Source organism: Melanotaenia boesemani, chromosome 18 (assembly GCF_017639745.1).
Source record: "Melanotaenia boesemani isolate fMelBoe1 chromosome 18, fMelBoe1.pri, whole genome shotgun sequence".
NCBI classification, from domain to species: Eukaryota; Metazoa; Chordata; class Actinopteri; order Atheriniformes; family Melanotaeniidae; genus Melanotaenia; species Melanotaenia boesemani.
Genome location: NC_055699.1, coordinates 28577215 through 28721393, shown reverse-complemented (window position 1 = coordinate 28721393; position 144179 = coordinate 28577215). Strand labels below are relative to the sequence as shown.

Here is a 144179-nt window from a genome sequence, read left to right as displayed (position 1 = left end):
TGAGTCTGGACCGTAGTTCTGCTTGGTTTCTGTCCCAGGGCACAAGGTCTCAGATAACATGCCATTGTGCCTTTTTCAAACTTGTTTTCAGAGCAGGTGTGTTGAGCAATAATCAACTTTACCAACAGTAAAATTCAAAATGGAAAGAGAAGCTCTTCAAATATAATCTGGTACTGCTAACTCCAGAGACATGAAAGCAGTTTTATTTACGGCTCTCACCCCTTTCTGTATCGTTCTGGGAAAGAAAACAAACTGCCATGTTTAAAGAAAAGCTCGTGAACTTCAGCACCTTGTGTGCACAACTCGTGTCATTTTTATTTTGTATTCATGTTTAAATAATTTCTGTGCTTACGAGGTGTTGCCTTCTTTATGCAACATTACAAGTACTTCATTTACTTCTCATTAGGGATCATCAGACTGAAACTCACAAATTTTCAGAGAAACACACACACCTGTGTCTCCAGCGTCCTCATAATTCAGTACGTGTGTCTTTTGTCGCCTCATTAATCACGATTGGTGGTGAAGAATCACTGAGGCATTAATATGAAGCTGTGGTTTTGTGAAGCTCTCGCTGACATTTGGTGGTGTGTCCCAACATAATTGGATGTACTCAGAAAGCCCTCTTCACAGGCTAATAAAGAACATTACAGATTTTTGACACATTTTATGATTACATTAAGTGGAAAAAATGCTTTATGGTTCCACCTCGGCACAGGCTGAAGCTTTTAATTGCTCAAGGTTTCACCTTGCAGTAATGAAGTAGTGCAGGGTTTAATGGGCACGGATCTGCAAATGTTACAGCAGCATTAAATTGGAACGTAATGATTTTAGCCTTATTAAAATATGACAGAAGTATTCTCATGAAATTAGGCGCTGATATTTGAGAGCCTGGGGAGGTGATTGGTGAAATTGTCTTCGTTGCTCTTGACAATCCAGAGCCAGAATCTTTCCAGCAACCCTTCAATGACGGATTTATTTATTACATACACAAGTCATATCACATGGTCTAACATCTTTTATTTGTGTGTGGCTCATTGCAAATCATTTACAATGAAGCAACAACTCTCTGGATTTCCACCTATAGTCATCAACAATGAGTGATTCTTGATAACATTTCTGCATGTATGTATTTCTGTCGCTATGTACAGGCTGACTGCTGAAATGATTAGCCATTCGGTGACCAAACTTCCTCTTTAACCCAGACGTATCCTTATTTTAAAAGCTCATAAATGCATCTGGACAGAATTTCTAAAACACCAGGGATTTTGCTCCATCTCAGCTGCTTCCATCAGATTTGCGTTGCATTTCAGTCCCCACACATGCTCATTGTTATCATCCGCTCTTCCAGTCAATGAGCAACAGTAGAGGAAGAAGCTGCAGTGCTGACTAAGCAGTTTCCTGGTGATGACATCACTTAATCTAAGCTGCTCAGAATCACGAGACAACAGGAACACACCATAACCATGAAAACTAGGTTCAGGTTTTTGAATGATGGCTTTGACATCTTGGTTAAGAAGCTGTTCAGGAGTTTGAGATCTGAGTGTCGACTATCTGGCAAAGCTAGAAAATGCAGAGACATAAATGTAAATTCATGAATGAACCACAGAAAAAAGTTCCAGTTCTCATCTTGATGGTGATGAAGCTCAGGTCTGCATAAAGACGTGAGTTTCTCCTTATCTTGATTTGTGTTTGTGTGTGTTTTATTTATTATGTTATTGTTTTATAAAGTTACAAACAATTAACAGAAAGGCACTTGGTCAAACTTTGACTTCTCCACCATGCTGAAAGTAAACTGAATAGCAGAGTATTTATTCACACATTTAGCCCTACACGTTATTCAATCATTGCCCCCCCCCAAAATAAAAGTTATTTTATGTAGACAATATAAATTTGATAGAAATGTCAAAAGATCAGTGCACGTAGCCTTTAACATGTATATGTTTTGTTCATGTAAATACAAAAAATGTGTTTTTATTCAGATCAGTTTTATCAGTTTCTTCATCAATGTTGGTTGTTTAACTTCAGTCATCACATCTGCTGGTTTTAGGACAGAAATTATCACCATGGAGACGATGGTGAGATGATGATATATGAATTCTGCATTATGATCTAGAACAGGGGTGGCCAACATCGGTCCTCAAAAGCCACAATCCTGCAGGTTTTTCAAGTTTCCCTGCTCCAGCACATAGACATAGCCTACTCAGCCTTCTACAGTTTGTGAAGTAAACGACCTCCTGCTGTGGCATCTTTTTAAGATGTGGGGCTGATGGAGTGGGTGGTGCGTCAGATGAAAAGAAACCTCCAGGTGAGACTGATTGTTGGTTGGTTATTAACCAGAAGACCAGGGAACTTTCTCCATCGCCTAATAAAACTAGTCATTATAATCAAAAAACACAGAGGTGGTAAATTTTAATAATTCAAGACCACGTTCAGCAGGTGGACCTGGAAGTCCCAGGTGACTTAGACATTTATGGATATTTTTATTTATTGATATTTATTGATATTTGTCCACATGTGCTTTTGTTAAAATCACCTTATAGGTGTTCTGAATTACGATGTTTCCCAGAATGTGTTTCGTGGTATAGATCATGAGAAGAACTGCTGACTGTGGAGGCGATCACAGAATTGGACGTGGGATCAGGGTTTTTTTCTGGATGAACATGAGGACATTATGCCACACACATCTGCAACAGTGTGGGGGAACAGACCCCACAGATCCTCCTTATCTGACAACAACTTCCACAGATGCAGCCTTTTAGTGCCATTGGCACATGGCCATCAGGATAACAATGATCAATTCTGCAGTCTAACCCAAAGCTGCTGGAGATGGCTTATTGATGTCCTCACACTGCGCGCAGCAGAGAATGTGCTGCCGGAGATTTAATGACAGATTGACTTGCAGGTTGCAGCTGGATCTTTCCAGAATGTTAAATGGTGAGGTTAGCCTGCTCATGCCTATTTTAAAATTACTTTTATTATCATTCACTTTTTTGTTCATTTTAGAAACTCCAGGTTTTTAGAGATGAATCTCAAAACGGAGAGAGGAAAGATTCAGTTGTAATAAAAGACAAAATATTTTCCAAGCAAAATGACGAAAGGTCAGAAAGGCTCCTGAAGTTCAGAAGAAATGAACAGCCTGAAATGTTTGATGTTTCGTTTACAGCCTGGTAGGAAGTAATTTTCTTAAATGTGCCTTTTTGTTGTTGTCCATTCTAACGTGAGTCATCATGAGTCATCCCTGTATGCCCACACACACCGCAAACACATACAGTTAGGGCTCCAGCTGAACTTCCAGGGCCAGTTGTTTTAAAGGCTTATTATTGTTCCACTTCCACTTCATCAGGCTGTCCTTCATCTTGTTTTACCGGCATTCAGTCAGAAAACAAGCTTCCGTCACAGGCCCAAAGGATCATGGCCACGAACAATCAGATGCAGAGGTGTTGGATGATCAGTCTAAAGGGAAGACCTTTAATAAACAGAAATTACATTTGATAGTTGAGTAGTTATTATATATGATCAGAGTTCCATCACATTATTATGTTTCCAGAAGAAGTGCTGAAGCTGCATGAATGGATTTTGGAAAAAAAAAAAAAAAATAGGGAAACAAGTTTTGGGAGCAACAGATAAAAACTAAACATAGTTTAATATCAGTTAAATTATACCAGCTTCTTAATTAAACTGATAGGCTATGCTATTAATGCACATTTATTATCAGACAGTGTTGCTCACTCGTAGTCATGCAAATCAAAAAGAAGAAACTACTCTTTAAATGAGTGTATTTATGTTCCCATCAAAGGCCAGCTAAGCACACATCAAACGTCAGCATATTCCAGGTTATATGTGACAGATTATGATATATGCAGCTCACTGACAAATAAGTCAACATCCGGGACCTCAGCAGACTGTCCCAGCTACCTGAAAGTGTTAAATACTTTATCCTTCCTGAAACCTCAACTCCAGACTGTATCTGTGATTCACTGAAGCTTTGTTGGCTCTTAGCTGAATTGCAAACTTGTCTTCACTGTTTGAATAAACTGCAGAGACCGAAGGAGAGACTACAAGGTAACAAATTGGGTCTCTGTTTCCACTTCTGTGACACCAAACTTGGTGAAGAACATTTGGATAAGTTATTCAGGCTCATCAGAATGCAATACAATTATAAGCAATTATGTAAGGAGCAGGTTTGCATTGATTAACAATAATAAAAAAAAAACCTATAGTGAAATTTCAGTAGAATACATTAAACATTATGGATAGACTGAACAATTTCTTTCCCATTTATTTATTTCCAGCCCTCCTTGGTGGAGCTCTAGATGGAGCAACAGACTGTTTTCCCCGACAGTGTTCACAGTTTGTTCCTGAGCCGCTTCACCATTGCATAACTGTGTCTGTCGAGCCGCCTGAGGACCAGGAGATCACAGCTACCCTCATTCCTGCTAGACAAGGCTTTCCTCAAATTATCTGAATCTTTTATTACCGTTATCAATAATTCACTGCAGATTTGTGACAGAAAAAGGGAGAAAAATTTAAAAACACTTTCCTTTAACAAAACAAAACAAAACAGTCGAGTTGAGCATGAATAAAAGATTGCATCATGTCATCCTTGGCTCTGAAATGTTTCTTCAGAAAACAGCCTTCCTGAAGATCCTAATAAGTTTGATGAATGAATCTATATTTATCTTGGCCATTGTAATAACCCTGATTAGATGTTCGTTATTCCACCGGATGACTTCTGGATTGAAATTGCTTTAGATTTGTTAGGCATTATAATAGTTTGACACACTGAAATGACAGCAGTCTAATGTTAGTGGAAATCACAGACCTGTTGACAGTTGATTAAAAATACTTTAAGCCTTTCACTATCTGTTCTACTGTTGGGTAGAGCAAAGTTTGAAGTTACTATAATGAATCTAAATAAAGTGTCTTTGGAAGTAAACCTGCATGAGCCGCCTCTCCCAATTGGGTATTACATACATACCCAAACCAAGTGAAAATGTTCAGTATGCCAGATGGCCAATCCGTCCCTCTCTGGAGCCATTGTTGCCCTGCTGCAGCCCATGGCTGAGAAAGCATACTAAACAACTTTTTTTTTAATTTATCTGGTTTTAGAAAACAGCACAGCACAGCAATGGCTGCTATCGAGGTTTTGAATGACATTATTGAAGCACTGGACTGCAGGAAATATGGTGCAGCTCTTTTTATTGATTTATCTAAACCATTTGACTCGGCAGTCCATGTCATCTTGACAGAGACTCCATGGTACTGGCTTATCTGAACATGCTGTGGGTGGTTTTCTGAGTCCTTGTCAGCTAGTGTGTCCAGTTTGCTACTGTTCACCCTCTTCAATATTCAAAACAATGAAATACCACCAGTCCGCCTTTAATGTTATGCAGAGTCACTTTATCCATTAAGTTGGTGCTAAATGCTACAAAATCCAAAATATATGTTGTTTTTAAATGGCAAAGTGCAGCCACCTGATTTTCCTAAGCTTTTAATGGCTCAAGGGGTTGAATTAAAACTAGTTTCATCCTATAAGTATTCATTTAAGACACACACTGAAAACCTCATATCCAGGCTAAAAGTAAAGGAGTTTAGGTCAATTCTAAGGGATTGAGAAGATCTCTTTGTAAATGTGACTGTTTTTAAACCTTCTTGTATTATTTAATCCACACTGCATTTCATTTACCTGATGTTGGCTGCTACCTTTGTTTTCCATGTTTTGTTTTACTTTTTGTGTTTTGAAAGTTGATCTCTGTTTTTTATGTGGTAAATTGTGCACCAGTACTTGTGGTTGGTTCAGCTGTATGTGCATTGCAACTGGTTTCGGTCTCAGACTTTGGTGTTTACCTTTTGTTTGGTGGGATTTATGAATTGAGAAACTACTGATCATTAAATGTTCATGCAGCCATTTTACAAATGAATGAATTAAAACCTGCAGGTCTACAAACTTCCAAGTGCAACTATGCCATCATATTGACCATTTATATGTTAATTTAACATTTATTGTTCTGGTATGTTGGTTCCAAAATCAAATATATTATCTGTTCATCTGTGTGGATTCATTTCTGATAAATTTATGTAATCTGGGTGTTATAAAAGGAAAAGACATGTCTAAATAAACAAGAACTAATTAATTTAATACATCTATTACATAAGTATATTTATTTATTACAAGAACAATAAAATATACAAAAACATTTTACTGGATCTGATGGCAGATCTACTCTGAAATGTTTGAAAAGAGGAAACAGTCCTAAATGTTGTGAGTGAATATTTGACAACAACACGCGGACTCATGTTAATCAGAGAACACAAACATCACAATCTGGTGGAGGAAAGTAATGTTTTCATCTGGGAGTATCATCCAGATCTGTACTACTGCATTTAAAATTACATACTTAATGCATCTGAAGCCAGTAACCATTTCTACTTGAGTTCTCAGGTGTACCACCTCACCTGTTCTCTCATCAACCAGTTCATCGAGCTGGCATGTTGTAAATGCAGAGATCTTTACTCCTGCACACAATCAGCCCAAACTGTCCATTATATCTGAACCATGGTCAGCCAGAAGCACATCACATGTGTGTTGATGATGCTGTTGCACATTCTTATTGGGTATAACTTTAGGCGAGAATGCATTATATGCATTTTTCTAAATAGATTTTATAAGTGAATCTCAGTTTATTCCATCTGATCTGAAATTGGTCAGGACATGTACATACAAGGCCAATGAGAATAAATCCTTAGGGAAAAAATAGAGTACTGAATTATATGTGAGATTAAAACCTGTATATTTAATCACTAACTCCAGGTTATGTAAGTTTGTTGACAGAAACCTCATTAGATGTACTTGGCTGTGGACAAACAGTACAGCAGAGAAAGACAGCATTCACTATTGTGAAGGTAATGGCATGGACACAATTTCTTGTTACATGTGCTCTTTCTTTTCAAGGTTGTGCACACAGTTTTTCTGGCTCTGAGAGGACTGCAAGCTTTAACTTGCAAATAACTGTAGATAAACTGTTCTGGATCGTTGTGTACACAAAGTCTCAAACCTTCAATTTCAATTTTAAAAGTTTTGAAGCCCTTTCTAGAGAGGTTTTTGTCACAGTTCAGCTCAAGCCTTAATGTCCTTCAGCTCAAGCCCTTTATTTCTGGTGACCCTACCTAAAGAAGAATATTTTCACAAGTAATAAACTTTTTTTTTTTTTTTCAAAATAAGTTTTTACATATCTTAGCCACTATACACTGAATTTTATTAAAAACAAAACATATTTGTTCGGTTGTTCAATGTGACTCATTATAAATACTATTATAATATACTATTATTGTCATTAATAACTTTTAATGACATATGCCATTTAAACATTCACACCGTATTGGATGGTGACAAGCTCATATTACAGTTATCATTAGTTGGAAAAACAAATCATACAAAACTAGTGAATAGTTGAGAGCAGACGAGGGAATATATACAGCCCAACTGTGACGTTTTGTATAGTAGGTATGCAAAGGTACTGCTCTGTGAACATGTGCAGTTCTTGAAGAACTTAAATGAAATCGTTGGAAAAATTCATGGACTGGAAATTTTAAATAGAAATTATAGCATTATAGCGTAGAAAATAAATCAAAATTCATTCAGAGGATTTCAGCCATTAGGATAAAGCCATGAACTCTCTGCAAATCTCTGTGATAAAACTGGAGGTCTTGATAAGGACAAGGTCAGCTCTCTGTTGGAGGAAGTCTTTAACTATTTACAGCTAAATAAATACATTTTCATAGATTTATTGATGGGCACATCCATCTTGGCATAATGCGTCCTTGTTGTTTATTGTTGGTACATAAAGACAGTTCTCTGTTCACCTGTCCCTGCAGAGGAGCTGGACTGATATTATAAGTGAAGTCCACAGAAGCCATCCAAACACAGGTTCCAAGCCTAGGCACAGGCGTCTGAAAGCAAGAGGCGTGCAAGTTCCAAGTGAGCATACTATCCACTTGTTACAGATATGATTAGCAATAAATTATTAAGTTGGTGACTTTACGATGTCAAGTACTGTTAGTTTTTTGATCAATTCAACAACCATTATGGTAAACATATCTGCAGTGTACTTGAAGCTAAGCTTAAAGCTTAAAGATACAGTATATTCACAGTCAAAACAAAAACACCTTTACCTGTGAAGGGAACTTTATTGGGAATGTTAAAAATTTTACATGTCTTACTTTATTACTGCAAAACTAAAATGTAAAAGTAACTTTCAGTGACTACAGGTTATTTCAAAGTCCACAGTTTTGGTCTTCCTCCACAAATGCTTTCTAACTTTTCTTTGCTAAATCAGCCAAGGTGTTCGTTTAAAACAGCCTGTTTGTTTATCTCTGCTTGCTAGCATGTGACGTGTGCACAAAGCAAAACTCAGCTGCAAAGTCACGTAGCATCCCTCTCATATACTATACTGAAACGGCCTCTCATATGCTATGCTGAAATGCTCTCACATACTATACTGGAATCTGCTCTTATATATTATACTGAAATGCTCTCAGAGTTATGCTAGTTAGCGTGTCCTCATTCAGACTTGCTACTGTCACTTATCCGGTTGCTGTCGTGTTAGACCTAACCCTTCTAATAGTATCTGCTGAGGCCGGTATTGTCACGGTTATGGACTTTATGTTTATGTTTTTGGATTTCTGGTCATGTTTAGTTAGTTTCCCCTTGTGTGCTGCCTCATTAGTTCACCTGGTCTGATTAGTCATCCATTTCACCTGTGTCTTGTTATTCCCCCTGTGTATAGGTACTCCTGGTTTTCTGTTTTTCCTCACCATTCATGTTCGCCTGTTCCCTCTGGTTTGTGTTATCTGTTTTTTCCCATTCTGGATCCTGAAAATAAACCCTTTTTACCTGCACCGATTCTGCCTCCTGCCTGCAATTGGGTCTTCACCTCCTCCAATGCCCGCCATTCGTGACAAGTATAGAATTGAAAAAGCCAGCTGCTTCACTTAGTCATCATAAACTCAAGACCACATCAATAGAATTAAACAATCCCACTGCCATTGAACAGAAGCTACACCTGCTATGCTTTCTGCAAACAATATGACAAGTTAAAAAATGTCCGTGTTTTTAATATAACGTTATAAATACAACCACAGTTACTATCTTAGTTACATAAGCACGGTGCTTCAACACTGACTTAAACACTGACAAATGAAACAGTAACATAGGGTTGAGAACTTCCTTTATCAAACACTGAGTCAAGGAGGAGACAGGGAGCTGCATTTCAGTATATTATGTGAGAGCATTTCAGTATAGTGTATGAGAGCATAGAAGGTAAAAAAAAAAAAAAAGACAAACATGTTTCAAGACAACAGCCAAAGCACCAGAAACACAGAAGAAACCCGAACAAAAGTATCTCTTAGTGTATAAACCCTCTGGACAACTCAGTGCCTGTGTCAGCATGCAGAGGATGAGGAATTAAGAGTGAGCAGAGATGAGTGTGATTGTGCAAATGTGACCCCACCTAGGTATAGATATGGATACATCATAGGTTCATCATCATCATTGGTTCATCATCATCATTGGTTCATCATCATCATTGGTTCATTGTACTGACTTGTACAAATGTAGTGTTTGGTTTGTCTATCACTCTGCTTGTCTCTTAGGAATTGATTAGTGTTTATACTCTTTTCTGAGCATTATTTTTGACTAAATACAGATGCTTTCACTTTTTGAATCTTTGGCTAAAATTCAACCCAATTTTAACCTGATTCCAAATGACCATTGTTTTTTATTAAATTGTCAATTACCTAATACAATCATGTACCTATAAAAACTATACTACAAACTATACACATTTGAAAATCTCCAGAGTAGCATTTTGAAATCCCTTTCACCAGATATTTCTTTAAATAAAACTATTAAACGCTGCAGCATGATTTAAAGAAATCTTTAATGGATCTTTCTTTGAGTGCATCTTTAAAGTTTGCCTGATCCACTCAATCCTTTGTTTTAATGGAGACCAGAGGAGCCAGTGTGATTCGCTTTTACAGCCGACAGTCATCCATCTGTTTATCTAAGACTGTGATAGATGGGGTGTGGAAATATCCCCCACCCATGCAGCTGCAATCAGACTTCCCATCACTACTGATAATGCAGCTTGCCAAAAACACTAGCTCACAATGGCAGCGGGTCCTGACAACAACGTGGGTTAATGATGCAGGAAGACCGCCTGTCAACCTCTGGACTCACAGAGGTCCAGTCTTCTGTTTGTCTGCCCAGCACAACAATTTGATTCTCTATCCCATTAGTCTCTACCCTCCATTAGAGGAGGAAAATGAACTTTGTTAACACTTTACTGGGCTGTGGACATGTCTGTTTCTTGGCTCAGTTTTCTGCTTGTTATTAATAAATAAATGAATAAAATAAGAAGTGAAAGCAGCTACAATTTAAAGTTTGTAAAAAAAATAAATTATGATAAAGGAGAAAATCTGTTTTTTGATTATATTTGATTACATAAAAGGTGAATGCTGCTTCTCTTGACTCTGGGAGTAAAAAGTAGATTTGATTTTGATGACCTGAGGGATCCTGTTGGTTCTTAACAAACAAGAAGATCTGGATTTTTTTTTTTTTTTTTTGTTTTGTTTCTTTTTTCGTCCTAAACCATTCAGTGCTTTGTAAACTAACAGCAGGATTTTGAAGTTAATTTCTTTGACAGACAGGAAGCCAGTGTAAAGATGTAAGGACTGGAGTTCTGTGAACTACTTTCTTCATCTTAGTGAGGACTCGAGCCGCAGCTTTCCAGACTAACCTCTAAAATTCAGGTCTGAGTCCATGACAACTCCCAGATTTCTGGCTTGGTTGTTAGTTTTAAACTTTGCTGTTTGAATTTGAGTGCTGACTTTTAATCTTTCTGCCTTGGCTCCAAAAACTATTATTTCAGTTTTGTCTTCATTTAATTGAAAGAAGTTCTGGCACATCCAATCTTTAATTTGATCAATGCAGTTGATCAGTTTGGATCAAACTGTAGTCTCCTGGTGAGATGGTGATGTAGATTTGTGTGTCATCAGCATAACAGTGGTAACATATATGTTGTTTTTCATAATTTGAGTGGCAGCATATAGATGTTGAACAGCGGTGGCCCCAGGATGGAGCCTTGGAGAACCCCACAGGTTATTTTAGTTTGTGTCTATAGGTAACTATAAATCTGAGCAAACTAGTCCCTGTCTTTTAAACATGACTCAAACTAATTAATTGCAGTGCTAGAAAGTCCTACCCAGTTTTTCAGCCAGTCTAGTAAGATGGTTGACCGTGTCAAAAGCAGCACTGAGATCCAGCGGTACCAGGACTAAAATGTTTCCGCTATCTGTGTTGAAGCGGATGTCATTAAAGACCTTAACTGGATCAGTCTCAGTGCTGTGGTGTGTCCGAAAACCTGACTGGTAGACATTTAAGTGTCAGGAAGTTGTGAAGCTATTGAAATACAGCTTTTCTAAAATCTTACTAAGAAAGGGGAGGTTTGACATTGGCCTGCAGCTCCTCATGAGTGAAGAGTCTAGGTTTATCTTTTTTAGTAGTGGCTTGATGACGGCTGTTTTTAGGGTCTGATGGAAGACACCTTAAAGCAGAGAAGTGTTTACAATCTGTAAGATATCTAAGGCCATGCATTCTGAAACATTCTTGAAAAACCCAGTTTGCAGGGTATCAAGACAGCAAGTGGTGGCTTTCAGATGAGCAATGATCTTGTTCAGGCTTTTAGGACTGATTGGAGAAAAGTGTGTCATGGTCTCTGAGTGGACACAGTGATGACATACGTCCTGCCCCTGGCCTGGTAATACCAATAAGAGATGCAGTTCCATTGAGATATGCAGCCTCATTTAATGGACTATTTCCTTCTATTAGTGGCTTTGTTGCACAGACATATTTGTGGCACATACATTGCCAAAAGGTTTACAGTACAGTCAGAGAAAACTACCAGAAGTGGGATGTCCTGGTCAGGAACTTCTGTAAGGTTTGTTAGTCCTGACTTGCAGATTCAAATCATTCAAGATAGCCATCCAAATATCTGCCAAACTTTTCATTTGTTATTCTTTGACTAATAAACTATTAAACAACGTAAAAAAAAAAATTCTCAATTTTTTAGGCAGTCTATTGCTAAAAGTATTTGTGAAGCAAAACAAGATGCTATGGCTTCAGGTTAAAAATGATGAGTTTCTGTACTGACTTCACGCTTCAAAGTTATGTGCCATTCTGCACAGGTTTATACTGGCATACAAGACTTCTGCAACAAATTCTCATTACGTATTTTAGAAGTGACGGATAAACTGTAGTAATAAGGACGTAATAATGACAGAATAAAAACATGCATCATGATGTTACCTGGAAATTTACTATAGTCATGAATCATTAATCAGACTATAACTTTTAACATGATAAGAATATGAAAATATTGTTATCTTAAACATTTATAAACACCATAATCAAAAAGTCTTATTCACTATCAGGTCATTAATCTGAATGTAGCTGTACATGTAAGAGTCTCCCTCAGCAGAGGAGCCCAATCAAACTAAAGTTCTACTCTTCGGGCCCGATTTCAATCTCCCTGTTTTTTTGCAGCATGTTGCTTCAAATTATTTCATTGAACACACACAGAGTGGATGGTTGTTGGTTTATAGCACCACACAAAAGACATGTGGGCCTGCTGAAAACCACCTCGGTGTAGCAGGCAATTAGTATTAACTTTGAAATTGTGTCATTATTTTCATGCTGCTGTTAATTACCTCATCACTTGCATTGGCTAGGATGATCATAAAACCTGACGACATCCCTCTAACTTAGCTGTAGAGATTATTTATCATCATGTGTTGTAATTATACCTGGGGCTCTGCATATTCAGTTGGATTTGCTGCGGAGCTGATAGCATAAATGTTTGATGAGATGTTTTCACTGATGTGTGACTAGCTTTGCATCATTGCCAGAGAAACTTACGGGTTGCCGTCATCACTGATGGTGTGTTTGCTTCAATCACCACTGATAAAAACGTGGATTGGGGAAAAGAGATTTTCACGATGTACTGATTCATGCATAAATCTCGATTATCAAAGGTCAACCGTGTGAAGAAAAGTGAATCATTGCTGCCTATCACCCTGCATTCATCTAAGAAGGCCTCCTGAGTCATTAATGAGCAGATCTACAAAGACAAACATGTCCTTTGTTATGTGGAAATATGTGTTTAACAAAGTCATAGATCAGAATCTAACAGAAATATGGGGTATTTTATATCTGCTGAAAAAAAATTTCCAAATAGGTGAAGTAATATGACATGAATAAATAAACACCATGTTTGACCTCTAATGTTACTGTCAAGGTGTGGAAACATGGCTGAAAATGTGCATGTTTAGAATTTGTCCCATGGTTTGTTTTTATATATTAGACTGTTTTAGGTTAATCAGTTTGCTGTGAGTTTTAAATTGCATGTTAGATACCTATTAAGCCTTTAAAACCAAACACTATCGCCTCCGACAAAACATGACAGATAATTTCATACATTCTTTGAAATACCATGATTCTTCCACTGGTTTTGCTACCGATGTAATTACAACTGATTCTGAAAGCTGAAAATTGCAGCTTTATCCTGATATGCAGCACATTATGTGTCGGTTTTAAAGGGTTAAAGGCAGGTGTGGCAGAGAGCAGCGAGGACAGAATGGACAATGGCTGAGGAGAAGGGCCAAGGAAGGTACCAGCAAGTAGTGATTGTGCCGTGAAGCCCTGTGAATATATCAAGTCTTCCTGGCCAATTGCTTTGCCAAAAACTCAAAGCCGTGACTAACAGCTCATTTGGGAGAACTAACATCTGCTGGTTGTTTGATGTACAGCAGTCCTGTGACATATTACATGTGGGCTACATACCTGTCTTTAAATATAATGATGCTGGTGCTAAGTAATCTGTAATCTGTGTTGAAAGTGGTATATTAATAAAGCATAAATATATTCATCCTATATCATATTAACAGCTAAAGTTTTATTTCAAAATATTCCCGAACTGCTGGTGTCCTTTCCTGTTTTGGTGGCTCTCCTTTTGAGGCAGTGCTGTTAGTCAATCTCCTGCACATGTTGATCCTTGACATCACCTCAGATCATGTAGAACAGAGGTCCCCAACCCTGGTCCTCAAGGCCCACTATCCTGCAGGTCTTAGATGTCTCCCTGCTGCAACACACCTGATTCAAATTAAACGGCTCTCTGACAGGCTCTGCACAAGTCTGCAACTGAGCCATTCATTTGAATCAGGTGTGTTGCAGCAGGGAGACATCTAAGACCTGCAGGATAGTGGGCCTTGAGGACCAGGGTTGGGGACCTCTGATGTAGAACACTTTTTGAATTTCCTACAGCATTTTCAGCAACTTGAATCACTCAACGACACAGTCACAGGATTTCAGAGAAAAAGAAAAACTTCTGACTGATATGCAGATGGATGGACAGTTTAGTTCATCTCCTGCATCGTTTACATGTTTAATTTGATCCGTTTTCATAAAGCTTAGCCATTCATTGGTTGACACAGAAATCATGGGGGAAGCTACAGGAATGGTTTTTCAGATTTTTCAGTAACTTTTAGTGAAGTACAAAGCATTTTGTTATTTAAGATAAATACCAATGTTGCAGATCGAAATATTAAAATTTCTCCCAAAGTAAAATTTAACTATTTTATGCATTTAATTAATTTAAGGACAACTTGCAGTCAAGACAGATCTAATTCTATTGCTGGTATCCCTCTAACACAACACATGCCAGGTCCTTTCCTCAACCACAAGAATATCATTTCATAAATATCACCTGTGGCTTGGAGATCCACCTGCTGGATGTGGTCTTTAATATTTGAAGTGTCCTACAGCTGTGTCTTTTTATTATAATTGCTTTTATTTAACAAAATCATGGTTATTTTCTGGTTAATTCATCAAATGCACCACTCGCTCTGTAGGTGAACCACACCTTAAAATGATGCCACAGCAGGTACAAATTGTAGTTGAAATTTTATTCTACAGTGTACCTTTCAACTTACGAGATCATTTATATGTGGGCTTTAAATGCATCAGAGCTATATAAAATATTAAATACTATAACTGTCAAAATGCAGAAAAAAAAAAGCAGACACAGACTTCAACTGGCAGATAAGCTATTTTGGCATTGCAAACAAGATCAGGGTACTTTTTATCATATGAAATGGTCATGCAGGAAAAGAATGTTTTGGGATATATGTATTGTTATAGTAAGTGTAAAAACACAGGACATGGAACCGCTGTACAAAAACATGATCCGAGGAAAAGGAAAGAAAGAGAAAAAGGAAAAAAAAAAAAAGAAAAGTTCAGTAAAGACACCAAATAAAAACAAAAAGGAGCAGGTACATGGCTGGTCAGGATGACACTATGTGTGTGTGGGTACGTTGGGTAGAAGGAAGGGAAAAGATATACAGTACATGCATATATACAGTATACACACGTCATGATTCCTGGTTTAGTTTCCTTGGTTTACTGTTATGTTGTTTCATGTTCTTGGTTGCCGTTATGTTCATGGTTTACATTTTGGTTTCTGCTTGTTAGTTCACCTGGTCTGATTAGCTCATTCACCTCACCTGTGCCTTGTTAATCCTTCAGTGTATTTAAGCCATTGGTTTCAGGTCCTTCTTGCCAGTCCATTGTTTGTTGTCAGTTAGATGCAGTCCTTGTCATGTTTCCTGTTGTTAGTGTGTGCTATGTCAGGGTTTTGCCACTGGATTGTTGTTTTTTCTAAGTTTTGTTTTACTTTTACTTACACCAGTCTGCCTCATCTGCCTGCACTTAAGTCCTCACAAACACAGCTTTTTGACCACGTACACACACACACACACCTATATATTTGTACACATGCATATACACATATATACACACATATATGATTATATGATGAGGCTAAGGGTAAAATTGTTAACGCCTCACTGTGATCAGGCTTTGGCATTTTTATAAGTTCTTTCCATGGAAGGAGCTGGACCAATTTAACTGAACTTTGTAATGAGGAAAACCAGTTGTGGACGTCTATAATGCATATTTATAAAATCACTGCCTATCCCAGAATTTTGAGATAAAACTGGCTGTATATTGGACCAAATCGCTTTTTTTTCAGTTATGCAGATCTATAATTTCAGATTTTTATCCAACCTGTCAAGCTCAGTCTCTAAACTGTCTTTGCGTCTACACATCACTGCTGAATTATCCTCCACCCTCCCTTTTTTTTCTTTTTAATTTAATTTAATTCAGCATTTTAGATTATTTTCCTTTTTCTTTTAATTAGTTGCAAAACAAAGCCCCAACAAGTTCAAGGAAAAAAGAAAAACCATGAACCACTCTTGGTTCATGTTCAGAAAATACATGAAATGTAACTATTGCACTGCAAATCAACGTTGGGTCTAAGTGCCAAATTTTTCAAAGAAAAAAGTTTAGGAAAATACGATAACAGGTTGTTCTGGTGATATTTAAACAGAATTTAGGGAAAACTTATCTAACACAACAAAAGCAAGTTGCTTCTTTTAAAAGACAGAAATGAACTAGGTTGCTCTACTGCCCAGCCCAAGCATCAGCTATGCTTTGCATCAAAATGCTAAGGAACAGAGTTAGCTTGTGTTTTTTTTTGTTTCCATTTTGAGTACAGGATGTGAAAACTGTCTGCTTTCAGGTTCATCAAATCAACCTGCTAGAAATATAACTCCACATGGAAAATCATTGTGTGACAGTAAGAACTGTCAGTGTGAAACACAGTGGCCACCAAGAAAAACAGCTGCGCAGATTTAACTACAAACCAAAGCAAAAATACACATTATTTGTTACCTAGTAACAGCTAGTAATGGGGATGTTGGGTTTGTACCAGATTATAGTGTTGTCCTTGCTGTCCAGAAAGTTCAGCTTTTGTCTCATTTTGGCCATCTTCCAGATGTTTAGGGGAAACGCCAACATGCATTTCTGTAATCAGTCTCTTTTTCTGGCTACTCTACCATGAAGACTAGCTCTGGAGAGGACAGCCTGTCACAGTCCGCCTGATGGGGTTAGGATTGCCCAGCTGTCCCTGAACAGATTCTCCCTCCACTCACCTTGATTCCTGATGCGCTCCACCTGTACTGTGTCCTATATAAACCTGAGTTGATCTGCTTCTCATTGCCAGATCGTCTTGATTCTTCCCTGCCTTGATTTTTCTGACTGCCGACCTGTTTATGACTCCCGATCTGTTGGGCCTGGATTTTTTACTCTGCCTGCCCCCTGTCTGGTAACTCTGTTTTTTGATTGCTTGGATTTTCTGGATCTCAGACCTCTGGTTTGCATTAAGGATTTGGATTTTGGATCACAGACTTTACCCCTCCAACCCGAAGGAAGTCATGGATGCACCCATTGCTAAACTCGACCGTAATACTGTACTCCAAAACAGCTGACAGTGTTTCCCTCTATTAACATCATCTCTGTCCAGCAGTTCTCTCCCATTCCCGAGCGGCATTCCCTCTGATTTTTCTCGTTCCGTCCCCGGTGAACTCTTTTCGGCAGATTCCTCACATTCCCTGTACTGCGGATTCCTCTCGTCCAGCCAGTACGTGATCACATTCAACAATCCTGTATTGTCACCCCTGACTATTCCAGCTATTGACTCCTGTTCTCATACATCCACAGATGAGCAGATGGTGTCCCCTGCTTGGTGGTACCTTTTTGATCTAGGTCATTTTGGCATTTAGGTGGAATTTATATATCTAATATATATCTAACAGGGCCACCGCAGCCACCCCGGGGCAACCACCTCCTCCCGCTCGCTTCTGGCCACACCCAGGGGGAAAGGGGTGTGAAAGGTCCCCAATACCCTGTCCCTCCCCTCTCCTGATTGTTTATGTAGTGTGTGTTGTGTGCAATTAAAATTGAGAGGCAGTGACCGCAATGAGCAGGGAGCCGGGCCACCTAAGTGGCCCCACCCGACATGCACCGCATGACATGCCCCCCAGGTGTTGTTTGTGTGTTGTGTTTCTTGCGTTTTGGTGTGTTGGTGCAATTAAAACTGAGAGGCGAGTCGCCATGGGGTGCATCCAAGGAGACCACTCAGTGGCCCCCTCCGCTCCACTCCGCATGGCTCCACGCCTCCCAACTCCCTAGGTGTGTGTGTGGTTGTGTGTGAGACAGAGAGAGCTGGAAATAAGAGGGGTCCGGGGATGTAAGTCAAGAGGGAAGTAAACTTCCCTCTGGAGCGGGGGTGCCTAATGCCTCCAGTGGCATTAAGCACCCCTGCTCCCCATGGGGTCCCCAGGAAAAGACAGGTCAGGAGAGGCTGCCCCCCGCAACCGGGCCACACAGGGACTACAGCCAATGAGCCACCACCGACCCCAGAAGGACCCCCCCCCCCCCCCCCCCCCCCCCCCCCCCCCCCCCCCCGCATGCCTAACGGGGAATGAGAGGATGGGGACAGCAGCAGACCCATGGCACACCTCCCCCTATAATCCCCCGAATCCCACTCAGCCCTCCTTCAAACCCCTACACCCCTCCTGCCCCCGGGCCATACCCTGGGTCCCAGGGCATGCACCAACCCACACCATGGCAGCACATCTCGGCAGGCCCAGACCCCCGGCACATACGGACCCCACCACCCCGAAGGGAGGAGGACCACCCCCAGGCACCAGAGCCCAGAACCAACTCCCAGCCCGCCCCGGAATAGCCCGGCTGCCTGGCCCAGGACCAACGCCAACCAACCTAGTCGTGGCCTCACCCCCTGCCACGAGGCAACTCCAACCGTTGACCCCCACAGCCCCAGACAGGTCCAGACCCAGAGCCACCCCCACTGTAGAGCAGCCCGGCCCCGCAGCATGGGAAACCACAAAGAACCCGCAACCACCAGTCACTCCCGGCCATTTTCCAACCCCAAAAGCAACCATCTACACTAAGTGATGGAGCTAAGCACAGGGGACCAGAGGGAATGAGATTCAGCTAAATCGTTCTTTGAGAAGGCAGACATTGTCTCACTACTGATGTGGTCTACCAAGAGATTCCTAAACTGCTGAATACACAGATTATTTTTGTTTTTCCAGTTCACAAGGATATTTTTCATTGCGATGCATAATGCTGTGCGTATCATGTGTGCAGAGTTAATTGCCATATTAATGTCACCCAAGTCACCTAGTAGACATAGTGCGGGGATTGTAGGAATATTACATTTAAACCATGTTGACATGTCCACACATACCTGAAGCCAGAACCTGCGGACAGGTGTGCAGGACCACAAGGCATGGAGATAGTTGTCAGGTGTGTTTTCATTGCAGTGTGGGCAGATGTTTGATTGTGACAGACCCAGCCTGAACATCCTTTGTCCTGTATAATGAGTTCTATGCAGAATTTTGAATTATATCAGTTGCATATTTGAATTCTTAGTCATTTTAAAGTCATTTTGAAGTTGGAAGACAGATTGAGTCTTCTAGTTTAGATAATAGTCTATATGTTTTTGATGATTGTGAAGTGAGAATATTAAATGAGAAGAAGTTTCCATTTTCTATTATATGTTCTAACTGTTTTATTCCTTTATTTTTCCATTGAGTAAAATTGATAAGCTTTTTGTTTTGCAGGATGTCAGGGTTGTTCCAGAGGGTTGTAAACTTACATGGGAAAAGTGAGGTTATTTTTAGAAATTCCCACCAAGCCACTAAGGAGGAACTGATATTAATGTTTTTAAAACACTTATGTATTTTGACCGTTGCGCTGATGAATGGCAGGTCAGAGATAACCAGATCCTCACCTAATGCTTGCTCTACATCTAACCATGATTCATCCAGACTGCTAGGTTTAAGCCATTTGGAGATATACTGCAGCTTGTTAGCTAAGAAAAAGTGATTAAAGTTGGGTAGGTCCAATCCACCTCTGTCTTTAGTCTGTTGTAAAGTTTTTAGACTGATACGTGATGGCTTGTTTATCCATATAAATTTAGATATATGCGAGTCCAGTGACTTAAACCAGCTGGAGGATGGTTTAGTGGGTATCATTGAAAACAGATAGTTTAGTTTAGACAGAACCATCATTGTAACTGTGGCAACCCTCCCCATGAGTGATATGGGTAAGCGCCTCCACCGTGAGAGATCATCCTCTATTGCTTTAATTAGCTGGACATAATTTAGCTTTGTTAGTTCTGATATGTTTATGCCTAGATATCTAATGTTTCCAGACTGTACTGTAGTGTTGGGTGTGTTTTGTAGGTCACAGTTAATGGGCATAACAATAGTCTTAGGCCAGTTAATAGAGTAGTCAGATATTGATGAGAATGTGTTAATAAGTGTGATTGTCAGGGGGAGAGATGCCGGTGGGTTCTGGAGGACAAGTAATACATCATCAGCATAAAGACTTATCTTATGTTCTATATTTTTGGCATGGATTCCTTTAATCTCTTTATTTTGTCTTATGGCAGCAGCTAGGGGTTCAATAAAAATAGCAAGGAGTGATGGAGAAAGCGGGCAGCCCTGTCTGGTGCCTCTCTGCAAACATAAGCTTGGAGAAGTTTGAACATTGGTCTTCACACATGCATTTGGGTTGTTATATAATATTTTTATCCAATCTATGAAAGATGACCCAAACCCAAATTTGTTTAACGTTGCAAATAAAAATTTCCAGTTTACTCGGTCAAATGCTTTTTCTGCATCTAAAGAAATTACTATGGATTCCAGATTATGTAGAGTAGAATAATCCATGATGTTAATCTATGCATGTTAGTAGAGGAATGTCTACCTTTAATAAAGCCGGTTTCCTCCCGCCGAGACAATGGACTCTGTGAAAGGAGATGTTTTTCACTGCTTCAGGTGGGTTTTGATGAAGTTTTTCATCATGGTCTCGGGGTCCTCCCCTCTCTGGAATCCCTGCAAATACCAGGTTCTCTCTCATGCTCCGTGCCTGCAGATCGATCACCATTTCCTTCATCTTCTTATTTTCTTCTGAGAGACGGGTCAAGCCCTTAGTGAGGGATTTTACCAACTCTCTGAGACCAGCATTTTCTACAGCCAGAGTTTCCACCTGCTTCTGGCTGAATTCTAGTGATTCACGTAGCGCCTGGAACTCCTTGTGGAGAATTTATACCAGGCTCAAACGTGCATCAAAACTACTGAGTCGTTCCCCGGTGGTGAAATAGCTCCAGGTGAATCTTCATTTCGCTGTCTCTTGGCCGTAGAGGAGGTGGAGGAGGTTGAGGTGTTTGGTTTCCCCATGGCGATTCTGTCGTAACAACGATCTATAAAATCTGTCAGGCTGGCCATACCTCCCCGCTGTGCTCCAGAGTGTACCTTTGAAAGACACTATTTTCCTACTTTAAAGAATATTTTGATTAGGCTGGCACAAAATACAATTGAATGAAAGCATAAATATTTGGGGGTGCCTAGTTTGAATCTGCCGTCTCCCCGGAACTACGTCACTTACCTGCCACCAAGCTGCTTGGAGATGGTCTTATAGCCTTTACCTTTAACATGCTTGTCTATAATTTTCTTTCTAATCTCTTGAGACAACAATTTCCTTTACTTCCTCTGGTCCATGTTGAGTGTGGTACACACCATGTCACCAAACAGCACAGTGACTACCTGTAGCCTATATATAGGCCCACTGACTGATTACAAGATTGTAGACACCTGTGATGTTAATTAGTGGACACACCTTGGATTAATGTCCCTTTGGTCACATTTTCAGTCTTTTCTAGGGGTACCATAATTTTTGTCCAGGCCTGTTTCATGAGTTTATTTTTTTAAATAATTCTGTTGAAGCAATGTCTGACTTTCATTGGTTTTCATTGAATTTCATAGAACTTTTATTATTTTTGTAAAATTCAAGTTATTTCTGTGACCATTGTGAGTTTTTCCTTTCATTAACCAAAGGGTACCAAATTTTTGTCCATGTGTAATTCCATGTGTAATTCATGGGCTGTAACATAACTTGAATCTGTCATTTTTAACAAGACATAGAATAATGTCTGTTAAAAAGCAGGTCTAGGAATAGCTAAAACTTATTTTTTCTAAAAGGGTTAAATACAATGATATTCTCGAATAATTTATTTTATAATTTTAAATATGAATTCAGGTTCATTTACATGAACAAATATTTCTTCTGGTTGAAATCAATCTCATCAGAGATTCCAGCTGACATGTTAACGTGGACGCTGGATGAATAGCGCTGATCTCGAATGACGTCACATTTACTCATCAATATTCATGAGTTCCGGCAACAGCGCGAGTTCGGACAAACAAAGAGTTAGTTTACAATGGCGACACCGAGTGTACGTGTAGTTTTGGAAGAAAAAGACGTCCCGGGAGCTTCATTTCAGTACAGTTCAATCAATAAACACAGTGTTGTTGAACTTAAACGTTGGTTGACATGTAGAGGCCTCAAAGTGAGCGGAAAGAAAGCTTTATTAGTTGAAAGGTAAGCTGTTTTTAAGCTAGCTCTCGCTCAGTTATTAGTGTTGTATGCGGTGTAACTAGTGTGTTTCACATTTCAGCAGACCTAAACACACTTTAGCCACCAAAATGTAGTAAGAATGTTATAGTAGGAATTTATTTTAAATCTAGGCTATTACCCATCATTAACTCTGACAGTGCAACCCTAACTTGTTAAGGAGCTAAACGTGATATTAAATCAGTTACAGAAGTTAACTCCACTGTCCGAAAAAGTGGCCTGCCACTACCAATAAAATTGTTTTGAGTTATTTTATGGCCAAATAGTCTTTTTCTTATATTTGCCCCTTTCTCCCTTGTTTAAAACTGTGGCCTTCTATTGCTTGTTGTACTAACAAAACTTAACACTGAACAAATAATTATTATGAAAATGGATAGGAATGGAAAACAAATCTTTTTGTGAACAAAAGATGATTTGTTTTGAACGTCATCTTCATTGATGCATTACATGCAAATCAATTTTCCTTTTTTCTACATCGATTTCCATTTAAACCAGTTTGAATTGATTTTAAATCAATTTTCGATTGTTTCCTTACATCCCTAGCAATCAATGAGTCATTCGGTTTTATGGACTTACCCCATATACCACATAATATACTATGTAAAAACCATTCTTCTTAGACATATTAAAATAATATCAGGTATAGGTCCTTTATGAATTATAAATACAAAGGCAAGATATATTTATTTTCAGAGACATTGTTCTGTTTGATTATTAGATAAATACATTACTCCATGCATTGTGTTTGTACAGATGCCAGCATGCTGTGGATCAAAAATTACCAATTGATCCAGCTGTAGACGGTGGTGCATGGTATAACATCAAAGCTGCATTACAGCGAGGGTCAAGTCCAGCAAATGAGGATCTTCAACCAAGATCACAGTGAACATTATCAGTCACAATAAAAAAAACAAATGCATCTGAAATGTTTTTATTTGAACTTCATTTCTATTACAATTAATGGACGATGGAGTGTTGTTGTGGGTCAATCTTTTCCTCTTTCTCTTTGCTTCAGAAACAGCCTCATTTCTTTGGGTAGGAGCTTTCATTTTGCGGGCTATTTTCTCCACCTAGAAACAGAAAATGAGTTTTATAAGATAATACCTCATTTGGTTTATAAACACAATCACAAAACAAAACAATAGAACATTGGCTGAGCAAGCTTGGCCTGTTTTATTGACACCCAGCTGACAGGCAGGTCAAAGAAAAATAAATAGTGGCCCATTAGTCTTAATACTTTGGTGGCTTTGAGAGGTAAGGTCTAAAAAGCCTGTGTTACAAAATGTGGAGTGTTCAGCTACTGGATTCCATGACAACTGCCCACAGTAAAGCAAAGTTTATCATCTGTTGTTCATTCTTGTCTCATGAGACTAGTTTGAGCTTCTCATACTCGTATCATTCTGTGATCATTTGTTGCTGAATTACTTCTCCTAAGGTTACCATAGAAGCAAGAGGTAAGCAAAAAAGGGGAAAAGACATCATTGAGACAAAGGAGGTTGAGTTGAGATAACTACTTGAGCAATACTTGAGAAGTGGGATTAACAGGTGGGATCTCACTAATGTCTCAAATTCATCTGAATCCGAGACATTATAATTAATAATAGTTATAATAGTTCGTCCAGTAATGAAAGACAAGAAGTTGCCTTAAGTTCAGTAAAGAGTGGAGCTGTGCGTAGAGGCAATTGTCTGGACAACCAGCTACGGAAAAAGGATATCATGAACTGTATGAATGACCATTCTGCCGCGGAAAAGGCAAAGAACCTACCTGTCCAGATGTTGTTGCTGGTATTGGGTCTGGATCATCAATTGTTGGCCCTTTTCCACCGAGGAAATGCAGAGAGCAAATGTATGTATCCTTTGTCACATTTTTCTCAGTGAATCCCTCCCGTTTACAAGCTCGTACCCAACGTTGGCATTTCTCTGGTTCTCTTCCGGGCTTTGGAAATGGAATGAAAAACACTCCCTTCATATGTTCACGGTCACTATATTGCGAGTCACTTCGGCAGACACCGAAGCAGCAGTGTTTAGTTGTTACCATAATGGTTTTGTTAAAGAAATATTCGGCTATTCGGAATGCAACTTTGCTCGTACAAACACAGTATACACGCTCTACAGGTTGTTTGTCCGAATCCAATATGGCGGCGGCGCCTGCGCAGTACGCTGTTCTAAAAATAGCATTTTGACGTCATTCGTGATCAGTCCTATTGATCCAATACATATAGAATGCCCACGAGTTCAGGTAAAAGGGTTTCCCTTTTATTTATTTTTATTTTGAACCTTCTGAGTGTCAAGACCAGACCAAAGCCAGACCAAAACAAGACAGGCCCCTCGACAAAGTTCAGGGGGAGCCACCTGGAGGCTGAACAGACAGCAGGTTCTGGTCAGAAGGCCGGCTGGGGGGGCCGGACGGACCGGGGCAGAACCTCCGGCGGACGGCCCGGAGGCTGAGCAGACAGCAGGTTCTGGTCAGAAGGCCGGCTGGAGGGCCGGATGAACTGGGGCAGGACCTCCGGCGGACGACCAGGAGGACGTGCAGACAGGTGGTTCTCAGGCGGACGGGCAGGCTTGGACTGGCGCTCTGGAGGACAGGCGGGCTGGATCACCGGAGGCCAAGCAGGCTTGGACCAGAGCTCTGGAGGACAGGCAGACTGGATCTCTGGCGGACAGGTAGACTGGATCTCTGGCGGACGGGCAGACTGGATCTCTGACGGACGGGCAGACTGGATCTCTGGCGGACGGGCAGACTGGATCTCTGGGTCGGGTACCAGTAGCAGGTAAGGGGTGTCTCGACCTGAGACCCCCTCGGGAACAGGAACTCGAGCAGGGTGAGGAGCGTCTCGACCTGAGACCTCCTTGGGAACAGGAACTCGAGCAGGGTGAGGAGCGTCTCGACCTGAGACCCCCTCGGGAACAGGAACTCGAGCAGGGTGAGGAGCGTCTCGACCTGAGACCCCCTCGGTGACAGGAACTCGAGCAGTGTGAGGAGCGTCTCGACCTGAGACCCCGTCGGAAACAGGGACTCGAGCTATGGACAATAATGGTACCGACGCTAGGGAAGAAGGTCTGGACACCATTGTGGGACACCGAAGAGCTGGGCAGGACCTCGGCGCAGGCGTGGCATGCTGTGGCACAGGGCAGGACCTCGGAGCAGGCGTGGGACACTGCGGCGCAGGGCAGGACCTCGGAGCAGGCGTGGGACGCTGCGGCGCAGGGCAAGACCTCAGAGCAGGCGTGGGGAGCTGGGGCGCAGGGCAGGACCTCGGAGCAGGCGTGGGGAGCTGGGGCACTGGAGCAGACCTGGGAGCCAGTAGCGACGGGTGGCAGCGAGGCCGTAGACGACCTGGCCTCCTTCTAGCTCCCGTCGCGGTTCGTGCAGAACTCCACAACTGTGAACCCTTGGGAGCGTCATCTGTCAGAGTGGCACGCCAATTCAGCCAACTCAACAACTCAGATGACATGATAAAAGGGTAGCCGTCAGAGTCCACATGTGGCCAATCCCAGCTGTCTGCTGGGTCCATGTCTGGTCAGATCCTTCTGTCACAGTACTGTCATAAATGGCGGACGTCGGAGGAGGTGAGGACCCAATTGCAGGCAGTCAGAGGCAGGAGGCAGAATTGGTGCAGGTGAAAGGTTTATTTCCAGAATGCAAGACAGAGATAAATCCAACGAACTAAACCACACATGACCAAATGAGAGGATCTGACAAGGAGTGACTGAAACCAGGAGTACTTATACACAGAGGGAGTAACAAGACACAGGTGAAGTGGATGACTAATCAGACCAGGTGATCTAATGAGACAGAACAAAAATCACAGGAACACAAGAGGGAAAACCAAACATGACAAAACTGAAACCTAAAGCATGAACATAAGAACTATAAACCAAGAACAAGGCCGAACTAAACATGACAAAAACCAAAATCCTAAACCATGATCAAAACACCCACCAAAACCCAGAAACCGTGACAGACGCCATGTTTCAAGTCTTCTCTGAAATTCGTTACATCACATAACCCTCATGTGGTTCAAGCATGTGCAGAAACAACATCCACCACAAAGCGATCCAAAGACTGAATACATGATTAGTTGTTCCTGCTGATCCGATCGTGAAAAGTTCAAACCCCCCGATCAATCAGATTAAAAATTCTTTCTGAGTGCTCCACCTAAATGTAGCTGCTCTGCTGTAAAGAGCCTTTAGTTTGGGATCTAGGATCTGGGATCTGGGATCAATTCCTTGAGTCTGTGGCTGCTCACGCTAGAGAAATCTGCTGTTTTACCCTAACTCAGGAAACATCATCTGATCACTGTCTGATTACTTCTTCCTTATTTCTCAGATATTCTGTAAGGACTCAACACTGAAAGTCACCAAAACAAAGTATGAATGAGTTTGAGTGCCAAGACAATGTTGTGCTGCCTTCCCAGCAAAATATAGTGGAAGTTCACAAAGCCTTGAGATACAGTAGCTGAGTTGTGAGTGTTCACACTATTTTTGTGAAGTTTATCTTGAACTACATCTCTTTTACACTTTTTTGTTTATTGTTAAGTAATTTTTAATTGGTTTTGTGAAGACTGTCATCAGTGGTCAATGTGTTTTTGTCAGTTGAGCAAAGAAGACTTCTTTTAAGAAAACAAGATTTTTGCAAAGAGCTCATGTATCCTACTACAGCTAAGCTGCTAAATAGTAATATTCTGCTCAATTTGCTGCTCTCTGCAAACAGAAAGCAACCAAGAAACCTCAGGGAAGAAAGATAAGAAAAGATGAGACAGTTTGGTAGAAAGCATGATTGTTGTGGCAGCAACATTAATGAACATCACTGACTGCAAAGACAATTAATTACTGCTTGCATCATCACCCTGGAAAAAGTGTTTAATTATTTTTTGATGCACTCTGTTGCACTCAACAAACCTCATGGAGTGTGTTCAGGCAGACAAAATGGATGCTGGCAGGAAACCAGCTAAAATGTGGTTCCGTTGGCTAATGGCCATTGTACTGGCAAAGCAGATGGTTCATGACAGTTAAAATAATCCTGCTCTGCTGCTGCAGAGGTGACATTTCTTTGTTTTTAAAAGGTTTCTTTCATCTTTTCATTATTATTCATTACAGACGATTCAGATCTTTATCAAGTTAACACCAAACCAGCAGATATGAGAACTTCTCAAACCGATAAAACTTTTAAAGTCCTTCATAAAAGAAAACACACGATTATAAAATATTAAACACAAGAATTAATGCGCAAACATGTTCATCATTTTAGATAATTTAATTTTTCACCTTTGAGGTCAACAACACTGATAAGCTAAAGGAAAATCTACTTTGTAAAAAAACAAACAAAAAAAACAAATTGTAAAATAAAGATGCCATGAAAGAAAAATCAGATATATAGATAGATAGATAGATAGATAGATAGATAGATAGATAGGTAGGTAGGTAGGTAGGTAGGTAGGTAGGTAGGTAGATAGATAGATAAGTCAACCTCTTTTACTTCTCGGTTTAATATATAAGAGTATTAACACTTTCACAGTAAAATAACAGCATTTTAGCAGTATTAAGCTTGAATTTCAATTTTTTTACTATATTTACCATTTTAAAATGGTAAAATTATTTTTACTTGTTTAAAGGAAATTTTATGTAGTTTGACAGTTATGTTTTTTTTTTTTTTTACATTAGACAATATAAAATTGTAGTCTCTGTTTTGTAATCTTATTGGTATTTTCCTGTATTTAAAGAATGCAAGAAAAAAATTTAAATAATCCAGGAAAAAATGAACAAACAGAAAAAACTTTTTTTCTTTTATTTTTTATCTTTTTTTATTTTTTACAGTGTAGTTGAAAATTTCATAGTTTCATTGTTTGTTCTTAATTCTGGTCATGGTCACCACAGTTTTTAAATTCTGTTTTATCTGACAGATAAATGTTGGAGATCGCACACTAAAAAAGGCCCAAACCTGAAGCTCTTAAATTTGTGCGCTGAATAGAGATATTTCCAAAGATCTCTTGACTCGTGTACAAGAGCACACCTAAATTAACTATCACAATAGCCTTACCTGGCCCTGGATTTTCTGAAAGTAGAATGATATCCAGTTATGATTCACGGACTCTTCTTCCGTTACAAAAACACATTTGTATTTCGATTCTGGAAGATGTCCTTGGGGGCCTTGCTTTCTTCTTAATGGAGGAAAGTGTTCAAGAGTAAAGAAAAACTCCTGACTGAATTAAGCAGAACAGATCATCAGCTTCATGTGGAGGCCAGTGGTGGTCATTTGGCTCATAATGCAAAAATGAAAACAAGCAGAAAGTCACAAATACAGATTCAGGGTGCAGCATACATGATTTTTTTTTCTATGACATGGTTATAGATCAGTTTTTTGGAGCAATTGTTAGTTTGTATACAGGTAACTAGTGTTGGGCACCTTAGTTACTAGTTACTTCTTTCAAGTAACTAGTAATTGAGTTAGTAACCCTTTAATAATTAGTTCTGACAATAATCTCCAGCTGCTGGACGTCCGGGCTCCGTCTCCTCCTCAGGAGAGCTGCTTCATGTGATGCTCACAGCTACCATGAAAAAAACAAACAAACAAAAACTTTGTTTCTGGTTTCTGCTTTGTTTCATTTCTCATAACGTTTTTGTCTTTTATCTCTGTGAGCGTGAAATGATTTCTGTGTTTCCAGATTAAAACTCTTCCTCTGTCTTTTACTTGACTCGCCATTGCTGCGAGCGTCTCCAGAGGCCTGGACGACCAAGCTGGTTCACTTCTCACCGGGGTGAATCACCATGGTTACTGCTCGAGAGCAGGTTATGTTCTGGATGAGAGATTGAGTATAAAAGCACCACCTCCTGACCAAAAACGTCTCTTGGAAAATGACCTGCTAATTTTTAGAACATCCCATCAACTTTGGTGCACGGACTGTGACTGGAGCACTAAGAAGAGAAGACTTTTTGAGGATAGATGCATCCTTTAGATGACTAATTAAAGAATTGTCACTGAGCGCTTTGAAGAATGATTTTGTATTTGTTCTTGACTTGTTCCTGTGTTATCCCTTGTGACTGTTAACTGTAACTTGTAACTGCACACCCTTTCCACCAGAGTCCCATTAATCCTAATAGATGTAGTTCCATTGTCTCCTCCCATAGTCAAAACTCATCTCCTTAGTTTTGTCTTAATTTAGCAGCAGGTTGTTAGCATGGCACCAGCCTCAAACCGTGCATAAAAGGTCTTCAGCCAGAGTGGTGTCTAGACTCACAAGGGTGGGGGCTCTCCTCCTGTAGTCCGTTATAGTTTGCAGTTCCTGCCACAGGCTCCTAGAATCATGATGGTGGAAAAATTGTGACTCCACTCTGTGTGTACCTCCGCTTATTGTCCTTCACCACCTGTTGCAGTCTGTATGATGGTACTTTGTAATCCTCCATCTTGCCGGTGAGAAGTCCCGACCTGTAGGAGGCTTCCTCAGTGCTTTGTGGATAGATTCGTCCACCCATGGCTTCTGGTTCAGGAAAACCTAGACAGTCGTCATGGGAACAACATCATCAAGTAGCTTAGCAATGAAGTCTGTCACCACCTTCGTAAAATTGCTGGAATCCCACAAGCTGGACTGAAACATTTCCCCATCAACGTCCAAAAGAGTGTCCTGCAGTGTAGCCTCCACCTGGTCGTTTCAGCCCTTTCATGTGCACAATGATCTACATGGAAAACCTTGGGAAGAATTATCAAGTTGATAACCAGTTTCGTCATACCACTGATCCAGATCCTGATTGTCTGACTAGGTCAGCTCAGGTAACAGAGATATCTGGGGTATATTAATCACACTTCGTCGTACAGGCCTCTGGTCTGACAGGTTCTGCTTCTTTACGTCAACCGAGTGATGACCCGGGAAGATGTGATGTCGAGCTGCGAGAAGGAGTTGACTGTTTACATGGAGGGAGAGGGTTTGTCGGTGGAAAGAGGCTTTACCAAAACAAAAGCGACATGTATTTTTCAGGGTGAAATAGATCATAAAAATAATAAAATTAATGATAAACCCATAATTTTGTAAAGATTATGGCGTCATTATGTGAAGATGCCTCGTCATGGGTTTTGGTCTTTACTCTTGGAACAACTAAAAGGCCGGTACCTGAAGACCTCAGGGTCAGCGAGGGCTCATAATTTAAAGATAAATGAGAAGTCCCAAGACCATTAAGACATTTATAAACAATGACAAAAAATAAATAAATAAATGAAATCAAATAAAATGAAATCAAATGAAGCCACATTCCTCCACGGAGAACATCAACAGACTGACCTTCTGCAGAAAGAACAGGGACTGGGCATCCCCAGTCCTCCATAAAGTAATATTCTTAGATCAGGTTCCATAGAAAGATAGGAATTGATAAGATGTCATTAATATCAACCCTGTTTATTAATTCGGTTCTTGATTGATTCCATTATCAATACGTGACCCAATTTTCAACAAGGAAACATGTATACAACAGACATTTATGGTGTCAAAAAAAGACTATAAAATACCCTAAAAAGAGAAAACATTGAGTTTAGAATCTTTGTCAACTCCACACAAACAATTTAAAGACAATAATTCAGATTAATATTATCTTCAAACTGATATGGATGCAAACACTACAGATCTGGGGCCTTATTTATCAAACTGCATAGCAAAGCAAACTACAGGTGGAGTCTGCAGTGCAACAAAGGAAATGCTGCACGCTTCTACTTTCAGATTTATCAAAGCGTGCACACGCACGTCCTACATCTGTTTCCATTTATAAATCTGAATCAGCTCTAATGTAGGCGCACGTGAGGGAACGCCTTCCCACGCCCACATGGTGGCTATACAAGGTCAGGTGGATGCCTGTAATACATATTTATCACATTGTTTGCATGATGGCTCAGGAGGGAAAAGGAGTTAAGAAGTGGAATTTTTCAGTGTGTGAGACTGAGATCCTGATGGACCACGTTGACAAACGTAAAAATGGTGGGCAGATGGGTGGGCGGTGCTCCAGCTGGGTGGGTGGTGCAGAGGGATCGCCGCTATTAACCAGGTGGACAAGGAGTTGCAGGTGGTAAAGACCGTCTGGGCAGAAACAATTAAAAAAGACATTTTCTAAGAATAAATAAATAAAAGGAAATCCTCCTCTTGTGTGTTTCATTAGCGTAGCATCACTTCTAGACGTCCAGCCTCCAGTCTGGTCCCGCTCTGCTGGAATGAAGGACCAAAGCTACTTTCCACACTGACGGCTACATGCTGGCAGCAGACTGGCACCTTATTTATCTGGATGGATTTTATAACATAGAAGTTTTGTTTCACAATGACAGAACATATTTTAGTGGTTGAGGTTCTTATTAATGTCATCTCCCTTTTTCCTGAACATCCTGTTTTGTTTTTTTTTTTGTTTGTTTTGTTTTGTTTTGTTTGTTTGTTTTGCGTGTGCTCTTACGAGTATTAATATCAGATCTGCGTCTTTATTCATTTCTGAAAACAGCTTAATATATAACACGTGGTGTGAAAGGTAATAGTGGATGGTGTACTAATGTCTCACATTTCATATCATTTCCTTGATTTTATTCTGTACCGTTGATGTCGCCGTTTCCCATTTTTTAGGATTCTGTGTGTACACCTGGGTAAGAGTTTGGGTGGAGGTAGGAACATTTTCCCGCCAAGTTTGTTTTTTTTTATAAATTCCAGAAGTTGACTATATTTGGCGTACGCCGGTTTTTGTTCCTATGTAAGCTCGATAAATAAGGCCCCTGAACTTAAAAAGGAAAATGCATCAGTCGATATAAAAACTCTGTAGATGTTTACCAGAAGTCAACCAAATTACAGTAAACTAAACCCTGACCTGTATTGTAATGTTTATAAATGGAAAACTGCCACTTTAACCTTAAACAGATTCACCAGGTGACTGGATGAGACATGCACAACTCTAACATCTGGTTTCTGAATACTACCCTTAATAGTGTTTTCCCTACAATTATATAAGAGCCCCTTCTGCCTTTAGACCTTTCCTTTAGCACAGGTTTATACTTCATGGTTTTATTAATCTACTAAAGAGTATAATGTTATTTGTCTTATTTACACGACTGCAGGTCATTTCTCCTCTGCTGTCTGTGTTACATTTGCCCCGTGCCCACCATCAACACTTCACACTCAGAAAGGATTTTAATAACAAAACAGACTCATAAAGTCTCTATCAAGCACATATCCACACCTGTGGCTACAGGTGAGTTAATTGCTACCCTTTAAAAACTGCAACAGAGATGGTCTTTATCTGCCTACAGTATCCTCAAGTATGCTCAATTCCTTCATTTTCTCAAATTAACTTATGAAAGTGTGGAAATTATGCCATAAATATAAGAAATACACATTTCACTAAATAAATACACATAAATTTGGGATGAGTAACATTTTTAAATGTACAAAAATAAAGAAAAAAATCTTTACTCTATAAGAGTACAGCAGTGTTTAGATTTGCAACTGAAATGTTATTTTTTTCCGCTGTAGTGTCATGTGGAGGATTTTTACGTGCTTTATATCCTGATGTTTTTTATTTATTTTGTTCAGCTTTGTTTTATGTATAGATTCAGGTTAATTTGTGTTGACAGCAGCTCCCCAACCTGCTCCCCCCATTCACAGGGCCATTTACTCCAGATGTGTAAAAACAAAGAAAGGAACCACTATATGATTTGTCTTACCTACACTAATGTAAACAAAACTAAAAAAAAACAAACAAACTACTGACTGTGATAAAAAGTACTGACAACTATGTTAAAACTATCTAAAATACACTAGAAACTACAGACAAATATTCTCTCTATCCATCGCTCATTCTCTCTGATAATTACTGCTGCTGCCCCACCGAATGCTCCTACTCTCCCACGCCTTTTTTTCACCACTGTGGCTCAGTCCCAAACCTTCCTACCGAGTCACTCCCAGTGAACTCACACTTGCAGCTGTGGAGGGCACTTTAATTGTAGGGGGAGGGCATAAATAAGATAGCCAGGAATAGGATGCACTCTTCCCTACACTGGGAAAGGAAAGCGCTTGTCACCATGGCAACATAAAGATGCCCCAAATTCCTTTTTAGTGAAACGGCTATCATATAAATTGTGGAGCCGCACCAGCTGCCTGGTTTATTCCACTGTCCCAGAACTTTGAATAAGAATCAACCTGAGGACTTTTCTGCACTTTTTAAACTGTGCGGGATTCAAATTCACAAACACGCGTCTTTAAACCCCATCACCATTAGACATTTCCAGTCAAACAAATGAATGAATGCTGCTAATTGCAGTTACATCCAATCAAACGTCAGCACAGACTAAGATTTGCTATTTTTGTTTTATCTTCCTAAACTTTTCTTGATTTTCTGTCAGTGGGAGACATGCGGAACTCATATGTGAAGGCTGTTTCCTCCATTTCACTGCCAGCTGCAAACTTCGTTGTAAGTGTGGCGCATTGCAGACTGCAACCCAGACTCTGTGACTGAGGACTGAATGGCCCACTCACCCTCCACACTACATGGTTTGTGACGACCACATGGCGGAGTCTCCGAGAGAATACGCAAGCAGAGGGTCAGTGTGTCAGAGGCGGTTTGGGATTTATGGCCGCTGGTCACTGCACGTAGTGTAACATGATGATGTCATTGATTCATAACGATGTTACATCTTGAAAGACGGGAGTCTTAATTTTCAGCTAAAGAAAGAAATGATCGCTCTACATTTTATAGTTTTTATTTTAAGGCAGTTTAAACAGGATTATGCTAATAGAAAACTTCCAGCAGTCGATTAAAGGGGTAGTGCACCCTAAAAATGTTAATTGAACTGTAATCAACAGAGTTTTAATTAATTGTGATGAAAATCACCCATTCTGTTGATAAAATTTGTAATTTTTAAATTTCTTTAAAATACAGGATTTTGTGGGTCAAAAATGGTTCATAACGCCCCCTGCAGTGTTAAACCAGGTTATGTTTTCATGATGTAGAGCCGTACTCAGTGCTTCTTTATGTCATGATAAATGACATGGTGGCAGGCAGGTAGGCGGGTCTTCGCCTTGCAGGCATAGAAAACCACACCCACCAACGCATATGAAGGGATGTGAACTTATCTGGTGCAGATTTGCTAGTTTTAGGCTTCTATTCTTTCACAGAGTTTCTGATTAAATATTCCTGCAATGGGATGTAAAAGTAACACCGGACTTTATTCTTTACCCGTTGATCCTCATCTGGTGACAGACAGCAGCTCAAATCGTAGCAGTAGCAACTTCCAGCAGCTCTTCCTGCAGCTGCCACAACCTGCTGCGAGTCTCCACAGCTTTCCAGAGCTGCTGGAGCTGCTTACATGCAGCTAACAGCACTAACGGCTCAGACTGATACGCTTTAGGACCCCCTGGTTCATGTGTAGCTGAGGAGATTCAGGAGGGAAAGTCTTCCACCTCAAAGACGCTCTGTGGCGTAGCTTCTTTGTGAATCTTGCTTTTCATCTTGCTAGTGGCTGCTGAGCTGCTGTCTGTCATTTCTGTCTGTGTATCCTGACCCACCATCTCTCCGCCCCCTGATTACCCCACACCTCCCACTCCAACCCTTGTAGTTTTTGGCATTTTTCAAAATTTGGCAGTAGAGTTATGCAAAAAGTAGGGGGTGTATTTATACTGAAAGCATCAGTTACATTAACAAAGTAGAAACTTTCAGATAAAATATTACAAAATATATTAAAATGTTTTCCAAGAACTGATTCATGAGAAATTTGGTAACAATCTCTGCATTTCTTAGCATGATGGAGCACAGTCTCACAGGGCAAAAGAAAAATCACGACATTAAATTTTAGTATCCGTGGCCTGGAAACCTCTGACTTCTCGGTCCAGCCGAGAACTCAAACATCAGGTGGACAAACGAAGTCAACAGCAAAAACTTTAGTTTATATTATGTTTATATGATATTATAAAACAAAGACCCCTGAAGCATGCTTCAGTATTGGATGTCACCTTGAAGGAAATGTCTTTTTAATGTCCATTTTAGGAGCGATATGCTTCTACTCGTACGATAATAATTTGAATAATAGATGTTGGGAAGCTAAGGAAGACATGTAGATGAAAGGCTTTGACTAATGACACTGTTTTGTAATGAACTGTTATTTTAATGTAATCTCGTGATTATGTTTTGTAATAATAGTGTAAATACATTCTATCGCTTTATGAAAACACCTGTTGAGAAACATATTATTAGACAGTTTACAAACAGGAATCATAACATCAATGGCTTGTGATCCCCTCAACAGTTGCTAGCTGTATTGTCTCAAACAACAACGCACACCTGTGCAACAAATGTGAAGTAATAATCCCCCCCACCCCCTCCCACATACACACACACACACACACCTAAACGTGCCTCTGCTGAACAGATGGGAGGAAAAACCTCTGAGCCAAAACAAGCTGAACAAACTGCAGCCGGACGGCAGCTGATCAGGCGTGCTGAACTTTCTCAGTTCAGTCATTTTTCTATACTTTCTTTTCACTTAAGAAATGTAAGAATGTTGATTAAAATATGTCTGTCTGACACACACACATTCCTACTGTTGCATTGTTTTATTACCAAACAAAAGGTGCATTCTTTAGTTTGAGGTCTGTACTGAAAACCCACAGAAAAATGAGACCTTCAGAAAGTCTGGAGAACTTTTGCTCATGACCACTTTAAAAAAAAATTACATGTCAGTCTCCTTTAGCAGTTAAAAATAGAAATAACTGGTCATTGGAGAGCTGAACTGGCTTATGCTTTTACGTGCTCCCAGCTTAAAGCCCAACCCAAGTAAAGATGGTGTAAAAAGTCATAAAAAAAGGTCTTTCAAAAATTACTTTTATATATTTACTGTTACCGTGTGAAATCTCAATGTTATTGAAGTACATTTTTGTATTATTTTTGTATCCACCAGGGGGCAGAGGACAGGACATTGCGTACAATGGTGTTTTAAGCCAAGTTTTTACCATAAAATGATGCAAAAGGTCTCAGAACCTGTGTGTATGTGATTGTCATGGGTCAAGGAGGAAGAGAACCCAAATGCGAGATTCAAAGGCAGAAGACCTGATCCTTGAACCTGCAGACGGGTGCAGGAACAAGGTTTAATGCAGGGACCTTCCAGACAAACCGGGAAACACGACAGATCATCTCACATTGAAAAACTGAAGCCAAGGATGAATACACTGAGGACAAGACACAGGTGGTGTGTGTTTGCTAATTAAACCAGGTCAGCTGATGAACAGGAAATAAAAGAGAACGTGACAGACCAGGAGGAGAAATTACAAAATAAAACATGAAAGGGAACTCAAAATGATGAAAAGAACCCCAATCCCAGATCCACAGACCATGACAATGATACCTGGTGTTTCCTTCTACACACACACACCAAGTTATTATAGTGGCTTGATCATGGTCTGCCCTGGCAGCTGAACGTAGACCTGACCAACTGCAGCGACCCCAGATCATAGACTGCCCCTACAGGCTTGTACAGTAGCACTAAGCCTGATGGCTGCATCACTTCTTCCTTCTCTCCTCTTACTCTTATCCTCTCATCACTCTGGAACAGGGTAAACCTGGACTCCTCAGACCACATGACCATCTTCCATTGCTCCAGAGTCCAATCTTTGTACTCCCTAGCAACCTGAAGCCTTTTTCTGATTATCCTCACTGATTAGTGGTTTTCTTATGGCTACACAGCTGTTCAGTCCCGATCCACTGAGTTCCCGTCACATAGTTCACGTGGAAATGTTCTTACTTTCACTGTTACGGGTAAACACAGTCCTGAGTATCTCTGTTGTGCTTTGATGATCTGATTTCACCAGTCATTTAAGTAATCATTATTTTAGATGTTTCTCTGATCACATAACTAAAGACCACCAGACCCCCATCCACACCCTGCCCCTCTAAAGAGTGCTTCAAATGTCAACATATTTTGATTCAAGTCCTACTAATAATAGTAATAAAGATAAAAACAAAAACACAAATATATCATGGGATATTTTTAAATGAATATGAGAATGGACACAAAAACCTGATCTTATACTATTTTAATGATGGTGGCGAGACAGCCGTAAACATTTCATGGTTGACATGCAGTAATTCCTCTTATTTGCTTAATCACATCCAGATGGTGCCTTATTTATTTATTTATTTATTTATTTTCTTTTATTTATTTATTTTTTCTTTTATTTTGGGGCATTGCATTTCTGGTTTGCAATGTCTGCAATGAAATAAAGGTTACAAAAAAATCCGGGCTCAACCTTGATCCCGGATTGGTCTCAGATTCAATTAAGAGGAAATTTTAAAGAGTGGCCCAGTTTGTACCCATTGCAGCAAAGGGCAAAGTGTTCCCAGTCCGCCCCGGAGACTCATCATACTCCAGCGTCTCCGCAGGTTTAATGACTCAGGACATGTCGTGCGCTTGTCGGGTCGCTGGTCAACCTCCACCAACCTCCACCCGCTTTTTCATGCTTTCGCCTGTCTGTCGCTCCAACAGTTTTACAGCATCTTTGACCAATTACGCACTGATTATTTTTTTCTTTAAAGCAGATGCTTATCTGTGTTTAAGTAAGGCAACATTTAAAATGAAATAAAATAAAATAAAATAAAATAAAATAAAATAAAATAAATAACTAACTGGTTGAAATCCGAATGAAAAATTCTAATAAATTATTGTCTTCACAATGAGCAATGTAGATTAATTTTAATATTTATTTATTTGCTCGTTAATTCGTACATGAAGCCAAACGGTCAAGGTGACAGTACTGGGCCGGATCAGGAGTGTGTTCGCAGAGGTGGGGAGTGTGTGGATGCCACACTGATCCGCTAGACTGACGTCTCTCCGGTAGCGCAGAAGAAGACCGCAGCCGGGTTATTCCACAGACTTCAGTAAAGCCGAGCAGTCGACAGTCTCTCCCGCAGAGACGGAAAGACGCGGAGGAAGAAAATAAGAATAAAACCTAAGTTCAGCAACGACAAGCTGCAGTTTTTCCAGCATGTTTAACCTTCGGAAATCACCGTTCAGGCACGCGCGCCCCGCGACTGCTTGATTTTGCTGGTGTGCAGGTTTTTCTCTCCTTTTTTTTCCTCTTTTTCTTTTGCAGGGGGAAACATACGTCTTTTTTCCTCTTTCATCTAATGTAAAAAAAAAAAAAAAAAAAAGACGACAACAACTCCTTCTATACTGGAACGATGTGGACCTCTCAGGATACTGTTGGATTTGTTTTCTTAGCCGGATTTTGTGTTCAGTTCGGATTTTCCTTTGAAGGTAAGATTGATACCAAACAGTCGGTGTGAGTGTCGGGGGTTTTGTCGTGTCGGGCTTTTGCTGCCCTGCCGGGAGCTGCTCGCGCAGAGAAAGTGCTGAAAGTGCGCAGTCTCTTTGGGAAAAAAATAAAGCTGTTTGGCGGAGACAAGTGGACTGTGATGACTGATGAAGGGAAATGAATCGCACGATGGAAGATGACGGAAGGTTGTGTTTGAACACGCTGATGAGGGAAAAAGCAACTGGTGATTGTTTGAAATCAGTTCATTTCGGGTGTTGAGGAGAGCACGCGGCTGTTTGTCTCACTCTCGTCGTATTTATTTACCGCAGTAAAAAAGGTTTCTTGGTAAGGGAAAGAATGTTCTTTTTCAGGCTGCCCGGCAGGAGAAAATGGGGCGATAGTTGGAGGTCTCAGCACCGCGGAGAGCAGCTGCAAGCCGCTGTCCATGGTCCTGACGCGGACGCGCCACTCCACCTGCCCGCCTTCATCCTGCTCGCTTTCTCCTCATACACCGTTAAAATATTCAGACCCCATTAAAAACCTTACGAGGCGGGAAGTGTTTCTCTTTATTTTCATGTATTTGTTTATTTAAATAAAAATCTACATCATGTTTTTTTTGGTTTGAAAGTTTTGTGTTTTGTTCTTAATTCTCAATTCCATTTTTTTTGTATCAGTTTTGCTTTACTTTCACGAGCTACCTCTACGTCTGGTTTAGTCCAATTTATCATGTTTCCCCCCTCCCCAGCTGCTTCTGAAAAAAATACGCAAAATGGAAAAATGAGGAAAATTCCATTAAAAAAAATTATCTGCTTGAGTCTGCGCCCAAGGAAGTGTCTGAATTATTTAACCGTGCTGCGTCTGTGCGTTATCACTGATGAAGTCGCGTCGGTATCTCTATTAGAATGGGGGGGCATTAACATCACATCTTTATCGGGCGCTTCTTTCCAAACGTCCACCTCATGCAGCGGGACTCAGCTGAAGTGATTAATGTACGGTGATTTCTTTGCCTGTAGAAATCCCACAAACTATCCCCTCATCAATATAACCCGCCCCCTCCTCCTCTTCCTCCTCCAACCCCTCCCTTCTCTCATCCGCAGGTCGCTTCACGGATCTGCCCTCCAACATGACGGTTAAAGAGGGGCAAAACATAGAAATGGCGTGTGCTTTCCAGAGTGGAACCGCGTCGGTGTATTTGGAGATCCAGTGGTGGTTCGTGAAAGCTCCAGAGCCCACTGACAGCGAGGAGGATGTCGATGCTGAAGAGGTATAAGGGACCCTCTCTTGTTAAATTTCCACTCCTATAATGAACTCTGTCTTAAGAACACCTATTCAAAGAAGGGGAGGAGAGGGCGTCCAACATTTATCCGCGCTGTAACGCACAAGCGCATGTTGGCCACTCGCACCACAACTTTTCACGAAGCTCTTTAACACTTTGTTTTCAATCAGTTATTGAATTGATCCAGCACACATTTATTTATTTATACATTTTGAACCTGCATTTTAAAAGTCTCTAACACTCTCTAAATAACCCCTTCACTCAGTGAGCAGAAAAAAAAGAGAATTAATTAAAGAGAGGGGGCCGAAAAAAAGTATAAAAATGAGCCCGTTCTGGATATTAATTACATGATAAATGAAGTAAATGAGCCTGACTGTTCGTGAATGGAGGAAAAGTGGCTGAATCAATACAACCAAGGCATATTCTTGCATATTGGCTCATTAAGCAGCACGCTGGAAGTGCGTTACATTTGCTCCGACCGTACATTGCTGCTATATATTTTTAACCCCCCCCCCGCGCGCTTTGAATAATGATGGGCTGCTTAGTGCGTTAGAGTGACTGGATGTGTGTGCTGTATTCAGGTGAAAATGACTTGGTCTGACTTATTGTGCGGCAGGTTGCTGCTTGTTGAGCGGGGCTGGTATTTGTCATGACAGACATCAAACATAGCTTTTTCATATTCTGTGACAAAGAGGAAAGATGTGTGTATGCATGTGTGTTTGGGGGGAGGGAGGGGGTATAGCTTGATATTCATGTTGCTTTAATTATTGCTCATTGTTGCTTAGCTTTCATAGCGGCATCGGCTGGGCTTTGATGTGGATTTGAGCCTACATGACTCTTGGATGTTGGGCTGAAGTGCCCTATTGATGCAGACATCACATTGTTAGCCATATTTCTTATCAGGGAAAGCTGTTTGAAATGAAAGCTGCTGTGTGTATTCCTCCTGCACTGTTGTGGTTTAAAATGAACACAGATAGGACTGTGTGTGAAAGAAGCTGTTTGGAAACCATCAGTCCTTCTGGAGTTTAGAAGAAATGAGCACCGTTTCTTAGACTGCAAATACAGGCTGTTTACATGGAAAATGTAGATTTTAGACCTTTGAAAAAGAGACTTGAAATGAGTCAGACTGTATCTCTTTACTGGAAAGAGAGAGTTGGGTGGATCGGAGGATGGATGTGTTTATGCCCGACTGTAAGTTTCAGACAATATTCCATTAAATCAATTCCAAAAAGTGACAGTTAAAAGTTAGTCAGAGATGATGACCCCCCCCCCCCCCCCCCCCCCCGGTAGTGCACAGCCTCCTGAACATGGACAGCTCAGCACAAATCATAGTGTACAGACTGAAATGGAACATACATCCACATTTATCTGCATTATTAAACAGAAACACTCAGTCCTTCTGAAGTTTCCACAAGCCGACTCAAATAGAGCCAGTGAGAGATTCTGGAGGGAAACCAGGCTTTTCTGGCCACAGGCTTCCTAATATGCTCCAAATCCAGCAGGATACCTATTGTGGTGGAATCTTTGTTCTAAAGTAAAGATGGTTCCCAACCTAGAAGGAAATCATTGCACGGTCAGCCTGAGTTACATCTATACAGCCTATCCCAGGCGAGAAGCAGGGTACATCCTGGACAGGTCACCAGCATGTCACAGGTCCATCACAGGGAGAAAAACAAGCACTCGCACTTAGTCCAAGGGAGAATTTAGAGTACCAGTTAACCTAACATGTATGTATTTGGATGGTGGGAGAAAGCCGGAGTACCCGGAGAGAAGCCACACATACACAGGGAGAACATACAAACTCCACATGGAAAAGTCCAACTCGTTGTTTTTGTAGAGTGTAGTGCAGAGTGACGTTATTCATTAAGACAGTTTGTCAAAGCCCCAAAGACAAAACACTGTTTCTTCAGTACATTTCACAGCAGGGTACCTAGATGTTCTTTTCTTGGTCTAAGTAAGATTTAAGGTCAACAATGTTAACATAGAAGGAGCCCCATGTTCACTCAGGAACAACAGAGAGCAAATCTAAACATGGCTTTGGCCAAAAATTACGTTTGACTGAGAGAAACTCAGTGACCAGACAGTTCCACAGTCATCAGGTGTCTCTCGACAGCAGCCCGAATCCACAGAAAATCTGGTGCAACAAAGCAACTTTACGGAGTTGACAGAAATCCAGCGGGTGAAACTTCTGTGCAGGAATGGATTCAGTTCTGAGTTGAGTTTACATTTGTAGCTAAACTGGGATGGTTATTTATTTATTTATTTATTTATTTATTTTGTTGGTCTGGTTTCCATTTTGGCTGACTTGAGTATATGGTAAGATAAAAGTACTTTTCTTTTTTATATAATTCTTGCTGAGAGTTTTAGGATGATCATAACTCTGAAAGAGATTAAAAAAAAGAACTTGATTGTTGGAGCAATGATTTTTGATATTTTGACAAAATCTAGTTTTTATCAACTAGTGTAGAATTTTTAAAAAATCATCTGAAATGAACCCACTGAGCAGATGTTCTGGGCTGTTCTGCTAATTGGGTGTGTGCTTGTCCTAAATCTGTGAAGTATTTTTGTTTTTTTGTTTTTAATGCTTGCAGAGGTTTGATGAGAAAGCCACATCCAGAACCTACTGAGTTGTAGAGAAGCTGAAGATGAATATTTAAAGGGCAGTTTCAAAGAAAATACTGACTGTAAAAAAATTTCAGGATGTTCTTTAGGAAGAAAAATAATACAACAAACTCATCTGAAAAGCTGGATTTAAGACTAAGGAGGCAAAATATCTGGACGTTAGATCAACCATATTGTACTTGATTATCTGATCACCTTCCAGTCTGATGATCAATGGTTCAATTCTCTGAACACCCACAGAGAAAAAGGACGAGAGTGCAGATATATCATTAAGTAAATGTATATTGGTGTATAAACACACTGTTAAGCACTTTCTGGAACCCAAACAAGGTAAATATATAGATTACTTAGCCTTGTAAGCAGGTAGAGAATTAATCATAACAACTCAGGACTTAATTAAGTTAATGAAAATAATGCATTGTGTAAGGGACCAAGGATGGAAATTAGCTTCACTATAATCTTGCATACTGACATCATCTGTTTTTAAAAAAGTAAATAAATAAACTCAAATAATGTAATGAATGAGTAATACTTATAAACTGATCTCTGAACTCCATCACATCACCCTTAAAACTCTGCTAGATCTCCAGCACCCCCAAGCACTACCTCTTATATCCTCTCCAGTGTCTCAGCAACGTGTGCAGCTCTGTGGGGTAAATTGTGGTGGATAGTTACCTTTAGGTCATTTACAGATGTATTTCAGGCTTTTAACTCCTGTCCAGGAGCTTTACAATCCAGCTGCAAAATCTATAGTTTATTCAGAGACTATATGGTAAATCCACAGTGATGCATGATAACACCATTATTTATCACATTTTCATCATAAGAAAATATCTCTATGATGAAGCCACTTCCTGTCAAACTTTCCACCAATCAGAGAGCTTAGATTGACGGTAACGTCCAATCAGGAGCAGCCAAAGATCAACCAGTGAGCAGAAAGTTCTATGTGTGTGTGAAAAGAAGAAAAATAATGCTCCTCTATGGCTGGAATAAAGCCAAGAAGACGTGTCTGATGCACGGTGAAACCAGCTGGATTGGAGTTGGTTTAGTGAGGATAGCAGGTAAATAGTAGCAGGAATAACTGGACATGAGGAAAAAGTGGAAACATGGAAATAGTTTCTGTTGTGTGTTTGTTCCAATGCCAGTATTTTTTTTTCTCCTGAAAGACTTGAGAGAATGATGAGATGAGAAAAGGCTTGGCCACTGTTGATCTGTGTGTTGTTTCTACAAAGTTCTGTTAGTAATAAATTCTGTTTTCTTGTTCTGGTTGACCTTTATGCTGCTACATTTATTCATACATTTATTTTACATCCTTTTAGCCTCATAACCTGACAACTGAGGCTGTACTGGAAACATCATGCCTGCATGCTGTGTGGAGTTTAAAGCTTTAGCTTTACATCCATTTTACATAAAAAAAAAAAAAAAAACATGCTTGGAGTTTTAATTTTTTCAGCTCATTCAGGGGACTATAGTTAAGATGAGGCGAAAATCATTGTTGGTTCTGGGAAAGAAATTTTGGTAAATCCAAATTGTTTGCATGGAAAAGTTGCATGTTTCTTTAAATAAAACCATATTGATTATCAGATGTAAACAGGAGGAAATGTTTTATTTAAGTCTCTACGGATTATTTCCTGAAATGCTTTTTTTCTTTCTAAATTCACCAAATTTGCCCCAGACATGGATAAGAAAACACATGAAGCAAACACGAATAGAAAATGCTGCAGTTTGGCTGCAACTTCAACAACAAGTGGTAAATGATTCTCCTCCCAGATTATAAATGACACGCTGCCACTTCATAATTATGCACAAACACAGACAGACAGAAACAATCACACCTCCATCACAAAGGGGGGGAGGAAAGGAGGGAGGTATGTCCTCTGCAGTGATGTTGTTGATTCAGCCAAAGAGATACACAGACATGAGGGGAGGGAGGGCAGAATGCGAGTGTGAGCTAAATATTTTCTGTTACACAACCTGAACAGACTGCTGGGAAATGCACCATCATCCCTCAACATGATGCTTTAGCTTCACGTTTCTGACTCCAAAATGTACTAATGCAGTCTTGTGGAATGACATCTACAAAAGACACAGTGCGCCTCCCAAAGCAGCATAAGAAAATCATTTAATGCTCATTTATTTGATAATGACATGAAAATGTGTATATAGATGTGTGTGCATGTGTGTTTGATGTAGAGTTTGAGACAAGGTGCTTCATGCAGTCATGTCAACAACATTAGTAAAATACTTTGAGCATTTTGAGAAACAGATTCAATCTTTCAAACTACAAACCATTTACTGCTGTTGCTGAGCTTTGGTTGGGGTTATTTTCAGCTGGGTTGGTGGAATCAGGTTTTTGGAAGCTGCAACATTTTTGAGAAATGAGCTCAAATGAAGATTCGGAAGATATAACTAGTTCTGGTATATCTGTATTCTGCAGATTTATCTTTGAAAAGAATCATTGTTGAATGAAACTGGCGGATTTAAAGTCCTGTTTTTGCAATGACTGAGATGATCAGTGTCTCTTATTATTTAGTGGTGAACAATCATGAAATCCCACTCCAGACCCACACAGCTATGTATCTTATGTAGTCCTGATTGGTGTATTATTCAGGAATAAAACTGAGTGTATGCACACAGATAGAAATACATGCACAATATTTTCACCAGACTCATCAAAGCTCAGCATAAACCGCAGTCATCGTGAAACTGTGTTTAGTGGTAAATGGGCTGGATTTGTACAGTGCTTATCTGACCACTCAGAGTGCTTTAACAATACATACAGTTTTTGCAAGACTGCAGTCATGTGCAACACCCACATTTTTATATAAAAGTAAGGGTAGTAGTTTACATAATGTCGGTTTCATTTTAAGTTCAATTTCATTTTCACCATAACAGGCTTGACAAGCTATAAAACTGTATGAAACTATGTGAGTTGCAAATGTTCTCACTGTACATTTGTCCTTCCTGAGTTACAGTTTGTATGCGGTAAAAACATGGCACATGCTTTCTACATATCATTTATGCATCTGGCCCCAAACGTCTCTGTTAACTTGATCTGATACGATTCCTAGCTGAAGATGAAATGTATCTGAGTTGCAGTGTAGTATTTGCTTGCCAGTTTGTCTTCCTAAATGTTGTGTTGGACAGTAAAATTCTCGTATTTATCTTTATGTATAGCTCATATTCATAATGCCTAAATAGTTTTTTGAGCTTTATTTTCCTGTATTTCCATTCAAAATCACATTATTCAATTTCTGTTTTGGGTTTAAGCCCTAAATCCTTCTTATTCTGAAGAGGTGGACTCGATTCTTCTTTATCCAGCTAATCCGGAAGCTGTTGTTTGCTATAAGATCAATTTATTGAGTAAATCTTTACCACCCTGTCCACTGGTAATTCCATTTGGCCTGGAATTATACTTGGATTATAGAGGGGACAAGGGAGAAAAGCTGAGATTTATCTGTAGAGGTAACTGATTTTAGCTGTTTTATTTCATCCAGCCAGCAGCATGCATATTTTCAGGCTAGAGTGTATTATTCCTGCAGCGTTTCACAACAAATGCATGAAAAAAAGAAAAAAAAAACCTGCTTAGGTTCAATTCAGTCTCTTTTATGAGAGCAAAAGAGTCCTAGCATACCGAAGATATCAGAGAAGCTTCACATCATTACAAAATTAAAGTTGATCAAGCAAAGGACTAACAAAAAAATCAAAGATGATGCTCTGATGCAGATTTTTTTGGGCTTAAAGATCCATATTGCATTTCATTCAAGTACCAATGGATGGAAATCTGGATTCAGCTGATCTGGGGGATACTAAGAAGTCTTGTGAAGCAGTGATGAACGAAGGAAAGGAGATGCACATGAAGCAAGAAACAAGTCATCCCTCGGCGTTATGCTGCCAAAGAAAATAGCGACCAGTTGGACCTGTGGCACGAATACAAATGAACCTTACATAAAACATCCACTGGCACACTTTGACCAAATGCACTCAGCAAGCCTTATCTCTCTTAACAAGTCAGTTTATAAATCCACTGGGTGTAACAGCAAGGAAGCATAAAATCCATTGGCTGCCATGCTCTCTAAGTGACCTTACTGTGTGCTTCTCTGCCCCTCTATCAAAGCCAACTGCAACTTGAGCAGCCTTTCCTCAGGCTCAGATAGCAGCAGCCAGAATCAAAAGGGTGTGCCAGGCCTCGTTCTGGCAACTGCTCTCATCAGCCTCCGTCGCCTTGCCATGCACTCATACGCCTGTAATGATCTGTAATGGTCTCCTAACACTTTGCAGTGAACACGAGCTCTCTACAGGAGGCTGCTGTTTGTGTGTGTGCGTGCACCCACACATGAAAGAGCCTGCTGCTTTCATTTCTGACCAGTGAGCTGTGAAGCACTCACTGTCAGGCTCCGGCACAGGCGCCAGTCAAAGAAGGAAGGCTTCTCTCCAAATCAAAGGAAGTCACTCTATTGCTCTACAGTCAATTTCTCTGTTTTTCAATAGCAAACTAAATGAAAAAGCTAAGTTTGTTAGAGACAAATAAATCTGTCAGAGCATTTCTCAGTAGACATAAACTATAACACAAACTCATGTGTTAAAATCACACTCATTATCAGTTAACTTGATGTCTTTAAATCAATGAAAAGCCCTTTAGGTCGTGTCTGGTTTCAGCTGACGACATCAAGCTGAGGGGATCAGAAGTCCCGCCTTATTGCTGTCAAAACAATGTCAAAGCTGTCCACTAGTATTTGCTTTCCTTATCAAAAGAAAGAGAAAGAAAGATGTGAAATGAGACTTTGATCAGAAATGCTCCGGTTGGCTCTGAATCACTCGTACATGTTTGAATGACAACTGACGAGTGCGTGGAGGACGACGCGATGAAAGCAGTGCAGAGAGCTGCAGCATCTAAAGCAGAGACAGCTGCAGCTTGGAGCAGGATAACTCCACCTATCACGCAGCCTCACAGCTGAATAGGTGACAGCCATATTGGCTCACAACAGAAAATGTAGCAGTTTCATAATAAAGACTCAAAAACTGTAAAACAGCAACATATAAGGTTCAATATTTCTTTTGTCAGGTGAAGAATACCAAGTACAAGTCCCAGCCAACCTAATGCTGTCCAAACATGTTGCATCTTTCTAAGTGCTTCTCAGTTGCTGTTGGTTAGGAGCAAAGATATACATGAATGGTATGAATGAACACCCACGCTACATCATCTGAAAATCACCTTGTACTAAACATCACCCTACAAAGAATTGCAGTTCATCTTAGCTCAGCTTTACTGCTGAAGTTCTTTTTAGCTCCAAGACAACTAAAGACTGAAAACTGGCAGAAAACTACACAAAATATTTAAAATAGCAGTAAAATGTTATTATGAATATCAGTAAAAGGAAATAGTAGAAATTGATTAAAATAGAATCAAAAGACAGATAATGTTAAGACAAATAGTCCAGTTTATCTATCATCTATACTGGTGGTTCCCAAACTGGGGTTCATGACACCCCAAGGAGGTCTCCAATGAGCACAGGGAGTTTTTTGACTCTACAGAGCCTCTGTGTTAAAATCAGCTTTTGTTTTTTTTTTTAGCATTTGGACGTTTTGTTCACATGTAACCAGCATTTTGGAAGTCTGAAAACATTCATTTTTGAAACTAGATACCAAAGTGAATAAAAAGGGGTCATCGAAATCTGCTATACAACAATATTTTAAAACATATATCCTTAGTCAATAATAGAAATCTTGTGCATCAGATCCATTTTGGTCCATGTACTGTGTGGTTTAGTGAGGTGAATGAGCTGGTGGAGCTACAGTAGTGAAGTCGCTCATGTAGCCTGGTAACATTGATTCTTTTTCTTGCACTAATTTGAAATATGTCTGAGAAACACCATGATGCAGTTGATTTGTCCCTCTTAAGGAAGAAAAATAAAGCTCTACTAACTTTAGTTTTGTAAGGAACAGGACTGAGCCAGAATGCATAATTTCTAGCTAATGAAAGCATTAAAAACAAGCACTCAGTAACGGGCAGGCTACCAGCCCATCACAGAGACAAACAGCCACTCACTCCTAGAGAAAAGTTTAGAAACATGAATGTTAAAATGTGGGAGGAAGTCGGAGGAAAGCCACACATGCATGGGAAGAACATGCAAACCCCACACAGAAAGGCCAAGTTTCAAACCAGGAACCTTCTTGCAACGAGGCAGTAACTAACCACAACACCACCTCGCAGTCTAGTCCAAAACAGAATAAAGAAATTAAATAAAAACGTTACACTTACACTTGAAAATAAAGATGTGTGCGTTTTGAACCGAGACTGAAAGCTGACTTGACAAAACTGAAGAACTGAAAGCTCCGCCCCATATTCCAGACCTGGAAACCAGGACCAGAGTCCTGCTGCCTAACAGTCAGCAACAATAAGCTCTTTCAGGTGGGACGTGGCTGTTCAGGGGTCTGAATGTAATAACTGTCAGACAGATGCACTCCCATCTCACCATTTCTGCAACTTCACTATGCAGCTTTTTGGCCATGTGGATGAATATTCCTGTCACAAGCTGTTATGTAAGACAGAGCTGTTACCCATAATGTCTGAAATTTCCCCACTCTGGGTCAAATAAAGGATTATCTTATCTTATCTTAAATCAAAATCATTTCATCTGAATGCCCAGTTAATGATGTATGTTTCCTGGAGCTGCTGCTGGAAGCAGAGTGATGTCCCGATCACTGCAAAACCTCACTGATTCACAGCATGCCAGGCTCACAGTGACCCAACTCGCTATGAATCTGATATGTCCTCAGTTTACACATGCTATGCTTAGGTTACAACACACTGCTTTCTCCCGTTTGCAGACATTTGGACACTAAACTCACCTTTCAGAGAAAACTAGACTTTTTTAAATGCAGCCAAGCACCCTTAATTAAATTTCAGAGCTCTGGCATAGTTGTGGGCTTTTTAATATTTATCTGCATGTACAGATTGCCTGCATATTTGTGCATGTGTAAACATATGTAAAGCTATGCACACAATGTCACGTTTTTAAACGTTCATTTATTGCTTGATTATGTTGTCAGTTTGCACAGCTTGTGCATTAAATGAGCCTGAAGAATGAAATTGGGTTTGATTGCGGTTTTATAAAAATACAGTCTCAACTGAAAATGGCTTTCTTCTTTTTAAGTCTTTGCGAAACAAATAAAAACTAGAGAAGTTTGAGCAGTTAAATTCATGAAATGATTTTGTTTTTAAAGGTCCATTTACCAAAGCAGCAGCTCTCTGTGATTTGAAGTGAACAAAGAGAAAGTATTTATTTATTTGGAGTATTTCCACATCAATCCATACTCTTGAGGCTGGATGGCGTGCTGCATGTTGGACTGTGTCTTACACTACAGCGTAAGACAGTTGAGGCTCAAATACACACATGTTAAATAAAAAGTGGTAGTTTCTTCCTTTAGGATGCAAAAGAAGCAAACAGTTAAACCCCCACCATTTAACCACAGTAAAATGACCACCTTAGGAAGGTTCTGCAAAGGTTAGTGGGCATTTATTCTGTCTTGGTGGTTCTGAAGGGAGTAAAGAACATGCTCAACTGTTCTGCTGTCAGATAGGATGATGGTAGGAATACTGTCTGTAAAACCTTAAAGAAGCTGCAGTGTGCTTCATATTGATAAATCATATCCAGGAGCCCGTCTGGTTTCCTGTTCTTCTACAGTCAAAGAGCTGGAATGAATCATTGTGTTTTCATGCAGTACAAACAGAATTGATTCAGAAATGTGAAGGTCACTGAGGAGATGTTTACTCTTCCAAAGCTTTTAGCTGCCTTTGGATTGTTATAGTTTTTATTTATCTGTCTTATATGCTTTCATGTCACTCTTTTTGCAATTTCTGCTTCCAACTTGAAGATTTGGTTTTCAGAACTTTTAATTGGACCAATAAATATTTAAAAGGTCACATATACCCATTAAAAATAGTGAATAAAGTTAATTAAGTAGGTTGTCTTTTTATCTAATTATTCTCACAGATTTATGTGAAATTAAATCAACATCAATAAAAAAGAAAATGCAATACTTGTTGGTGGATGTGATGTTTTCAGTTTAGCTGCAACAATGCAGAGAGAGAGTGAATGAATAAATTGTCAAAAATATTTGTACACAACAGAGCAAGTATAAAGACCCACAAAAATGTGGGTTTAGTCAAAATAAACAGCAGTGGAACACATGTAAGGTTTTACATGACAAAAAACCCTGGTTTGATTCTTTAGAGGAAAATTTGCTGCATATTTATACTTAAAATCAGAGACTGGTACATTTTTAAAGATCTCTTTTAAAAAAAAAATATTGAGTATCAGGAGAAATCTATCAATGCAGTGATATTCACTAATTTTTGTTGGAAAGCCACATTGTACAGACAAAAAGAGCCAACCAGCAGGGTAAACCTGACGGAGGCTTGACTGACTGGTTTTAAAAGTGGCACTCCTGCCTTCTTGTCCTAAAACCCGTCTGTTAGCTGAATTAACATAAAGGTTGTGTAGCTCGATACACTCGCCTTTCCTTCCTACCGTCATCACATCTGTTTTAAGTTACTGCATTTCAGTTTCCTCATTTCTTCATTTTCTTCAGTCGTGTCTTTCTATCTGTGTTTATTTCTTTGTTTTAGTTACTGAATGAATTCATAAGAATCATAAGTAGCCAAGCTAGCATCTGATGCTACAACAGCCAAACACTGCAGCTACATAACTCAGCAGTGTTCCCAAGTTGGTGACAGTTACCAGCCAATAAAAATACTTCACATATAATCACAGATTGTACAGGAAAATGTTGCATTCCCCTCAAATGCACTGTGCTGTATTGATGTTTAAATTTATTAATTATTATTGAATTTATAAATATATTTTTTCAGGGACTCATTAGCTCAGACCTGAGTAACACTGAATTAATAATAGTAAGCTTGTAAGGTGAATTTTTATGTTTTTAGAATAATGCACAAAAACGACAGAAAAACAGTTCTTTCCAGAAGACAACTAAATACTTATGAGATGTTGGAGGGTACATATTTGATTAAAAAAGAAGGATCATATCTGCTACTTAATACAAGAACAGTTTTTGAACCAACTTAAGCAAACTTAGGTTTCAATCTGAGAATAGAAGGCAAAGACACATTGGTGTGGCTTTCTTACATGTGCTAACAAACAAAGTGATGTCATGGTTACTTATTTCTGCAATAAACAGTCATTTAGTCCACTTAGCTTCTGTAGATTAATGGTGTTGCTAGATTGTAATTGAGATTAATGATGGTTGCTATCTCTTACTTGACCACTAGGTGTCAGTGATCACTACAAACTTTTCCTTTAAGAGTTTTTGGGCTGTTCTTGGTTTTCAGTGACTCTGCACAGTTTTACATCCAGCAGTATTTTGTTTGGAAAGTTTATATGCATTTGCAACATGAGAGATCCTGGTAGACAAAACTTGATTTTGTTCTCCTTTGATTCTTCTATATACCCCACCTAGGGTTGGTCTTGTGGTAACCAGGCAGGCTTATGACAGACACATTAACAGACCATGGATTCTTTATTTGGACCAGACACTGGACAAGAAGCCTGTCTCTCTGCCGTATGGGTTTGTAATTCGAAATCATGTAAGACAGTGCCAAGACTGTGCACATTTCAAACAATTCAGTAAAAACCATGCTGGTATTTCTGCAAGCTGTGTCTCTATCCTCTCTTCCAAAATGTCAGGAAATGCCTGACCTTGAACTTTAAATGGCTGTGTTGTTGGAGCCAGGGCTGCCTCAGTCATGTGAAGTCCATTCACGTACTGTGGTGGAATGAGAAGATGGAGGGAGGAACAAAAGAGACGGGCAGATGGAGAAACATATGGAAGGTGTTATGCAATAAGGAAACAGAAAGGCTCTGGGGAAATATCTGGATGAGTTTGCATGCAAAAGAAAATCCTCATTTATTGCGAATATCTGGCCAGCTCTGACTATGACCAGACTGTATGACACACATCACACTAGTCTGGTGCTTGGTTGGATGCTTCAAACTGCCTCTTCAGCTTGATGAGGGAAGAAGAGTTCCCTCAGCATGATGGCTATAGCTTAGTGACTCATGTCAAGCTGCTGTTTCAGGCAAACATCACACACATGTACACACACTTAAATGACTCTGTTTAAAATGACCAGTTAACCTGGATTTGATCTGTATATATATTTTCCTGGATTTCTTTTTGTCAGCATGTGTGTTAACTAACCGGCTGCTCTAATAGGTCCACTTGTTCAATTCCTTGTTGATACAATTATCTAATCAGTCAATCACATTGCAGCAACATCATGCTAGAAAAAAAGAGATTTAAGTGACTGGGATTTTCACCCACAACCATCTCTAGGGTTTACAGAGAATGGTCTGAAGAAGAGAAAATATCCAGTGAGCAGCAGTTGTCTGGACCAACATGTCTTGTCAGAGGTCAGAGGAGAAGGGGCAGACTGGTTGGGTGTACACATCTAGTTAGCTTATTTTTTCACCTTGTTGCGGTTAAATAATTTAGTTTGCATTAAGGTAAAACATGTTAGGTTGCCAGTTCCAGGCTGCTGTGTGGTAGTTGCCTAGATTACATGTGAAAGGACTAATGATGGATTTGGTTCTCATTAAATATGGCTGAGGCCCAACTGGACTGGCCCGGAATGGTTTAGGTTTTTCTATTGTTTAGATTTGTTTTCTTTTTCCCTTTTGTTTTCATTGTTCATATATTTTTTTTTTCATAATAGGTCACCACTTACCACCGTATTGATTAGTTTAGGCTTTGTTGAAGTTTTTTTGGTGTAGATATTCACTGGAGTGTGAAACTGGTTCTAGGTTTTTATAAACTAAATTTTTTGTTTTGTTTTGTTTAAAGCGATAAATAACAGCAACAAAACCAGCCTGCTCTGTGGGATACCCTCCCCATGATTTCATTACTGCTAGATGGTTCACATGACAAACCAATGTAATCCAGCAGATTTTACTGCTTTGAACGTCAGTGGTCATGTGACCAAACTATGCTTCAACACAGTGATTTGATACATTCGCTTCATGAGCTACTGTGCATGCATCAGAGCTTCAGGTGTCAGAGGATCATCACTAGTCTCCATTCCAGCTTTCACATTTAGTTGTAGGGTCAGAACTTGGTTTAAACTGTACAAGCTGTTGGTGGTGTAATGGTGTGGGGGACATTTTCTAGTACCAACGTGGCATGGTCTAAGTATCACAACGTGCCTGAGTATTGTTGCTGACCATGTCCATCCCTTAATGACCATGGTGTAGCATCTTCCATAAACCCAGTGTGTGATTATCTGTTGGCCAAATGCTGATTTGTTGAAAGGAAGGTTAACACTAAAACAAAACAAGATTTACATGACCACTACTGGAATAATCCTATTAGAAAAAAAGGTTCCCCAACATCCCTTCATCATTTTCATCCTCAGTTTTACTGCATGTAAAAGAGAGAGAAAAAGACCCTCTTTGTCCAACATGTTTCCCGTCTTTAGCTGCAAAGCAACAGAAAAAAAAACAGCTGTACAAACATGAACATGACATTTTAAGACATCGTAACTCCCCACTCATCACACATATGCTTGGTCAGGAGCCTGAGGCGTCCGTTTTCTAAGCGTAGCCAATATATTTACCAACAGCTTCCCCTTAATCCATCATGCTCTTTTAGTTCAGTAATCAGCAGCAGATAATGACCAATGATGGTAGAGAAACGGTTTATATACAGCACAGTGGGACAGGAAATTAAACATGGATTAGAAAGATTGTTTATCCTTACTGTTTGATAGGAAAGGCAAATTATAATGCATGAGTAATGATGGGGGTGTTAAGGTTGGCTATGCCTGTAGCATCATGGAAATCAGCTTATATACCCTGACCATATTTCTTATTTTGCTCTGAAACCACAAACTGGGTTTCTATTTTTTATTGCTGATATGGCGATGAGGATTACACTGAAAATAAAACCTGCTGCTTCTCCAGCTGTATGTTCTTATTCAAAATACCAGTGCTTCATATTTATATTTCCTTCCAGCCTCGACCTGGGCTGCTTCTTGATGAGATTTAGTCCTTTTTTATTAATAGTCTGGAATAAAAAAAAAAAAGAAATGAACTGCTGAACACGTCTTCTTGTTCTTCAAACAACACTTCTGTTGCATCTGAAGCATGATATCACATCTGTTCTTACTGCACATGAGGGTGGAGAATCCACTGACACAGATATGTGGCAGCAAACACATTTTATTACTTTTGAGCTAGATGGGTGTCAGGATGGGGGGCTGGAGCTCTCATGTGCCTTTTTCTAACAGCAGCCAGAGATAATTCAATCAGTGGATCCTCTGCTGTCACTGCTCTGCTTGACTCTTCTGTTACACTCCTCCTAAAAGCAAACTGAACCCATTTGCTGCTGCAGAAACTGTCAGACACACACAAGTACTTTTTAAATCGAATCAGATGTTTCTGTAAATGCCAACAGTTGCTCTGTTTGATGTTGAAATGCTCCTCCAGTTGTGGAATTATTGCCAAAATTACAGCACATATGACACTGCTCTAATAATGTACAAACTAATTGTCTCAAAGTATTTTGTTTTAAACTGTTCATTTAATTGACAAACACTTTCCAGCTGTCTGTTGGAAGCTTTGGCTGCAGCCTTTGTTCCTGCAGTTGGATCAGCTTTGAGTCCTCCAACCTACAAAACTGAACAGTTTGTGGCTTGTCATGAGTCCAGTAGTGGTGATAAATCACTATTGATTTCATATAACACTTACTTCTTAGTTTTTAATGACAAATTATGACAAAAATTAAGTCAGTGCACCGATAAATGTAACATTGACTGTAACAGGATACCCTAACTAGTGGATACAACTGAAATTCAGGATGAATATAATAAACCGATTTAAAATCTTCACATGGAATTTGAAGACAAGAAGTTAAATGAATAAATGGATTTGAGATGAATGAATGGAAATATGAGAAGTAAAAATGGTGATGGTGGTGATAGTGAACAGTGCCACTGACTTCTGTTTAAAGACAAAAAACTGGAAGTAATTCATTGTGTAAAACAGTGTTTTTACTTGGAAGGTGTTGTAATAGTTGAAAATACAGTTTTATTTATTTACTTATTTATTCTTTTTTTTTTTTTTTGGTTCATCAGTAACACATGATACAGTAATGTTTCTAAGGGCATCATTGAGGAAAACTACAATGTCATGCAAAAGGTTTGAATCACTCACCCTAAACTCTAAGGAGAGCTCTAAAGATATTTCCCCTTCAAGTTACATTTAATTTAATTTCTCGTAAAGATCCTAGTGTTTGTTAAAATAAAAGAATAATATTAATTTTTTCCGAGTTGTCTGTTTATTCACTGACACACTACACACACACACAGCGTCTTGCATGGCAGCTTCCCCCATAAGTGTGTGAATGTATGTGTGAATAGGTGAATGTGACATACATGTAAAGCGCTTTGCATAAAAATCTGTGTGAAAATCTGTTCAGTAGTGTTGCTTTCAACTGAATGACTAATGTTCTTCACTGTGAAGATTTCTCTAACTGTAAACTACAATGGATCTCTACATTTTAAAATTCACTATTATTTTAAATAAGCTTTTTATTTCATCAGCCTGGGATAAAGATGTTTTCACCTTGTAAAACAGAAAAATACTGTGCAGATTCATTTTTAATAGCGATACACTGCACTACTCAATAATTTATAAATCTGTTTTTTGATCTCTATAATGAACATAATTTAATGCATACAGTACATTTATATCCTTGCTACCATTTTTTTTTTTTTTTTGCTTTATTCAGTCCTATTTTATTTTATCTATAATGTGCATGTTTACACACTCTGATATCAGAAACAACCAGAATATTTTGGGTGTTCTGCAGGAAGTGTCACGAAGCACTGCAGTCTTGTAATACAGGGCCACAAAGCAAATTCACAAGCAATGTTAATGTCTATTCATTTTTAGATTGATTTCATTCAATCTAGCTTGATTTTTTTTCATTATCATTTAAATAAAATCCATTTCATGTCATTGTCAGTGAAAAAAAATGAAGACCAGAACAAATGAAGCTGATCAAAAACAGCAGTTGCAACTCAACTGCCACCTTTCTACCTGTAATATGTTTCACGTACATTCTAACTAATATTCAGTATAAACTGACCTTTACCTGGGTACACCTCAGATGTCAACATCAACACTAACAAGCTAACATGTCCCTGATGATAATGCTGCATTATCTCAGGGAACAGACTACACAGATGACTGTTTACAACTTATGAAGAGGACGTAAAAGTCATCAAACTACCTCAGGCCTGTTGCAGAAAACTAAAATAAGATATTTAACCGGTTTATGTTGGTCATCTTGGATCAACTTATCCATGATCCAATTTCTCAAATGCAGTATAGGAGAAAGTGGAACGTTTCATGACGTAAGTTACCATGGAGATTTATTCTGCGGAGCTAGCCTGCTCCAGACCAGGCTAATAAAAACTGAGGCAGAGGTGGTGGTGTGCAGAGGGCCAAACAAAGGCTTGTGGTGGGTCTTCCAGACTGGGAAATGGAATTCTTCTTTAAGTGCAAGTTCACAAGAAAAGCAGGAATGTTATCAATCATGAACTGATACAAAAAATCAAATAATCTTTGAATGGCCAGCGTTGTAGCACTAAGTAAGGCAGAGATCTGGCGATGAGTGGACTGCAGACTGGCTCTTATGTAGGCAGGCTGAGTAGAACAGCAGCAGGTGAGTAGAATCTCCCATTAGCACCACCACCGCCATGCCCAGTAGGAGTTCTAAGGCACAAAAAGAGCAAAAGGAAAAGATAAAACAAATAGAAAGCCATAACGGAAACATGATCCTGACACAACTAGACACACTGTCATTATTTAATCATTTTAGATCAATCATTTTACAATCATTAGATCATTTACACTTTCCCATAGACTCTATGTAAAATACACATGCTGTATAAGTAGACAAAGAGTAACATGATCTTACTTTATTAAATACGGATAAATCAAAGCTCCGTTCAAAACTGGAGTTACACAGAAATCTAAAACGAACATTTTGAGCCATGACACCTAAGATAATGAGCATTAGTGTTGGGGACTAGCACGCACATTATATGTATATATATATATATATATATATTGTTTTTTCTTTCCTGGTGGTCCTTGAAATTATTTTGGGACCCCCACTTTGAGAGTTAGAAAACATGGAAAGAAAAAGAACAAAGAATAAAGATAGACATTGACAAATGTCTGTATATAATACTCCCGTCATGTCTGCACACTGAAATAAATGCAGGACAGATCCAAACACGACTAAATAACAGACAAATTAATGGATGGATGGCGTCAGGAGAAAAGTCTGGCAGACATACCCTCTGTCCACCAGCAAGACATCCACCTGTGAATACAAAGTGTCCCTTCCACAACCTTATAAAGAGAGGGACATTCCTGACCTAGCCACAGGTTAAAAGTGATTGTTAACAGAGGTTGTGTGGCTCACCTTGCGATAGGTGCTGATAGACTGCAGAGGTCTGAAAGATCAGAGAGTCAGAAACCGAGCCAGACCACTTTGCCACATTACTGATCAGCCGGTCAGTATTTTAGACCATCTGAAAAGATGTAGACTATTAAATCAAGCCATGCACATCACAAGCAATGTGCAGTCTTCTTTAATGGACAATATCAAAAAGTCATGTTTTCCTGTTCACAAAATTCCTTAATGGGTACCTGAGGGGGATTTTACATTAATGTGATGATATATTTAAATTTATGTGCATTACTATTTAATGTTTCTTTTTTTCCTGCCCTACAAGTGCTTTCTGGCACTTGCCAGGAAAACATTGTAAATAAGAATTTGTCATTCTCCACGAGTGTGTGTGCCGCAGCCTCTGGAGCCATTTGTGGCCGTTTTACTCAATGGTTTGGTTCACACCGGGCGCGTCAAGTCTAGCATGCATCCAAAGCATGTCAAGTTCAGCAGTTCAGATATGGCCAGACAGGAATTCAGACGAAGGGGCAGTGGAAAAAATTCAGGGGTTCTTAGTGACTTTTTTTTTTTCAAGCACGATGAGACGTTTATCCTGGAAGTGGAGAAACACAAGGTTCTCCAGTTCTCCTTTAAAATAAACAATATTTTTCTTGATGGTATAGAAGTCCAAGTTATGGATGTTGGAGAGCAGGTCCAGACTGTAAATGAGGCCAGTATTGCATTTAGCTTTACTCTTCATCATAACAGCAGTGTCTTACTGCTGGAGAGAGGGTTTGGGGATGATTTGTTTCAGCTTACAGGGCTCATGGCCCCATAATAGTTTCCCCAAGGAGCTTAAATCTAATTCACTGGACTTTTATTGGCCATCATGATTAATTTCTCTAATGGCTTAGAGTCTCCTATATACCTATCTTCAGTGGAACGTAGATAATTACATGCCAGCGACCAGATTTGAGATTTTCTTCTATTTCTTTTTTTTTTTTTTTTCTTATTTAGACAAAAGAATTCATTTGAGCTATTTCTGCTCCATCCATTGTGAGTGTTTTCTTTGTTGCAATGAATAGAAGCATAAATGAGAAATTTACTGTTTAGGTCCTGTGATAAAGATAACTGTGATAAAACCCAGAGACAAGATTACATAGTTACCTTAGTCTGGAAAGCTGGAAACAGGTAGCAATCACTAATTTCCCAAATATGCACAGCAACATATTCTGTGAAGACTCGGAGATATTAGAAGAGACACAGAGCAAACGATTACAGCTGGATTAGCCTGCCTGAGGAGAAGAGGCCTTCTTTCTTTCCATGTGTGTGAACTGAACATGGATGCATTATTTATGTGTTCTGAGCAACATTCAGATTTTTGTATTTTTAAAGAAGAAGCCACTGCAGCTTCTCATAACTTCTCCTAAAGTTAAAAATTATAGACCATTAAAAACAAAAATGTTTACTTAAATGGTCTCCAAAAACAGATAAAAAGGCAAAATAAATATAAAACCTAGAATTAAAAAAAGCTGTTTGCCCATCTGAGCTGCAAAATGCCCCCTAATTAGCAGGATTTTATCATTTATCGTGTCTTGGACAGGCAGCCAATGTAATGAGGCCAAGGTGGGAGAAATATATCCCCATTTACTGTTCCAGTCAGGAGTCTTGCTGCAGCCTTCTGATCCAGCAGTAGCTGAAACACTGGCACTAGGCCCATTAAGGTAATTAAAAGAGGGAAAATGTTTAATCTTTTCTAAAAGTCTGCATTGCAAAAAGTCTGACTTTAAAGTATTTTGTTGTTAAAATACTGATTTAAAACTGAGACGTATCAAGAATAATAACAAGACTCTTGACTTACATTTAAAAGGTGCTAAAGAAGCAAAATATTTGTGAGTACTGCTGGCTGACGGCGAGAGGGATTCATTATCTAAATCTATTTTATTTTGTTTTGGTGAAAATATTTTGGTCTGGAATGAATATGCCCCAGTTCATGATTATATCCTGTGACTATCTGTTCATGGTTAAAAGTTAATGAGATTTTAAAAATCACTCATTATTAAAACACCATTATTAATTATCATTAAAGGAAACAAACATGGATAAGAAAATGACCAAAAAAAAAATAGTGTTATACTTTGGGAGTCAGTATCAGTGTTTGTTTTAGTTTGAGAATTGACCAAGACCATTTGAATTCAGGTATAAAAGCTACAGCCACTACTTCAGAGAAGGCAGTAGACTCATCATTTATCTAAATTACTAAGGACATTAAGAATATCCAGTCCATGAAAGCAAAAAACAGCATTGAAAATGAGCATCTTGTCAGTGATTAATCTAGTATTCACCAAATTCATTCTGACTGACTCCAGGTTCTGCACCACCATGATGGCATGACCAAGTAAAACAAGTTGTATGATATTTGCATCAATGTGGGGCAGGGACCAGTGATGTCAATCCCAAACTATATTTTCTGTGCGAGTTCGCAGCTAATAATTTTATACCTTGCCAATAATCAATCACTTAAAAGAAAAAAAAGAAAACAAGGTAAAATTATCAATAAAATATATATTATGAACCCCACAAGTAGAGCCTAAACAAGAATAAAAAACTGCAATCTTAAAATGGATGGTCCCACACCCCAGAGTAAAACTGAACCAGGCCTAAAACTACAAAAAGTGGAGTTTTGGATCAAAAAGTTTGTGGAGTGAAATGGAAATTCATTGTCTTTTTTCCAAAAACTAGCAGTGGTCACAGATGTGCTGAAGGAAAGTGGTCCATACACAACAACCTCATTGAGGGGTTAAGAAAAGCAGTGTTGGGGTAGTGACACTAAAAAAAAAAAATTAATTACTAGTTACTCATTACTTCTGTAATGAAATTACTTTACTCTTTACTGCATTTGAAAAGTAACGTCACTACTTATTACTTTACCATTTCTAAATTCACCGTGTAGACATGAACATCACAGCCGAATCATCACTGCCTGTCTGCATAGTGTTTATTGTATATTGTAAACAAAATTGCTTTAAAACCACAAGAACAACATCCCTGTCTGTGGGAAGAAATGGCCACACTCGTCTCATAATCATTTTATCTAGCATTTTTCTAAACCTGGGCGATTCACTAGTCGACAGGGGGAGCATGTCTCCTACAATGAACCCTGCAACTAGCTTGTTAATTTCTGTCTTACCGGCTGCTGCGCACCAGGAAATGTTGTAAAAAGCTTAGTGTGTTTAGGGTTGGCTGCTTGTTTAGGCGGGTCGGCTGCTTCTTTAGGTGAGTCAGTGCTGAAGGACTCCTTCCACTGACGACGAGCAAGATCTTTCACCACAAGTTTGGACTGAAACTGGACTGAACAGAAAATAATGTGAATATCGCCACTGACCAAAAACCCGTATCGTCGACTGTCCAGCTTAATTTTTCTCTTTGGTCAGCGCACAATCAGCTACATCACACAGATCAATCTCTATGGCAACGTTCCCAGGCAAGATCACACAGGCAGCAGCATGCGCGTACCACTTAAAACACGGCTCAAATAACGCAGAGGAAACATGTTACTGTAGTCCAGTAAAGTAATTTCATTACCAATATTTTAAGTGTGACGCACTACTTTACTTCGTTACCCATAAAAGTAATATCGTTAATGTAATGCGTTACTTTGTAACTTTCATTGTGAGAATAATTGTTGTGTACTACTCTTGTTATCAAAGGATTCCACCTGGGAGCTCATTAAAGAACTCAGAGTGGATAGCTCTGGATTAAGGAGTGGAGGTAGACTGGAGCCGTTTGGGTTATTGTTTTGTAAGCCAGAAGCAGGGCTTTGAATTTGATGCGTGCTGCAACTGGAAGCCAGTGAAGAGCAATTAGCAGCGGAGTGACATGAGCTCTTTTGGGCTGGTTGAAGACAAGACGTGTTGCTGCGTTCTGGATCATCTGGAGAGGTTTAACTGAGCATGCAGGCAGGCCAGCCAGTAAGGAGTTGCAGTAGTCAATGCGTGAAATGACCAGAGCCTGGACCAGGAGCTGGGCCATGTGTTCAGTCAGGTAGGGTCTGATCCTCCCGATGTTGTAGAGATGAAATCGGCAAGACCGGGCAACCAAGGCAACATGGTCCTTAACCCCTTATTAAGCGGGGTTTTTTTGGGAAAAACGCCTGTAATATGACCTCCAAATTAGAATTACTGCTGTTATTGAACCCTCTGGATTGTAAGTACAGGCTTGGGCTCTTTGTAAAGGTAACTCTAGTTTCACCCACAGCAATCAGAATCACTGTAAGTATTACTGATAAAAAGTTATACACTTTAGAACACACAGAAAATTTTTTTTTTTTTGTCCTCGCCTAACCTGTATGGACAGAATGAGACCAATCTTGATGGGAAATATTGATGTTTGACCTATAGAGAGCCCCCATAGGTAAGAAAAGTCAACATTTAAACTTTCTACTTTTCTGTAAAAAAGGCTTTAGTGTTAGCGCTGTGGTTGTTGTGTGTCAAAATGGTTTATATCATCAGAAAGATGAGACTTTGAACTTTCATTTGATGTGTATATTATGGGCATTCATGACGGAGGGGCTTGCACACATGTAGTCCTGTAGAGTAAAGCACACATGGCTGCAATGTTGTTGATTAGTAGTCATGTACCGGGACCGGTACGTCTGCATCGTAAGGGGTTAAAGGTCAGCTGGTTGTCTACCATGACACCAAGATTCCTGGTAGAAGACATAGGCACAAGTGTGATAGAGTCAAGCTGCACGCTTATCTGTGGTGGTAAAGAAGGATTGGCTGGAAAGACAATAAGCTCAGTCTTGGACAGATTTAGCTGAAGGTGGCGATCCTTCATCCATGCGGAGATATCAGCAAGGCATGCTGATATTCGCATTGAGACGGTTGTGTCGTCAGGTGGGAAAGAAAGGAAAAGCTGAGTGCCATCTGCATAGCAGTGGTAGGAGAAACCATGAGAGCTAATGGTGCACTGAGTGAGGAGGTGTATAGTGAAAAGAGAAAAGGGCCAAGCACCGAGCCCTGAGGCACCCCTGTTGTCAGCCCATGTGATCTGGACATTCCCCCTCACCAAGATACTTTGAATGATCTCCCTGTGAGGGAGGACGTAAACCACGAGAGGACAGATCCTGAGATGCCAGCTCCGAGAGTATGGAGAGCATGTCACAGGCAGCCGACAGGTCCAGCAGTATAAGGACTGAGGATTGACCAGTGGATCTGGCAAGCCGTAGGGAATCAATAACTTACAGGAGAGCAGTTTCAGTAGAGTGGCCTTGCCTATAGCCAGATTTATATGGATCAAGCAGGTTGTTGTCTTAGAGAAACTGTGAGACTTGACTGAAGACGGCACGCTCTAGTAATTTAGACATGAATGGAAGCAGTGAGACCGGCCAGTAGTTTTCAACCTGGGCTGGGTTGAGTGTGGGTTTCTTCAACAGCAGGGTAACCCGAGCTTGCTTGAAGGCAGAGGGAAAGACACCAGATTTAAGAGAGGAGTTGATAATATGGGTTACTGCAGTTTTGATTGTAGGTAAAATGCTCTGCAGCATGTCAGAGGGAACAGGATCAAGAGGACAGGTTGTGGGTTTTGAGCTGACTAGAAGTTTAGAGACTTCGTCCTCATGTAGCCAGCGGAAAGAGCAGAGTGAGGCACCAGTAGCTGGTTTGGTAAGGCTGAGTTGGTCAGGCTCAGTGAATTGATTACTGATGGTAGCAAACTTTTCAGTGAAGTAGGAAGCAAACATTTCTGCAGTCAGCACAGTGGGTGGTTGAGCAGGTGGTGGAGATAGAAGAGAGTTAAACACCATGAACAGTTGTCGTGTGTTAGGAGCATTGTGGATCTTGTTCTGATAAAAGGCTATCTTGGCCACCTTTAGGTTGGATGTGAACGTTTCAAGTTTTTGCTGGTACTCAGACAAGTCAGTGTGCTCTTTTGATTTGCGCCACTTTCTTTCTGCAACCCTGAGTCCAGCTCTGTTATTCCTCGGAACCTCCGTGAGCCATGGACTTGGAGGATTTTGTCTAGCTGGTTTGGACACCAGAGGACAGAGTTTGTCCAGAGAGGAGGTGAGAGAGGAGCAGAGTTTTTCTGTAGCCTCATTAACAGACAGTAAGGAGAAGTTTGAGTGGGAAGGGAGGGTAGAGTAAACCTCATCAGACAGCTGTGTAGGTCTGAGGGATCTCAAGTTTCTGCGGTAGGAGACCATTTTTGGAGCCGCTTGAGTGACATGAGGAAGGAAACAGAGAATTTAACCAGGAAGTGGTCTGAGAGATGCAGCGGGGTGACGGACAGGTCGGCTGTGGAGCAGTTTCTGGTCAGTGCCAAGTCAAGAGTATTGCCAGCTTTGTGTGTTGGAGGAGTCTGTACCAGTTTGAGACTGAAAGAGTAGATGAGAGCCAGAAAGGCAGTTGCCTGTGGTTTGCCAATGTGAATGTTCCCATGACAATTAGTGGTGTGCCATCATCAGGAGTGCCAGAGAGAATCATGTCCATTTCAGAGACAAACTCATCCATACTGCCACCCGGAGGCGGTAAATGGCCAAAATGTATGCAGTGATGGGTGTAGAGACCTTTACTGCGTGATACTCAAGTAATGAGCAGTTAGCAAAAGGACAGAGAGAGGCAAAGTTCCACTTTTTAGAAATAAGAATGCCTGTTCCACCTCCTCGTCAAGCTGAGCGAGGTGTTTGGGTAAATTCTGCATTGACAGAAAGGGCAGCTGGTGTAGCTGTGTTTTCTGGACGGATCCAGATTTCAGTCAGGACTAGGACCTGAATGTCAGAGACATTTATCAATGAACTGATAAATTCTGTTTTGTTCACTGCAGACTGACAGTTCCAGAGACCAAAGGTAACAGAGGGTGTGGCAGACGTGCATGCCATTGGAAAGGACAGGTTTTGCGGATTGCGGTGTCTACGGGTGACATGCCTCGGTACCCATGTCTGACAGGGATGGGTTTGAAGCACATTGTGCATTGATTTAGTAGTGAGGAGGTTTAAGCTTGTGCCCTTGCTCGGTGGACTCACACAGGTAGACTCGTAGGTCTTTACCCTTTGTGGTCTTAACCTGATGTGGGCTGACACAATGGCTGATGCCTCACTGACGCTTCAGCACACCATGTGTGGTAAAGTACCTGGAGCTGACACAACTGATCCCACTTTGCTTGATTGCAACTGGCTGAAACCGCCTCTATCTGCTTTGCCCTGAGCGGTACACAGTGGGTGTGACCCGCGTTACGGCCTCAACTGGTTGTAGAGAGAAGGTGCTAACGACAGAGCCCCACACCAGCAATGTAAACAATAACCTGAAACCAAAACAGAAACTCAAGCAGTAAACTCACCTGACTAACTGTACCAACCCTGACTAAAATCAGTGCTTGTTCTGTTAGCAGCATAGTGTTAGCCAGCACCAAACACCTGTCACGGGTGGGGGTATTTAAAGAATGGTTGAATAATTCTCAGAGATTCTGAATAATGTTTTCACTTTAAAAATGCCCATTACTAGTATAAAACAACAAATGTTCAAAAATGTGCTTCAAAAAGAGATTTGAGTGTTTTGTTCAATACAATCTTATGTTGTCATACAGAAGTTATATAATATGTCACATTAGCATAATAAGTTATATAATATTACTTTATAAACAACTTTGGTAGTTAAAGAAAAAAAACACAAGCTGAAAGATTGCTTTTACAGGATACTCAGACTCACAGTCCTGTTGCCACATTTACCAAACTCCGTCCGATCCGCAGAGTCCGTATCCACTTTTAAGACCAAGCTAAAGACTCAGTTGTTTAAGGAGCATTTCCACATTTAGCTTAACTAAATGAGTCAGAAAGATTTGTCCAGCTTTTTGGCTCAACCAAGTACTGAAGAAGCTGTGTGCACTTATGCCCAAGATGATATTGTGTGATGAAATCATGCACTTATGACCTACTTGATATTGTGTGATGAAATCGTGATCCTGTATTTAAATAAAATGACTAAAAAAAAAAAAAAAAAAAAAAAAAAAAAAAAATTATATGCACTGCACTAGCACTACATGACAGCACCTGGGTCCAACTGGACTCAAAAGCGGTCTGACTATCACTTAATTATGACGTCCCATCTTGTTTGAATTCATGCTTGTGTTGTTCTTCCTCTCAAATGTAAGTCGCTTTGGATAAAAGCGTCTGCTAAATGACTGTAGAATAGAATAGAATAGAATAGAACATTTATCCACAGAAACACCAGTTAGCACAACTGGATTTCTATAATCAAGCGTTGGTGTAAAAGTTGCAGACGCAAAGAATAATGGGATAAATTGTCCTTTTATACATAAAAAATGGTCCATTTTTCCACTGCCACAGGAGTAAAATCAATTATTTCTTAGTATTTTAAAGCATTTGAACCTTGGATCACCTCTGACAACACACACACACACACACACACACACACACACACAAACAGCCTACTGTTAATAGGATTCATGATATTGCATGAGCTTGATACACCGCATGGTAATATGAACCTTCACAATTTTTCATATTTGTTATGCACAGCTTGTACTAGCCTCATTTCAGTCATTATATTTATAGTTATATATTTGTATTTATTGTTTTTATTGTGCATTTTTCTAAACTCCCTTTGGGATGTTAATGAATTTTAATATGTACAGTTATAATGTGCACATTTCTTTTATTGCTGTCAGTATGTATATTTTTTTACTCAACGTAATTTTCCCTTTAGGACAAGTAAAGTGTTTTAAATTATAATGAACTGAACAGCTCTTTTCATGACTGCAGCTGAGATACATTCAGGTTATTTCTTTTAGTTAGGAACCTTCCTAAGCAAAGATTTGTTGACCTGATGCAAAGAAAAACAGGGAGAACGCAGGGTCCTTGGCCTCAGTCAGGGAGTGGGTCTCTACAGTGGTTACAGGATGTGGAGGACAGCTATCAGAAGTGAAAAGGAGTGAAACGAGATTTTCCTGGTAGGAATATGGCCTCCAGTTGTCACAGGAATGATAAACTGAGGAACAACATTTCTTTGGATATTAGACTGGTCAAGGATGCTGATTCTTTTCTCCTGCTGAACAGTGATATCAAAAAATCTGACAAAATGTTTTTTTTACTGAATACACAGATAGGCTGAGAGTGCTGTCCTCCCAGCCAGAATAAATAATTCCTCTCCAAATTATTACTATTATTATTACTATTATTATTATTGTAAAAAGGACGGAATTAAACCTCTAGTGAATTCATATCTGAACTGTGTCAACGCCTTAATGTTTAGAAACTGCAGGAGGACTAAAACAAATTGAACATTTGAGAGCACACCAGTAAACCTATCACAGTCGTAAACACTCAACACACCTCATTAGTTGTCACTTGTGTTTTAGATCTTGGTGTGTAATGAAGACATCATGTCATCAGCGTCAACCACAATATAACAGGGTGTTCAATAGTGATGCTTTTAGAAAACAATGCTTATGTGTGTAATGAAGCCTGCAGGCTGAGGGACCTGCTATGCTCCATTAAAACAACATAGTGACAGTGAAGTGACACAAAACAGGTTACCTTCTCCAGCACTATCCCCATCAGTCAGTCCCATCTGTCTGTATACATTAGGTTTTCTAAAAGTCCTGATGCTTCAGTTTGTTGATGGCTGTTCAAATTAACACAGGTGTATCATTTAAGTGTACCTGTCACTTTTTTTACGAGACTTCAGGTGCACTTAGTCATGACAGCATACTGTGCTTACCACTGGACCACCCCAACAGCAGAAAGGTGCCTGGTTTGAAACTTTGCTGAGGCCTGTGGTATTTCTAACGTCTTTCTCGTTCTGGTTTTCAAAGACATGGATGGTATGTTAGCTGTTACTAAAGTGACCTTGGGTATGAAGGTGAACTGTCAACAGGTGTCTTTCTCAGTAAGAAAACCATCAAATTCCTCAGTTGAATTCCAACTCGCCGCCAATGGCAGCTGAATGAGCAGTATGCTGGTTGAGCATCTGCCGCTGATTGCAACCCCTAGGCCTGGCAGTGCCCGTTGGCCGTAGTTGCCCATAATAAGCAGTGAATGCAGTGACTGACACAAGTGAATTCCAGCTGATGAAAAATTAAAGTGCCAATACACAGGCTTTTTGCTCTAAATTAACAACCTAAAAAAAATGTATATTTCTCATCATATCATAAAATAATCCACTCCCATGGACTGGTTCCCTATAAGCCTTGCTTTCACTGTGCAGTTCTGTCTGTGTGGTGTTCTAGAGCCATTAAACATTAAAACAGGAGGTTTTTGGAAGCATCTCTCTCCTCTTTATCCTGTTCTGACCAAATCTTCATCTGAATCCTTTCTCCTAGGTTTTTGGAAATTTAAGGTGGTCCACGCCCATAAGGGCGTTTAGCTTACTATCTCCAGCCAATGGCCAGGCTCTGTGAGTTTGTCTGGTGATTGGATAACTTAAGTGGCTGGTTCAGCGCTAAACCTTTCTAAATTCCTTTGTAAAAGTACAAGATAAACAATTGTTGATGCATCTGTGCACTCTAAGCTATTAAAGTCTTAAATGTTGCATTGTTAAATACCATAAATTGATACAGATTGTAATGGACATTGATCCTCTATTTAAACACCAATGAATACACAAATGTTATGGATGGTCTGTCTTTGTCCCAGTTGAGATTAGACCTGTGGGTGCTAGTTTATCAGCTTGCAAAGAAAAACAACTTTTGAAAGCAGACGAAGGTCCCCAGATCATGAGTTCATCTGATAGCAGTAAAACATTAGTTTTGTTTTTAATCAGAGTGTGACAGTTTTGCGGGTGTGCAGAAGATTAGTTGAGAAACTTCCCAGATCCTGAACATAACCCAAGAAGGGTACTCCTCAATCAGAGCTGGAGAGCTGACCTGTTTGACCTGTGAAGATTGGACCAAGTCGTAGGTTCCTGAGTTTTAGGGCTTACTGTAGGAAGCAGATCCCACTATTCTTTGGGAGGAATTTTCCTTGTACTGTATGCAAAAAAAGGTCCATCAGATCTTAAATAAATAGAAAATTAAAGAAAGTTCTTTTATGTTCCAATCTTTTTCTTTGACAAAGGTTGGAATACGCTATAGTCTGTCACAGAGTATGATCCACAGACCTCACACCAGAGCTGTTTCTGTTTTCAATTGCAATTATCCTTTATGGCACTGGATGGTGATGTGTGTTTGTGCAGCAACTCACAACTTGGGTACAGTAATGGCGTAATGCTGCTGGTGTTCCTCTCAGTCTACAATGGGCACTCTAATAAGGCTGTATTCAGACACAGTCACACATGTTCAGGCCACCTAAACAACTGACCTTGTCAGAATTGAAGACATGCTGACAAAGGCATTGGGCTGAAACACGTAAACATATTGTTACCTGTGGTGTGAGCTGAACGTCTCAAATTTTAGTACTTTTGTTCTCCTTCATTTGGATACTTAGATATGCGACCCTTTTGTGCTTTTATAAAATGATTAGACCCATTTGAAGCCACTTAATGTTTTTAGGGACAATTATGAGTATACTTATTAAATTATAACTGTAGAATGCAATCTCTTTTCTAAATTTCTGAGTTAACAGAAAGAGATATGATGCAAGTTGTCAAAATCATGACTGCTTTGGTCCAACCTAGCCTGATTAAAGAACGTCTAATAGGTTAAAAGCACAAACATTAAAGTTAAACAAAAAAGGTTGTAAAACTGTATAATTACTATTTTTATTACCATGTTTTTAAACAAAAATAGCTTTTTCATTAATGTCCCATCATGTTAATATTTCAATGTCTCACTTCATGATGACATTCACACTCCACATTTTCTTTCCTAAGCATTGATGCAGCCCAGAAAGCTAGGAAGAACCTGGCAGCAAAAAGTACAGGAATTTAATATATTATTCAGTGTCCTGTGATGTACCCTGCCTCTCACCTAGAGGCTGCTGGGATAGGCTCCACCCACCACCTCCAGTAGACGGTCAATGGATGGATGGATGTGTTTAATGCATGATGATTGCTAACATTCACAGACAAAATTTTACCTTTCTAAAATTTTCTAAAGACTAATAATAAACCATAATCATGTAATTCTTAAACTTTAGTTTAATAAAGTATCTTGCCATGTGCAATAAAGACGTGACTTTCTATAGCTTTCTGCATGATTCACACTGTTGATTTTGCCACAAAAGGTGAAAGGAGGGAATGACAGAATCACTGATGTGTAATCACAAACTCTGATCACAGACTCTGACTGTAATGTGTTTGTCTGGGCCGGAGTTGAAATGTCCGATTGGGAAGGATAAATTATGCAAATTATTTATGCAACTTTGCTAACACGTCTGGCTGTATGTGTGCTATAAATGTACAGTTACTCACTCATAATAAGGAGGAATGGAGGGCAATAAGAACTAAGCCCATGCACCACCCAAAGACTGATTCTGAAGGATGTAATTCTGTAGGAAACTATTCAACATTTTCTGGTGAAAATGGGCTGTATGATTGGTTGAGTGGATCTGTTAAAGATACATTTCTTAACCCTCCAGAGAGCGTGAGAATACATTTTTTAATTTTCCTTTAGTATTATTTTGTTTTTGCTGATTAATGGTCAATGGACCCAAGTCCCATACATCAAAATGAACAAATGTAGCCAAAAATCATTTTACCAGATATACCCTGGAGGACTGTAAGTGCCGGAACACATTAACGAAGTGTGAAAAGATGTAAGAGCTGTCAATATCGATGTGCTGCTCACATTGATTGGCTGGCAAAATAGTGATGCCCATAGACAAGGAGACGGAAAGAGAGGTAATTGAAGAGGGGAAAAGTCATACTGGTAAGATTTATTCTGATTGAAATTTAAGGTGAGTTTACTTTTCATTGTAGGAAAATGGCTGAAAATGGGAAAGGCTGCTTTATGAATGAGAGGGGGCTGCAGGGGGTGTGTCTTCTTGTACTCCACTGCAGACACTTGCAGAAAGATGTATGTATGTCTTAATGCACTACACAGGAAGAGAGAGAAGCAGAGAGATGTGACTCCACTCGGCCTCCTATTTTCAGGGATAATAGAGCTGTCACAGTGTTTTGACTCAGGACATTGATTCTGCCTTTAATTGCTTTAGGCCTTTATTGGCTGGATGGCAGTCAAAGGATATTAAATACAATGTGTTGTTACATTCACTCAGTTATGACACTGATCACCCTCTGCTATGTACCCATGTGTTGCCCATGCCAATAATCCTTTTATCAATCAGGGCTGACAAACAATTAGAGCAGTTATGTGGAGGAATTTACCAGACTCTACAGCACTTTGTTTCCATTCAACATTGATTTCTTATTTAACCACACTAACGATTTCCTGCATCCCTGCTTTCTTCTCTCTTCAGTCTAATTTTAGGTCTACACTTGATCTTCCAAAGAACATGACTTCAATTTAATGCAACTCAACTTTATGTATCAAGCTCTCAAAGTGAAAACCTGAAAACAAAACCTTCAAAGCAAGCACTGCGTAACCATGATGTATATCACAAAATGTTTATTATCAGCTTGGATGCATGATATTGGATTTTTGAGCCAATATCCCTTATACTAATACTTATAACTCATTTGGCCGATAACCAATACCGATACCACCCCAACCCCACAAAACACACACACACCTATTATTGAGAAAATATGTGCATCCTTTCCTATTTAAAACAGACTTGGATTATGTTCTCTCAGCACCTGTTATTTTATCGTTAATTATAAATATCTGATAATTAATTTTGAAGCCGCCATCGGCTGATACAGATATCGTGCTGATAATATTATGCATCTCTATTATCAGCCATTGGTCATAATGAAATGCTGTGTAAAATAAGTCATTCGGTTCATGCAGGCATTGCCTTTACCATCTTCATCCCATTGAGGGTGACTGGACTATTTCAGCTAAAATGTATGTTCACCCTGAAGGCCAGTTCATAGTTAACTAGTATAATGTGCACATATTTGGACTGTCAGCTGAAAGTAGAAAAAATCTATGCTGATGCAAAATGAACATGGAAACGGGTTTCGAAAACAAGGAACTTACTTTCTTGCCATGAATTGACAGTGATAATCATTGTACGACAACGTTACCAAGTTCACTATTGGCCCTGTTCCACTAGCACCGTCTCGACTCTACCCGATACGACTTGTTTGACTCTACTCCGTTTAGGTGGTTATCCATTACAATCGAGGACCCTCTCAATGTGGGTGAAGTCCTTGTGGCAAGACAGCTCAAAAGTCCTGTAATATCTATGGTAGAGACATGACTATAGAGCACATGCGATATGAGTCAGACTGGTCAAATAACCTTTTGCTGAAACGCTCCTGGTGTGAAAGGGTACCAGGCGAAAAGCTTGGCGTAGTGATGCTTCTGTCTTTGGTGTAACCGACAGGTTAGGTCGCTTCTTTCATTAAATGCAGGAGCACATACTGCAGAGAGGATAGGAACTAAATCTTAAGTATCAATGTTACTACTGTTGGTATCAATCAATACTGATACCAATGTTGGTATTAATATCAATATTTAGATAAATCTGCTCACCTCTAAAACAGACTGAACAAGTCTTAAAGTTACCAGTTTGGTCACAGACGCTATAGACCATCTTCATCATTAAGCTGTAGAAATATTCAGTTTTATTCTGAAGTGTTCTTTGATTTTATTTAATCTCTTTACCCCTGATGGAAGGTGATCTACTGAGTGCACTTAGTTTGAGTTTTCAGAAGCTTATCTAAATACTACTCAGTATGTGACCATGAAAAGAGACTATTTTAAACTATCTAAAACAAGTCCAGCTTAAACAGATTCATCGTGGTTTAAGCAAATATTTATACTGGAATTTTACATCTCATCATTTCTGCGTCAGTTAAACGAACAAGGTCCAAAACATTTCATGCTGCAACATGAAAAGAGAAAATCTGACAAAGTAAACAACTGACTGATGTTGAAGTATTGTGGAGTTTAAATTCATAATGTTGCTGTTGCTCAAACCGCTATCAAAGTTAATTCTGCTATACTGTCAAAGATTCATCTCATCTCATGGTCCCCTTTTATTTTTTGGTCAAGATTCACTTCTCATTCTGTAAACTGAGCTCTCTGACTGGAGGTAAGACGGAGTCCACATCAAAAACGGAAATACTCCCGTATAAAATATACCCACAAGGAGTTTGTCCTTGGAGATGGCATAATTTATAAAGACACTTCTCCATGGTTTATGATAGCATACAACATTAAATTCTTTAAAATGCTGCCTAAAAACAGCGTTGACCATTACTGGGAGTTCTTTTCAATCATTTGAGTAAATTACCTTATATTACCTCATGTTTTACAAGGGGGAGCTGCCTCTGGGCTCCTGGGGCCCTGGACCCTTCGCTTGGGCCGCCTTGGATGGCCGGTCCCTGGCGGGGCCAGCGGCTGTTGATCTTGGCCCACTGGGGCCTGTGCTTCAAGACCGCGGGGGCCTCTGGCTGGGGCTCTCCTTTGCCACCTACCGGGTGGGGCTGGAGTCGTCTTCGGGGTGGGGTAGCTTGGGTTGGTGCTCCGGGGCTGCTGCTGATGACCCGGGTCTCTGGGCTGCCCCCTGTCACTTTGAATGGGCTCGTTGGTATGTTCATGTCTTGGTTCACGGTTTATGTTCTTGTTTCTTGTGTTTGGTTTTTGTCATGTTTTTGGTTTGAGCTTGGTTTCTTGTTCTGTGTTTTTTTTTTTGGATTCTGCTCATTAGTTCACCTGGTTTGATTTGTTCATTCACCTTACCTGTGTCTTGTTAGTTCCTCAGTGTTTATAAGCAACCACCACAAGACTGTCTGAAGAGCAAAGTAAGTGACACACTTTACAGAAGCACCAGGGCATTTACAGATTGTGAGCTGCCCTCTAACAATGGTTATTTTGGTTTCCATCTTACTATGCGCTCCAGTCAGGAAGCCAGTCTAATGTTGACTTCTGTCTCATCTCTCGCTCAGTCCCTTTCTCTCTTTCTTTTCCTCTCATCCTCTTGATAAATGAATCTGCTATGGCTTCAGAAGGACCAGGGTGTTGATATCCAGTTGTTGTGTCACACAGTACAAAAAGCGAAATCAGCTGTAATGTGGCGCAGCGTCTCGGAAGTAAACGTTGTGAAGTTTGGTTTGTCAGCTTCGGGACACTGATTGGTAACAACAGCTCTAGAAATGCACGTAATAAATGTCCTGTGCCATCAAAATGAGTCAGGAACGAGTGTCATGGTCAGAATGTAACATGGTGCCCCTTTAACACACAGAGGCAGAGACAGCAAGGCGTGGACTTGAAGCAAGCAGGCTGAGTTATCAAAACAATCATAAATAATATTTTTTTTTATATTAGATCTTCATGTTAAAGAAATTGCTCTTTGAAAAAAGCCTTTTTTTTGTTCTGTTTATATTTTCAAAACATATCAAATTCAAAAAATGTATAGATTTTAATGTAAATAAAATATTGACATGTATACATATCGCATCCGGCACACAGGATGAGGCATCATTGAGATAAATGTAAAAACAACTTACTTGCACTTACTGATATTTATTTGCGTACTTGCAATTTAAACACAGCTCTTTATGTTACATGTTCCATTTTCTGGTCTCTAACTATATACCTTAGATATCTTTATGCAAGTTAATCATGCTAATGGAATAAGAAAAAGAGGGACAAATGTGTAAGGAAAAGGATTTCGGCCAGAGCTGCCATGAAATGACTGATGCAATCTAAAAATAACACACAGAGTGTTATGAGGTGCTGTCTGTGTTCTCAACTGTCATAATCCTGACGTGCTGTAAAACTGCTACTTCTGAGGATGGCTGAAACTCAAACAACCCACATCATATTGGTTTTTGTTAGTATGCAGAGCAAACTAAAGGAATAATTCAGCACATTAAAATAAGATATGATACAATTTTGTTCTTAAAACACTGCCCACTGCCCAACTTTTATTATGACAAGCCTCTTTCAGTTTTCACTGGATGGAAGACATTTTACTTACATCATGTGCTCATCTGTCTTGAAGAGAAGAGTTGGGTGGCCGGGAAGTGCAAAACAATATTACATTGAGTAAAACACTTTTACATTGTCGCAATGCACATTTACATAATAGAAATTACAATAATAAAAAATTTTTTACCAAGAACTAAACAATTTTATGTAAAAAAAAAGTAAAAAACTTTAGAAAACGTGAAACACTTTTATAATCCTCGATGCAAATTTACATTTGCAACAGCAAAACATTTTTATAAAGTTCTGAGTACATTGCTGAAACCCCTTTTCAACAACAAAGCAACTTTACATCGATGTGAAACACTTTTACAAGAGGCTGAAAATTACATGGAAAAGTCAATAAATAGGAATGTTAACACAAAGTTAAATTCACGGTTGAAGATGACAAACGTCATATGAATTTATCATATTTATAGGTTTCTTAATGGATTTTTTTTTTTGTATAATTTATTGGAACATATATTTGTTGAGTAATTTTTATATTTCTCTATTCATTTTTAATTTTGGCAGTTTTGGTCCTCCAAAAAAAGTGCACTCACCGGTTGAATGTATCCTGCTGATTAAATTATAAACAAACTAAATGTTATACCAGTGCATCTGACAGTATGTTATAAGTTCATCATTGTAGAAAGTACATTTGTATTCCATGGCTCCAGAAGTACGGCGTTTATCTCATTACCTCCCACACTTTCCATATTTGTTCTGCACCACATTAGCAGTTCCAACAGCAACAGACACTGACTTTAAATAGTAAAATATGTGCAATTAGGTGGCTAATTATGTGTGTACGTGCTTGAACAGTAAGGAAAAATGCCACTGATTATTTAAAAGCTAATTATAAGACACATTTTTTAAGATATCATAAAGGCAGCAAAAAAGCTTCTCATTTTACTTTGATTTGGTCTCTCCCTGACCTTGAGAGAAAAGTGTGGTTGGATCAAACAGTGTTTTGTGACTGACAGATAAGGGGGTGGGGGTGGGGTTGGGGGGAGGTTTGGGGGGGGGGGGGTTAACTTTGCTTGATCTATGCTTCTACAACAGCATATGCATACAGTACTGCAATGCTTGCATGAGTTGTACAGTTAATGAACCCACTACCCTCTGTCTAACACTGTTTTTTATAGCCATGCCATTAAAATAGAGCCCATATCCCCTGATCATGCATAGTGGTTAGCAATTAACTCCTGACCCATCATTTGAGTCAGACTGTTCAGCCTCCGCACATCATGTCGCTGGACTTTTTTAGCACTTTGCAGAAGTAGATCTGCTTTTAAAGGTTAAGATGTGAAATGTTTTTTGCCATCGTGGTTATAAAAAGTTATGACAGTTTATGAAACAAAATCATCAAAAGAGAAGAATTTTCTTTTTTTTCCTCCCAGTTTTCAAGTTATTGGCTGTTTCAAATCAACCAGGGTCTTCATACTGTTTTCTATGAGTGATGGCAGTTAATCTGCATTCAAAGAGGTAGACACATTTGTGCATTCTGTGTTCCGTCCATCCATCCGTCCGTCCATCCATCCATCCATCCATCCATCCATCCATCTATTTTCTATGTCTGCTTATTGCAGTTCACTATAGGTAGAATTTCAAGTGACCAGTTAACCTAACATGATTATCTTTGTCAGAAGTGATGCTAGAGGGTCAGCAGCTTCGATAGCTCATGGAGCTAGCCATGGAAGTCATAGTAGTCAGATACCAGGATCAGGACCAGGATCCAGAGCAGACAGTTAGCTAGAAATGGTAGAAAAGACACTGAGCCCCCTACTACCACATCAAGCTCCATATGGACCTTTTTGAACGTTTCAAATATTTCCTCTTGGTGAGCCAGATTATTATTGTAAAGATGTTTTATTTCTCATGTCTCTTTAATGTGGCCACAGTCATCACAGCAGTGTATGTGGGTAAACGTGTTAGGGAGGGGAACAAAATGATTTCCTTTCTGATAAAGTCTTGCCCACCATCTAACTTGCCAAGTCTGATGAGATTTGACTCAGCAAATCTAACTCTTTGTAAAGGTCTAGCTCCGCCACTGGTCTTTGGACTTTGACAAGATGTCGGAGTACCTAAAAAGTACCAATGCATCCACAGAGAGAACATGTAAACTATACACAAAAAGGCTTCAAAGGCCCTGCTAAATTGTAGCACAACAGCAATGAGCCTATCAACGATCTTACAACATATTCCATCTCAACTACTCCAGCCTCCTCAAGTGAACATCTCACACCTTCAGCTTAATTTTGCCTTATAAAATGTATCACAGTAATAATATTTGCTTTGAGAGTACTGAAGATGTAAAAGACTGTTCGTCAGCTTCCTCATCCTCATCACAGGCTGTATGTCAGGATGAGGTGTGAACTCTGTAGAGGGTTGGCAGATGTTTGAACTGAATGAAAGCTTTGATAGAGTACAACAGGATAACAGCATTTACTCTAATTTAACATAGAATCCTTTAATTGTTTTTACTGTTCATTTAATCATGATAAACTTGAGTTGGGAGTTGATTCATGCATGACAGTACATCTCAATCTTTGCTGTTTCACATCATTTTCAAAAGAATGTTCAGTTTCCCCATGCTTTCATTTCTCTCTTTTAACTTTTGGGATTTTTTTTCTTAACTGTATCCTCACTTTCTGAGCTCAAGCATCTGAACTTCAAAGCTGATATGAATTCAAGGCAAAGTGTTTTGAAGAGATTCTTGCTAACTTGTTATCTTCTTAAAGAGGTCTGTTGCCTCTAGAATCAAAGACCTGGCAGAAGCACAGCATCTAAGTAATGCAGCACACATACACCCACTATGGCTACTTTCTTGTGGTGGAAAAATGAAATAGTTTGATTGCAAACCTCTAAACAATTGTAAAATAACTTAATTTCTCATTTCTCTTGTGACTGCGCTTTCCGCATGCCTTGGACATTGTTTAGCTTCCAAGGTTATAAAGATATGAATTTGTGTCTTCCTCACATCACATCTTATTTACCAATAAAATTAATTAGTTTCTCAATAAAAATTAATCCTTTGATTAAGAAACATTCATTAAGTCACCTCAAAAATGGCACGTCTGAATGTGTAATGGATGTGCCAGTTAATTTCTATGAAACAGGATCATTTCTTATCCTGTAATTATGCTCTGCATACGTAATATACATTGCTCAATTACAGCAATTATTCAAAATAAATAGGACAAAATCATTCAATGATCACGTGGGCCTAACATATTCATATTTGTCTTCTTTTTTTCTTAGCATAATTTAAATGAGCCAAGACAGCATTAGTACTGTCTTTTTAAAATTTTGGTCATTATCACAGCTTGTAATTAAAACAAAACACTGTCTGTGGATATTCATGACATCATGAAGCCATGTTAGCCAAATATACTGTGTGTTTTACATTGACAGGTAAAATGGATTTATGTCTGTTCAGATCTGGAGAGTAATTTTCTTCATACAAATTCAAGCGATGGGGAAAATAAAGGTTTCCAACTACCCCCTTGCTTCCATTAGCAGAACAGCCTGTGTTGCTGCCACTAACTGCTGACTGCTGGAAAAAGACCAAACCAGTGGGCCAACATACGATCTACTTAAAACTACTAGAGTCTAATTCCTGATCAGGAAACAAATGACTTACAGGCAGCTTTCAATCATTCCTGCACACTTGGCAGCCAGAGGAGACGGCTTTTCATCTTACAAGGGAATACCAAGGAATGTTTGGAGGCCACTCAAATATTTTATTTAAGCTTCAAAGTGACTTCTGTGGTGGGACACAAATACACTGTCTCGCCAAAAAATAAAGGTGCCCTGCCTTTAGCTTTGATTACAGCAACATTTGCTGATTTTGCAAAGTCACATGATTTATTTCCATCCAGTGTTGCACCAAAAAAATCAGGCTTATGGTTAATCCTACTCACAGCATATCTAAAGTTACAAATCAGCCTACTAAATGGCAAAGTGTGATCCAGTGATTCATAGTGAATTATATACAGGTTGCTGTGGGCCACAACAATGTCCAAAACAAACAAACAAACAAAATGGTACTTTTAGTGTCATTATGTTGTGGAAATTCACTGCAATTATTCAATGAAAAAAAATGAGAAAAGTGCTAAAGAAAAATAAAAGAGAAAAGAAAAGAAAACTGCATTTGTTATTATATCTCTATTTAAAAATATTAATTAGTTCTTTAGCAATTTTAGCCATGTATTAAGAGCCATTGTGGAAGGTCCAGAGAGCCACTTCCTGCTCCACATGTTGAAGACCCCTGATTTAGTGTTTGTAAACCAAAACTTACATCCTTTTACTTCATATAGCAACAGGCCTTCTTTTAAAGGAAAAAAAAAAACTTTTTGCACATAACAATGCAATCAATTGTGATTAAACGCATTGTTACATTTCATGTGATTAATCGTGATTAAAATTTTTAATTGTTGCCCAGCACTAATTATTATATTTTGTAATAGTTAGTGTATTAAATAAACAAACAAACAAACAAACAAATAAATAAATAAAATAGGGGCACTACAAAGAAGTTAAGGCACCCAAAGGGCTGAGAACGCCCCTGGTGATTTCGTCTTTCAAACTTTCCATTTCATCCTTTTGCCTTCTTGTTTCAGGAGTGCAGACAAACAAAGATGGATGGGACATAGGCTGGGGACGACAGGATGTTGCACTTTTACCTACGAGAACACAAAATTAGCTTCAATTGCACGTCCGTTAACAACAGACTAACGTGAAGTGTCTGGTCCCGGGGCGTAATAACATTAAACCACTGCAGTTTGCTGCATTTTAGTATGCTCAGTTTGTTAAAGTCTGTTAAAACCAGGCTGTCAGCAGAGTTCACTGCCATGGCAGCAAAATCTGGTGTCCTGGAGTGAACTTTTATCCTTCCTCTTCTTTTTCCTTATCTGGGAATACCACACATTTTTCATGCCCAAATGCAATTGTTCCTCTCATATTCACAAACATGACATCACTGAAACTTCTGTAGGTCATTAACATAGCTGTTACTTTTATGATTTATTTTACTGTAGAATGACTACATATAGCATATTATGAAGCCTAGTCTGAATCCATGACATCACTTCAAATTCAAGTAATACACGACTGAGCTATAGTCCAGAATAAGAAGGTAATCAGCACGATGAATGCTCATTACTTTTCAATGTGTAAAATCACAGTTTTCGTTTTACAGTTCCTCACCGTGAATATATTTTGCTGTACATATATGTCCCATGTTACTAGGTGCAGATGTGGGAAGTGTTTAAAAATACCAGCTGAGACAGAAAACATCTGCTGCAAAGATCTAGAAAGGTAATGATGCCTGTAAACTCCCGGTTACCTGAACCTAAGTTGCTGAGGGCTTTTCTTTCTACACTGCATGTAACATGTCTCTGTTTGGGGGGGTTGGTCAATGCAAACTATGGTCACTTGTCAACAGAACAAATGTGTCAACAGAAAGTGATGTTAGCTCCCTTGGCTGCCTTTGCAGTCAGTGAATTCATGATATGTGGACTGAAATGTGTTTATAATCTGCCAACATGACACAAACACCTGAAACAGTTTCACTACAGCTTGAGATTCACAGTCATGTCATTTAGTATTGGAACTGCTTCAACTTTGAACCAGTGTCCCTGCAAAAGCCAGCATTGTACTGGGCTAAAACAGCCCAAACACTTCACCAATATGTTGCTGGTCAGCATCAGCTGATCACAGATCACCGAGTCTTTAGGGAAGCTAAAAATGGTCAACTTTTCCTTAACAACAAAATGCATGTTCTTGGAGATATTTCTGAAATAACACATTGTACCATGCACTGAGCACATGCATAAACTTCAACTTCTTAAATGTTTTCAATGGATAAAGTGTGAGCTCAGGGTGGGGCACACTGTCAGGAGAAATCCTAACTATCCGTGATAGTCACCAGAATGAGACTACAGGAATAACTTAGTTTCTCCTCTACAGAAATACAAAAAAACATGATTTTTTTTTCTTTTTTTAAGGTAATAATGCATTCTTTGAACACTGCAGATAAACCAGAAATGGAAAAAGATGACATGGGTCCTTTGTTGCTTAGTAGGTAACCTTTCTTTCATGCTTCTGACATTTAGGTATTTAATTCTCTCAGTATCTCTCAGATAAAGCTCTCCTGTGCTTACATAACATTTAGTAACAGAACAAGTGTTGGAAACCTGGATGAACTGAAGCAACACTATATAAAAACAAGTGGGCCCAAAGTCTTCCTGAGAGACTGATAATGTCAGTCCAAGACCACATTTTTTTTTCTTTTCCTTTGTCCTGCCATTTCAAGCATGTGTGTGTTTTTCAAACATCCTTTTAAGGCTAATCACATAATTCATCTGCCAATTAAACCTGCACATGTAATTACGGTGGCTAGGAAGTGCAAAACAAAATTACATGAAACACTTTTACAAGTTTATCGAAACACAGTTACAAATATCAAATCTGTGACCCATCAGAATCTGTGACTGCAGGGAGCCCTCTGCACGTACGTCGTAGGACACCAGCAAGGTCTTGAAAACACCTTTTATTGAAGTCTGAGTTCATTATAATGCAGGTACAGTGAAGTAACACATTCTGATAGCTATCAGAAATGTGTTTTCAATAAAAGTGTTAAAGACTTTGCTCGTGTTCTGTGGTCACAGATTCTGATGGATGGCAGATTTTGGTGAAACACCTGTTTTTGTAATTGTGTTTCGGTAAACTTGTGTTTCGCTGGATGTATTATTGTTTTGCATTTCCCGGCCACCATATGTAATTGTAATTCAGTTGTTTTTAAAGACCTTTTTAATGTTCAGCTTTTGGTTTTGCACCATTGTGGTTCCTTTTTTAACAGTGTCTCACCATTTCCCCTCACAGACTTCTCTCATCTTCACTTCTTTGAGCATTAACAGCTCATTTTCTAAAGGCTTGTGGGGTTCACATCAAACCGGTTTAAAATTTTCTGGTCCTATGAAGAACCGACATAATGTGTTTCTACCATATTTATATATTTATTTTTCAGCTTGATTGCTGACATATTATGATGTATTTAGCAAAGCGAGGCCATTTTCTACATTCTACAACATTCTCCAAGAACAGAGTTCATTTGTAAGTTGGAAAGCTCGACATCAGGCTGTAATAGTTCTGGAAGAGAGAGGTGCTTCCCATTAATTTAGCCTCTGCAATTTCTTCCTTTCCAATTTCTTCCTTTCCTCCCAGCCAAATTAAATGTGATTCTCTGCATTGTCACTAATGGAAACGTCTGTTCACAAGAAGAAAGAAATTCTCTAAAGCTGTGTCCTAAACTGCTGTGAGTCCAGATTACGCAGGACAACACACTGGCTAATGCCACCTTTTAAATAGTTGGTCATCAGAGCTGCCAATGAACAAAATAACCGAAATGAGCTTTAAAAACTTGCCTCAATCCTTCACAAGTTAGGGTTGTCTTCAAATGTCACCTCTCAGCTCTCATTAGGAATTCCCTTTGTGGGTAGTAAGTACTTTGTCATTCTGCTAGCCGTCGACTTAAATTGGCATTTCACCCAACGTCTCTCATTTCATTCGGTATTCTTCAGAGGCTGCCTTTGCTTCATTCTCAGCTGAGACATTTCACCTTTTTGTCTCCCTGGAAATAGATGAGCCAGCCAGGACAAAAATTAAACTGCCAAATCAATTAGGAATCCCAGAGGTGTCTATTCATTTTTATGCTTGTTCATCATGTCCTTTTCTACACTGGTCTGTTTCCACTGTTTGATTATCGGTTGCCATGATCCAGCCTATAAAAGGTAGACTTTCAGACAAAGAGACACTGAATAAGAAGAGACAATTTACTTACAAGGTTGAGAAAGACCACCAAAGTACCGTCACCAGGGAGGGCTGCATTTCAGTTGTGCCTTTTAAGACAGATCTACAAAGCACTTTAGAGTTTTTCTCTTTCAACCAATTAAAAACCTACACATTGATGTCAGTGGAGCTGCCTCATCAGACAGCAAGAGAACAAGTCTGTGGTTTTCTGCACATTAGTGGTAGCCTCCTGCCATACACTGGTGACCTGTCCAGGGTGTACCTGCCTCTCGCCTCATAATTGCTGAGATAGGCTCCAGCTTCCTGCGACCCTAAATTAGAATAGGTGGGATAGAAAATGGATGGATGGATAGTGGTAACCTTGGGATGAGGTTCATTTTGATAATTGGCTGATCTTGCATGACCCTTGAAAACAATTTGAATTATATTTATTGACATATCTAAACAAAATTAAAGTGTAAATTCAAAATCTTACATTTATTGTGCACCAACACATCCCTGTCTGATGGTGGAGAACAGTTAATGTAAAATCATTGACACACTCACTTTTTTTTATTTTTATTTAGAGGGGATGATGAAAACTTAATGAACTAACACTCAACAGGATTTTTTAAGAAGCTAAGAAATGGTCCATTTAGTCTACATTCCCTGGTCACGGTGTGATGTTTAAACAATGCTGAAAATGTTCCGCCTGGTTTTCTTTCCCCTTTACTGTGAACTTGGGCTCAGCAGGCAGTTTATATTACTGTTTTTTGTGATTGTTTATGCACTAAAATATAAAATGAGTCCACAGTTTAGCAATATTTGCATTTAACTTTGCATTTAAGAAACAAAAACACCAGCCCAGATTTGCACAACCAAAAACACGATCAGAAATCTCGATATAATTTACTTTATTTCAGAGCTCTAGATTTTCCCATAACTCCACCTTTGAACCATTTTTTCATATGTCCTTCCAGTTTTTTACGATTAATTAGGTGCAATTTTGAAAACAGAGCCTATTTTCAACCTTTTTAGTTAGCACAACACACCTAATCTGCACAACAACCCAGATAGTTTGTAAATTAGAAAAAGTCAAATTATATGTTGAGTTTTTACATTCATCAGGTCTCTGAAGTCTGGAGTCATGACCTCAAGTCGCAGGTTTTAAGGTGGATGAAGTTGGATGTGGTGGATCCAGTATTCTGTGTGTTTTTACCGTAGACATTGTAGTTTGCTGATCTTTATTTATCCATTTATTAGGAAGGGTTTTTTTTTGTTGTTTTTTTTTACGAAAATAACAAATTATAACAAAAGATGGTGTAGCAACAGGTGTGCTCACTGGTGCTGCCATTGTTTCGTATTGATTCAGCATGTGGCATGTGGAAGCATCTGTGTTTGGGTTATGTTTCGGAAATTAACCACATCCAGCAGACAGGAGAGCAGACCAAGACGATGTGATGAGGAAAAGATTGAAATTTAAAGATTGTTCACGGGTCTCAAATCGCGAGTCCAAATTGAGTCTGAAGTCACTGTATAAGTGATTATAGTGTGACTCAAGTCCAAGTCCCAGATTTTCTGCTCTATGTCAAAAAAAAAAAAAAAAAAAAAAAAAAGGAGGAAACTTCTGTGCAGGCATGGATTCAGCCTACAGAGATTCTTCCGATATTTTATTTATTTATTTTAATTTCTAAATGTTTGTAGAGCTTACAACCAAAAGGGAACTGGAATAGTGTCCTGACTTCCTTGTTGACTGACTAGAGGACGTGAGAGGAAACTTTCATCAGCCTGCAGTGTTGGTCTGTGCCGGGTTTATTTTCGTTCTTTCTCTGTAAAAACATGTTTTAGGTTTACCACATCAGTGGGGCAGAGGTAAAAAATAGTTTGATTACATAAACAGCATGCGTGTCATGTTATTTAAATTTGTGTATAATTTTTATGACAGGGTTTAATTTAGCAAAAGATCTGAGCTGTTCTGCTTACTGGGTGTATGGTTGTGCTAAATGTGAAAAGGGTGTTGGAAAAAATTGTGCTAGTCATAACATAAACTGTTAACAGGTAATAAATAAAAGCTGCTTCAAATCTGCCGTTAAGTTCCAATAAAATTTTATCATAAAAAAAGAAACATTTTTCATCCTTTTGATCCTTTTTGTCCATCGGTCACTCAGCTATCAGACTGACTGACATCTTACAGGAGTTACAGGTTTGGTCACTAAACAGGGAAAAGGGATTTTGCGTGTGTGTGTGTGTGTGTGTGTGTGTGTGTGTGTGTGTGTGTGTGTGTGTGTGTGTGTGTGATTTACTGATTTACTGCTTTGTTCTATGGCCCGAACTCCTGCTGTGACACCTGAAGACATTTGAACATATCTGCTGGGAGACAAGATGGAGTGTTAGATTTACAAGCAGTCTTGGAAAATTAGGTCTTTGCATGCCTGATAAAATATTAATGAAATATCGCTGAAGAAATGAAAAATGATATGTCCCTCAATGGCAGCTCAGTAAGCCTCAGTAAGCCTCAGCTCAACGCTCCCTGCCTGGTCAGTGAGACGTGTTTTCTGCCCTCCTGTTTGTTTCTGAATAATAATAATTCAGCTTGTCTTATAAATAATGAAAATGAAAGACAATTATCTCATGTAGCCACATACTGTTGATTACATTTGCAACAACACCATGGGTGTCCTGGATTTTTACATTTTTAATAATTTTTATAGACACACACTAACATTCTGCTGCAGTTACGAGCCAAGAATTATTTATCTAAGTTCAGCAATTTGGCTGAAATGTGAACAGAGCTGAAAACAATCCAGACTCCAGCAACCAAACAGCCGTTTGAAGTTTGTTGCAACGCTCTGACATTCTGATGAGCAGACATAGAAACAGTCAGTGCGTGTCTGAAAATATCTGTATGACTGTTTACGAGAGGTGCGGCCAAAAATAAGAAGGACCTTAAATTTTTGACCCAGTAATTGCACTCATAATTATAGTGCAATTATGTAATTGCACTCATTTATCCTGATGAAACAGTAATGAAGCCAGAACGTATGTGGAAACATGTCATTATTATTATCATCTTCTTGCATGTTCTGCTTCAGTTAGTGTGTTTCTTTGGTCCTTAATTCAAGTAATTCTGGGATGTCAAATGGTCACTTCCCGTTCTCTAGACACAATAATGGAGCAATTGTATGAAAATCAAGCACTTTCATGTTGTCTACATGTGCAATTGCCGGTTTTACAGGTCATTAACATAGCTCTTGTCATAAACCAATGGGCTGTGAAGGGATTGGTTGTTGCATGTGAATGGGACCCCTGTCAGCTGTGGGATATAATTAGAGTTAACAACTAAACTTAGAATCAAAACATCTTCAAGTGAAAGTCAATGAGCATTGTAATTAGGGAACGATCTACACGGTGCACCACTGGGCTTTATGTGCTTTACACCCACTGTGGCCTCACTTTTAAGTGGGAACAATGCAATCTCCCAACCAGAGGAGAAACTGAATTTATGACACATGCAATTAATAAAATATTACCATTTATATTTTTTTAAGCTGTGCTGCTTGTAATCAATCTTGAAGATGCCAAACACTTCCATCATAATTGGAAATGTGTCATTGAGTATCAGTATACGTTGTAAGGGCTGTGTTACCCATAGAGTTTGTTTATATGATTTAACAAGATGATTAATCTTGTATCATAGGGAAGAAAAGAACAGTAATGAGACCTCAACACCAGATCTATCTTGTCTCATGTCTGACCTGTAAATTGGGGAGGTGGGGGGTTTAGGATGCAAGGAGAGGAAGGTGACAGTAATGAGAAGAGGGCTGGGTTGTAAATGAGACATCCCATCCAATGCACTGTTGAAGCATTGTGGGGAAAGATAACCAAACAGCAGTGTGCATGCACTCCAACAAGCTAACATTGCATTGGAGAGGACTTTACATAAAGGTCATGTGCTGATTGGCTAATAGTTAGCTGGAGCTAAGTGAGAAAACTGATAAAAAAAAAAAACAAAGGGGCACTATTGAAAAGCTCCTGCCTCCATTATTATAAATGATTATTATTGATTGATAATGATTATAATGATTATTATAAATCACTCCAGCACAAAGTCGATCTTCATCCACAACGACTTTTGTCTTTCTTTGCTTTTTTGTTCTTTTTTTTGTGTCTTTTGGATCACAAAGCTTAATGACCAACCCTAGTAGAATCCACCTGATTGTTCAACATATTTTATTACTGCCCCCTGATGGCAAGGCAAGGAAGTTGACAAGACATGCTTTGCATAAAACAAAGTGCAAAAGAAACATTAAGAATTACTTTAAAAACAGAAGCAAACTAGAAAGAATAAAATAAACAGGAACAGAACAAGCTAAAATAGAGACACATACAACCGAATACGCAGTGGTTTATGTATGATGCAAACAGACATCAAGCTGAAATACAGAATCATCATCATGAGCATTAATGTATGTGAGAAAAAATATTCAGAATATAAAAGGAAAACAAAAAACTCTTATCGTTATTGAAATCAGTGGCAAATAAAATGTATTATATTTATTATTTATTATATTAGAAGAAAAATATGTGATTTAAAAAGGTTTGGAGCAGGCTTCAGGTTTTCTGGTAATTTGTTCCAGATATCAGGAGCAGGAAATATTAAATGTTTAGTTTGAACTGTTGGCATGGAAAGCAAACTTGTCCCAGATGATCTTTGAAGTCTCAGTGGTTCAGATGGCATCAGCAAATCAGATGCATATTTTGGACCAGAACCATTCAGATCCTTACACCAGCAGCAATCAATCAGTTCTTTGTCTCAAAGGCAGCCAGTGTATATATGTGAAACTGGAAAAATGCATTCCTTTTTCTGGTCTTTGAGGCATTAGCAGCAGTATTTGGAGTGGTTGCAGTTGTCTTTAAAGAGACCTGTAAAATGATGATTACAGAAGTCAAAACCACTGAAAAATCATGCTGAGCCATCAGTCCCCTTATTCGAGATATATTATCCAGGTGGTAAAAGGCTGATTCCTTCTTTGATATGACTGTTACGATTAATTTCAGAGTCAAAAATAACACCAAGCTTTCTGAACTGATCTGGTAGTTTTAATCTTGCTGACTGAAGCTGGACATGAATCTTTGGACACTGAAACCAGTTTTAGCTTTATTTTGCTGAAAAAAACGCTGGAATATCCACATAATGATTTGACTGAAGAACAAACATAGACTTTGTCTTGGACCAGAGTCCACTGGTCAGGCAGTAATATATAGCAGAATGTCATCAGCATAATTACGGTCAGCTCTTTTGTGACCAGTGTCCTCGTGGAAAGGGAAATGTGTGGTTAGAAATAAAGCTTGGTTTAAATTGTCATTGTTGTTGCTTTATACATGATCTGATTCTTCTAGTAGCTCCTAAGAAATGCAGATTGGTAGGAAGCTGTTTGGATTTACTGCTTTTAGTAGTGTACACAGATATGCATTTGTGGGCATGGTTGGTGGTGTTGGTGAGATCCAGCCTCAGGGATGTTTGTTTTAATGAATTAATTAAAACAAATTTCAATTTAAATCTTATGTCTTTCACTCAACCCTGTTACAGTGTGTTCAACCCTGTGACTTGATATATTTTCACCCATTTTTCAATAATAATAACAAATATTAGATAACTGTTTAACTGCACGCAAAGTTAAGAGGACAAGTAGAAAATATATGAAAGCCTAATCTAATGTTTATGTTGAAGGATATTTTCATGACTTCTAAAGGTCGCTTGTACATTAAGTTGCCATATCCTACTTGACAGTCAAATTGTTTTCTACAATACGTTATTTTACACAAAGGACAGGTGATTGCCAAGGCACTGGAAGGATAGGTTTTAATATGTTTTAGAATTATACTCATACAGAATTAAAACTGTCCTGTTCCAGGGTTGAATTTAAAACAACTTAAGTGACACAGAAATTCATAATAATGTTTTTGATTTCATGCCTGATGTGGGAAAACATATTTTCTCAGAGGTTTAAAAAGTCCCTCATCAGATGCAATGCTCAGAAACACAATTTTTTTGCAACATATTTTCCAGTATCCAGAGTGCGCACCAAATTCAGAAAACCACATTTTAATTCAAAAGAAAACATTTTATGGTGCTTCAATAATGATGGGTGGCTGGACTTTAAGGACCAGAGGTACGCTTTGCACATTTTTCAGCAGAAAATCATTACAATAGACAAAAAAGAATTTTATATATATATATATATATATATATATATATATATATATAAGTATATATATATGTGATATATATATATATTTATTTATTTATTGGATTTTTATGCATTAACTTAGTAACATGGTGGTGCAACACCTGGATCACAGTTTTATTATTCTAATGATTATCAGGTGATCATTCATAAAAACCTGCTGTGCATGAGAATGATGGAAACTGCTCCCATCACATGACCTCTTAGTGGAAAAATGATCAAGAGAAATGGAAATTCTCCAAATGCCTCCAGCATGCTGTTAAAAGAAGAGCTGATGCAACATGGTGGTAAAAATGCTCTGTTCTGAGCTAATTAGAAACGCTGTGTGTCACGTCAAATTCACAATGAGCAGAAATTTTTCAGAAGACAAGCTTTTTTCTGTTAAACATCATATTCTTTCCCACATCCAAAACAAACCTGTCTCAGCACAAAGAAAGGAATGAAATTGTATTTTTTTTTTTTTTTGTCTTCAAGGTCAGAGGCTGATGTGTTACAGAGCTTATTGAATGTGTTGTTTTAAAATCAGGAGGCTCTTTCATGTCAACTGAAGATGTTTCTAAAAATGATGTAAGGACGTGTGATGATTCGAGTGTTTAATTTATCTCTGCTGTCTCCTTCTGGCGTTAAGAGTCAGAATAAAAATGAGATTATTCAGTTCATGCTGTTTTGGAGCACCCGTCTTCTTCTTTTATTTGATATTCATCAAATTAAACTTCACCGACTCCACAAGTGTATGTCTGGCCTTAAGCAAATGTACACTCCCCTCAGATATCTTACATTGTTAAACATCATCCATTCGTAATGCCTAATGAATCAGGGGTTCTCTCATCTAACTCGACCTCAACATGTTCGCCAACATACCTCCGAGAAAAAACACGAACTCACTGAGACGATAATTATCTCCAAAGTGGCAGAACATATCATCATGTCGCAGATCTGGAGCTAGACTTTCCCTGTTGTGGCTGGAGAAATGATGATATCAGACCTCTTACATGACGGATTTGTATGTATTATATGATTATTGGACATTAGTGCCATTGCGACTCATCAAAGAAGACCCAGCTCTTTGATTCTGAGAATGACAACAAGACGTGCTTTAGAGACCTTTGAAGCATTTTCTTCTTCTAAAATTCCAAAATGGATATATCCAGACATTATGTGACATTATTCACATTTGGCCAGTTAGGTGATAAAGGAGGCATCAGCCACTGACAAAATAGATCCAAAAGTACAGAGAACAAAGTCAAGAGATTCTAATGTGGGTCTTGAAAATATTTACATTTCAGAAAACCTGATTTAACATCATGTTTATTATTGTAATAGTCAAAGTTAAGCTTTTAGACCCAAAATAAGATAAAAATGAAATTATGTGAAATATCTTGCAGCCACTCATAATAAATCCACAACAAACTGTTAAAATAAATAAAACAAATAAAACAAATAAACATAAAAGATAAGGTTAGATTATGTTAAATGCAAAGAAAGAAACATGAGATTATTTTTACCAAATGACTCCAACTTACACTTACAAACTCACCTTTCCACAGATCTTATCGTTACCATCATTACTGTTGAAAAAATAAGGAAAACCCTAAAAGAAAGTGGTAATATTCCTGGTGCCAGAAAAATAATGTAAAGAAACAAATAATAATAATTTGATGTATTTTCACACTTACAGGTTTTTTATGTAATTTTTCATCAGCCATACCCTTCTTCTATATATTCTTGTGTATAGAAAATGTCTGCGAGATAACAGATTTATTTTACAGCGTCTACTGTCTATTCAAAGGTAACATCTATCTATACTCAAAAATTAACTAGTCGGATCTTGTTTGATGGATTTTATTCAACAGTTTAAAAAAAATAAAGCATAGCAAAACTAGTTAAGACGGCTGGTTGTGATGTGCCAATGGGTCTGATTGTTTAGTGAGTTGTTGGGGTACATGCACTGCAGTCCTTAATTAGTCTGGAGACAATACCTGAGCATGGCAAATGAGGGTGAAGATCTCCAGCCTCTGTTCTTCGGCTCTTGCAGACGTTTTCCACCCAGCGGCTCAGTAAAATGTCAGTATGTCAATTTGGCCGACGATCCCAACAATCTTTTAAAAAAAAGGCGTGAGACTTGGGTCCATTTAAGCCTGGGATTGGCAAAATTTATTGGTATCTAAACCACAACCATCAACAACCTTCTAAAGAGCAACTAAGGGCTTTTATACCCTCCTGCTGCAGGTAATTAGCCGGAACCACCTGTTGACGTGGGACTAGACTATACAAGTTAACATATCCACAAAATATCTTACTTAAAATAACACCTGTAAAGCAAACATCATAAATCAATATTTACATATATACAAACTTAAACATAATCCACTTAATAATTTTACAGCATGCTTCAAATACACATTTAATTTATATAAACTACTTCCCACCCCTCTTTGTTAACATGGTTTGTTCCGAAACCTCTTAAACAGGAAATTAGGCCTACTTCCCCCTTTTACCTCTCCTGCCCTGCAATGAAGACAAGAGGTGAGTATTGCCATTTCCTTCTTGAGCTTATAGCTTTACACAATTAGACACAGATCAAAGTAAAAATGAGTATCAAAATGTTGTTAAACGTTAAAATACTAATTTAAGTTCTCTTTTCCCTGGGCAGGATGGCCAGTCCCCCTCTGCAAACAAATAAACACTTTTCTCTGTTTTAACATTCAATAAAACAATTAATTAATCTGTGTGGTCCTATCTGCCAAACATTCCAATAATATGTGCCAGACTTGTGGTCACTTTCCTCTTCGTTGTGGGCACTGGATATGAGTGAATTGCCTCCACCTTTCCCACCTGAGGCTTAACCTGTCCTTGCCCCACCACATAGCCCAGATACTCCACTTGGCTCTGTGCCACTTTACACTTGTGGGGATTAATGGTAAGACCAGCAGATTCAATGAGGCTGAGAACATGGTGCAGGTGAGCCACGTGCTCCTCCCAGGTCTGGCTGAAGATAACCACATCATCCAGGTATGCGGCAGCAAACTCCGACACTCCCATCAGCAGCTGGTCCATGAGCCGCTGAAATGTTGCAGGCGCCCCCTGTAAACCAAATGGCATCACCTTAAACTGAAACAAGCCAAAAGGTGTTTTGAAGGCTGTTAGTTCTCTTGCTTCCAGTGCAAGGGGCAGTTGCCAGTAACCCTTACACAGATCAAGAGTGGTGATGAACTTGCCCCTCCCAACTCTTTCCAACAGTTCATCAATACGAGGCATTGGATAAGGGTCAAACCTGGAGATTGCATTTATATATCTGAAGTCAATGCAAAACCTCAAAGATCCATCCTTTTTTTGGAACCAGCACAACTGGACTGCACCATTCACTCACTGAAACTTCAATAATTCCAAGCTCCAACATTAGTTCAATCTCCTTCTTGAGTTGTGGCACTAGCCGTTCAGGAATCCTATAGAACTTCCTGTGAGGAATGGCATCATCTTTCAAATGAATTTTATGTTGAACCAAAGTAGTGAAACCTGGTTTTTCCTGAAACAAATTCGGGTCCAGAAGAGGCCTTATATCCTCTTGCTGAGAAGGCTGGAGATGTGAGAGTGTGACTGAACTTGCCTCTGCGTTGCCTGTAGGAAAAAACTGCTCACCCTCCTCTCCATCCTCAACCACACGAGCCAGGAGCTGTTGTCTGACAGGCTGTGGATGTTTCGGCGCCTGGGCTGGACTATCCTGAGGCCACTGTGAAGTCGATGAGGGGTTTGACGATAGAGATGGCTGTGGCTGCACCAGGAACTCCTTCAACAAATTCACATGAAAGATTTGATATTTCTTTTTCTTTTCAGGCATGTACAGTTCATAGGTTACTTTACCCAAACATCTTGTCACTCTGTAAGGTCCCTGCCACTTGGCTAGCAATTTACTGTCACAAGTGGGAAGCAGCAACATCACCTGTTGTCCTGGTTGAAAAATCCTCTCCCTGGCCTTTTTATCATACCAGGTCTTCTGTTTGATCTGAGCCAACCTCATGTTCTGCTGGGCCAGTTCAGTCATCCGTTCCAGCTTCTCCCTCATTCGCACCACATATGCCACCACGTTTTCTCCAGCTGCCTTTGGGTTCTCCCAATGTTCCTTCAGCAAGTCCAGTGGTCCTCTAACTTGACGACCATACAGCAACTCAAATGGTGAAAATCCAGTGGAGGCCTGTGGCACCTCACGATATGCAAACAATAAGTAAGGCAGCCACTGGTCCCAATCCGATCCAGTCTCTGAAACAAACTTGCGTAGCATGGTTTTTAAAGTTTGGTTAAACCGCTCAACCAGTCCATCTGACTGGGGGTGGTATGGGGTGGTTTTAATACCCTTAATACCAAGCAACTGATAAACCTGCTTTAATAGCTTAGACAGGAAATTTGTTCCACAATCTGTGAGAATCTCCCTAGGTATACCCACTCTAGAAAAGAACTGTAAAAGGCAATTAGCAACCTGACGAGCTTTGACTGATCTAAGCGGGAAAGCCTCGGGGTAGCGAGTAGCATAGTCACATATTACCAATATGAACCGGCTACCACAGGAGCTTCTCTCAAGGGGGCCCACAATGTCCATTCCTATTCTGTCAAAGGGTGTATCTATGATGGGCAATGGCTGTAGCCTAGCACGAGCCACACCTTTGTTCGAGGATAGCTGACATATCTTACATGAGGAACAAAACTGCTGCACATGAGTGAACATGCCAGGCCATACAAAGCGAGAAGAGATCCTATAGAGAGACTTTTGAAAAGCAAGGTGGCCTGCCCATGGTATTGAATGACCCAGCTCCATTACCTTCTGCCTAAGAGACTGTGGTAGAGCTATGGCCTCAGTTTTTCCTTTACACTGGTAAAGAACGCCATCTCTCACGACATACGTGGCATCTGCCAGAACATCCACTTTGCCAAGCTTGTTCCCATTAACCTCAGAGACTCTGTCAAACCATGGTTTTAATGTTGGATCAGCCCTCTGAAGCCCTGATATATCTGAAGGAACATCAAAATCTAGACTTTGACTCGGTCTTCCTGGCTGCACATTTTCTAACTTAGCTGAACCCAGAAACTTATCCCTTCTCCTCTCAGCTCTAGACTTAACTGGTCTACAAGGACCTGACTCCAGTTCATCATTATAAAATGGTAGCTCTTTAAGAGGATTAATAACTTTCTGTGCTCTTGTGGTCACATAACTGCAACTGGGTCCCGTAAACCCTGGGTCTAAAGTCAGGTCCAAGCCATAATTATTTGACTGGACCTCTTGATCATTAGCAATATCTTGAGTTTCAGCTTTTGCATTGTGTACCAAATCTAGCAAAGTGGGAACATCAAGCCCAAGAATGACTGCATAGGGCAACTTTGGTGCTAAAGCTACAGGCAAAAGAAATGTTTGGCCACCAACAGTCAAATAAACTTCAGCAACCGGATAATCTCTCTCATCACCATGAACACAGCTTATCTTAGTCTTAGCATCGCTCCATAGCTCTCTAGGTACTAAACTGGACAGAACTACAGACTGTGAGCTTCCTGTATCTAAGAGGGCTATTTCACGATGGCCATTTACAAGTACTGGTGCTGTTTGTGACAATTCATGAGCCGAAACTGGATGAGGGGGCCTAGGAACTGAACACAAAAGGGATGGCTTGCTGTGTGTAGTAGCTGGACAAGTATACTGAGTGTGACCAATCTGATTACATTGATAACATCTCACATCTGGCTTTGCACCTGCAGAAAATTTCTTGGAAGGATTGGGTTTACTAGGAGTGAAATGTCTGTTACCAGAATAATTCCTACTCTGACCTGTACCACCACCCCTTTCACCCCCATCAGACTTACTTCGAGCAGTGGAGAAGGTGTCCCGACCAAAGGTGATCCTCCTGGTTCCCGTTCTTGCTGACATGAAGGTCTCAGCTAGTTGTGCAGCCTCCTCTGCTGTCTTAGGGGCACGTTCCCTGATCCACACTTCCAAGTCGGGATTTACCATCCTGAGAAACTGCTCCATGATCATCACTTCAGAAAGGTTTTTCACAGTGGATTTCTCAGGTTTCACCCATTTATAAAACATGTCCTTCAGACGAACATAGAGTTCTCTTGGGGTTTCACCATGATGAACATCCAGGGACCTAAACCGTCGTCGATAGGTGTCCGCAGTTATCTCATATTTGGCAAGAATGGCATCCTTCACTTTGTCATAAGCTTCAGAATCTTTAATGTCCATGTGAACATAAGCACTTCGTGCTTTACCGGTGAGCAATGGAACTAGTCGGACAGCCCACTCTTCTCTAGGCCAACGGCAGACTTGAGCCATCCTCTCAAATGTAGTCAGAAAGTGCTCAATATCATCCTCTGCAGTGAGTGGAAGTAATTTAGGGTCTCTGTGGGTGGAAGGTTCCCGTCTCAGCACCATTTTTTGACTTGGGCCCTCATCTGGATCCTCTTCATCCTCCCCATACGTCTCATTTTCCATCTCATGTTCAGTCTGGTCCAGCTCCTGTTCCTCTCTCATTTCTCTTACTTGGATTTGGATCTGCTGAAATTGATGTTGCATACTCTTCCATCTTTGTTCTTGGCGAGCTGATTCTTTATCCATTCTCTGGTCTCTTGCCGCTTGAGACTGAATTAGCGACTTAACCATGTCAGCTAATTCCTCCAGTCTGTCACCTGGACCAGCTGTGGCAGCAGCTTCATTGTCTTCCTCCAGTTCCTTGGAATCAGTCTTTTTTCCACCTCTGGTCATCATATCTTCTCTCTCTTTTTTTTTTTTTTTTTTTTTTTAAGCCCACACTTCTGACACCACTTGTCAATTTGGCCGACGATCCCAACAATCTTTTAAAAAAAAGGCGTGAGACTTGGGTCCATTTAAGCCTGGGATTGGCAAAATTTATTGGTATCTAAACCACAACCATCAACAACCTTCTAAAGAGCAACTAAGGGCTTTTATACCCTCCTGCTGCAGGTAATTAGCCGGAACCACCTGTTGACGTGGGACTAGACTATACAAGTTAACATATCCACAAAATATCTTACTTAAAATAACACCTGTAAAGCAAACATCATAAATCAATATTTACATATATACAAACTTAAACATAATCCACTTAATAATTTTACAGCATGCTTCAAATACACATTTAATTTATATAAACTACTTCCCACCCCTCTTTGTTAACATGGTTTGTTCCGAAACCTCTTAAACAGGAAATTAGGCCTACTTCCCCCTTTTACCTCTCCTGCCCTGCAATGAAGACAAGAGGTGAGTATTGCCATTTCCTTCTTGAGCTTATAGCTTTACACAATTAGACACAGATCAAAGTAAAAATGAGTATCAAAATGTTGTTAAACGTTAAAATACTAATTTAAGTTCTCTTTTCCCTGGGCAGGATGGCCAGTCCCCCTCTGCAAACAAATAAACACTTTTCTCTGTTTTAACATTCAATAAAACAATTAATTAATCTGTGTGGTCCTATCTGCCAAACATTCCAATAATATGTGCCAGACTTGTGGTGGTGATGGAACCACCGGTCTCCGTCACACAGTAAAATGAAGTTTAGTGAGCGAGGTAGAGAGTGAGCATAGCGGCTAACCTTCTGAAGCATTAACTTCCAGTGAACAAGTGTCCCAGGAAGAGTAGCTGCTTTTTGCTTTTTTCTGCTGACCTTTTCACATGCTCAGCACTATTGCAGATTTGTTCAATTACACATGGTACTGATCGGAACTTTTTGGACCATGCCCTGCCTCCTGGCTGCTCTTAATAATGTACCCTCTTCCTCCAGCTGAAAAATACATGTAATAACAGCATCTGTGTAAAAAGTCCAGATGATGCTATCTGTACATTCTCCTGAACATCTGTATCTAAACTTGAGACTAGATCGGTGCCATCAGGAAGTCCTGGTGTCCCTGTGGGGTTATCGGAAAAAAAGAAGACTTAATTAGTCAAATGACTTCAATCAAACATTAAATGAGCTATATAAGTGATGTTGATGCTCCCTGGTTGGACCTTATAATTAATATGATGAAGATGAACATCATGGTTAAAATTTACCTGATTATATGTATCTCTTATTTCAGTGCATGTAACACATACACATTTTGGAGGTATTACAAATGTGCATTCTGAATATTAAGCTGTTCTTGTAATGAAGAGATTTTCACCACAACAGACAACATAATAACAACTTCCACCTCCACCACTTATTAAGATTGAAGGGTTTAATGTGTCACATGAAGTTCATGACCTGAACTTGAACTCATCAGATGAACTCATTTTAATGTTCAGCTGTGTTTTTCATTAGTTGTGTGTGCATCAGCTTGGGTACAGCCCCTCGCATCTCAACTCATCACCAGTCTGAGCTCCAACACAATGGCAGCCACACAAGGCAGTCTCCGTCTAGATTTTAGTTTAAATGATGATCATTTTTCTTCATGTGACATTAATTTAGTTTCAGCCACTCAATGAGGCTTTTTGATGCACAGTAATTGCACAGCACATTTTACAAGAAGTCAATTTGAGATTTGCATGAAAAATGGCAGCGAGTCATGGTGGAAGGGTTTTGCAATAAAGAGACAAGTGATTGAAACTGAGATACTCGTGAGTGGACGGCGTTTGGGCTCAGAGGGCACGTGTGCGATAGAAATTAAATACAAATGGGGAAAAAAGTAGAATTAGTCTGACAGCGTCTGGAAAAACTTTTATAATGTCATCACAGATTTAAAAGTAAACACTGAAAAGCTGAAATATTTAAATGCATTTAACTGTGCAGCTCTCAGTGAAGGTTTTCTGTTTTATCTGACAGGCAACATAACATCTTAGTAGCAGATTAATGTCTTTTTTAATAGCTAATAAATGGCAAAAATTATTAATTGATACTGAACATTCATTAGGTTGCAATTACCTTGACGTCAGTTATGCAGAACAGGATGACTAATCGGTTTGTACTCTTTAGCTGCATTCGGTTCAATGCTGAGTTTGGATGAAATATTTAAAAATGCTTCAAAGGTCGAGGTGAACCCAGATGAGGCTTTATTTCAGGTGGATAATGTAACCTGGACTCAGAGCTGAGATGCTAAAACAAGAAGAAAATGCTTCATCTTGCCATGATTCATCCTGCCACAGTTTCCACATGAATGGAACTAGAGCTGTTGGCTTTGACCCTGATGCTGCTACCTTAGATATTACACACATGTCATTCATGCATCCATTTACTCTCCCTGATGAGATTTGAGAAACACACCTGTTCATGCAATTTTGCTTCAGTGAACTGAACTTTGCTCGAACGCTTCACTTATCAAATAGCCCATGTGTTCAGAAGGTAGAGAAGTAAGTTTGGGGCAACATAGATTGGTTGGTGACATCTACTTCTATGGCCACCACTTACTTTATTTATCCAGGGGTCAGAATGAGAAACATATAGTACAGAAGATCTTCACAGACACTAGCAAGCACCAGTCCTGACATGTAGCATGCTAAAATGACAAGGAGACCCTTAGCTAAAAGACTCTATCAAGCATTACCACCCAAACCAAACACAATACAAACCACAAGCAATTATATAGGAATGAAATGAAAACATGACAACAGCTCTGTCCACTTTGGAGCTTCTGCTAATTTCTCTACTTCAAGGAAACCACACAAACAAGGAGTCACATGAAAGGAAAGACCGCTGATTACAAAGATGTCTGTCTTGTCACTGTGGGACAAAAACTCTGGCAATTTGCAGCCAAATAGTAGCAAACACAAAAAACACTAAGTAATAAAACATGTTTTACTTTTGCTGTTTTGTGGTCAAAAGTTTTATTCCACCTTAAAACAACTCTGCTAATTTTTTCCCTTTTGACTCAGTATTTACTCTTCCTATGATAGGCTATGTTGCGGTACTTTTGTCTGGATCCTCGTGGTGTTTCTAAGGTGAATTTGGGGATTATCCCTCAATTTTCCTGACTGAAAATCGATAGCAATGTCGATCATCAACATTGGCTTGTGGAGTCCCAAGACATTTACCAAATACCTCTAATTAAACTAATGTAAATCTGCTCAGGTTTACCCTTTTTATTTATATTTTTGCACAGTTTTTCTTCTGATGTTACTTGAATAATTCCTAGGACTATTTGACTAATTCTTGGATTAATTGGGCTGGTATCCTTCGATTTTCACTGAAAATAATGTGCTTATATTTTATAAAGAGATAACCATTTGTATTTTCTATTGTGTTCCAGGTGAATTTCCTCTGACAAAGTAATTGATTTGTAGTAATCACATATGTTTCCACTTTCATTTCATACCAATGGTATATAGACCACGTAGCTGGGAAGAAACTTTTTAGTTTGGGTGTGTAATTTTGATGAGAGGCAGGGAAAATTGTTGTCATCAAGAAAAGGTTAAACCATCTTTAATAATACAAACGCTGAGACAATGCATGCAGAAATATAACAGCAAATCATAAATAATAGAAAATGATTTGGCTTGCAGGTAGATCGAGTTTAGAGTTAGAGCTAATAGAAAGGATGAAAATATGACTTTAACAGTGGAGCAAGACCATCCTTCCAGACAGCACTTCATTATCAGGCATTAAAGAATTATTAAAGTCGAGCTTTGAGCTGTCAGAACAGACTATAACAAATGATGAGATGATTCTAATCATTCATTCATTTTCTTCTGCCCACTGATGTCTGAGGCTGCATTTAAAAATCTGAGGAGCTGGACTGAGGCATTATATTCTTCATCATGCTTAGGCTGCTAAAATATTTCACTTTCAAGTGACTTTTTGACTCTTAAAACCTGTCAAAAAGCAAACTCAAAGCTCTCAAATTCTCCTCATTCTGATACCTTGTCAAGATTCATTCTGAGTCAGTTTTACAAGGTTCAGGGTCAACGTGGTTGTATTTTAGGACAAATCATGAATGTCTTCTAACAGAGCGTAATAGAAACAAAATAGTCTGGAAGCTACAGTTGAAGTTCCATGCCAAAGTCTGACATTGGATTTAAATCTGCATCTTCATGGAAAAAGTTCTGCACTTTGGGCAAAAACAGTATATTCCCAAACATCAACTTCCAGCATCAAATATTGATATGCCTAATGCTAACACCAACCCATATCATGTGCCAAAGGATGGGAATGTTCAACCTTAAAGAAGCATGACTGAACTTTGGCAGATTTTCAAAGTGAGGCACCCCCCAATACGGCTAACATAGCATCCACCTTGCTTCTGGTCTTGTCTCTGAGATCTCTCTAGCTAGTAAGTCCGTTAGATATTGACTGAACTGGCTATTTATATTGATTTCAACCATTGCATCTTAAACCTGTTGAACTGTATGAAATTGCTGAATTTTTGGTTGTTTTAGTATGTTGTCAGAATGTATGTTGTAGGTGAATTTTCTTATTTTCACATGTACTGTTGTCCTCTTGGCCACATTACCCTTACAAAAGATATTGAAACCTCAATGTGATTTTAATCTGGTTAAATTGAGGTCAAATAAAATATAATATAATAATAATAACAATAGTGTGATGTAGTAAAAAATCCATCCATCCATCCATTTTTTGCCCCTTATCCAGAGTCGGGTTGTGGGGGTAGCTGCCTAATCAGGGAAACCCAGACTTCCCTCTCCCCGGCCACATTCACCAGCTTATCCGGAGGGATCCCGAGGCGTTCCCAGGCCCGCCGAGAGATGTAGTCCGTCCAGAGTGTCCTGGGTCTTCCTCAGGGCCTCTTTCCGGTGGGACGTGCCTGGAACACCTCACCAGGGAGGCGTCCAGGAGGCATCCTAACCAGATGCCCGAGCCACCTCATATGGCTCCTCCAGATGTGCAGGAGCAGTGGCTCTACTCTGAGCCCCTCCCAGATCACCGAGCTTCTCTCTAAGGGAGAGCCCGGTCACCCTCATTTCGGCCACTTGTATGCGTAATCTTGTTCGTTCTTGTTTTTTGGCTGAGCTCCTTCTTCACCACGACAGACCGATGCAGAGTCCGCATCACTGCAGACACCACACCGATCCCCCTGTCGATCTCCCGCTCCATCCTTCCCTCACTCGTGAACAAGACCCCGAGATATGTAAACTCCTCCACTTGGGGCAGGACCCTATTGCAGACCCGGAGAGAGCACTCCACCCTTTTTTTGCTTAGGACCGTGGTCTTGGACTTGGAGTTGCTGATTCTCATCCCAGCCGCTTCACACTTGGCTGCAAATCACTCCTGTGAGAGCTGAAGATCACGGCCCGATGAAGCCAACAGGACCACATCATCCACAAAGAACAGAGACCTGATCCTGAGGCCACAGAACCGGATCCCCTCAACACCTCGGCTGCGCCTAGAAATTCTGTCCATAAAAGTTATGAACAGAATCGGTGACAAAGGGCAGCCTTGGCGGAGTCCAACCCGCACTGGAAACGATTTACTGCCCACAATGCGAACCAAGCTCTGATTCCGGTCGTACAGGGACCGGACAGCTCGTACAAGCAGGTCCGGCACTCCATACTCCCGGAGTACCCCCCACAAGAGTTCCTGGGGGATACGGTCGAATGCCTTCTCCAAGTCCATAAAGCACATGTAGAGTGGTTGGGCAAACTCCCATGCACCCTCAAAGACCCTGAAGAGGGTGTAGAGCTGGTCCACTGTTCCACGACCGAGACAAAAACCACACTGCTCCTCCTCAATCCGAGGTTCGACTATCTGACGGACCCTCCACTCCAGCCCCCCTGAATAGACCTTACCAGGGAGGCTACTAAGTGTGATCCCCCTGTAGTTACAGCACACCCTTGGGTTCCCCTTTTTGAAGAGGGAGACCACCACCCCAGTCTGCCAGTCCAGGGGATCTGTCCCCAATGTCCACGCGATGCTGCAGAGGCAGGTCAGCTAAGACAACCCTACAGCATCTAGAGCCCTAAGGAACTCTGGGCGGACCTCATCCACCCCCGGTGCCTTGCCACCAGGGAGCTTTTTAACCACCTCAGCGACCTCACCCCCAGAGATGGGAGAGCCAGCACCAGCCACCCCAGACTCTGCTTCCTCATCGGAAGACGTGTTGGTGGGATTGAGAAGGTCTTTGAGTATTCCCTCCACCGCCTCACAGCGTCCTGAGTTGAGGTCAGCAGACCGCGACCGCCGAAGCTGTGCTCCGCTTAGCCCGCCAGTACCCATCAGCTGCCTCTGGAGTCCCACAGGCCAAAAAGGCCTGATAGGACTCCTTCTTCAGCTTGATGGCATCCCTTACTGCCGGTGTCCACCAACGAGTTCGGGGATTACCGCCACAACAGGCAACGACGACCTTACTGCCACAGCTGCGGCTGGCCGCCTCGACAATCAAGGGACAGAACACAGCCTATTCGAACACCCCACCATCTGAGCCAACTCACGACCAGGTGGTTATCAGTTGACTCTGCCCCTCTCTTCACCCGAGTGCCCAGAACATGTGGCCGAAAGTTCGACGACACGACTACAAAGTCGATTATCAAACTGCGGCCTAGAGTGTCCTGGTGCCAAGTGCACATGTGGGCACTCTTATGTAAACCCCAACGAACAGGCGCCAAGTCGGGGGGGCAATGAGCATGCCCACACCTGCTCGGCGCCTCTCACCAGGAGCAACTCCAGAATGGAAGAGGGTCTGTGCGTCGAGGTGAGTCCAACTATATCTAGCTGGAACTGTTCAACCTCGCGCACCAGCTCAGGCTCCCTCCCCTGCCAGAGAGGTGACATTCCACGTCCCTAGAGCTAGCTTTTGCAGCCAGCCCCCCCCCCCCCCCCCCCCTCTGGCATACGCCCAGCTCACACTGCACCCGACCCGTATGGCCCCTCCTGCAGGTGGTGAGCCCACGGGAGGGGAGGCCCATGTCATCCTTTAGGCTGATCCCGACCGGGCCCCCTGGGCAAAGGGCCGGCCGCCAAGTGCTCGCGTCCGTGCCCCACCTTTAGGCCTGGCTCCAAAGGTGGGCCCCGGTGACCCATGTCTGGGCAAGGGAAAACTTGGTCCTTGCTTTCTCCTCATCATAGGGGTGATAATAAAAAATTACATTAAATATTAGAACTATCACACTGATCTAATATTCTCTGGGGGGGAAGTTTGCCAGTGTTGTGATTAAGAGCCATTTAAACAAAAGTCTCGCTGATTAAATGCAGAAAATTCTTTCCATCTGACATGTTTTTCTGAGCACAGCAGTCACCAAACAGACCAGAGAAGAGCCTCCAGTAGAAGTCTATCTTCATTCCCCTTCAGTTGACATGTATAGACTGCACACTAAGGCCATATAACCACCGTTATGGTGGTTTGTAAAAGAGGAGGCAGAAATTGATGACCTTAAACAGTTTTAACTCAAAGATAGAAGACGATTAATCACGCCTTGCCTAAAGACGTCTCTCTGCAATCTCCATCTCCTTCAGCAGAGGATGCCAGGTCCTTCTGTGAAGTCAGGATGTAAGAGTGGTGCATACATGCAGAGAGCGAAAGCTACGGCTCTTAATTCTCCTCATTAATCACCTGTCTACTGAACATCCTCTGGAGAAAAGCATCCCAGTTCCTCCAAAGTAATTACAGCACTTGAAGGAACGCTCTGTGCAGCAAATGCTCATAAGTAGCCATCTTATCCCTCTCCTGCCCTTCTTTTTTTCCCCTCAACCATAGTCAGGAGATCCCGTGTCCTCTGGAAAAACTTCCATCTTTTCTGCTTGATTCTGTCTTCAGCATAGTTGTCAGCAGTATTTTTTTCCCCCCTTCTTTTACCCGGGCACTTATTAATTTGGGTCCAAAGTAAGATAAATAAATTATAGCTTTTAAAATCAATGCCCAGTCCATGATGTTGGGTGTAGGTTTAATACTTGCCATCATGTTGGATTTGTGCCAGAAGGGCTCCAGTGGAGGCATTTCTTAAGCCCAGGAGCAATGTTGCTCTTCAGTGGTTTTGGTGAAAAGCCTTTTTGAAATTTTCTGACATTTTATTTGTTGTATATGTCCCTGGGTAATATCAGTTTTTCTGCAGAGAAGGCTGAAGGTTCAGAGGCAAAATCTGTCTCAGAGAGCTGAGTGTTTGTCAGACCATCCTGGTTTGAACCCCTTTTTACCTCTAAAATTGCAGTGACATCTGCAAGTTTTCTTTAATTTCTCCACGGAGGCACTCAAAGAATCTAAAAATAAATCAGAAACAGTGGGAAGAGTGGAATTTACTTTTAAAGGCAGAACAGTGGCGGCACAGTCACTCAGTCTGCAAACTGTGTGTTGATGTTGGTTTGAAAGATTTATGAGCCTCAGTGGATAGATGATGCCTTTTCTCAAAGTTGTCTTAGTAATCTCAACGTTGGTTTCTGGGAGTCCAACACTGTGCCTGCATAAAATATATGTATGAACGTGTCCTAAGAGCAGCTCTTTGAGCTTGCTTGTACTCAACAGGCTACTGCCACTTTGCTAATGCTCTCTTTCTCCTTCTCTGTGTTTCTAGATGGAGATGATACCAGAGCCCGATCCTGATGACGAGGGGACAAAAATAAGTGTAAGTTAAAGAACATGTCATGCATACTGGGCTCCAAACCAGCATTTCCAAACCAAACATGTTCCACTGTGACCTACGTCAGCAGGGATTCTTTATGAGCAAACACAACAGCAGCTGATTTTCTGAATAATACACCTTCCTCCAGAGAAAGGAGCTAATCAGTGAAATCACTGGCAGCATGTCATTACAGCCTGAGTGTTTCTTTTCTAGTGTTCATGCACCAGCAACTATTCCACCCCTTTTCCGTGAATCGCTGTGTGTGCTTTCTGTGATTTAAACAGAGCCCTCAGATCGTCAGACAAGTCATGTGTAATGGAAAGTGACTAATCTAAAATCTTTCAGGCTCCTAGATGCCAGCATGTTAGAGACCAAGTCATCACTGCTTTGTTTTAAAGGATCTTGTGTGTTTCTTTAATGTACCCACTGAACTTTAGTAATAGTCCCTAAAAATAATTTCAGAGTGAACAAAAATCCAAATGGGTAGGGTAGATTTTATCTGCTCAGTTATGTTTACATGCTTATTTCAGTTAACCTAATCTTAACTTAATTTTCTGTTTGGGTTGAATGACATCAGTGTTAACCAAGTCTCTACAATAAGGCTGATTTTGAAAGTTTAGATAATTTTTTCTCTCTCAGCCTTTTAAAACTTTAAGTTCCCCAATAGAGAGATGTTAAGACCAGATGGGGCCAAACTGGACCAAAATGGCCAATTTTGAGACCTCTCCTGGACTGTCTGTACAAAAATCTCTAACTTTGTTTTGGTTCACTTCATCAGTGTGGGACTTTGTAGACATAATGTTCACAGATTTTACTGTAATTTGATGGAGGTTAACAGCCACAGTTGCCTTATTCCAAAGGGAAATTCTATTCATTCTGAAATGATGATAAGCCTCAAAACTTTTTATTTTCTGCTACGTGCCATCTTCACTTATTCATCAGTAATACATATGCTGATAATTACAGATCATATATCTAACAATTGCCCCCCTTACTATAACTTTAAAAGTATTCAGGTAGATCTTCTGGTTGCAGAGATAAACTAATTTCATTATAAGTATGCAATTTTTGAGCAGAGGCCTAAAAACCAGAAGGGCTTGTACGGTTATTTATTGTTAATAGAAACAGACCAGAACCAAGTGGACGATGTCAACAACTGAGGAAAACCAAGATGTTTCTGCAGTCCTTATCCACTGTAATATTTGGGTTTTACACCCCTGTTACATTACATGTTAGTAACTGCCCTGTTTACATGGACCCTGAAAAAAGTTATTCCAATCATGATGTATAGTTATATAGATCAAGCACCGGACCGCCTGACTTTCAGGAAAAGGGGTTAGAAGAAGAAACGTGTTTCTGTTTTCATATTTTTTTGCTATCTTACTGATTTCAGTTTTTGTGCCTTTAATAATTTTAAATTGTTTTAAAATCTCAAGCAATGTATTCGTATCTTATAGTGATCAGTTCTGTTTTGGTTTCATCGTGTCTTCCTCTAGATGTAACTTTACTGAATAAAGCAAACAGTGCAATACAACCTGTAAAGCACGGGATTACATTACGATGACATACAGCTGATTCGACACGCAGGCGCTCTAAGGATTTCTACCCAACATTTGGAATATGTGTTTTCACACACGTAACTAGAACAACAGTCAGCATAACCAACACCTCCTGATTAAAATTAAATTTAGATTGTGATCACATCAAAATCTTCCAATTCATATGTTTAAACGAAATATTTTTATTCTGATTAGGCTTTTAATCATAATGCATGTGTCCATGTGAACATGGCTACTGAAAAGTATGTGTAAGTACTGTACCTCAATGAAAGCATACTGTGCAGAAATATATATATATATATATATATATATATATATATATATATATATATGGAATATATATGGATATACTTGCTTTCACAGCAAGAATATCCTAGTCCTTAGGGAGCAATAGGGCAATGGCATCATTGCCATCAGAAATGAATCGGTGGTATCTTCAGATTTATTCACTTTGGGCTTCAAAAGTTTACACTTTTAGTCTACCAAAATCATGATTTCATGTGTACAAAATGTCCAAACCAAACACAGAAAAAAAAAAGGAAAAAGAAAAAGAAAGTTTAATGTACACACCTAAACTTGTCCCTGAGTGGATATAACCTATATAAACCAGGAAGATGTTTCTTTATTAGAGTTCAGGAAAACCTTTTCTATAGAAACAAGCAAACAAAACATTCATACCTTTACTTACTGTCATATAGTCTGATCAGCTGCAACAGTTGCTAGTTAAATTTGGTTCTAACTCATTTTCAAGTTCCTTTTGTTCATCAAGAAAAAAAAAAAAAAAAGCTTGCTCTCTTGTACTAACAAGTTACATTAGCTGGTCATCTTGAGAAATCATAGGCCAATTTATTTTTAAAATAAATAATTGCAAAAATGGCTTTTTTCTTCTTCTGTGAAGATGTGATGAGGTTTTACCAATAAAAAGATCATACTGTTTCAACTTACGACACTGTGATGTGTTTTGCTTTCCTAACAGACAGTGAAAGTCCAGGGCAACGACATCTCACACAAACTGCAGATCTCCAGAGTCAGCAAGAGTGATGAAGGACTGTACGAGTGCCGGGTGACACGGGCTAACTATGGAGAGATTGTGGAGTACAAAGCCCAAGCTTGGTTGAAGGTCAACGCCACAGCCAGGCCTCGCCGACCACTGCTGCCACCCAAGGAAAGCTCCCCACTGCACCTGACAGATAAGAAGCCGAGAAAGTTCAGCTCAACTTTGGGTCAGGACAACATGAATTCAGACCAGAGGGTGGTCTCTACATCCACTTCTCACACATCCTCCAACACAGCTAAACACAACCCCGGCTCAGGTAGGAAGAAAACTGGACAGCTGTGGTCAGACTTTGTGATGCTATCACCATGTTAAAATTAAATTGGTCCTTTTTTTGCAGTGATACCTGTTTCAGTGTGTAAATAAATAGTCATATGAGTTGTGGACGGTGACTGGAGGAGTTCCTATATTCTTTTACAGATGATAGCAAGGCAGTTGAGTAAGGTAATACTAAGGAATCAAGCCATAGATATTTGATAATAATTTGATGATTGTTGCGATAAATCACTCTTCCACATCACCGTTGTGCTCTTTATGGCAGTTTTTTTTTTTTTTTTAACTATTTTACCTCATCAAACCTGCACATTATTATCCTGGACTGTGTCACACTTTGTGAAACACACTCAATATTGATGGTTACCCTTCGAGAAGTAACTTCTCCACGCAGCACTATCACACCCCAAAGAGAATTATACAAGATAACCATTCAAACCATCACACAACTATCTTCATGGTTTTCATGTTTGGGGTTGGACAGTCAAGATCCAAAACACTGTTGGGTCTGTCCCCTCATAAATTCATCCTGAAAAATTAGATAAGTCATGCATTATTTACCCTTTTCAGACCAGATCTGTAGTTTGAGCATCCAGATCAGTTCAAAGATATTACTGATATCATTTTCTGTACCTTGCTTCTGGGGAGTTGACAAAGATTCTGAACTCAAAGTTTGATCTTTTTAGATATTAAATAGTCAGACAATTTTTTTCACACCATACATACTTGTTTTTTGATACTTCTTAAAAAAATTGATAAGGGAGTCAATAAAGAATGGGATCGATACATAGAACTGATAATGGCATGGATATGTATAAAATCTTATCAATTCCCATCGCTAGTTACGGCACTGGCAAGTGTTTTGTGGGCCAGGAGTGGACCAGATGTCAGATGTTGGTCTGGACATGGTCCAGAAGTGGTCCTAATATGGGAAGCTTTCCTTTTAGCAATTTCCTTGTGGGCCACGGGTGGTGGTAGTGTGACTGAGTTTTGACAGCCACACTTACATTTGGTCAACTCTGAAGGTTAAGGCTAGATTTATGCCAAACATTTTTTGCTATTTGGAGCCTCCATCACTCAGTTCCAGCTTCCATCCTGAGTCAGGATGTTTCCAGAGTTACCATGATTTTAGACACAGGTATTCAAAACATTTAGCAAAAGTATTTGCAATTTTCATGAGAGCCCCTTAACACGTGTGCTCCAAAAGTTAAAAATCGGACACATTTAGACAGATAAAAACATCAGCTTCATAACAAGTCAGCGCCAGGCTCCAATACAATATGGCCGAAGCCAGCTCTGCCCACCATGATTCATGAAAATATCAGTGTGAAACATACAGTCTGACTTTCTCTGGGCTCTCGTTCTTCCAGCTGCCACCCAGCATGTCAAATACCCATTAAAGCCACCAGTGGCCCAATGACATATGGCTCAACATCAAGAAATGTCAGCAGCAAGTAAAATAATGTAACTTTGAAACAACCAGCAACAGCAAATCAGCTATGCATGACCAAATGTGCTGCAGGAGTTACAGCACAGATCAACATACATCAAAAACTAAGTTCATCTTACATTACAGGTGTTCTCCTCAGGATATTCATTGTGTATTCCACTGGCACACTCTCACCCTCTTTGTCGGTTTTGTGCCATTTCTTAGACAGCTTCTGCCTCCTGCAGTGGAAATGCTGCTCGGGGTATGGAGCCTGATGAAGTTTTTTGTGTTCTTTGCATCCTTCTACAGAGTTTTTGTAAGGCAGCTGCAGTAATGCTGTGGAGTCAAACCTCTGGATGGATGGCAATATGTATCAATTACCAGCCTTACTTGTTTCTTTCCAACTGTAATTTTTTAATGCTGTAAAACGCATGTTTTATTTAAAGACTGTAACGATGGTGGAAAACAGAGCTGCATAAATAACAAACATGTAAAGACTCATTCCCAGTTTAAAATGATACAGCCATGTAATATTAGCATGCTAATGAAAAAACAGATGCCAATCAAAAGAAAAGAAAATGTTTAGCCTGTGTGACTGTGCAAATAAAAAAATGTAATCAACTAAATTAACAAGCCTTCAAAGGTTAAATATATTATATATATATATATATATATATATATATATATATATATATATATATATATATATACATATGTTAGAATGCTTGGCTGTTGACTGATTTAACAATATACTGATAAAATCGGCTTTTGAAAAAAATGTGTGACAACGATACCCCAACAGTTATTAAATCTGTCATTCATTGTTTAGTACTTCAGTGTAAGATAACTCTAAAAGTTCAGACACTGTTCTGGTTCTGGCTCCATTCTGGAATCTCAGAACCTCTGTGTCTTCACTGCACTGGCTTGCATTCATACCAGTTTAAATGGAACCAAAGTGGGAGGACTTTACTCCATGGATGTAAACACCAACAACTTCAAAATTTGGTCCTGAAAGTTCCTTTTTGTCAGGCTCCGTTTTAAGTTACGGCTTCCCAAAATACACAATAGGCAAAATTCAGATGACTGAATGGATTTCACAATATGTTAGAATGTCAACACGAGCTAACAGAAATCACCTAGCGAAAATGCAATTTGTTGCCAGGCAACATAGCAATGTAGAGGCATTCGGGTTTTCAGCTAAATAAATGATTCCAGTGTTTAACTGACCTCGTTTAGCCTATTTGAAGTTTGTTTTCAACTGGTTGTCTGTAGTCAAATTACTGTCTAAATTTGTAGAAAAACCAGAGGGAGAAGCTGTAGTGAGTCGGCATCTTCTGTGGTAGCTGCTGTAGTGGCTGTCCAGCAGCTGGAAAATGGGCATGTAACACCGCGTCATGCTATTCTTTTGCTGAATTCTTTGTTGCTTTAATGGTATTCCTTCTTCACTTTCTACAATTTCACTTCTTCACTTTCACAATTTCTTTTTTTTTTGTAACTTTATTGAAACATACACTACCGTTCAAAAGTTTGGGGTCACTTTGCCATGGGATTCAATAGGGAAGTGATCCCAAACTTTTGAACGGTAGTGTAGCATGTAATAAAGCACTTGTGTGAACATTGACAGCATTAAGCCCAGCATTTGAGTTTACAAAAGTATCTCTAAAAACGTTAATGGTCAGGTTTCCATGGTAAAACAAATGGAGAAAGTTCAGCACTGTTACTACGCTCCCTGGGCTCCCTCCCTATGTATGGGGGGAAAAGGTGCAGCACACCAACATTAAAACCTCATCCCAACTGTGAAATATGGTAGAGGGGGCATCATGATTTGGGGCTGCTTTGCGGCCTTAGTGCCTGGACAGATTGCTGTCATCCATAGCAAAGAATAATTTCAAAGTTTATCAAGACATTTTCCAAGAAAACTAAAGACAATCTGTTTGCCAACTGAAGATCAACAAGGTGGATTCAACAGGACAACAACCCGAAGCACTGAAGTAAACCATCAACAGTAGAAAATACTCCTGACCTCTACTCGATTGAGATGCTGTGGCATGGCCTTAAGAGCGATTCACTCCAGACATCCCAAGAATATTGCTGAACTGAAACAGTTCTGTAAAGAGGAAAAGGTCCAAAATTCCTCCAGAGTTACATCTACAGGAAATGTTTACTTGAGCCTTTCGCTTCCAAAGCAGGGCCAGCCAGTTATTAAACCCAAAGGTTCACATACATTTTCCATTCTGCACTGTGAATGTTTAAATGTTGTGTTCGATAAAAACATAAACATATTTTTGTGTGTGTGTGTGTGTTTAAGGAGACTGCATTTGTCTGTGCTGACTTAGATGAAGGACAGAACACAATTCATGATCCTTTATGCAAAAATCCAAGTAATCTCAAAGAGTTCACATATTTGTTCTTGCAACAATGATGCAGTACTAAATTGGTTAAATTTAAAATACTTAAGAAGGGTTAACTTATTTATTTATTTTATGTAGAATTTAGAGATTTCAGTTATCACAAGTCACTCCTAGAATATTACTGTCATTGATTTTTTTGGCAGTTTATTTGAACATGTTTAGCAACAAACTAAACAAAAATAAAATAAAATAAAACAAATAAATGAAAAAATAAATACAAGCAAAACAAAATGTCCCATGTTAAAAAGGACTGGGAAGTCTGGAAGATCTATTGTATTATAATGAAACAAAAATATTAATAATAATAATAATAATAATAATAATAATCAGCATAAAGTTTCAAATTTCCCAAATTTCCCTGAGGACTCTCCAAAGGGATTAATAAAGTATTTCTATTCTATTCTATTCTATTCTATTCTATAAAGTTCAGTATCTAAACAATGGATGTTTGTAATGGAGCTGTACAGTTATAGCAAAAACATTTTATCTACAATAATAATAATGAAGTAAAAGTGTTTGTGCAGCACTGATTAAAGACATTCAAAGCCCTGTGAAATACATAAAATAAAATCTACAGTTCAGGTTTTTTGTTATTGGACAGCACAGAGGAAAATGGATCCTACTTCTGAGTTACCTAAAACCAAATCTACCAGAAAATGTTTCACATGAAGCAGATGTAAACACATCTGTCCACTAAGTCGTGGGTTTGTTTCTACCCCTAGGCTGTTGCTCTCTGTTGGGTAGTGTCTGCAAGACATGGTGGGAATAACAATGCAGCAATATTAAAACTTCTAAGTCATAACCATATACATTTTTATAAATGTCTAACTGTAATACATATCTGTAGCCTTCTAATGCCTGACCCTAACCCTCTGTGGGTGAGGGCGAAATAGAAGAGTTAGGAAACATCAGTGGGAGGGACAGGCTGAAAACATTATGCTGAGTGGTGAATGAACAATTAAAAGAATGACGTTTGTCCACAAAAGTGTTGCATAAGTTGATACGTCAGTAACAACAGAAGGATTTTGACTAATCTGGCTCTACCCTTTCATATCTATTTGTGAAATTTATCATCTTTGCATAATTTCCATGGATCTTTTCCCTCAAAATCTTTTTAAGCATCTTATACAATATGTTATTTTACATCTGTCAAAACTGTGTCAAATGGACTTCCTAAAGATTCCCCAGTCTGTTTGGTTATTTAAAAAGGTAAAAAATCAGATTACTGGATCAGATTTGGGAAGGAGACGGAAAATGGGGGCTCCAAAGACCAGCCAGTCATCCACAAGTTGCATGTTGGAGCAAGTCATAAATATGCTTGTTTGACTTCCTATAGCTGATGAACACATCTTTAATTACTAAAGATATTAAAGAAGTTTTATTTCATTAGGTCATTCATGTAATTTTAGAATATCAAATATGTAAATTCTAACCTTCTTTGGTTGTAATGGCTTCCAAGACTTCGTTGTAAATGTTAATTTCCCATGAATAGTTTGAGATTTTCAGATGCGTCCTGTAGTGTCTTTGAGAAATCATCCCAGCCTTCCAGCCAAAGCTGTAGTAAAATCTTAGAGAGTCATGACATTCTCTGCAGGACTGTACGCTGGTTGGTCGTCATCGCTCTCCCTCAGGCTGCTGCAACATGCGGAGGCTGCAATTCTCAGCGTAAGCGGCCATTCACCAGGACTGTCCAATGTTTTAAGCATGAAAAGCTGCACACATGGATGCTTCAGACAGTAGCTCAGAGTTATTATGTTTGTAAATTGTGAGATTTGCTGTTTGCCTCTGACATGAGATTTCTGCTACATAACTAACACAGATTTTCCCAAGATTCTGCTCTGTCATTAAATTCAGCGTAAGGCATTAAAAACAATAAGATGCTCTTGATGAAGCTAGAATCATTTCAAATACGTATGCTTAGCCTTGGTGTGTGCTATCAATTTTATATCCTAGTTTGTTTGCTTTAAAAACCTGGTTCATTAATACAAATGCAGGAGGTGGACTACAACACAAAGGGAACTGTAGATTCAATGCAGGGATTAGAAGGTAAACACAACACAAAATATACTTGCTTGTAGAACAAAATGAAGTTCTCAATCATACCAAGTCTAGCAGACTGTTAGGTGTTAATGCATCCTAAGTCACTATTACCAGTCTTGGAATAACAACCATATCACCAGCAAATAAGAGTTAAAAGATTCTTGCTTTGGCTAAAGCGACGCACACACCCATTTGGCTGGACTGCTGTGGTATGGTTGTTAAGTTAAGGTTGTTTTTCCCCCCAAAAAAAACATTGCTTGCTTCCGGGATGTGTCGGCCAGACTTCCTGTTAGCAGGCAGATTGCTCCGCCCTTTTTCTTGGTTTCAAATGGTATCACAAGATGTGAAGAAGAAGAAGAAGAAGAAGAAGAAAGAAATGCTGTAACTGGTTACCAGAAAAATGGAAAGTTGGTCTTTGAGCTTTTTTCCAGGGAACTAAATTTCCTTTCTTGGTCACCTGCTGTGGTCATCAAAAATGATGTGGTTAGTAGATTCGTAAAGTTAAAAGCCAGTTAGTCTTCCTGCTAGCCAAATTTTTTTTCAGACAAAATAATAAGTGGAACTGAATACATTCATCACACGTTTCTTTAAACTCTTTTCATTGATGTTTCATCTGAACAACCAGCAAGGAACAAAGTAACTTCACCATGACCGTAATTTATACCCTCCTACCACCTCATTCGTGTTTTCCAGTGATTAGCTGCCACATTTCCGTCAGTCTGTCCCAGGATAGCTGTGACTACACATGTAGTTTATCACCAGCTATGAATGAGGACAGAAGAATAACGGATTTAATGTAAAGAGCTATGAAAAGGGCTGATTCATTATCATTATAACGGTTTGTGTGTTGGTAAGCATTTATTTTAACTAATTATTTTTGTAAAAGCCTTAGCTTATTTTTATAATTTTTTATTGTTTATCATTTAAACAAAATGTTTAAATGAGCACAGAACCATGGCAAATCAAATTAATAAAAGGCCAAAGTTTGAACATTGTGACATTTAAGATAAAGTAACAAATACTCTTTTCAGCTTTTCAGTCTACAATATCGTTTAAATGCAGCCAGATGTGGTTTATTATTTTAGTTTTTAAACCTGGCTCCCCGTCTCTCTGTCACACTGTGTGCCTGGTCTGTACTACTACTTGATCTGGGCTCATCCAAATATCAGTATCAGCGATACCAAGGCCAGTGTAGGTGTTGATCGATAACAGCGTGATGAGATCGATATTTTCCTTGCAGAGTGTTTTCGGGGCAAAAAGCCAAAGAATGTGAAAGAGACCGACCGACAGCAGGTTTTGCTTTTGTTTGCACTGTTTACTTATTTATTTTATGATAAAAGTGGATAACAGTTATTTTACTTTTTTGGTACATTGTTGATGTTTTTTTAATATTGTTTACAAACAGAAAAGCTTAAATTTGAATTTTCTTCTGCCTTTCAGTTTGTTTATAATGAATGTTTTATTTTTCTCAGTACTGTGTTTTATTATGATCATATTCATGATGAAAAATTAAAGGCAAAATCATTAAATGATTGTGAAGTTTCAAGCAAAAAGTATTGGTATTGTATCGGTATCAGCGATACTTGCCCTGGATTTACTTGATATCAGATGCCTACCAACATTTGCAGTACGGCCTTGGCCTGCAGGTTTTCCATGCATCCCTGCTTCAACACACCTGAAGCGTTACGTTTACGGTCATCCTAACAACCGGGGGTTGATATGCTATAAAATCAGTTGCTGCTATCCTCAGTTTATATTCCATGAGGAGAAAATGATGGTTGGCTTTCGCACCCTTGGTCTTGGTGGGAGAGGTCTTCCATCACTCCTTCTTAAACTGCTGGATGTGCGTTAGAAGAAGTGACCACATTTTTTTGTTACTTCTACATAATCATGAAATATTTACCAAAGAAATCTTTTGTTTTCTGGATTTCATGATTATTCACCAGAATACAGTGAGTTAAACTAAAATAAAGCTCTGAGCTGTGGGATTAGAGCGACACTACATAAATTTACAAGCTAAAAACTCACTTTGATGGCACACTGATTCATCGTTTCATTATGTACATTCCTGGAGCTGTTGTTGCTCTGCAGCATCCAGAGGCTAAAGAACTGTACTTAACTTTATTTTCCAGCCTGGGGCATCACGTTACAGCTGGGTTTTGCTTTATGGCACTGCCTGACATGCCAGAAACTGGCATTTGATGCAGTTTTGGCCGTTTTCAATGAGGACCATGGCTGATTTATGAAAGAAAGGAGGACATTTTAGGTAGAGGACAGAAAAGAAAGAGAGTAAGGGGCAGAACCAGAGCAGTGCTGCTTCAACATTAGCTCACTTTGATGATGATACGAGAGTTTGTTTATTTTTAACAAGAAAAAAAACAGCAGATGGCTGCAGGAACCAGACTGGATGCAGAGTGAATGGTTAGAGTTGTTTGGGGAAGAGGCTGCAGAAACGCTTCTGCTCTAATGCACATCAGTTGTGGGTGTATCGATACTCGTATCTGCCAGTAAAATATCAGATTCTGTACTTAACTATCAACATACCACCTGTGCTGATACAAACTATGTGATTTTTTTTTTCCACTTCTGAGGGTTTTAGGCAATAAAATTACAAACACACTGTGTACGTATCCCTTCCTCGTTTTCCATGTCATGATGATGATAATGATAGGGTTCCTGATGATGATGATTATGTTGGGTTTTAGTATTTTACTGGTTTAATTCGGGGTCTTGATAATTATGTTTTTTTTTTTATGTTTATTACAATACTATTATATTTTGTATATAATTGTAATGTAAATATTTTATCATTTTAAAAATGTTTATTATTTTTATTTGATTTAGTAATTCTGTTATAATCTTATTTCTATTTCTTTTAAGTATTTATCCTCATGAGTTGGATCCATATTTTAAATTGCCCTTGCAATAAAGAAATTATTGCACGATGTACAATTAACAGACAAAAAGTACGTGTATCAGTACTGATGAAAAAGTACCAAAAAGCACCAAAGTCATTGATCCTCAGGTGATCAGGTTAGTTTTGGTCTGTGTTGGGACGTGGTGGTGAATGGCTCCATATGTCTGAGGTGTTTCTCAGAGCCATTGTCCCTTAATTGAACCCAAGCTCCTCTACTCCAATCAATCAATGTTTTTTGTTTTTTTCCCCCTATTGAAGCAGCTGATTCTCTGATCCTCCGTTTAAACAGATTCATAAGATTTAAACATAAAAATGAACCTCGATTTTTAAAAAATTCTACATGAAGACTGAAAATATGTGTTGCTATAATAATGAATGACTTCAGCAACAGAAGTGAAATGATAAAGGCCTCCATCTTCCTCTGTGATGTAGCGAGGGTGACTTCATCCTGAGTGTAAAGTTATGAAAAATGCTGTGGTGCACTTTCCTTCCATCGGGTACATGACCCATAAACATTAGGCTCGGATGTAACAAGTTTATAAAAGTTTATATATACATATGAGACCCAGAGACACCTTTAAGTTGTGTCTGTTTGAACACATAGCTAACAGACACATTTTACTGCATTTTCTCTAATATTTTTCACTCTCACTTAAAGGATAAATCTAAACTTGTTTAAAACACAACCACTTAATTTCTCTGACTATCCAATAGTTGTGTTGTTCTTCCTCAAATATGAATGCCAGTCATTTCCTCACTGGTCAGACAGTTTAGATGAAGTTTGTCCTGCTCTGGGCTCAGATAGCTGTCTGCACCCTGCAGTCAAACACAGGGAGATATTACTTGCCACTGAATAGATGTAAAAATTGAATAATCCCCAAGGCTGCAGAGTTGGAGATTATGAGGCAGCCAAATTATGCTGACAACTGTGTTGCAGAGAGTCCTCTGTGCGGTGTGTCTGACAGAGATAAATGCCTCTCTGTGACTGATCAGGCAGCCTCAGCCACCTCCACATGGCTGCAGAGAGCTGTTACGGCTGAGGGCGACAGAGTTCTATTACTGCCGCTGCCCAGGTTTGAGGCTGATGAGCAACAATAGGTAAATGGAATGAGATGAAATTAAACCTGGGAGAGTGCAGATATTTCTTTTTCCGCATTGCTGCATGTGTAAACAATGGGGTGGGGGGGTGATCGTGGCTGGTGGAGCGGCCTCAGCAGTGGAACGGGTTGAGTGTGTCAGCTGTTGTTAGATCACAGGTCGGTTCCATTGTTCCTGGCAGTGTTGTTCTCTCGAAGCTCAGAGGTGACCCAAGCCGAATGTGGGGGAAAAATAAATAAATAAATAAAGAGAAATAAAAGAAAAATGTCCCTAAGCCAGACTTGTCTCCACCCGTGGGCCTGCCTGGTTCCTGCACGAACAAAAACAAATATGGACTCAGCTTGATTGCATAAGCTCTCATCCAGACCAAAAAGAAAACACTGACCTTGTTTGAAGAAGCACCATATGTTTATATATATATATATATATATATATATACATATATATATATATTATTTATTTATTTATTTTTATGCCCTGACTGCATCTAAAGAAGGAACAGAAATGAGTCATCATTCCAGTAGGTGGATCAGCAACACAATTTCTGTTCATGACTATATTCACATTACTTGGAGCAATGTCTGTTTGAGTCTGTTAACATTCGCTCCTAACACACTTTATTCTTGCCTTTTGGACATGAGTGTACATCTGGGGGAAAAATCAGTCCTGAACACCACTGAAACCTCACGGAGAAGGTCTTCAAAACAAAGAGATGATGAGCAGACAGCTGCTCATAGCTGATACGCTGAAAGCCCAAACCAGGATGTCCTGTTTGTTTATTTATTTATTTGTTTATTTATTTATTTATTCATTCATTCATTCATTCATTCATTTGTGCTTTAAAATGTTTATTTCTTTATTGTAACAATAGTCAGACGTACAGCTGAAACATGCTGAGCTCCCTCAGAGAACCAAATCTGTTCAGACATCATTTTCCAATTAACACACAGTAAACTATTTAGGTTACAGCAAAATTGCTTTTGTCTTCTTTTTTTCCCCCTACTTGTAAATGAGAAATTAATTTGATATTATGTTCTTAGATTTCTGCATTAGATGCACATGTCCCCTCTAGACTCTCTGTGCAGTTACAAAAACAGCAAACAGAGAACAAGCTTTCACTTTTAAATCTGTTTATAGACTAAACTCAGTTCTCACAAGGCTAAAACTCCAGATAAATGTAAGCAAGCATATTAGGCCACGTTCTTAAAATATGCAGAGACATATGGACTATGTTAAGTGAAAATTTAATTATTGTCAGGAAAATTGAGGGAAAAACGGAAATAAATGGGGAAGTAGAATAATGACAAAGAACTCACCCTCACAGGCTTTTTTTTTTTAAACTTTAATACTCGGTAGGCTGAATACAGAACTTTATAAAGGTTTTTGGAGTTGTTGTATCACACTTTAAAAAAATAAATAAATAATAAATGTTGCAAAATACAGGCAAATTTTTGAGAAGATAAAACATGGAGATTTTAGGCCATGACAGAATCGTCTTTCAGGGTAAGACAAGACAAGATCGTTATTTGCAGGACCAATGACATTTTGAAAGAATAAACTCCCAGATGCAACATTTTTTTTACAAAATAAGGGTCAAGATATAATCGAATATATACAGATATGATACAGAACAGATTGTAACAGCATGTGAAGAAGAGGAGCCAAACACAGGATGACGAGGCGAGAGGCAGATGGTTAGTGATGCTACGTAACGGTGAAGGTTGTCTTTCTCACGTCCGAAGCCTTGCTGCCCACCTGCACCACATCACTGCCTCAGAAAGTGGTTCAGATCTTGCTGCAAGCCTCATCTGTGCCATGCCAAAAGTTGTTTCTGAAGGCTGGAGAAGTTGTTTCCAAAAGAGAAATTTACCCAAACTCAGTTGAAAAAACTATTGTTTCTTATTTAAAATCAGTCTTTTTTTTCTGCACTGTACATAATTGTTCTAGTTACACAAACATATTCTCACTCCTCTGTCTGCTTAAACCCATGCTAGTTTCCAGATGTGACATTATTACAATACAGTTTATACACATAAAATGATTAGTTTGCACACATATACAGAAAATACACTAAATAAATTTGTTTCATCATTATTTATTGTCTACTGTCTTTTGTACATTTTGACTAGCAGGTGGTTTCATGTGAACACAAACTCTTGAGAAATGAATCTTTTTCTGAACCAATTTTCAGAAACGCTTTGAATGTTTCATGAAGCTTCATCTGAACATCATGAATAAATCTTATTTAACTGAACAAAAGGTGGTGCATTGGCATTAAATGACAAAAAAAAGTAAATAAGAGAAAGACATAACACAATGCACGAGAATCTGGAAAAAGAATCTAGAAAGACACAAGCTCAATTAAGACAGAACAAACCGCTAATGGACAAAAGAGATCAAGGAGCATTTATAGAGAACAAGAAATGCAAATGAGGAGCAGGTGTGTCATGAACTTGAAATAGTGAAAAGCAGATGGAAACGTATAAAGCTTCTGACGCTTTTTTCTAATTACATGGAAAAAGACACTCCCTACAGAGTGCCATCTAGTGTTCTGATTCAACTATAGACACAAACTTCCAAATGCCTCACATATCTTGTTGATTCCAGTTCCTGAGGTGCACGGCTGCAGAGTTGCTGCTTCCTCATGCATAGCCCAAAAATGCTGTAAGGTGTTTTTTTCTAAACAGCAACCCTTGTGAGTAACGCAGAGCTGCCACCCAAGTAATACCAAACAAAAATGACCATACTGTGACAGTGTTATTTTAAAAACGTAAAACATTAACCTGAACCAGACAGGGCTGTCTCTTTGTGTTGGTTACTTTCATCTCACATATTTCAGTTTTATTTTAGTTGTTAGACCCAAGCTAGGACCTTGGTGTAACTAGTCATAGATGTTAACCATGAGCAACACATGCACATACAAAACACACAACCTAATGTCACTACAATAAATCAGATTAAAATAATTAATCCTTGACAAAAAGACCTACGATGTTTCTGCTTCATGGCATCTCCACGTTTTGTGCCCTGATATTTCTAGATCATAACAACAAGCTCTGCGTACTTTAATTTCCAGCAATGAAACATCACATTTCACCTTTTATGCAATTAAACACTTCATGTTTTTTTCAACAATAAATTATCAGGTTATAATGTCATAAGTTTCTTTATTTTCTCTCGGGTGGCAGCTCTACATTTCCAAATGTGAGCATATGAGTCACTGAACCTAACAGTGCCCTGAAGCAGTCAAGATAATATGAAGGTAACTAACTAAGGCTAATAACTGGTTATGATCTGATGGATTAGTAAGTTAAACAGCCACATTTGTCAGAAACAATCTAAACATAATTTAAAAGAAAAAAGTTCTGAATGAAATATGACCAACTAGAGACTGCTAGGCTCTAAAGCACCTCCATATTCTGCTCTTATGGGACGAAAACAGACGTTGTCCTGCATTAACCAACAGATTAGCTAGTTTTCATCTTCTTTCTTTGTCAGAACAAATATAAGAAACCATGACACTTTTCCACACAGAAAGTAGTTAATAGTCACAGAGGACAAAAAGATGCCTCCACTGGCTTGAATTAATTTGCCTGTAAAGTGACCTGAGATGACGTTGTTGTGAAGTGGTGCCACAGAAAAAAGATATATTTAATTGGAAAAAAAAACCCTGAATCAGTAATCATTTTATGAAGCCATCACGTCCATCTGAATCGTAATCAGATTGAATTGTGGTGTATCTAAAGATTCCCACCCCTGCTCTGGAGCCTCTGTAATTCCATTCTGTAACAGGAAATGAGCAGAATGCAGAAAAGAAAACCACTACAATGTCAAACCAGAATAAAAAATTAACAAAAACTCAGGCTGAACCAGAGAACACACACACACGCACACACACACACACACACACAAAAAAACAGGAAAACACAGGAACAGTAGAAAAAAAATAGATAATAACAAGAAATAAGCAACAATATGGATAAATCACATATACACATAGATGACACTAAAATTACAATTTTCTATTACACTGAGGAAAGGAACGGAAACATTAGGCCATTACAAGAGAGAGTTGGTGGTGGGGCTCGGTGTTTGGGAAGGAAGGGATAATCTCTGCTATGAATTTAACTGAGAAACAGCTCCAGAAAAGAAGCTGAACATTTAAATATTTGGAAGTGGCTAAGTCAAAGCCCTTAACTCAGCACTGAAATCTGTAGCGTGACCCAAAGACTGTTAAACATCAGCAGAACCCATCCAGTGTTCTGTATGCAGAGATGAGCAGAAGCTATGCTACAGCAGTAGTCAGGAGGAAGCACAGTTGTCCAACAACTGGAAAGTCGGTAGATCGCTTCCAGGCTTCCCCTGCCTCCATGCTGAAGTGCCCTTGGGCAAGACATTGAACATTGAACCCCAGATTGCCTCCCAGTGTGTCTATCGGGGTGTGAATGGGTGAATGCTGCATGTAGTGTAAAGCGCTTTGAGTAGTCACCATGACTGGAAAAGTGCTATATAACTACTGTCATTATGCGATTTACCCACATGAAGCTTTAATGTTTCATAGGCTATTTTCATTTGCTGTTCAACTTCTAATTTTTGTTTTCTTATTTTGTTGCTTTTTACAAGTATAAAAAAGTAATGAACAAGAGATTCAGAACTTCCCAAAAGTCCGTTTCAGTTCTACGTTGTAAGGCAAGCGATGGGAGGAACAACAGGAAATTAGAGTGAAGTTTATATATTTGAAAAGCTGCTAAATATTTGAAACAAAATAATAATACACAACAAGCGGTGCTGATGAGCCTCGATACATGAAGTCCTGATCAGCTCTTTGTCCCTTTTGGTGGTTTTGGCTGAATGGTTTGGAAAACGTTGCAGTGATGTGGGCTGCTGATGCGAACCTGGTGTGGTAGAGGCTTGTTTTGGGGCCTTTGAGTTAAACCTGTTACATTCTCTACGAGAACTTGTTTTCTTGTTCTCAGGGACACAAGAAAAAAAATATGTCATTTGTTCTTTTTGTTGTTTGGGAACGTCTTGCAGTTTGTTCCTGAAGCATCAGCCAAGCAGAACTTTCTCACCGTGGCCGTGGTTAACGTGGAAAGTTGTCACTTCGCATTTCTAATGATGCAAGCTTTAATTAACTGCGAATCGAGGTGATGAGAAAATACGAAAATGAATATGACACATGATAAATAAAGACACGGACACTGCTGCGTGCACAACCCCGCCCAGTTGTGGACGAAGCTTCTTGTGGAGTATGAATTGACTGGACCAAAGCAAAACTTTTTTTCTTGTTATTGCAACCTTGAAGACAAGAACAAAGTTATCCCTTCACACAGAGTATGTAACAAGCTTGACTCATCAAACTCTGGTATCAAATTTAGCCTCATTCACAGCTGAACAGTCCAGATGCCTTGTAACATAATCCACTTTATAAGCAGTCGGTGTAAAATCCAGTCGTGGCTTTTTTGAAACATGTAAGCAAGCAATGCAAAGAGACAGTCAGCAAACCAGTCTGCCAGCAGCCAGCTAAGGATCGGCATCATTAGATAGAAATGGCACTAAGCCAGTCTGGGCTCCCTGTGGAGGTGCCTTGGTGGACCCGACTGCTTTGCTGCCCTGTAATCGATATCCGCATCACCGTTTCACCAAGCCAAAAACATTTTGACAAAATGTGGAGTGCTGTGTTGGGTTAAGGAGGACAAATGGAAAGTATTCAGTGTGGGTTTATTTTCTCCCTGCTGAGAAGCTGAACATGTCTCCTCTAAAGCAGACAGATACTCTCACTCATTATGCCTAAGCATCATTCACTCTGCACATGCTGGAGAAAATGCCAGCTCAAAGCGTTCCACACTCAGCTCTGAACCTTGAGACATCATTTGAAAGTTAAATGTCCATATATTCACTTTCTTTTTTTTCTGTGCGCACCTCCTTTTCAGCTGCGAGAATGAGCTGTGAATTCCTCTCACGTCTCGCAGACTCTGTGACCTTGTCAAACAAACGGTGACAGGAAGTAGGTGGAGGAAGCTCTCAGCCACACAGATGAATGAATGACAAAATACAGCTACTGTCCAGATAAAAGGCCTTTTGTGTGTGACTCTGCATGTGGGCGTTCAGATGTGTTGCAGGACTTATTTTGCATGTTTTGCCTGTGCTCAGCAATTAAAATGCAGCTGAGTACAAAAACAAGAACTAAAAAATGTTCCTTTGTTCTTCTCTAAAAATAGCAGGAGCAAGGTCCTTGCTTTACCTTTGTTATGATTGTTGGCAAGGTTAGTTTGGACGTGATAAACAACTTCTACAAAACAACTTCAGATTGTTAGTTAATTTTACTTACTGGAGTCCTGTCTTTTCTCCTGACCTGGAAATCGTTTCCCTTTTCTGTAACAGGGGACTCCAATGCAACTTGAAATGCATGTTGAGGAGATAAAAGCAAGTAGAGAAGGTGCTTTCTGGAGGAGCTTAGCAAAAGGAAACACAGCTGTGTTCTTCTTGGCATCGCTCTCACGCATCCTCGCTTCCAGGAGTGAAGATGTATTAAAGAGATGCAAGTGGGAGAAGTGATGAGATACATTAGTGTGATGAAAAGGACCTGCAGTGCCTCCCAGTTATATGTGAACTGCCAGATTCCCCTACATTCACCATGTTGAAGGTAAAACTGATGGGAACAGTTTCACAGCTTGTGTGTGCATGGCGATATGGTTTTGCATCACTGATCCCTGCAGTGTTTCAGTGTGAAAGAAAAAATGAAACTTCCAGTTTTGCCATCAAGTTTTCACGTTAAAATCTACAGAAAACACAACATTTCTTTGGACCTTGATTCATAGAAAAGGAAGGTTTAAAATACTGAAGATAAGACATTAAAAGCACTTCATCACTTTATTTTAGTTGTCGGAACCAACCAAGCTTGGGCATAGGTGTAACCACTTATACATGTTAACCATGAGCAACACATGCACACAAAGAAAGTTGGGCCCCAAGGTCAAGAAATTTAAGAACCCCTGATATAAGAGAGGGGGAATGGCAGATATTGGAGAGCTTTAATTAAATAAGCTAATTTTACAGGGTGACAAAATGTTGTGTTGCTTCAGTAAAGTCTCTAATACCTGAGAGTTGGATGAGATCTCAGGTCTGTTCCAGACATGTGGTGCATGAAGGATGAATGCTCGGTCTAATCTCTAGGAAATATTTGTAGATTTGTCACAGATCATATAGAACCCGGAGAGCAGCAGCTCAGATATAAACCATTTTTTATTTATTTTTTTATTTCTGATGACATGACTGGCTAGTGGAAAAGACAGGAAGTTGTTTGTACATTATTCAATATAGGAAAAAGAAAGTCGGTAAAGATTAAAAATGTAAACAAAGCAGTGTTTACTTTTGTTTTTTAGGTTTGTATATTGGTCTTTAGAGTCTTTACTCCACGTGTTCTCAGGAAAATATAACTTTTGAAGATGACAAATGAGCAGAAACTGTATATGTGTCATGTTGAGTAGCTGTTTGCTTCCTGCTGCCTGATCCCTTCCACTCATCGATGACATGATAAACACGCCAAAACAAAATGAAAAGACCACACAAAAAAAAGTCAACGGGGTCCGATAAAGCTGACGGTGTGAAACACACCACAGAGAAAAGAGTTCATCGATGCTCACAACAAGCTTGGTGCTCAAAGGTTGCTACAGGAAATCACAAAAAATAAGCAGCTGAACTCACTAAAGATAAATAAATGGAAATTCATTAATTTATCTTTTTTATTTTATTTTATTTGTTTTTGGTCTTCTTAAAGAGGCACTAGTACACTTTGGCAGATTTCTCAGTGAGGTTAGTCTAGCACGTGTCTTACACCCCATCTCGCCACTGAGCTCTCTGCAACCAGCAAAAGTCAGTCTCTGTTACTCTGTCGCTTCCTTTTTCTTTCCAACTCTTCCTCCAATAATGTCCTTCCCTGTTTCTTTGCTGAATCAGCCATGGTGTACTTTAAAAATGGCCAATGCGTTGATATCCAGTTACTGGACTGTGCGTAAAAGGAAATGCTGCTGTCAAGTGATGCATCAGAAAAGAAAAATAAAAACAGATGTGAAGCGCAGTTTTTCCGCTTCAGAATGGTGAAAGGGAACATTGGTCAGGAACATATTTAAAGTTACTGTCTGTAAATAATTACTGCCATCTAGTGGTAAAGGTGAACATAGCAATTACATGATTGCTATGTTCACATCTGTAAAAATGCCATTTACAGATGTGAATGGACAGTAGTTGTCAGTGTCCAAAATCCTTCCAGACATAAACACGGTTTCATCTGTGAGTGGATCTAGTGGCCCCAGGTGCAGCAATCACTACACTGCAGATGATTACTTCAACATTATGTACATATGTACTGTCTTCTTCTATCCTTTTATCCTAAACTGTGCTCTGCCAGTCATCAAACAAATCAGTTTAAAGCTCAGAGGGTTCTCACTTCACACAAAAAATTTAGTTTTCTGCCCAAGAGACACAGTAGTAAAAAGGGAGGCACAAATATGGCAGCTGCCATGTATGTGGACCCACATCAAGTGGATATAAATGGCTCATTGTAAGAGAATAAAAGAAGAACAGTTATTGTAGTAAAGTGATTAAACAGCAATAGAAAGGTACATAGTGCAATGTTAAAACATGAGCTCTTGAATTGTCAAGGAAGAAAGAATCAGTTGGAATTTATCCTTGTATGGGTATCCATAAGTAGTTCACATTTTGTGGAGTTTTTTGATGTCTTATGTCGATCCACTGGCTCTAAAATTCAAGCATCCATGACATTTTTCTGCAGATCATTCTGTGGCTCTCTGAACGTGACCATGGAGGTTTCCATCATTCCCAAAGATGAAGGATTGTAAAGAGACTGAGAGCAAGTGGGCACTTTTTGTCTCATATTACATAGCATAACACTTTGAAATCTGTATCAAAACCTTAAACATCATTAATTAACATTAATTTATTATATGAACTTGATTTAGGGTTGAAGGAGGATTGAGTCCATTCAACTGCCACTTAAGAGGCAAGTTACATCCCAATAATGCATCTCTTTTGTAAGAATTTATAAAATAGTTCAAGTCATTGAATAAATGAGGATTTTGCAGAGTTATTGAAACTGCTGCTGCTGCTGACTACGTAGATGGATGTTGAAATTTATTTACATGCAGAGCGGGAAGTGAGGAAGGTGTGGGGGCGTACTGTTCTGCTAGGTGTGATCCAGTGTACTCTGATCACTGATACACATGCTAATATCAGATGTAAGCAGGACCTTGTTGTATGAATGCAGTGTTTTACTGATACTGCAGATAATGTTTGACAGAACCTTTCAACCGCAGCTACATTTTCTTTACCTGATGAAATCACATCTGCAGAACATGCAGCCTCTTTTACTGTTTGTTTTCCCTCAAAGTGAAAAATGCCTTTGAAAATCCAATATGAAATAACAATAACCACCACAACAGCAAATCAATAATGTATGAATTGCAATCCTCCAGCTGTTCTGCTCAAGTGTGGCTTGATCACATGATCCAAGAGAGAATGCAGCACGGTTTAGAGATGCTTGCCAGACTTTTCAGGGGATCTAGAAGATGACAAAGCTGACACTTAAGAATTGATTCAATACAGTGTTGCAGCATTCAATGACCAATTATTTGGAATTTACCCAGAGGGAGGTCATCATGACCTGGTGGCACCGCCCATGTGTCAGAATGTAGAGCAATGCTGCTGAAAAACCAGAAAACCATTAAGTCCACTGTTCAGTGTACTTTTAGCAAAGCTTCTTCCATGCTGAGGTTCTGATGCTGATCAACCAGCAGATAGAAATCAGTAAATATGCAGTTCAGATTTGGGCATATTTGCAAATCCAACAGATTTTTTATCTCAGTTCTTTCAGCCTGTTGGGTTATGAATCAGACATAAAGACAGGTGAAGAACCTTTGGTAGGATTTTACAATTTTGTGGTTTTCCAGCCAATTTTCCTCTTAGTAGTTGGGTTCAGTAAGTACCTTTTATTCAATCCAATATCCAATAAAAGAAAAAGTGCCATGTATACTTCTTAACTTAGAGTTTTCTATCCGTGGTCATGTCTGTGGTGGATGTTCTTTCTGTGCATGCTTGAACCGTGTGGGGGTTAGTTGACATGAGGAGTTTCAGGAAAGACTTGAAAAGCAATAACTGGACTGTGGCAGATAAAATGTTTTTGTTTGAAACTCTGAAAGGATTTTTTATTTACTTTTCTTTTATTGCTGCTACATTAAAGGTATTTGCAGTAAAGCAAAAATTTCTACCTTGCTAATTTTCACACAGCACAGATAACATTTAAAGCTATATAGTTTACAAGGGAGCTAAATTTTAACGTCGTCTTTTTGTGGTCCTCATTTCTGAAAACCTTTATAGCTTTGCAGGCCCCTGATTTTGGGCTCTGTGATGTGTTGGGAGGAAATTTTTCCTGCCGATGTCTCTTCCATTTCCCAACAAAGCACAGCTCCTCCTCTGTTGAGTAAACTATCCTATGATTGATGGACAATCAATATGTGGCTTCAGATTTGCCTCTCTGTTCAGATGGCATGCAGATTCATCTTCTGGCTTTTTAATACCATTTTAATGAGAGGGAAATTTAAGCTTAATGTACTGAGATATTTTGTTACAGACTTCCTCAGTCAGATGCTTACAGCAGGTAAGGTGTGGGGCTTGCTTTTCTTTCTGACACACACTGCTGCTTGGTTGTCTGTCAGAGCTGCACACGGCAAACATGACACATTTTCATGTAAAAAACTAAAAGACCAAAAAACCAAACACTAAATTCAACCAAATTCAGGTTTTAATCAAATAAAATAACCTGCCAGTACAGAAAGCTCACTGAACTTGGTAAGATTTCTTGAAATAAGAAAAAGAAGTTATTTATTTAGATATATTTGAAGAGGTGAAAGACTTATTCCAAGTCCATTAAGTATAAAAAAAAGCTTCAAAACTTTAAGAGAAAATATCTTAAAACATGAGCAACATGATTTTACTGAATTAAATCATTTATTGATTTACAAAATAAAATAAAAGCCGATATAAATTATTGTACATAATAAGATTTTATAAATGATAGTTTTTTTGTAATTTTTTAACTGTTTATAAGACCTTTTATTATACAAGTTCGTTCCCCAGCAGGAAAATCACAATGCAACTGCAAAATATTAAGGGATCAAAAACAGTTACTAAAAAGTAAAGAATTTATTGTAGCTTTTTACTTTATTATTGCAAACCGATTGACTTCAGTTGAATTATGTTGTTTAGTTTTGATATTTTTATCTTAAAGTGCGAAAGAAAAAACAACGAGAAGCATTGACAGTTTTGAGTTTTTTTTGTTTTGTTTTGTTTTTTTTTTTCCTTAAGGACTAAATGTTTCACCAAGTGTTTTACAATGTTTCTCACTTCTTAAGAGCCAAGAAATTTTTCAGTGTTTCAGGAAATATTACCCAGTGTCATGGTTAGGAGATAATGTTGACCTAAAGAGAGGCAGGAACAAGGTTTCAATGACAGAACAGACGACTTAGGAAACAACACTGTGGAAAACTGAAAAGGAAACACAGGAGGACTAATTACAAGCAGGTGAGCTGACGCACAGGAAGCAAAACAGAACACATAAAAGTAATAATTACAAAATAAACGAGAAAGGACCGAACTCAAACCGTCCAGACAAACCAGAATCTACAGATCATGACACAGAGTGTAATTACCTCACTGCTCTGGCTTGATTATAGTCTGAATCTTTTTAAGTGTCATTTATATATTTGTATTTTGCATTAGCATAGCTGATTTTTTTGTAGTGTACTCAGCCAGCATCTTGCAGTCAGACCTTTGCCTTCTACATCAGTGAGGGTCGGGAGAAAAAGCAGATGAAATCAAAAAGAACTGTAATTCTCTGGGTTAATATTTTCTTGCTCTTGAAAAGAAACAGATCACGCGTTGTCCACATGGCAGGAGATTTAGAAAATTATTACTGCAGGTGTGTAACAGCCGCAACTACGACATCAGATTACTGCAGAAATGTGTCCTCTCCCACTTGCTGAGTGCTTTTACAGACCAACCACATCTATCTTACAGCACCTTTGCACGCTACTCCTTCGTCATGCACACACGACTATCTTGAGTAAGCTGAAGGTCAGCCCACCAACCTTCCACTGCTCTTCATCCTGATCTCCAGCCGCCTCGTGTTTTTCAGACTCCCATAAAACTGTGAAGTTTGTTCAGTCTTTGAAACTGTCAGTATGCAGGCTCAGACATCTCACTGGCATTTGCAACCATCTCTGTGTTTTTGAAAAGCAAAAAATGTGCCAGTTTGTGTTTGAATTGTAAAGCAAAGCAATATGTTCCTCTGCAGCAGGGCACAGAAAAGACACATTTGTGCAGCACTCCTTTGGACAAATTGACACCTTTCAGACAGAGTGCATAAAGTCTGAAAATTCAGCACTTATTTCTTTGTCCAAAAATGACTTCTATGTGATTCAGCCACGTCACTTTTAAAGTCAAATCTTTCCACAAGTTTTAAACCTGCCATCAGTCCACAGACTGGTACTTTTTGCTCATCTTGGTCATTTTCTCAAATGAGTGAACGTTGAGTCATGTCTATTTACAACTGAAGTATTAGTGACCAGTTAATGAACGCTGTCGTGGATTTCAGAAAAAATCATTTTACACACTTTAACACATTAACAAAGGCTGAGTGGACTTGATTTAACCATCTCTGAGACAGCAGGACAAGAGAAATCTGCATCACTGAACTGACTTCCTGCTGCTTGTGATACTGATAACTAACAATGTGAAGATGCTAACAATTGCCAGTTTTGACTCAGACAACAATATTATATAAAGGAGGGCTTGAAGGGTGACCTGACCTTCAAGTAGGAGATTTCTAGTTCCATATGTTTTCCTACATATTTACATCTGCTGTAGTTTGGGGATTAATGTCTTTTCTCCAGCCTTTCTACCTTCTAATGGTGGCAAGTAATCATTAAACACGGTTCAAAAATACATAGATGGGGTAAGAAAACAGTACATGATCGTGGACTACACGCTACCATGAACTAAACAACCACCATCCAAAACCTTGCTGAATCAGTTTAAGGCACGGTTTTGAAGCTAACACATAAAACTCTTCCTGTTTGACAGTATCTTGTAATTTTGGGCTGATTATTTATAGTTTTCTTACTCTACCTCTGCACTTTAACTCCTGAGATGGTTCCATTCATTGCCATTGTAGAAAAGTAAGAAATCATAAAAGGGTCCGGAAATGAAGGAAAAATCAGAAGAAAGAGAAAATATTTTCTTGCATTAAAGTCTGAAGAATAATGACTCAAAGTCATAGTTCCAGCGGTACGTGTACCCCCGGTGGCACTTGCCCTCCTTTTTAGTGGTAAGCTGCAGAATTTTCCACCAATGAGCAAAATATGTTTTGAGTAATTTGTAAATGACAGATAATATTACATTTTAACCATCAGTTCTGGTTTTACATGGTCTATCAATGTCAAAGACAAACTGGGAGGGAGTTCTAACCTTCTCAGTGAAGCTGACAGCAGCGTTCCAGATGACCTAGTTTTTTTTTTTGTTACTGTGCTGTGCACTTTACATGATCTAATCATGCCGGTGTAATCAGAAAACTAAGGATGTCTCTGCCCTACACTCTGGGTAATCTGCAAATTGCAGGACTCTGCGATAAAGGCTTTTCTTCTCTTGCTGTCATAACAACACAACACAGAAGAATGGATGGAGAGTCAGTCTGAGGCTGAAGCTAACATCTATTGATTCAGACTGTGTTCAAAGAAGTAGGAGCATCTTTCTTATCAGGATCATCGGTAACATTTTCTTCACTCTCTAAACTTTAAAAAAGCTGTAAAATGCCGTGCTTTCCCCGACCATTACACTGAGAGGCACTCCGCACCCCCATCGAGACCCATCACCCCCACCAGAAGGTAAAGTTCGTTTATTTTGACCTGGTTTTCTGTAGAGTGCCAAGTCACAACAGAAGTCAATAAAGGTTCCTTTTCCTCTAAAACCGGTTCATTTGTGTTTTGATTAGAAAAACAAAACCGTCTGATGTTATTTATGTGCTGTAGCTGGTCTCTGTGTGCAAGGGGGAGTTTGGTCACACAGAGACCTGCACGCACACACAGGTGAGCACATTTCCACCAGCAGAGACAACACGTCTAAAAACACACTAACCAGCTGACAATCTACGGATCCCCCAGAACATCGGAATTTTTTCTATTTGCGTCAGCACACAATACTTTTGCGTTCCCTCACAATACTTTATTAAATTATCCTTTTTGAGCCAGAAGATCCTCAAGAGAAGCCAGCACCATGTGTTTTTGGCAGAATTAGCCTAACCTCTTCAGTCATGAAAATGAATGGCAGTTAAATTGGTTAAATTACCAATAAATCATATTAATTATTTACCAATAAATCATATTAATCTCACTTTACAGACCCAACACAAGCAGCCAACACAGTAAAGCAGCAAGATGCTTGATACCATTTCTGATTACAGCAAACCTCTTTGTCTGCACTTGTAATTAATCCGTTAAAGGACCACGTTACAGCAACACACTTCTGTTAATGTGGATTTAAAGTCATTGTCAGGCGTTCGTGTTATGTTGACTTGATGCTGAGAGGGTCAGATGCAGACCAGAAACACCTAAAGAAACTGATCAAAATGGCTTTAATATGCTGTGCGCACTCTTGGCCCATCCTTTTTTTTTTTTGCAATACAAAAGTATTGGGTGCTAATGCAAAAGAAAAACGAATTGCATGTGCCGTAAAAATCAGAAAAAGAAATTTGGCTATTTTTTTTTTCTTTTTTTCACAAGAAGGTGTAGCTGTAAAGAGTTGCATTCCAGCGAGAAACAGCCAGAGTATTTCATCTTCTCTGGTGTTACACGAGAACTTCATGTCCATTTGCGGGAACATGCACAGCTAAACAAGCAGGATCCACCATCAACGTAGTCTTTTCTAACTCATATTATGGCTTAAATAGGTTTTATTAATGTTAATCTGTGAGCTGAGATCTAAACTTTATTTAATGTTCATTATTTAAATGAAACGGTCTTCATGACATTTAAAATGTTTAACTGTTTTCTGTGCCAAATCACTGCCTTTCGGTCAATTGCTGAGAATTCATGGCTCATAACCCCCTCTACAGCAGAGGCCACTAACAAGCGGGCCGCGGTCCGGATCCGGACACAGAACCTGTCCCACATGGACCCAGAGTTAAAATATAAAATCTGACCGGGTGCTTTCATTTTAACTGGCGCAACTTTTACAGTCTTTACGGTAGTGGTCAGGAAACAAACGCATGGATGAGTTTGTCCTGGTCTGTTGATGTTCCTGAGTTAGTGACAGAAAGAAAGATCTGAGACTATCAACACTCCCCAAACCTGGTCGATGATTTTAAGAGTCCGAGTCTCCAGGTGTTTATCAATGCTGACCCTCTTCTCTTTGCTACCAGACAGAATAATCTCAGTTTTACCTTTATTTAATTGTAGAAAAATGCTCTCATTCAGATGTGTATCAATATACACAATTCAATGAGAGCATTTTTCTACAATTAAATGAAGTCTTTAGATAGATAGATAGATAGATAGATAGATAGATAGATAGATAGATAGATAGATAGATAGATAGATGTTTTTCCTAAACATGTTGAATTGAGATGACTTCTTTTTCGTATAACTGATACAGATTTTGCTTTTGCTTTCTTTTCAATATGTTCAAAATAAACAGTTCATTCAATAGTCTGATATTGATCTAGAAAAGAGCAATAGAATTCTTTTTATGCTTTTCTGAGACAGAATGAATCTCCAGTCTTTAACAGGTTGATCAGTGTAGGATAGCGGTGGTTCATGTAATGTGTTTTCGTCTTGAACTGAACCCTTGTGTCACTTTGGCTTTTTATGGCCTTTTACAGACGTGAATACAAACCAAAATGACCTTAAGTGAAAGCTTTGTGTCTTTCAGACATAACTGATGTGCCAGTAAATGTTTCTGATGGCTGTATTTAGGATTGATGAAATATAGTTAGGAGCTAGTCCAGCATCTGTCACATGGTGTGTCAGAGAGAGGTTGTGTTTAATAAAGGTATGAATATTGGCTTGGTGGTCGCTGTGTTCCCTGGAAAACTTGTCTGATGTCAGATTTCCTAGGAAAACAGTTAAAGGAAAAAATCCCCTATGAGATAATGGATTTTTGCTATTTCATTGGAAATGTGTGTGTATAATTAAAAGGGTCCTTCACTGCTAGAGTAGATGATTGTAAAAAGCTTGCTATTGCTGAATTAGTGTATGTTGTTGCTTCTCTCTGCTTCTGTCCACTGATTTCTGGCCGGAGGCTGATTAATTATTCTCAGTGTGAAGGAGGCTTTCCCCTGAGCGACTGCTGTTCCTCGCTGGCATTCCTCTTCTCTAGATCACCTCAAGCCAAATGAGTTGTAGTGGTGAGAATAAAAGGTCAAAGCCTTGCAGCTCTGTACGTTCCACCCCCACCACCACCACCCTTTTTATCCCCCACTACCCAACAGCCCTGTCAATCCAGAGCTGAAGCACAAGGAACAATGTGAGTCTTGCCTTGGTTCTTAGAATTGCATTAAAATTGTAATAGCTTTTTTAATTTATTTATTTATTTATTTTGCTCCTGTTGTATCTCACTTTATTTTCCCGGTTAGCGTTTTTGTCCTCTGACAGGGAGAAAGTTATCCTTTATCCACGGACATCTGCTGCACAGGACTTTATAGCTGACATCTGTTTCTCTCCTCACATTTGTTCAGGTTCAATATCTCCAAGAAACAGGCAAATCCAGCTGAGCTGGGGGTGCTGTGTTCTGGTTTGTATACTTGTTAGTCGTGTCAGATGCTTAGCAAACAGCCAGAGCTGTCGGCAGCATCTGCCCGTGTAAAACCCGCTCAGAACAGTTCAAACATGGTTCTCTTTAAAAGAGGGACATTCTGCATCAATTCTTGAGGTCTTGTAACACTTATTTTTATCCCTGGTCTGCTTGTGTCGCTCTTGTGACTTTGTGTGTGTGTGTGTGTGTTTTCTTTCCTGCAGAATATTTTGCTTGTGTTTAATTTACTCTTATTGTGTTAATGCTTGTTACTTTCTGCTTATTTCTGACTGATTTTGGCTTTTTGTTGACATTTTTTGTCTGAGATGTTTTGAGTAACTGTCTCTTTCATGTCAGTTATTTCACTCAGCTGGATTGAACCCATTAGCTGCCTGGGCGTCGGGGCCTCGTATCCATGCTGTTATTTTAGACATTTAATTTAGTTGCTGCGCGGTCACTTTTTATTCCAACGTTGCAACAATGCATGTAAGTGAGGACTCTTGGTTGAGACTTAAACGTCTTGTTTTTTTTGTCTTGAAGACGACTGGAAAAGCAAATCTTAAAGTTTTGTTTTGGGTTTTTTTTTTTTTTGGCTCCTCAGATCAGATGCCGTATGAGTTAAGAAAACTGAATGACAACATCAAACCCAAATAACAGAAGTGCTGAGCTGAGTCCAGCTGGATGCCTGGAGAGAAACAGACTGTGGAAAGATCCTGAAATGAAATAGAAATATTATGATATTCTTTATTTCAAACATAAAACAATCAAATGATTTTACAGTAATTGATTGTATTTCATCAGTGTCATGAGGAAAAGGGCTAAAGTTTGCTAGCGGATTCAGATATCTACACCGTGTTACGACTACGACGTGGCCTCTGCAGCCATTTTGGTCAATGGTTTGGTTTCCACTGGGCTCTTCAGAAGTGTCTTGTCACAGCTCTCCGCTAAACATCTGTGCAAGTCTATTTTTGATGGAACATGCTTCCAGAATGCATCAAATTCTGCAGGTCAGACAGGAAATCAGACACAGGAGCAGTGTAAAAACTTCCAGTAATTGTCAAAATAAAATAAAATGCAGATTTGTGCTGCTGAACCAACAAACATTACGTCTTTAACCGGTGACTTTAATGGTCTCATGGATCCAGCTAGGCAGACTACACTCGCAGGTGGCATGCTCCCAGTTTGGACTGACGCTCCACGGATGTCGGAAGGAAACTGTGGCGAACCTGGTGGAAATTGGGGATTATACATCCAAGCCAGCTTGTTTATTCATTTATTTTTTTATTATTTTTTTGGGCCACTTTATCAGGGGATGTGCTTTGATGTAGATGTTACAACTTTAGAAACTCTTTACAGTGTATTTATGTATTTATGCATTTGTCTTTATTTACGTATTTATTTATTTATTTTCAAATATTCAATGACATTTATTTTTTAACATTTACTTATTCACTGGTTTTATTTTATTTGTTTCTTGCTGTTGATTGCTCCGGTGATCACCACTGTGTGAGTGATTGGGGGGGGCAGACTGGTACCCTCTGTGTCCATGGAGTGACTCTTCCAAAGAAAGAATTTCCTCACCTGGTTTAAGTGCTAAGCCAGATGTTTATTTCTATTTATATTTTGTAATTATATTCTGTTATAGATGACAGTGGGCATGCAGTGTGTGTGTGTTTATTTCTGTGTGTGTTTATAAATGTGTTGTGTGTCAAGGGGTGTTTTTTTTTTTTTATCATGTACAGCCCTTCATGCTGCTGAAAACGCCTTTATGAATGGAAAGTCATTTCATGTCAGATGGGCAGACATTTTAATTCTCTGTTTCTTCTCTTTGCAGGTACAAGGATATCGTCCAGCTATGGACTGGCCGTCCTGCTTCTGGCGTGCGGTTTGGTGTGGGATGCTTTGTTATAATTTGAGGAACTGATATGGTTTGCAGCCAGCTCTGCTCCATCTGTTTGCTCTCAAAGCAAACAAGAAAAAAAGAGAAAAATTGCCTGTTTTACTCCCTCGCAACCCACTCACCCCATCCTCCCTCCCCACGATGCGAACGGCAGTTGGCTCCTCACCTCCTCTCCACCACTGCTTCTGCATCCAGCACATTGTTATTAGCCACTGCAACCACCAGTCACACCTACAGCAGCCGGATTACCTTTTGTACAGACGTCTACTCAACGCCATCTGAGGTACAGTGTGACGGCGGGACTCTGAATGACTTTCTGAAGGTGTTGCTGTTCTAGTTCATGTGTTCATTGCTCAAAAGTCAACAAGAAAAAAGAAGAATCTATATTTGTGTAATATATATGATCCTAGATATATGTCTGTTTTATTTGAAACACTTAGAATAACTGTATGTGCTGTGTACATAGCTGCCACTCACTCTGGCCATGGAACCTCATTGTGAACAGGCACTTTAGCCCTCTCGAGGAAATTAATCAAACTCAAGTATGTGTTAAATTAGACTATTAATGTTAACCAATAGGTTAAAAAAAAGGTCAGATTTTGCTTTTTTTCCAGCTGTGTTGGCCATGTGCATAATTTTACATCTTGTTGGTGATACATAATGAGTTGTGCATGCTTGGTCTGAAGGCTGAAATGGAAGATGAAGACATTTGTTGAACACGTGGACTTCAGTGTTACGATATGTTAAGTTTAGCTTTATTTTATGTGCTAGCTTTGATGTGAAAAAAATGTCCCTTTGTCAATTTAATTTGTATTGTCTCCTCAGTGAGAATAAAAAAAAACAAATCACAGTTTGTTTAAATGTTTAAAATCCTGACATGTGGTTGAGATGGTTGATCCAAAGCAACCTGCATCATCTCAGTGGCTGTGCACTTCCCTGGACAAACATCAGAATTCATGGATACAGGCTGTTTGTATTATGGTGATCCCAAAACACTTTTTTTCCCCCACATCTCTAGATTGACAAGGGAAGGTGGTGACATGAGATCCATTTAGATCACATATGTCAAACTGGTCCAGCAAAGGGCCGTGTGGCTGCAGGTTTTTGTTCCAACCAAGCAGCAGCACACCAGATTTGACTGATTCAATCAACTGATCTCAGTCTTCAGACAGCTGATTGGTCAAACTGTGTGCTCTTGGCTGGCTGGAACAAAAACCTGCAGCCACACGGCCCTTTGCTGGACCAGTTTGACATGCCTGATTTAGATTATACTCAACAAGACACATGTTTTGTAAGAAATGTGTCAATTTTAACATGATTCTTTTATCTTTGATCTCATTCATTTTCCTTACACTTATTATCTTATTCAGGGTCATGGGTGGATCCCATCTCGGCTACCATCGGGTGAGAGGTCACACGTCTTTTCTTCACACAGAGCATTTCTACAGAAAATGCTTTGACAATCTGATGCACAAACATTCAGAGCAGCGCTTTGGTATGTCAGAGCACACAATGCCTATTTTTGTCACGATCTAGAAAAACCACCTAATATAAAAAGGATTCCTGTGTTGTTAACTTTTGAGCTGAAATGAAATTTTGCTCCATCCATCAGCAGCAAAGATCCGAATTCAAAGTGAAATATGGATGAATAATGGAGGAGAAGGGAATATTGAAGTGAATGAATATAAATCTGCTGTACTGCAGCACAGTCTTTATTTCTTTTATTTCAGTTACCACTGATCCCATTTTGCAGTTCTTTCTCTTAACTAAGGCCCAAACTTTGTATTAATACATAAAAAATTATTATCTGTGCATTTATTGCATTGATTACTGCACTGTGTTCTCACAAAGCCAAACACTCACCTACACCAGGTAGTCCTCTTTGCATTTAAAGCATAAACCTATTAATTTCCATGGCTCCCTGATATGTTTATTCAGCACTGAGGTTCAGAGGCGAGAAGAGCCCATCAGGCCAGAGGCGAATCCCGACCAGCAGATTCCTGCTGGATGTGGAGGGAAAACCTGTCCGAGGCCTCAAATCCCAAACAACTTCGAGCTGGATTTGGACATTTATTCACAGCCACTCTGCTGCGACTGTTTTCAATAAAACAAGCTCTGTGATATTATTGAAAATGTTTAGTTTTTAGGTAAAATAAAATAAAAAAAAAACAAAGAAAACACCTCCTTGCCGGCAGAGATGAGGATGTGAATTGAAAGCTGATTCACAGGAAATGTACCCCCCAGCGCTTTGCAGAGCGGGCATAGTCTGAGCGGACCGGTCGTCCAACCCGCATGTACAAAGTCTCAGATCTGTATAACTTGTAAATTAAACAAAACAGCATGATACTGTTTTTTTGTTTGTTTGGTTGGTTTTCTTTTATCATTTTAAAGGCAGAGGCCTGCAATGTTCTGTACTCGTAACAATGGCGTCATGTATTCATTTTTAAAGTGTTAACAAGTCCAAATTAGGTTTTTATTTCTTCAAAATCAACATGGATGAAATGTTTTGACACATAAAAGTAGAAAAAAAGATCTATATCTATCTACTTGTATATTAGAAACGTCTCCTTTATAATGGTCATGGATCCTGCATCACACTAAACAAAGAAGAAGAGTCTGGAGTTATGACTTGAACGGATGTTATGACTGAAATGAGGAAAAATTATCCAAAGTAGGGGCTTCAGTGGAGGCTGAATTGCTTGTATGCAGCTGGTCTCTGTTGCCAGAGAGGGGGAGAGTTCATCGCTGAGGGCTTGAGCAGCAGTTCCTTCTTACAGGGATGTTATTTAAAAAAGCATCACACAAGCATTTTTCTGTTTTGTTTTATATGCATCATCTGATCCAGATGTATTTGTTTCCTCCAATGTATTTCATTTTGATGCAGTCCTGTCTGTTTGTTGAGCTGTCAGAAATCCAGATTAATTATCTTTCCTTCGGTATTGTGTGAGGCTTCTGTACTGAAACACTGCAACAGTTTGTATTATAATGACAATATCAGAATAATATTTAAATAAACCATTTTCACAGATGAAATTCAAACACTGACAGATGCCATCTGTTTGGTTGGGAACATACTGAGCATTAAAGTGAATGAGCTGGCGAGAGTGCTGACAGAGCCCAAAAGTGCCCCACTTTGCAGGAAACTTACTTCTGTGGGATCTTTTTCTTGTTTCTTTATTCTTTTCCTTTCATTTTGACTGCTACTCAAAACAAAATGTTTCTCTTTTTTGGGCTACAAAGAAAGTTTAACTTATTAGATCTCACTAACTGAACAGATTTACAATTTGTAAAAGTGTAAATAAGTTTCAGTCTTTTTCTGTGATATACAACACAAATTTTAATAATCTTGGTCCAAATAAAGAACAAACAGAAAAGGGATTCAACCTTGTTTGAAGGTTTGTTGTAGAGGTCTCATTTCATTTAGTGAAATCCATCTGTCTGTTACACCCGCTTGTGCCAGGGTCCCAAGGGGGCTGGAGCCAATCCCTACCGATATCCTGCAGGGCACACCTGGGACAGGTCACCCGTCTATCACAGGTCCAACACAGAGACAAGCAACAACTCACATAAACGCCTAAAGAAAAGTGAGAAACAACAATAAACCCACATTAAGAAAAAAAAAAAAAGCAATGAAAATACAATGTTTTCCTTTAATTTGACATATTTTAATCTATAATGACTTTATCCCATTTAATAACACTTAACTATACTATAAATATGGCCAAAATACTACTATATACTACTGTACTGTAAAAGTATATAACAGTATATTCCATAATTAAAAGATATATCACTAATAAAAACATATTGTTTTTTTGTTTGTTTGTTTGTTTTTAGAATCACAAACAAATGGGATGCCTGGCATTTTGGTGCCGTGGAAACAGTCAGGCTAGGGCCTTGCTCAGGTGGCTCACCCTTCGGGGACGTAAACCAGGGTCTTCCAGCCCAAAGTCCACATCTTTAACCTCAAAGCCACATGTATAAACACCATATCTACATTTGTCCATGTAAATGTATGAAAGCTTGTTTATGTTTAAAAAAAAAAGTTAAATTCCTTTTAAAAACTGGAACTGTTGTTTATTTCACAGTTACAGGTTTTTCATGGTATTATACAACAAACATGTAAACTGCAGTCTGTTTAATCTTATTGGTATCTCCATGTATTTAAAAAATATACAAGAACATGCAAACGCCACATGAAACCCATCCACCGTTTGAACCGTTTTACTGTGAGGCACAAGCCAACGCCACCAGACAGAGTTAATTTGCTGTATTTGATGACTTTAGACTGCACGCTGTGAAAATGGCAAGAAAATCTTTAATAATTTAGTGATTGTTAGGTCGAAATCTTTAAAAGTCCATCCATTGTTTTTACCTTTTACTTGTTACTTTAATTCAGGATCAGGGCCCAGCTGGAACCTGTCCCAACAGGCAAGAGGCAGGGTACAACCTGGACAGTCCAGCGCGGGACTAACACAGAGACAAAGTCTTTCAAAGTAATCAGGAAAAAGCTTTACATCAGTCTCAGTTTTAGAGCAAAGAAACATTCCTCTGATGTCATCAAGAAGCTGTTTCTCAGTTGATGTCAAACATTGCAGATGTTGTTTTGATTCTCAGATAGTTAGAGTAACAGTCTACATTCACCACTTTTCATTTTCAAACACACCTGATTGGTTCCCAGCTTAAGCTGGCATGATGTTACACCGAGAAGGAAACCAGCTTCCAGAAATTAACCTCATCATCTTGCTTTGTCACTAATACTGCTTCATTGTCCAGGTGTCCTGTCTTGTAAACCCAAACGGCACATTTTCAAACTGGCTGCCACATTGTGAGATCTGCCTGGATAAAGTCATACAGAAATAAAGAAATTTCAGCTCTGTTAACAGCTTGGCTCCCTGCTGACCTTCTCAGAACAAGCACCTTGAGAACCATCATATGAAAATGTTTTGGGAATCTCTTGCTGGATTATTTGTCTTCACATTCCTGTCTGACTCATCCCAAAACCATTGCTGTTTAGGTCTGGTGATTCTGGAGGTTCAGGTCATCTGATGCAACACTCCATCCTTCTCACTCTGGGTTGCAACCTTTACGGAGCCTGGACGCTTGCTGCTCTGCTGAAAAATAACTTATTGTTTCCAAGAAGCTGAAACTACATCTGCTGACAATTTGCCATAAATGACGAGCAAATAATGTGAAAACCTGAACCTGAAAATATTTATGGAATCTGTCTTGTAAGAACATATTCTACATGAGAGTTGAGAGGCAAGTAAACCATTTTTATGAAAAACTTATCATATAACTTTGACATGCCTTCGGAGTTCTTTATTGCATACAACAGCTATGATATGAATATAATGGATGTTTCTGGTTAACTGCGTCAAAATATTAATCAAGATAGTATAACTGCTATCAGTATGAGGTCAGAACATGATCAGTAGGAAACTCTGGACAACAGTGTAAATTTGTATAACTGCAGGTTATGGCTGGACTTATCAAAGGAAAACTCAAAAACAGGAAACTATCTCCCTGTTGTTGAAAATGGGCCTGTCAAATCTCATCATCCACTCATCCACAAGCTTCTGAAATGGAAAACCAGGAGAGAGAAAGATTAGGAGAAAGACATGAGATCCTCTTTGGAAGTTGGAAGTGAATTTGGCAGCAGAGGCTGAGCAAATCAGGTTAACTCAATCAGTGAGTTTCAAATGCTAAGCTGCAAAGTCAGGAGAGAAAGCTGAGCAACAATATGAAATTAAAACCACAAGCAGCGATGAAGGCCCTCGCACCTTCGCTGCGGCTTTGGCCTATACCGCCACCGTGTCCCTTAGCAACCTTTCACCATCACCTGCAGCCATGTTTGTGCTCATACAGATGCATGCAGCAGATACCTGCAGCACCTCAGTTTGTGTAAAGGCCATTAAAGTAAGCTGTTTGGAATCATGAGTGATTGAAATAAGGCAGTATAGAAACATTTGCTGTCAGACTACTGAACTCACAATAATACTGCACTAATCTACTTGCTACCATTTACTGTGCAGCCATACTATGTGCAATACGAAATTCACTTTATCACAACCCGTCAAAAATACTCTACTTACACCTTATTTTTATTCCTACCCGCACCTTTGTATTTTATACATTAATATATCTTATTATACTTCTTACTATATTATTTACTTATTTCTGTTGTGTTTATTTCTCTTTAAACAAGTACTATTATTGCATGCTATTAGTACTTGATTATTTTTGCGAGTCAAACGGTTCCCCTCATCCCAAGCATTTCATTGCATTGTTAACCCTGTGTCGAAACTGCACATGACAAATAAACAATTTTGAATCTTGAATTTTTCTGATGAATGCAGGTCATTTAGGCTTTAAAATGATTAAATTCCTGTTTCCAAAATAGACATTTTTTTCAAAAGGGCCAACTTTCTGTAGGATGTAGCACATAGGTACAATAGGGGTTTTTGTAGTTCCTGACATGTTCTAACTATATTACAAATTTCACCCTTGTCAGTCAATGTGGTTAGCAGGGCTGTTGTAGGTTGTGTGACCAGAGTGGCAGGAAGATGGCAGTAGGCAGAGGTCTTCCAAAAATGACAAGAATTTATTCTCCAAGGTGCATGTTTCAACAAAAATATATAAACAACAGAAGCAAAGAAACATAATGCAACTTAACAGTTAACTTAACCAACATAACTGAAATCTAATAAACCAAACTTAAAGTAAACATGCCCCCCCCCCTAACACAGACTAAAGGCCAGCCTTATATAGGCTTGAGTTCTATCCACAAAATGGCTTCCCTGGGTTTCTCTCACTTAACAGGTGAGTCTATTCTTTCAACCTAAATACAACATACTATTTAAATGACTAAATCCCAGTCAACTTAAATAAACAAACACAATTGGTAATAAATTAATCCTGGTACCACCCACAGAACTAGGTAATAGAAAAATCAAACAATTCCTGTAACAAAACATAATCAATCTCCCCCCCATACTTAAACCCTTCCAGTGTCATAATCAAATCAGGGCAAACCCTATAAATACAGGAAGTGATGTGCTTTTCCCTCCTTTTGCTCCTGGAACACATGGTAAGTATGGTGAGTAACATTCAAATGACATTTAGCCAACAAAACTGTTTTAACCAAATAAACAGAACTAAAGATATTAAACAGTGATCTGACTCTTGCTTTAACAGATGAAACAGTGGCAAATGGTGTGAACTCACCCACTTTGTCACAAGGGCTAATCGATTAAATTATTCTAGCAAGCAATAGAGAGCCACACTGCAACCTATCTAACATATTTCCACATAACTGAGTTTAAGGCAAGACTCTCATTACACATGCCAAGTTTGGTGGAGATCTGAGATTTGACGTGTCAGTTGTAGGGACTTCCTGTTTTATGGCGTTGGAGCAATATTTGCCATGGTTCCGCTCAGTGAAGAAACTTGAGTTTTGTTCTGTGGTAATGAAAGGGGTTGACATGTTGAGAAGGACTTTTAAAAACCTTGAGGAGCAGGGCATGACAGAGTGGCGACTCCAAACTAAAATGAACAACTTCCTGTTGGATTTACAGCATCAGTCCAAGAGGATTTTTCTGTCTGCCCTGGCATGTTACCCAAATTTCCCTGAGGACTCACCATATTCTATGTTGAATATGTGTACCTAACTTTGTGAAGACTGATGAGGCGCTGTAACAGGGCTCCAAAAATAGGTGGTGCTGTCAAAATAAATTTCCTGAGGGGGTATTAGGGGTTACATTAAGTTTGGCGAGTTTTGAAGCATGTTCAGGCATGTTCGGGGATGGATAAGAATAAGAAGAATAGGAAAAAGAATAATAAATGCTTGCATTTCAGTAGGCCTTTACAATGCCTTCGGTGCTTGGGTCTAATTAACCCTGAGTCTCTGTTTGTTAATTCAGCGAGCAATGACACATTTATTTATGAGGAGGCAAAGAGAGAGCAAGCCTCTGGCACTTTAATCAGAGCACGGGTCCTACTGCTGCATAAAGAAACAGGAAAAG

General features: G+C 39.3%; 1 protein-coding gene and 1 long non-coding RNA gene across 2 annotated transcripts; one reads left to right on the top strand and one right to left on the bottom strand.

The window, feature by feature from the left end:
* Window positions 1-23371: 23371 nt before the first annotated feature.
* Window positions 23372-24658, bottom strand: LOC121628969. The gene is made up of 2 exons (XR_006008309.1): window positions 24222-24658; window positions 23372-23526 (listed from the first exon to the last, which is right to left on the bottom strand). It is a non-coding gene; the product is annotated as an uncharacterized LOC121628969 (long non-coding RNA).
* Window positions 24659-38188: 13530 nt separating this feature from the next.
* Window positions 38189-137003, top strand: vstm2a (V-set and transmembrane domain containing 2A). Its single transcript, XM_041968795.1, has 5 exons — window positions 38189-38717; window positions 39813-39979; window positions 104567-104617; window positions 107150-107486; window positions 136090-137003. The coding sequence occupies exons 1-5, from the start codon at window positions 38642-38644 to the stop codon at window positions 136164-136166; spliced, it is 708 nt and encodes a 235-aa protein (XP_041824729.1). The 5' UTR covers window positions 38189-38641; the 3' UTR covers window positions 136167-137003.
* The last annotated feature ends 7176 nt before the right edge of the window (window positions 137004-144179 follow it).

What these genes read in the sequence shown, in the direction of transcription:
- vstm2a (XM_041968795.1), top strand. Translation starts at nt 38,642, where the DNA reads ATGTGGACCTCTCAGGATACTGTTGGATTTGTTTTCTTAGCCGGATTT. An exon ending in AGGATGTCGATGCTGAAGAG is followed by an intron (nt 39,980 to 104,566) that starts GTATAAGGGACC and finishes CTGTGTTTCTAG; the next exon opens with ATGGAGATGATACCAGAGCC. An exon ending in ACGAGGGGACAAAAATAAGT is followed by an intron (nt 104,618 to 107,149) that starts GTAAGTTAAAGA and finishes CTTTCCTAACAG; the next exon opens with ACAGTGAAAGTCCAGGGCAA.